The 142,961-nt window shown below is 46.1% G+C and overlaps 7 protein-coding genes across 10 annotated transcripts in view; 3 read left to right on the forward strand and 4 right to left on the reverse strand.

Moving 5' to 3' along the window:
- Positions 1–4,218: 4,218 nt before the first annotated feature.
- LOC144093640 (uncharacterized) lies at positions 4,219–45,099 on the reverse strand. 2 transcript variants are annotated; one of them, XM_077627223.1, is made up of 8 exons: positions 44,945–45,099; positions 40,568–40,642; positions 36,436–36,508; positions 20,664–20,731; positions 18,820–18,906; positions 17,104–17,247; positions 13,709–13,845; positions 4,219–13,278 (listed from the first exon to the last, which is right to left on the reverse strand). In XM_077627223.1, the coding sequence occupies exons 1-8, from the start codon at positions 45,095–45,097 to the stop codon at positions 4,602–4,604; spliced, it is 9,414 nt and encodes a 3,137-aa protein (XP_077483349.1). In that variant the 5' UTR covers positions 45,098–45,099; the 3' UTR covers positions 4,219–4,601. The 2 variants fall into 2 exon arrangements, with proteins under 2 accessions (XP_077483349.1, XP_077483350.1); XM_077627224.1 differs by having other exon boundaries at positions 36,436–36,654.
- Positions 45,100–45,291: 192 nt separating this feature from the next.
- On the forward strand, positions 45,292–54,103 carry LOC144093641 (uncharacterized). Its single transcript, XM_077627225.1, has 6 exons — positions 45,292–45,709; positions 46,071–47,054; positions 47,874–47,939; positions 48,840–49,011; positions 49,089–49,282; positions 49,407–54,103. The coding sequence occupies exons 2-6, from the start codon at positions 46,119–46,121 to the stop codon at positions 52,020–52,022; spliced, it is 3,984 nt and encodes a 1,327-aa protein (XP_077483351.1). The 5' UTR covers positions 45,292–45,709; positions 46,071–46,118; the 3' UTR covers positions 52,023–54,103.
- A 65-nt stretch (positions 54,104–54,168) lies between these two features.
- LOC144093646 (sarcoplasmic calcium-binding proteins I, III, and IV-like) lies at positions 54,169–71,987 on the reverse strand. 2 transcript variants are annotated; one of them, XM_077627231.1, is made up of 7 exons: positions 71,857–71,987; positions 63,001–63,102; positions 61,674–61,726; positions 59,976–60,089; positions 58,739–58,871; positions 57,544–57,641; positions 54,169–54,546 (listed from the first exon to the last, which is right to left on the reverse strand). In XM_077627231.1, the coding sequence occupies exons 2-7, from the start codon at positions 63,047–63,049 to the stop codon at positions 54,376–54,378; spliced, it is 618 nt and encodes a 205-aa protein (XP_077483357.1). In that variant the 5' UTR covers positions 63,050–63,102; positions 71,857–71,987; the 3' UTR covers positions 54,169–54,375. The 2 variants fall into 2 exon arrangements, with proteins under 2 accessions (XP_077483357.1, XP_077483356.1); XM_077627230.1 differs by lacking the exon at positions 71,857–71,987 and adding an exon at positions 71,320–71,454.
- Positions 71,537–88,503, forward strand: meigo (Solute carrier family 35 member B1 homolog meigo). Of its 2 annotated transcripts, XM_077627229.1 has the most exons (9): positions 71,537–71,673; positions 72,295–72,396; positions 72,719–72,816; positions 73,676–73,806; positions 75,325–75,519; positions 86,474–86,600; positions 86,759–86,865; positions 87,461–87,614; positions 88,256–88,503. In XM_077627229.1, the coding sequence occupies exons 2-9, from the start codon at positions 72,314–72,316 to the stop codon at positions 88,303–88,305; spliced, it is 945 nt and encodes a 314-aa protein (XP_077483355.1). In that variant the 5' UTR covers positions 71,537–71,673; positions 72,295–72,313; the 3' UTR covers positions 88,306–88,503. The 2 variants fall into 2 exon arrangements, with proteins under 2 accessions (XP_077483355.1, XP_077483354.1); XM_077627228.1 differs by lacking the exon at positions 71,537–71,673 and having other exon boundaries at positions 72,045–72,396.
- A 239-nt stretch (positions 88,504–88,742) lies between these two features.
- Positions 88,743–107,041, reverse strand: LOC144093644 (serine hydroxymethyltransferase, mitochondrial-like). Its single transcript, XM_077627227.1, has 12 exons — positions 106,884–107,041; positions 103,038–103,193; positions 102,379–102,458; positions 101,678–101,878; positions 101,444–101,525; positions 101,182–101,304; positions 100,237–100,376; positions 98,836–98,998; positions 97,889–97,988; positions 94,455–94,610; positions 93,702–93,809; positions 88,743–90,605 (listed from the first exon to the last, which is right to left on the reverse strand). Exons 1-12 carry the CDS (start codon positions 106,941–106,943, stop codon positions 90,475–90,477), a joined length of 1,500 nt encoding a protein of 499 aa, XP_077483353.1. The 5' UTR covers positions 106,944–107,041; the 3' UTR covers positions 88,743–90,474.
- Positions 104,479–106,350, reverse strand: LOC144093642 (lysosomal acid glucosylceramidase-like). Its single transcript, XM_077627226.1, has one exon. It carries the CDS (start codon positions 106,212–106,214, stop codon positions 104,613–104,615), a length of 1,602 nt encoding a protein of 533 aa, XP_077483352.1. The 5' UTR covers positions 106,215–106,350; the 3' UTR covers positions 104,479–104,612.
- A 17,398-nt stretch (positions 107,042–124,439) lies between the features above and the next one.
- Positions 124,440–142,961, forward strand: part of LOC144094761 (uncharacterized) — a 440,689-nt gene continuing 422,167 nt past the window's right edge. The window contains exon 1 of the mRNA XM_077628670.1: positions 124,440–124,915. The gene's annotated coding sequence lies outside the window, so the exon portion shown is untranslated. The remainder of the gene's footprint in view (positions 124,916–142,961) is intronic.

The following is a 142,961-nucleotide window of genomic DNA, read 5'->3' on the forward strand; positions in this document are numbered from 1 at the left end:
TCGAACCACTGATCTCCACTAGGTGGCTGGATGCCGAATTCCCGCTTTCCGAAGCGGGCGCTAGTGAAGCCAGCTGAAGTCCGATGTCTGCTGCTACATCAAAGGAATAAGCAAGCTGAATGCAAGAAATGTGATCATCATTTAGAGAACCCTGTGAATTAAAAGAAACAGGCATGCAGGTCTCACCCTGCCGCGGCCAAGGCGTACGTGCATAAAACGCTGCGTTCTCATCTTGTTTTCTGACCGCAATTGAGCAGTAAGGGAATGACATGAGGTTAGGTCATCTAAAAAACCGAATTTTCGCATAGCAAAGAAAAGGCGATGGCGCGGAAATACTGACACTCGAAGAGCCGCTTGCTATACAGCTGCTGCAGTTTGTTTCCGAGTTTCAGGCGGCCGACGTCTAGTAGTCTCATCGATGGAGGGTGATGTTTATTGCTTTAGGGTGTCATCTACCTTCCAGACGTGCGTTTAACCCAACTCCACAGCACAGCCGCCTTTCAGCTGCACAGCGCGAGAGAAACGAGAAAGATGGTCTGTCCCGCGCGTGACAAGCGCCGTTAGAAGTCAACTACACCAAGCATCACGAATAAAATGCCATGCATGCGTAATTTGGTACAGCACAAAACAGTACCTGATACACACCGTCGAAAAAGTACTACCATACCTTTTGCAGGCACTCTTCTGAACCAGCAGAATACCGTCTCGGCATCTCACCAGATAGTAGCCTCGCCCTCGCTCCAGTTCGGTCGAAACATAATTTGGCAAAGTCAAAGTCGGCTGCCTGGTGAAGGTTTCCACCTACTCTTTCTTAAATTCATCCCCATTGATGGTATAACTTGGGCTTAGAGCGCGGGAACGTACATCACAACAAAAAAATTCTCAGTGGCTTAGCTCAACTATATGCCAGGATATACGTAGCGAGAGCCGCAGTTCCCCCCCTGGTCTAATCGCGTGGTCAGTTATACGGCGAGCCTTTACATCCTCCTCTTCAGTTGTTGTTGTTGTTGATGTTGTTGCCATTGCTTCATCTTGGTTTTCTTGCGAACGAACCATACGAGCTGCTATGCGCCGCTTGTTACGCTCCGCCTCTTGGAGTCTCCGCTTGGCAAGACGTTCTTCTCTTTGCTCAGGCGTCTCCGCCGCTCGTTTAGCCTTCCGATGTTCATTCTTTCTCTGCAGAGCGGCCCAATGTCAGACGACCTTCTGGGTCCGAAGAATTGATCTCCTGACAGTACCGCCGCATAGCGGCGGCTGGAGTCTTCTTTTCGTCGCCCATATGAAGCGATTGTGATACACCGAGTCGTATCACCTCAGCTTTTATACACACAGCCGCACATACACATTTTCCACACGACCCCACACGCGGCCGAGCTGATGTCATGCACCGCGCACCTGCTGCCCTTCTCCGGTAGCCGCGCATGCGCATTCACGCGCGGCGCCGGCGAACTCTGACGTCATGCGCCGCGCACCTGCTGCTCCTCTCTGGTTTCGCGCATGCGCACTGTCGGACTCCACGGCTCAAGGCGAAATGCTCGACTGGGCAGCGTAGTGTTGCTCTCGCTACGAAAGCAGAGTTGGTGACGCTAGCTGAACGGAACGAGCTGAGCAGACGAGGCTCCGTACGTGCTGTGTGTAGCGGCGCCCTGTCGTCTGCAAGATTTCGCTGGTCTCCTCATGCAGTTGACGGCGCGACAGGTGCCGAGGAAAAACACGAGAACGGCGACAAGACGAAATGCTAAATGGAAAACGAAAACTGGAAAACCGTGCTGTGCTTCGATTTCGTGCACTGCCAAAGGCTAACTTGTCTGAATGGCTGACTTTTAGGTCGAGGCACTTCCGGTGGCTTCCGGGAGCCCGATGCGCCATCCAGTCCCCAAATGGAGGTGGTTCGCACTACCTCTTCCGGCCCGGGATCTCACGAGCCTGCACGACACCTAATTTTGGTGGCATGTTTTCTTCTATATAATGATGCGGAAGACACTACTACGCATGAATAACCATGTGATATTCGCCTACGACCACCAAATAACTTATAATCGATTTTTTTCTGTCATGCTTTTTCGGTTTCAACAGCCAAATGATGGCTGAGATAGAGTACTTTTGGGTCACGTAAGGCATGAAAAAATGTCCATAAAATTACTGCTTCAGCCAGTCTTCCTCAAGAGCCGGAATGACAACGAATGAGGAAGCAGCGATTATATTGAAGTTTCTTCATGTCTCATGTGACCTGTAAGTACACTTTGACGTCATAGTCCTCATTCAGCTGTTGAAACCGAAACAGCACGAAAAGGAAATGTGATTATAAATTATGTAGCAGTCGTAGAAGAATACCAATTGGTAATCCATGTATAATGATGCCTTACGCATCATTTCAAATAAGAAAACGCGTACCCAGAATTTAGGTGTCTATGCTCCTTTCAGGCGCGGTTGAGGTGTCCACCGAGATGCTAAACAGTTACTGCGCCATTTCATTTCGCATCAAAATTGTGACGCAACCGTTCGTCGTAGTGCGTTCCACGTGGAGCCATGCGCGCGCGTGTGGGTGGGTGTCAATGCGCCCAGGCACAGTAAATGCTTTAGAAGTGTCTCTGCAGTTTTTTAATGCGAAATCATTAGATGGCTATGTCCAGAGTTTCATGTCAGCAAAACTTTCTCCGCACGATTACATCGTTCTGTGAAGATAAATGTGCAAAAATTGGTTGTGTTAGTGTGTGATGTCTCGCTGTGGGAAAAATTTGGTCGATGTGGTGTAATTAGAGAAAATTACACTTCGACGTCGCAACAGCCACGGACGTCGACATAGCTTCTCCGCATTATTGTGTCACTCTATAAAGATATATGTGCAAAAATTTGATTGTGTTAGATAGTGCTGGATGAGGTCTTCCTGTGGGAAAAATTTGGTTGATGAATTGCAATTAGTTGTTTGAACGTGAAGACTACTTTGACGTCACAACAGCCAGTGTTTCGTGTCAGCAAAACTTTCTCCGCACAATTAAGTCGTTCTGTTAAGATAAATGTGCAAAACTTTTGTGTTATATAGTGCGTGATGAGATCTTGCTATGAAAAAATTTGGCTGATGAATTATAATTACTTAAAGGCGAAAATTACTTGGACGTCACTATAGCCATGGACATCGGCATAGCACCTGAACAACAACAAAAATAAAAAACGTAAATGATAAATAAAAAATGGAACGCATACGGTGTCGTGCAAAAAACCCGCGTTCTAGAAAGTTCCATGCAGTGCCAAGTGGAATGAATGTAAATTATCTCAGCTAATCCAGGATATACAAAGCGAAAGCTGCTGGTGTTCTAGGTGGCGACGATTTTGAGGAAAGGAAGGGGGCACAACTGGCTCCCTGGGTCAATGGAGGCCTCATTCACGCTTTGATGTATGCATTAGCGCTGACAACTTTGTAAAACTGTAAAACGTTTTTTTTTTGGGGGGGGGGGGGGGGGGGGGGGGCTCGTTTTCGCTTCCTCCACCTACATCAAAGCACGAATGAGACTCCACTGACCCAGGGAGCCAGTTATGCGCCTCTCCTTTCCTCAAAATCATCGCCGTTAGAAGTTGTCAGCTCTAGCTTTGCATATCCTGGATTAGCTGAGCTAATACATCCATATTTTAAATGAACGAATGTTGTCAGCGCTAATGCATGCAGCCCACATCTCTCTCTCACCACCCCCACATACCCCAAAGCGCGATTGAGGCATCCACTTACCCAGGAAGCCAATTATGTGCCCTTCCTTTCTTCAAAATCATCAGCCTCCAGAACATTGTCAACGCCAACAAACACCAACAGCTTTCACTTTGTATATCCTGGATTAGCTGAGCTAATCCACATTAATTTTTCTCCCATGTGCCCAAAACACTCATTTGAAAAGATAAACAATTGGAGCTATACAAGTCTCACATAATCTTTCAGTTAAGGTACAGTTCTGCGGAACAGAACGGCAGGAATATACAGAGGTGTTTTCACACATTTGAAGGTTTCTGGTGTACACCATCAACATCTACGGCCATTTCTGCTAGAAAAGAGTTCAGATTTTGCATGCTGAAAAAAATATATATATAATTGTATTTAAAAATTTGCCATTTTGAAACCTACTTTTGGTTGTCAGATGCAACAGTGTTCGTTATATTGTTTACCGACTACTGGTAGTGTCACCTTGCAAGTTTCAAGTTTATCAAGCCCACAGAAACACAAACCTGAAGTAGCCAACCTGCACAAGAATACTTCATTTATTCTACGAATAACGAAAAAATTATTTACACAATTGACAACATGTTCAATGCATTGTGTCTGTAGCATAATCAGAATGAGTTGTATGCAAGCATCTTGTTCAACCAAAGCTGGTGCACCAGCCTCAGGCAAAGTGACAGTAGTGAAAACAATGCAGCAAATATGTTTTGAGCCTTCATCTCTTAAGGTTCATACATCTACACATGAAAAAATGGCAAGCACCCACTTCGGCCCACAACAGGGCCTACACTGCTGCTTCAGTCTAATGTCATGCGCACCACAACATGAGGATTTTCCCCCAAAACAAAAATCATTCACCGCTGTGCACAAGGTTTTGGATAACAAACACGTGAGGCTATGTAGGCGGCCTGGGAGGTCGCGGACCAACAGGTGGTGGTGGTGGTGGTGGTGGAGGTGGTGGTGGCGGTGGCTGCTGCTGCTGGATCACAGCTGGGTTGGTTTGTACAATCTGCTGTGGGTGGTACATGTAGGATGCTGCTGTGGCATTAGCATACAGGTGCTGTGGAGCAGGAACTTGCTGGACCTGCTGTACTGGCATTGCCTGGTGTGTTGCCTGGCCGGGTGCATAGGCGTACGCCATCGTCTGCCCTAAATGTGCTGCAGTTGTGTAGGCATAACCAGCTGTTGGGTAATTGTTGTATGGGACAGCGTAACCTGTGGCTGGATAGCCCTGCTGGGCCAGGTGCACCTGGTACTGTGGGTAGGCAGCCACTGTTTCCACAGCAACAGGAGCTGGGCTTGCAGCTGCCGCTGGCAAAGGTGTGGCTGCTGACTGTGCTGCTCGCTTGGGGGGAGGTGGTGGTGGTGGTGGTGGCAGTGAATCTGCCACAGATGAGGGTATGATCACCTTGACCTTTGTGCGGTGCTTGCGTTCACGAGGTGGCGGTGGAGGAGGCGGTGGTGGTGAGGGTACGCCACCACTTGATGGTGGTTCTTTGCCTGGCGGGATGCCATCGGCAAAGGTGACTGACTTCTTTGGCTCGCTCGACAGAGTGCCCCTGCCAGCTGGCAAGAGGATACCTGCAGGGGGTGGAGGGAGCACCAAGCAACGAACTGGTGGCCGCGGAGGTGGTGGTGGCGGTGTTTCTTCCACAGAGCTAGACGAACTCACAGATGATGACGATGACGACCCCTTCCGTGGCTTGAGGCGCAGGTATCTGGGAGGTGGAGGAGGTGGTGGTGGGGAGCTGTCCTTCTCTTCGGGGAGCTCGGTGCATGTTGTCGGGACACTGCCAATGTCTTCCGATGACGAGCATGCCACTTCCTCAACAGCTGCGAGACTGATATCTTCTGTGTCCACGACAGCCACAAACATGTCATCCCCTGAAGATGGAAACTTCACCTCCTCTGTGCAGACTTCACTTCCAATTTCCACTTCAGTGCAGACCTCTGGTGCTGACAGCTCGGATGGTACAGCTGCTGTCGCACTTGCACTTTCCATGAGAGAGGCCTGAGGAGTGCCTGCCTGGGAGCCAACCCCAGAATTTGCTTGCACTTTAATGATTATGGGCCGCGACATACTCTTGCTGCTGGAAACTTCTGGCTGCATGGAAAGTTTAGACTTTTGCACTGCAGACTTGCGTGTGCTGTTCGTTGGGTGTTTCTTTTTAGGGGGAGAGGATGGAATGTCCTCAGCACTATTTGGTGCTTCTGTGGTACTGCTGTGTCTTTTCCTGTGCAATCTCTTTGATGAAGTGGCAGGAGGGAGACTTGGTGAAACAGCAGCACCAGCTGGTGGATCAGCAGCAAGCACAGTATTGTTAGCGGCATCCGAAACAGGAGGTGAACTTGAAACAGCTACAGATGTACTCGCAACAGCAGCAGCAGCAGGTGCAGTCGAAATAGCAGCTGCAGCTGATGCCAGTTGCACACTGGACACAACAAGTGATGCGGGTGAATGAAGCGATGTTATCATGGGCACTGAAGCTGGCAGGGCAACAGACACTGTGACAGCTGGGACAGGAAGCGGAGCTTCAACAGCAGACGACGTTATGATGCACGTGTCAACAGGTGCCGACAGAGGCAATGCTGAAGCAGGTGCAGACAGTGGCAATGCTGAAGCGATGGGAATGCCAGAAGAAACTATGGACCCAATCGGACCGAGGACACAAGATGCTAGGCTGTCAACCACAGCCGTGCCAACAGGGGTAATGCAGGTAACTGCATCAGGGGCAGGTGTAATGGCCGAGCTGGGTGCGGGCACAGGTGCTGGAGGCGACACTATAGATGGCACAAATGGAGAGCTGCTGACTTCACTCTCACAAGCTACCTCAAGGGCCCCAAAATCTTCAATGGCCACCTCAGACGAACCCTCTGATAATGAGGACAGCAACGGAGTTTCCCTTGGAACAGAGATCTCTTCAGCAGGTTCAATGTTACATTCAATCAAAGCCGCACTGCCCATGTCTGAATGGTCTGGCTCCATGCTGTCTCCGCTAGGCACTTCAACCTCTTGCGCTACTTCTACTTCAATGCAGCTTCCAAGGTTCAACTGTTCCATAAACTTTTCATACTCAGAGTTCAGATCTTTATCAGCTGGAAGAACTGCCACTCGGCTGGGTTCTACACATACCAGCTTATCTGACACATTAGGTGTGCATGGACTAGTACTAGGAACCATCTCTTCATTTGGCTGCTCAGCCTCCGTGGGCTTTTCCATCATAACTGCATTATCCTCAGCAGGAGTTTTCTGAGTCTCTAATTGATCGTTCAAGTTTTCCACAACATTTTCATGATTTTCCCGTGAGCTATACACCGAAAAACGTTTTTCCTCCAGAGAAACCTCACAATTTGGAAGCAGGTCGACGAGGTCATCAGAAACATCCATGGCATCGAGTGATTGAGCGGTCTCCTCTTCACAAAGCAATACGACCTCTTCCTCGCAAGGTTTAGTAACAGAACATAAAGCATCATCAGGAGACTGGTACTCTTCAATAACATCTTGTTCCACAGTTTCCAGTGGCACTTGAAGGGTATTTTCTTTCCTCGGTGATGGTGACCCGGGCTTCTCAAGTGAAACATTATGAAGATCTTCTAAGGACTCCATGCTTATTTTTTCTGGTAATTCTTGCTCTGGCGTTCTTGGTGATGCAGCTTTTGAATGCTGCAATGCACTGCCAGTTTCTGCACACGGTGACAAGGTTACAGCACTGCAGTCTTCTTTTGCTGTACCCAAGTCTGTACATGGATCTATGAGAGATGCTTCTTCAGACACAGCCTCTGGTTCGGCTTTGTAATGATCTGCCTCACTTTCTGAATCTAAATCCTTAGCTGGTACCTCTGGACTGTCCATGTTGTCATACAAGCACTGCAAAGCTTGAAGGCCAGACATAGCATTGAGATCAGGAGACACTAGATCAGGGGACACTAGATCAGAGGACACTAGATCAGAGGACACTATTTCAGAGGACACTGGCTCGGAGGACACTAGCTCAGTGGTGTCAGGTTTTTTCACTGTATCGTTGCATGGAGATGCCTTCTTCCTTTCTTCTACAGCAGCTCGCAATGCACCCTTCTGAGCTTTGCGCTCTTTGTTACCCCTTTTAGCTGTGTCTTCCTTTGGTGCCTCCTGCAGAGCTTGCTTTTCTTTTTCTTCCTCTTTAGCACTCACCACAGGAGGCTTCTTCTCCTTCTTCACTGCTGCATTACTAATCTTACCATAGATAGGGTTGCAGCCATATGAAATAAAAGGCTTACTGTTCGTGTATCTGATAAGAGACATTGGCCAGCTGATCTCTTTTTTCCGATCGGCTGTCTTCACTTTGATGCAGTCACTGCCTTCTTTCCGTGCTCGTTCCAATGCCTCACTCTTAAGATTCTCTCTCTCATCTGATCGCAATTCATCTTCCTCTTTAGGCTGCTGTACCTTTTTGCTTTTCTCCTGCTTTGGGGGGGATCCATCATGAGATGATTTCCTGCGCTCTGAACTTGCAGAATTAGGCCTTGGCGATTGGCGGCTACTTCCTGCATTACCAACCTTGCTAGACTTCGCGGCACTCGGTTCAGAAGCTTTCTTCTTATGTGCAGATTCACTGCCTGAAGATGATTCACTTTTCCTCTTGCGCTCCTTACTTTGTCTGCTGTCAAGTTTGTCAGCTGCCTTATCGCCACCAGTAGACGATCGACTACTTGGTGGCCGGTCCTTCTTGTCATTTCTACTTTCACTCTGCTCAGTGCTGGCACGATGCTCAGCACTTCTTCTTCGTTCCTCAGCAGCTGGGGTCTTCTCAATGGTCTTCTCTTTTGTTGGCTCGGAAAAACTTTCCTTCACAGTGCTACTAGTTATCACCTTAGCATCAGTTGGCGCACCTCTACCTGTATCAGGTTTCCTGGCACTGTCATCTTCCAGCTTAATTTTGTGACTGCTCTTTGCGCGCTCACTAATCTTATTGGAGGTATCTGTGCCGACAGGTGGCTCATCCACAGTTTTACGACTGCTCTTAGTACGTTCACTAAATTTACTGGAGGTACCAGCACTATCAGGGGCCTCGTCAGCAGTTTTACTACTGCTCTTTGCACGCTCACTATTCTTACTAGAAGTACCGGCACCAACAGGTGGCTCATCAGCTATTTTGTGACCGTTCTTTGCACGTTCGTCATTCTTACTAGAAGTAACAACACGTGGCTCATTGGCTGTTTTGTAACTGATCTTCGTGTGTTCACTAATTTTACTGGAGGTACCAGCAACAACATGTGGCTCATCAGCTATTTTATGACTGCTCTTGGCACATTCACTAATCTTACTGGAGGTACCTGCATCAACAGGAGGCTTGTCAGAAATCTTACGACTGCTTTTGGTGCGTTCACTAATCTTGCTAGAAGCACCTGTACTAACAGGTAGCTCATCAGAAATTCTATGACTGCTCTTCACATCTTGGGTACTCTTAGTCGAGCTGTCTGCAGCAACAGGTGGCCTGTCATCATCAAAAGGAGCTTTGTCAAATTTTGAATGTTGATTCTTGGCTTTGTAAGAGACATCAACACTTCCTTTGGGCTGTTCCTCCATGCTTTCAACACTATAGCTGTGCTGTGGTTTATCTGCTATTTGCTTGCATTTTCCTGACCCATCCTTAGAAACACCACTTGGCTTGTGATGACCTTCTGGTTTACAACTCAAATCTTTGACAGGCTTTGGCAAATTTTTTACAGTGGCTTGTTCATCATGAGGTCCCAACAAACTAACACCACAGAAAATGTCCTGCGGTGATCCAGAACCATCAGCTGAGCCTAAGACTTGTGTAACACTGGCAGTGTGGAGGATACTGCCCGCATGCTCTGTTGTCAAGGTAGCTGGTTTCCTGATGGCTGCCATGTCCTGGGTATCAGCAGTTCCTAAGGACTCAGCGGAACTTGCCTGTGCAATCTTTGCACTGCTTGCTTGTTCAGTGGTTAGGGATGTTGGTCTACATGTGGCCACCATACTCTCAACATCAGCACTTTCCAAGGGCTTGGCAGAACTTGCTTGTGCAATCAACACACTACCCGCACGCTCTGCAGTCAGGGTTGCTGGTTTATCTGTGGTTGCCATGCTTTGAGCATCAGCAGCTGCCAAGGGCTTGGCAGAACTTGCTTGTGCAATTTTCACGCTGCCTGCATGCTCTGTAGTCAGGGTTCCTTGTTTACCAGTAGCCGCCATGCTTAGAGCATCAGCAGTTCCTGAGGGCTTGGCAGAACTTGCCTGCGCAATCTTTGCAGCATGTGCCTTCTTTGCCATTCTAGCCATTTTTTGTTTGAGCATCTTGGACTTCAGCTTCAGTTTCTTCCTCTTTTTCTTCAGTTTTTGGGGGCACTCCGAAGAAGAGGAGGAGGAAGATGATGAGCTGCTTGAGCTGCTTGAACTAGAGCTGGAAGAAGACGAACTGCTTGAACTGTCAGAGTCTGAACCACTACCCGAACTGCTCGAACTTCCGCTGGTGCCAGAACTGCTGCTCCTTGACAAGCTTGATGATGAGGAGGAGGACGAAGATGAAGACGACGAGCTTGAACTGGCAGGCTTTGACCTCCTCTTCACTTTCTTCTTTTTCTTTTCCCGTGGCTTACCCTTTGAGGATTTCTGCTTCACCTTAGCTGCCTTCACAGTTTTCTCTTTGACAGGCACTACAAGATCTGTGCTTGACGATCCGGCATGTTCGTTTTCTGCACTTGAATTTTTCTGCTCAACTGCCTTGCTGACCCTTTTATCATCTTCTGAAACCTCCTTCTGGCCCTGTATATGCTGTCTATCCACTGTTGCCAGAACGCTCTTTTTAGTAGCCTCTATTTCCTCTAAGAACTTCTGCTGCAGTAAAATATCATCTTCATATTTTGCAGAGTCTGCACTAGTCTGTTCAGGCATTTTTTCAGGTCTCTCATTTTGACTCGCAAGCTGTTTCTGGTAAGCTGTTGATGAAGTTTCAAGACATTTTTCCTCTTCTTCAGACAACGGCTTATCAAAGCACACAGGTGATTTTTGTGCTTCAGTTGGCTTTTGTATCTCGAAGCCTTTTCTTTCACTTGTTGTTTCTTCACCAGAACTCGAAGCGCATGTGGCGAGAAAGTGGCACTCGTCAGCAGTGCTGTCATCGTTGGTTTCAATCATCTCAACAAAAGATGACACTTTATCACTAGACACAGTTACGACTTTAGTAGGAGAAGAACCTTGGCACATATCTGGACTGCCACAACTGTCTGCCTCTCCAAGCACATCAAGTGGGCTGTCCTCGCACATAAGGTTTAGAACTGGTTCGTTCCTTTCCAGGTATTCACCAGCTTCATCGTGTTTCTTATGGCTGGAAGAAGCACCAGGAACAAGCTGCTTTTCATCTTTGGGAGCAGCTGCTTCCTCCAAACATCTAGGATGGTTTGCAGCCTTCTCTTCCTCTTCATCTTGTTGATCGCCAGTTGACTCATCACCATTCACTGCATGTGCAGTGCCGTCCTCCTCTGGGGCTCCTGGATCGGAAGCCTGCGGCTCAGTGCTTACTGTTTCCACCCTAGCTGTTTCTTCCTTCTTGTGGCCACCAGAAGTGGCACGCTTTTCTTTGCTTTTCTTGTCATCCGTTGACTTCTCCTTTTTCTTCTGACTCTCTACATTATTCCTTGCTCGACCCTTGGAGCGGCTCCTGCGTTCTCTGCTCTGTGAACGCCGCTTGGCCTCCCTGCCACTTCTGTGCTCCGCCCTGTCCTTGCCCCTATCCTTGGATCGACTCCTTCGCCGCTCCCTGGATCTGCTTCGTCTGGCGTCCTTGGCGTGACCTGTCTTTCTGTCTCTGGAGCGACTGCGCCTGCCTTCTTTAGACTTGCTCCTCTTTTTCTCTCGTGGGGAACGGCTCCGGTGGCGTTCTCGTGACCGTCCCCTTCGTCTATCCCTGGATCTGCTTCTCTTTCGTTCTCTCGACTGACTTCGTTTTTTGTCTCTTGAACGACTTCTTTTTCGTTCACGGGAACGACTTCGCTTGTCCTTGGATTGCTTGCTGCTGCGAGGACTCCTGCCACGTTCCTTCTTTTCAGCTTTGACAGTAGCACCTGCACTAGCTTTGTCTTTCTTCTTTTTGCTACTGTTTGCAGCAGGCAGGACATCAGGAGAACCTCTCTTCTCCTTAGCAGATTCTCCACTTTTGTCAGTGCCTTTGGAAGGCTCCTGTTTTTTTGCATCAGCACTAGGCTTCTCAGCATCTTTATTGTTTGTTTTGGCATCGGTTGACTCTTTGCTTTCATCTTCTGGCTCCTTCTTACATTTCTTCTCAGGAACACCTTCAGTTGCATCAACAGGTAGCTTGAGCTCAAACTTATCACTCTTCAAAAACTTAACAAACTCAAATTTGGGCTTGACTTTAAACCTCTTGGGAGGAGCTACAAAGTAAAAATTATTGTCTTGCTGCTCCTCTGTCTCAGCAGCTGGCTTTTCATTTTTCTCAGTCTCGTCCGTGCTTTTAGTCTCGGCAGTGTCTGGCTGCGTCCCTTCACCTGATGCAAATGTGGTAGCCTCTGGAGCTTCTTCGTCTGCTTGATCATCATCTTCTTTGAACAACGCGCTTGAAATGGGTGCCACTTTCCCAACATTCTTGCGGGAAAAACTGAATGACAAGGCACCCTTGACGGGCTTTGTCACTGTGGCTGCTCTCTTCACTTCCAGGGCTTTCTGCAGAGGCTGGTTTGAAGTAAGTGAAAATGCAATCAACCGTTTCTTGGCCAATGCCTTGCCAATGAGCAGCTTGGACTTGGACTCTTCCACACGGGGTGGTTCCACCTTGAGTGGTTCCACATGAGGTGGTTCAACATGAGGTGGTTCAACCTGAGGTTGTTCGACACAAGGTGGTTCAAAACGAGTTAGTTCTGCATGGGGTGGTTCGAAATGTGATGGTTCAACACGGGGTTGCTCTACACAGTGTGCTTCTGCTGGAGGCAGCAGCGTTTCAGGGGGTGGTGGAGGTGGTGGCAACAAGGGCAGTACTGGGTCAGGCAGAGCTGGCGTGGGCTCCTCTGGCGAGTACTTCTCCTGGCCTGGGTCGATGACACCCAGAAAAGGAGGTGGGGGCGGTGGAGGTGGAATGTCATCTGGAAGGGGAATCTCACTGGGCAGTGGAGGCAGGTCAAAGGAGCTAAAATCAGCAAAGAATGTTGTAGCAGGGATACTTGCTTCTACTTCTTCCTCTTCATCTCCTTCCTTTTTTCCTTCTTCCATCTTTTCTTCTATCTTTTCTTCTATCTTTTCTTCTTCCATCTTTTCTTCTATCTTTTCTTCCATCTTTTCTTCTATCTTTTCTTCCATCTTTTCTTCCTCCTTTTCTCGTTCTTCTTCAACTGAGGTCTCTGGAGAACTCTGTGAGTGGCTGCTAGGGTCCTCTTTTTTCGTGTCCATGTCATCGTCGGCACCCCAACTCCTGTCGTCTGCCTCCTGCTGGGATTCATCACTGTCATCACGGACAGGAGACTGCATTGAAACTTGTGGTTTTGTCCGTTCAGGTGAATCTATCTCCTGAAAACGTCCTCTTGAGATAAACTTTTCACCGGTTCCCATTTCAGTGGGTCCCCTAAAGTAAAGGAAGGACATGAACTGCAATCAGAGAACTTTGCACCTTATGTAAGAAAGAAACCAGAACAAAATATTGGTACAATGCTACAAAGGTTTGCAATGCCTCAAGCTCCTGAAAAATTTTGCATGAACATTTAACAAAGCCAATGCCAGATCTTGCAGCTGACTGCCAAATCTGGCACTGACCACCATGTGTTGTTAGTTATTCCCTGACTAAGCTCAATATCAGTGAAGAATAAGTGAGGGCACCGAAGGTGTGGGCACTCACCTCGAGCTTGGAAGATATAATGAAAACGGCACACCGAACAAACAGGACTGGACCAGCGCTGGTCCTGACCTGTGTGTTGTTGTTTTGTCCTCGTTCGTTGTGCCGTTTTCATTACATCTTCAAGCATGAACCAATTAGCCCAAGCAAGGGTTTTACTCACCTCATCACTGCCACGTGGGCCCTGAGTTCGGCCAGGTGCTGGAGGCGCCGCTGTTCCTTCTCCCGGCCGCGGTCCTCGCGCTTCACTTTGGACAGCACATTGCGGCCAAACTCCCGCTGCTTTAGTTCTTTAAGTCTCTGCAAAAGGAGGTGTAGATTATCAGCAACAGATTATGTTAGCTGTGTAAAAAGTGTCTTTTTTTCTTGGTGTCACGGAATGCAATAAGGGTAAAATTACCATCCTGCCTAGCATAGAACTTGAGTTACGGGGTCTTAAAGCTGCCATGTCAAAAACGAGAAAAGTAACTTTTTCGTCCATTTCTGGTGTGGCAACTTCAATTTAGGTTACTCGACCTCTACACTAGGCAGGATGACAGCACAGTAAAACCTCGATAATTTGAACTTGGTTCAATCGAAATCCCGGATAATTCGAAGCATTCCTGCGGCCGTGTGATTTCTAACACAAATCTGACCGGATAATTCAAAGCAGCAGCTTGCACCAACCCAGTTAATTTGAAGATCTGGGGTGTTATACGGGAATGCTCAATCCCGATTGGTGATGCCACAGAGCGATGCCGATGCTTGATATGCTTATCACCACAGCCCCAGTACTCAGAGCACGAAAACCAGTTTATGCTACAACTTGCGGACAGCTGAACAGTGCGCCTGTGCTTGTCCCGCGACGCGATCATTTTTTCTCCGTGCCTGCAACGTGTTGCCTGTGAGCAATGCTGGCCTGTGTAGTTTCTTTGCGAGGTGTGCCATGATCAGGGGGTTAAGTTACTGGCATATCTGATTACTTTAAGTGCCATTGTGTTTAGATAGACCTTTCTTCAGAAAAACGACTCGGAGCCAACCCATTTGCAGAGTCTAAGGTAGTCTTGGTCGAGCGGCGGATAGTACGCGCCCTGTGCCAGTGCTCTTTCAACACAGGAAACATGGTGCTCCAGGGAAAAAAGTCATTAATTCGAATGCAAATCAGCTCCACTAAAGCGAATTCCAATTGCGCCCCATTTACCCAGCTTGTCACACACTGGCGGGCGCTTCCTCTGACAAGCAGCAGGCAGTGCAAGAGCAAACTTGCAAAATCTCAGAGACCTGCATCGCACCAGAATCCAAAACTACAGGACAGTTAGCAATTCAGTTTGCAGCTAGTCCGTGGGGACGCACAAGTGTGTGGAAGGTAGGAAGGAGCACCGTTTATTTACTTTGGATCACCACAGGCTTCAGACTGCTATCCTTGTGATAGCATTGCTACGCAGTAGTTGCTTCAGTTGTGTGTACAGCGTGATGCCACCCCACGGGAAACTGCATAACAAAGTGCGATGGCAAAGGACAAAGCAGGGGGAGGTGCACGGGAGAGTGGAAGGGGGCATATGCGTCGACTTAAATTTGCAGTCATCTCTTTTCAGGATAACAAGTGATACATGTTAGGGGGTAGACTCTCACACGGCAGTATATGGTATTCACAAAGTGCGTCCAATAAAGGCAGCTCATTCCATCATTCCAAAAAGGAATTTTTTGCCTTGGTCCAATTTTTTCGCCGCGTTGGTTAACTTAAGAAAAAAAAAACTGTTAATGTGGTATTTTTTGCAGTCCCAATGATATTGAATTAGCACGGTTAAACTCTTATTATTCTTATTGCGTGTTGTGTTGTGTTTTATGGCACATAGGCAACTGAGGCCATCATGCGCCAAGAACAAGGTATAGGAAAAGTCTTTTGTTGAATATTATAGAAATGCAAGAATAATCCTTGCTCTAGTGGCCCTCAAACATTAATATTACCCAGTGAACACATACACAAATTTTATAAATGGCTACAAGTAAATGCTTTAAAGAGGGCCGGGTAACCTCAGTAGCCATACTTGGCTGCGGAAGGACATCAAGGCTCCCAACCAATCAGAATAAAAGCCTCAGCTTTCTACTCAGGCCTGAGAAATTGGCTGAGGTGTACTAAAATTCAAACAAACCAGTGGGTAAAAATTTAGAGTCTCTTGAGAAATCCCGTTTCGTTAAGAAAGCTAAAAACACGATATATTAACAATTGCATCATCTCCTAAAAGCAGTGCGGGATGAAAAGGAATGCATTTATTATAAAATTCAGTAAAATACGTTTTTCTTATTTCTTCTAGTTCCACACAAGAGAATAAAATATGGTTAACTGTGAGTTCATCTCCACATTGTTGGCAAACAGGTTTGTCTTGTTTTATTAGTAGAAAGTTGTGCGTAAGGTGTGTGTGGCCTATTCGGAGACGGCATAAGATCACTTCCTTGAAACGTTCTTGGTGCACACACAACTTAAATTCACCTAAAACTGGTTTTACCAAGTGTAGTTTATTTTTGACCTCATTGTTCCAAGCCGACTGCCATTTTTTTCTTAGTTTCCTTGCTACTAATTTCATGCAATCATTAAACGGCATATTTACTTTCATTATTTCCTTGCCACGAGCTTTACCAGCACACACATCTGCTCTCTCATTGCCTTTTATTCCCACATGACTCGGGACCCAGCTATTATTCTTATTGCATTCCTTGAAATCAAGAAAAAAAAAACAGTGGCATGCATTTCGGCAAGTTCCCTAGAGCAAATTTTCTTAAAGGCTCACAAAATAAACCTTACATAACATATTACATAAGTCCACAAGGACTTGTTTTATATGAAATTAAATGGCATATTTGGAACCAGCACACAAAAATACATGCTCCTCGAAGAGTTTGTAATTGCAACTTCATTGGTAAACATTTTCAGTCTAAGACTCCCCTGCCCTCTTAAATGGTGCCCAGAATGGTGGCCCACATTGTGGAGGGAGGACTCGCAGCATGACCTGGCGAATGAGAGAAGTTTCGTTTTTACACCAATGCCTCCAAATCACACAGTCGAAACGGTGATGGCGCAGTGGGGCTCCATCCTTATCTTCGTATCATATCTGAGAATTTCTTAAATGGCTGTATTGAAAAGAAGGGGTGTGTGAAACCTTCGTGCAGCAACAGCGCCAGCTGCTGCAACTGTTCGTAAAGGCTCGAATGAGGCCAGAACACAAGACTTTCCGCAGTAGCATCGTTGACGTCATAGTTTGTCGCTTTTCACAATTTGTAGCTGGGTTTGCATCTTGCCTTGGCTGCGATTTGTGTATTGGTCAGCCTCCAAGTTTGGAGTGATATTGGAAAAACAAAACCAAGCAAAAAAGTTGACTTACACTGGAGTAAATACGGTGCTTCAAGCACATCTATCAACAGCTGTCACTACAATTCGCACTACATAGTAGTAATTGCACTCTCAGTCTTTCTCTATTTCTTTTTCCATTTTCATCTGTTAATATAAGCCCTTCCTTGTACTGGAAACCCACCTAATGGCAACAAGTAAAGAAGGCATAGCTGCATTAAAGCTGTGATTACCTGTTTGTGAGCATGGTCGTAGGAGTTGATGTGGTTGTCAAATTCCTGGTGCTTTGTGTACTGCTTGTCACACAGGTCGCAATAGAAATTGGCCTTTAAGCTTGCTAGGGCTTCTTGAACTACCTTTTCTTTCTCTTGAACAGCCTGGAGAAAGAGAAAATAATTGTGATCAAGTTCATCACAAAGTGACACTTCCCACATCAACACTGACACGAGTCAACAGTTTGAACCAAATAATCACTGTGGAAGACAACTGGAGATCATTCCAAATCAAAAAGTCACTAATGCAATGTGACAGCCATGCAGGAAAAAAAAGGGGGGGGGGGGGGGGGAGCAGATAGGAATTAGTTGCATCCATGGAGTAATACAAGAGAGCCAATTCTGGCATGCTGCAATGTAACTGTCAGGATCGTCGGGCACTCGGGGTTTCGCTTCACTCCCTCCCTCAACTGCCCTTTGCTCTCCAATGTGGCTTTGAAAACGCTTTCCCCTTTCACTATCCTCCTTGCACAAATAGCCACATCGACACACCACCTATCAACATGCCGTGAAACGAAATGCGGTGGCAACCGGTGATGCACCAGTGCAGCAGCACAAAGCGGTGACAACCACGACACATGTCATGGCGTTGCAAAACGCTCCCGCCAAAGCAGCGGTACAGTGGGAGCTTTCTACCAGCACCAAAGCCAAATCCGAGCACCTATCAGATGCCCCTCACCCAAGCTTTCTCTCATGTAGCAAAAGCGATCCTCTCTTATCAGCGGAGGCGGAGCTCCTTTCTATGTTTCTCAGTGGTTAAATCTAAAAATTTCACCTATGCACATATAAAAAAACAGATCAGTAATGGCTGGAAGCTTTATGATCTCTTCAATGATCTTTACTGACTCTTGACTGCTGCTGTTGCTCTCACATTACTTTTGCAGATCAAATGATGACTAACACATACTGGCCATCACCGACCTGCTAAGACAAGATGATGGAAACAACAGCTAAGTCGAGATGATGGCTGCCTGGTGCATAGCCCCAGGTACGAACATTGTGAGGTTTCCATCTGAAAAGCTAAGGATTTGGTAACGGTACAGAGGTACCAAGCAGAGTAGCACACACTTCGTGTACATTTAGTGTAGCATATGCAATAACCATGACACTCAGCCAATCATATATCAATAGGTCAAGGTTTTTTTTTTTTTCTATGACAATGCGCTCTTGAGTGCTATTTCCACCTGTGCAAGCATACAGGGTGCCAATGCATTTTAATTTCAGCGCCAACTTCATGCAACAGACGACACAAGGGTTTAGGGGCAAAAATCAAAAACAACGTAGGAAATGGTCAACCAGAGTGCTTTTAGGCCCCGTGAATAGATGCCTGTCATTACATCAAAATCCATTAAGACCTATCGTAATTTAAGCCTCTGTATTACACACGATGAGTTGCGCTTCAGAATAATGCGTGGTATCTCTTGCAGCTCTACTATCATGCAAACCAAAAAGTTTCGACAATATTAATATCAGCATTAAGCATCACAGATAATAAACAGGCCTGATTAAAAGTGCACTTGCATATTCTACAGGCAACTCTTTGCACACAGCTGATTCCATAATATCAATGCAAACCTTTCATAACACATTTGAATATACAGTGTTTATTTCCATATACAACCCAATCAAAGCATTCCATTCATGCCCGTTTGCTGCTTTTTAATCCAGATCCATTACCTTGTACTTCTGTTTAAGTTCTTCAGTCTCCTCCTTCTCAATTTCCAATGTTCTCCTCTTCTCTGTTGTCTCCTCGGCATAGTCCATCTAGAGAGACAAGTACAACAAAAGATGCTGGGAATGGCTGCAGACAGCTTGCAGAGATGCAGCCTGCAAAGCTGGGCCGCGTTAAAGTTTTCACATGGAAATTCCAGTTCGTATGCTCTAACCAGAGTGTACAGACAGACATACAGGCTAACCGTCACTGCTGTAAACAATCTTTCGAAAGAAGTTCCCTTCAAATTATCACTACAGTCATGGAAGTCTGGATTCACCTCGAACTGCCTTACTTCGCGAGAACAAAAATAGAACACATCAGTGAGAAATTTTTTGCTCTAACACCGCAGCTAACGCTTCAACATTCGCGTTACACACTCGTAACCGAACTATGATTTTTTTGGGGGGGGGAGCAATTAGCTGCATCTCACCCAAGAACGCATATTCAGTCAATAAACATGACCATGCTTGTGCTGGTGTAGTGTAAGGCTTTTCAAATAATGTTCCACAGAACCTTCAAATTCGCAAGGCTGCCATTTTTGGCTCCCCAAGCATCCATATTCAGCCACGGCTCTCGTCTACCTTTTCTTCACCCACTTTATAGCAGAAACTCACAATGCTGTGACAGTGTACAATGCAGTTTCATTGCTACAAAGTCACCACCGACTGACCATGGACATTTTGAAGACATGCAAACCTCTAAGCTCTTCTTTGCATATCTGGCAAGGATGGGAGAAGCAGAAATGCAGAAGATTTTTTTAGAAATTTTTTAGCACTTTTTACAAGCTGGTGCGGTCCTTGATGCCATCAAGTTTGAGAACTCCTCGTTTATAACATGAGAAAATAAACAATGGGTGCTCCAGCAAGACTCTTGCTTAGACTACAAGCTTCACATTTCAGCACTGCATCTTTTAAAACGACACAACTGCAGCTTTAATCCTTGCAGGTGCTGCTTGATAGTTCAGCAACAGCAGATATTTTTAGCCTTATATAATATATCCAGAGCTCGAGAGAGCCCATTTGTTAGTTTTCAAATGCAAAAGAGGAACAATTAACTCTCTTACAGGCGATACAAAATTTTGCACCAATTGTCAAAATGGCTGGAACTGCAACATCAAAATGCCAGGGACTGTCACACATGAGCGGGATCTTGGAAGCATTTTCTGTTTCAAACAGGCACAGAACTATAAATTCAGAAAAAGCAAATATTACTAGTTGCAATATCTGTCCTCATAAAAATGACAGAGGACGTGTTATCAAGCTCACTGTTCAAATAAATATTTAATGCATTCACTAGTTTGCATAAAAAGCTCCTTTTCAGCGATAAAAAGGACGCTAAATTCACCTGAAACAAAGAAATCAATGCTAGATGAAGAAAATTCCAAGAAAAAGGTGCAATTTTCTGCACACTGCACCTTAAAGGGTTAAGAAACATTATCTGGTTCAATTTCAGAGAACTTTGTTTCCTGCAAAAGTGCTACCACACGATTAACTAACCAAAAGACGAGGTAGGTCTGGTTCAATTTCAGAGAACTTGGTTTCCTGCAAAAGTGCTACCACACGATTAACTAACCAAAAGACGAGGTAGGCTGATGTCGTTTTTCACCTCCAGACAAAAACAAGCTCTTAAGCAATAAGATTAAACCTGGGGTGGCTGCCTTTCGTATGAAGCTTCATTCCCAAAGTCTGCAGATTTATCGAGACAGTACACAACATTGTTGGCAGATTTTCTATGATGCAATACAGTGCTTGCAGGCTTCCAAATAATAAACGAACAAAAGAACTAGGACTGCCTAGTGGTTTCATACTTCCATCTCCATTCTCCCAAATCCCATGATGTCTTCTTTGAGGATGATTGGCAAGGGATCAGTGCGTCCTGAAAAGGAAAAAAATAGAAATGTGCCTCTGTTGCACTGTACAGCAGAACATGTTGTTGGTGCGCAGACCCCAAACACAAAAATACTGTCAGCATTAGACACAATAAGGTCCAATAAATATAGAAAAAGGTGGGCAAAACGTTTAGAACTTTGTTTCAATACAGCACTAGCATCCTTTGGTTAACCCATTTCTTACACAATGCAATCAATTGCAAGTGAACTGCACACCAGTTTTTTTTAAGCCAGAGCAGCAGCTCACTATACTTATTGATAACGCCAGTGATGAGGCTTCGCTGCGCTGCAACTTGAATAACCTGGAAATAAAAATTCATACCTCACTACTTGCTGTGTTACCACCTGTGAGCCGGCTTCAGAAAATGGTTACACCCGCACCTTACTAACCAGCCACAAACCTGCATGGCTGTTGCACACAAACTTCTGAGAATGCACCCGAGTACAACATGCAAGTAAATACCGTGCAGGAAATTTGGTGCAGCCACAGCAGAATGCCGAGTACCACAGTTACATACAGAACCAGAATTTTCCTGTTTCCATGTTGCGCCTAACGTTACAGAGATATAAAATGCAGTGATCTGAGAAATGTACCAGTAGTTAAACAGGTATGCTGACAGCCCAGCTAAACAAGGAGCTGCCTTAATAAATAAAGAGGCGGTAAACAAAACCACTCTTGCATCACACTTTATTCAAGACAAGCTGATATCACTTGTCGTGCCACAGTCGAAAAGCTTTGCTTGAAGTTTTCGTATATCTTTCATGCTGCAGGTGAAGGCCCCAATGGTGTCTGCAGATGTCGCTGCATCCACCCTGTTTAAACGAAAGAAAAATGAAACATTAGAAATCAAGAACAGATAAAGCAGCAGACATTATCCCTTTGTATGTAATGCCCACAAAATAGCTTCCATACCATGTTCACAGTGCATACAAGTTAGTTGCGCAAAGAAACTAATGATGGCAATTTGCAAATAAAGTAAAATCACGTTGATGCACTCCCGATTCATACGCTCAAAACCGCGGGCATTAAAAATGTTTTCTAGAGTTACACTATTTTCATCGCTAAATTCAAAAACTCCACAAATTCGAGTTTTATACGTAATACGTTTAGCGACCAACCGCACATGTGCAAACATACAAGTGGGCTGAATGTGGGGGCAATGCAACATGAGCTGAAATGCAGCAGCAGCCACCTGCCGTAGTGGTTTCATTGCAGTACTTTGGTACAAGGAGGAAAAGCAAGCGCGCGCGCGCACGCACGCACGCACGCACGCGCACACACACACACACACACACACAAAAAATAGTGCACTCAACTACAAGTGGGCTATTCCTGTGGGGACGCGACACAAATAGGAAAAACGCAATAGCTTCTTTGTGGAGCCCAAGTGAGAACTACTATGGCGCACTTGCATACGAGCAGGCCGGGTCTAGGGAACATGGCACAAAAAACAAGAATGCTTGAGAGTCAGTCGTCACAGTGGCTTCTCCGCATTGTTTAGGTGCAAGGGGGCAAAGCATACAAAAAAAAATTCTGCTATTTTAGACATAGCCGTCGAGGGACCGGGTGAGTTGCAAAGTTCATTCCACATTTAAAACAGCACAAATACGGCCCTAGTTCTGCGAGCACTAGAAAACGAACTGATCAGACCTTGCGCCAGAAATTCTAATAGACATTTTTTTGAAGTGGTATATCCATAAATGCTTATGAACTTCCTTAATAAACAGTTCTATTTCAGAAATTTCGGCAGTTTGGATCATACGTTGTCCCAGATAATAGAAATTTTTTTTTTGCACTAAAAAAAGTATAAATGAGGTTTTACTGTACCTACTTGATGCTGTCACCAGCAGCTCAACAGCATTTAGTTTTCTCCTCCAAGCTCCATTAAATTCAACCAATTTTCCTCACACATCATGCCTTGTTTGAGTGGGTACAAAATAGTACACTGAATAATCTCAAGAATTCCTTGGTATTAATGAATGTGCTATAAAATTGCATGCAGTAAACCAATGAATTCCATGCATGATAAGGCAAGGCCTTAACATATACCATATATAAGTCGACGCTTATAAAAAGCAGCCATTTGAAAATGGGAGGGGGGAGGGTGTCGACCTTTATGCAATTTGAACTACCGTACTTAACCGCCTATTCTGCGCACCCCTAATTTATTGCCCGGGTTTATAAAAAAAAAACTTTCACTCGCATATTTTACACTCCCTTCTGCACCAGACCACCAGCATGCACACAGGTGCTAGCAAGGCGGGCTTGGGAACATTGGCACAACTGTGTCGCCACGTGTGGCTGCGAAAGGTGTAAGTAGTGAGGGGACGAGTGCGTTCTGCTTACACAGCTCGCTCGCGCTGGCAGTTGCTTTCCCGGACAAAGAGTTGCAAAAGCAAACGTCAAGTAACCTCCAGCATGCGCCGGAATCAGAAACTACCAAACAGTTTGCTGTTCAGTTTGCCACCACTATCAGCTGGGCAGCACAGGAGGGCGCTCTTTTATCGCCTTTTGTCTCTGACTACTGGCTTTGCAACTGTATCCTTGCACGCTTATTGCTTTGAGCTGCGCACGCGCCGTCATGCCATCCCATGGGGAACTAGACAACATGTAGCAGGGCGGAAGGAGGTATACGCCTTATATTTGGAGTCAACTTTTTTTTTTACCAGCAAGGGGTGAGAGTTCGGAAGTCGACGCATGGGCGGCGATATACAGTATACAGTAGCCGACAGGTAATTTGGACTCCAACAATTCGGATTTCGATGAGGCATCATCGATCACCCCCTAGAAGCGCATACATATTCGCGACAAACGTTTCGGACTTTGAAGTCCGAAAGTTCGATTTTTCGGACTAATTTCAGTCGCCTGCGGGCCAAAATCGGCCATCTTATTGGCTTTTCGTCGGCGCAAAAGGCACCATCTTGGATTGAGGTGGATTTACTCTGCAGTTGGATTGGCTTGACATACTTTTGGTACCTCATTTTTGCCAGTAGAGGTCCCTGCGATTCCTGACACTTTGAGGTGGCAGTCGGATCATCATCGCCGTCAACTTGCTTTTGTCGCTAACGTCGCGGACAGTTATCGCTTGTCTCATATGTTGAAAATTGGTTGTTGGGGGAAGGAAATGGCACAGTAACTGTCTCAAATCTCGGCGGACATCTGACACCGCGCATTAAAGGAAGGGATAAAGGAGGGAGTGAAAGAAGTAAGGAAGAAAAAGAGGTGCCATAGTGGAGGGCTCCGGAATAATTTCGACCACCTGGGGAGTGCATCGCACAGCACACGGGCGCCTTTGCGTTTCGCCTCCATCAGAACCAGGCCACCGCCGTCGCGTTCGAACCCGGGATCTCCGGATCAGTAGCAGAGCTCCTTAACCACTGAGCCACTGCGGCAGGTCTCATACGTTCGTCATTCGCTGTTTCATCACTGATTTCCCTGACCGCGTCGACCGAGTGGCGCTCCGTCTTCACGAAGTTACATCCGTTCGCCGTTTTGTGATTGCGTCCGGCGGTTCCACAGCTTTGAACGAAAAGTGCCTTGTCTTTGCGTGTGCTTGACGAGCGGTGTGGTGCACACTCGGGTTGTGGGCAACATGGCCCCGCCGGTGCCGCTGGGTCCGTCAAAGAAGCGTGGAAAGTATTCAACTAAACGCCATGACCTCGCTGTCTAGCTTGTACAGTAAAAGTGCAAATACAGACGCATACCGTCACCAGCAAGAGAAATTTGCCACAAGGTAAAATCAGTAACTTTTTAAAGCCGATTTCATCTGAACAAAATGTTTATTTTGTACTTCACGAATTTTTTTGGACTTTTTCGATTATTCAAACCATATTTCGGGTTCCTTCGAGTCTGAAAAATCGGTCGGCGACTGTATATACATGTTATGACCTTTGTAGAGTTTTTAGGACATGTTCGCAAAATCACAGCGAAGTTTGCATACCTCCTTTTCGAAGCATTAAAGTAAAGAAAAAAGGTGCACAATTAGCGTATTTACACGATTATAAGTCGACCTATTTTTCAAAATTTGAACATTCAAAGCGGGGGTCGACTTACAATCGAAACGAAAACATGGCACTACAAGTAAAGGCGAGGACAAACGAGATATCGGGCATGCTACAGCGTGGTTGCATTTTTGCTGCGTGGCTCCGTCGCATCGCTCTTGGTGCTGGCCTTGAGCAGCTGCTATGTCAATGTGCAGAACTGGCATCCTCTCCCCCGTGGGCGGCGGCCGATGGCGGCTATCGATAAGCAGCAAACTGGCATCCCACACTCCCCACACGCAGCTGCCGACTGCGGCTGCTGATAAGCGGCAGCAGCCCCGATAACGCAATCGCGGTCTACGGGAAACTCAAGTGTCCAACACGTTTTCTTTTCACTTTCAAATGCGCGCTCGGCGCTCAAGGGAGCGTTGATAGTTGATGGAAGTGCCGCTATTCCAATCGAGGCAACGCCCCCACTCGGAACGGCAGCGGCGCCGGGGAGTGTCAGTAGCCGACAGAAGAGCCAACGCCATTCACGCGTAGTTTCTCTGGTTTCTCTTTGGCTCTGACGCAGTTGACTACTGCCGGCCACGTTTCACTGGATGACGACATTAGATTGAAGTGCTGTGGGACCGCAGCAGCGATCATGACGGCAGCGCTAGTGAGGACGATGGCACAAGTGTGGACGAGTAATCCAGTGACTAATACATTTTCGTTTTGGAATGTGCCCACGGGCACTGCCGCGCACGTCAGCCGATAGCTGCTGGCGATAAACGGCGGCCGCTATATAATGCTATCACATTCAACAATTGAAGGCCAAGCTTAAACAACCTCGAAGTCTTTTTTTAAGGGGGGGGGGGAGGGGTCGACTTACATTCGAGAAGACTTACAATTGTGTAACTACGGCGTAAGTAAATACAGCATTTACGCGGTGCAAGGTATTTTCAGCCAAGCAATGGGTAGAACATGCTTCATGGTGCCCGTTCCTGGCAGGATGCATAGAGCTTCATATGTTAAAAAAAGATAAATTAATTCGTGTGCAAATCAGTTTTGCTACAAAAATTCAAATTGTGTACCATTTACCTGGCTCATTCACGCCTACAGTCACTTTCCCTGACAAGCAGTACACATCGTGAGAGCAAACTTCCTGTAACTTTTGGAGCACGTTGTGCCAGAATCAATCTACAGGGCAGCTGGCAGTTCGATTTGCTGTTATTCAGCTGACCATTGGCTGCATGAAGGTATTGCAAGTATGGAAGGCATGATGGGGAGCCAATTCACTGGCACAAGGTCTGAACAGCTCCTCATCTAATGCTTGCAAAATCAGAGCCGCATTTGCAGTGTGTTAAACGCGGAATTAACTTTGCAACACACCTTTTCCCTGGGCGGCAATGTCGAAAATAGCTGTAACGTCATTTTTTTTTTTTGGATGCTTCACCCTCTTGCACCTACACAATGCGGGGAAGCCACCATAATGGCTAACTCTCAAGAGATTGTTTTTCGCCCTATGTTCCTCAGATGCCACGATGCCTTTCCTCAGAACGTGGGATGGGTGGGGGTACACACATACTTATATTTGGAGTAATCTTGCTTTTTTGTAGTCAGCAAGGGCTGGAAGCCGGGGGGGGGGGAGGGGGGGGGGGGGGAACTAATATATTCGCAGTAGGTTTATAAGCAACAATAAACCTATTGAAATTGCAAACCAAAAGCTAAACCAATAAAATGACCTACAAGGTAGTGCTTCAAGTTAATTTTACCATAGACAATCTGCCTTGAAGTTCCCAGAAAACTCAACACATGAACAAGGGTCCACTTGGCGCCTAAAATGAATTGTGGTTGCCACAGCAACATTCACACATGAAGCCAAAATTGACCGGAACAGCCAGGAACTCATCGATTAATGGTGCTCTTGCGATCACATTTAATGTGTGGAGCCGGGTGGGCTGCATGGCCTTGGGCACCTGCTGGCAGCACTAGCACTGTAAAACCGTGTGGCAGTGAACATTAGGTGTGCTTAATGGTAGTCTTCTGCCTCTTGTACTCATTTTCCACACTGCTCCAGCTTCATGCACAAAAGGTAGCATTCGGTGCACAGCTTATTGTGCTGCAGTGAAGCCTGCCTAACTGACCGAAGCCTGGCGGTGGCCCGTTTGGTGTGCTTTGCTTGCTTCAGAGCCAAAGGCACTGCAAGAACCAAGTTTACCTTTATTTTACTGAGAGATTATTATATCTTTAGTGTGCTGATAACGGGATTAGACCTCTTATGATAAGGGAAGCCTAGTTCCAAAGCACTGTTCACTGCTGGTTCGATGTGAAGCAGGCTACGTCTAGTGATGCCCAACGAGCGGCGTGCTGCCAGTATGCCGACAGGTGGCCCATCGCTGCAAGAAGCATGCAACTAACGCGGTGCAGAGCACACTTGCTTCTGGGTTTCAGATAAGCTTATCTACTGCCATTTTTTATGTATGGAATTATCAACATTTCACACTATTTTGTGATCCTCTTAGAGTCCGGTATATCTGGAATCAATTCTATAGTCAGCACCCATCGATTGTCTGCAATGCAAAAAAAAAAAAAAAGATTTTGAAAGTATATACTCAGACTGTATGCAGTCCTGATAGTAGTTTGCTTAATTCTGCTTGATAACAAAGATCTTAAGTCCTAAGGCGACAAATTGTCCACTGTTTATTATCAAACAGTGCTTTCTCAAGATTTCTTGAGGTGGCCGCTGTTTTAACTAAAACGAGTTTTATGTTAGCAATCTTTATTTGAAGGGTGCCTGAACCCTTCTTGTGTTTATTATGAAATACCATGGTAGCAGCACGTGCCTTATGAATGGAGTTGTAGGAGTAGAGAAATTAGATGCACAATATTTAGCATTTGCTATTTCTCACAACTTGCGCTCTTGGCTCGTTTTCCCTCAGCTAGCACCTTTGGTATCATTACCCAACTTACCAAGACTGTGGATATCATTGTTGCCCATGGCGACCTGGTTCTTACTACTATGTTGAGCAGTAGCATGGATTAGTACAAGCATGCTTATCCCTTTACAGTCGACGACCAAAAATTTGGACGCCTGATTGTTCGCACATGCTTGATTATTCGGACTTTTTCACGGCACCGCTACATGGCCCATACAGGCAATGTATGAGAGCGCCTGAAATTTTGGACGCACCACAACTGACTGCTCAATTTTTCGGGCCTCGTTCGCACTCGCCGCCAATAACCAAGCCGCCATATAATATGCAATGTGGAACCTCATTAATTCAAACAGCAGGAGAGATCGAAAACTTGATCAAACAAAACGAAATTCAAGCTTGAAGGGAGCCTCTTAACTTGCGATGCTGGAATTCTGCGCGAGTCGGCATATTGCGCCCGCGTGGTTTCGAATTCGTACTATTCTTGAATGTCTTCCGCCGCACAAACTTGAACAGTAGTCAGAGCTCGCGGAACTCATCTGTGACGAGTCTTTCGTCCCGAATACATAAAGAGGTAGCAGCGAATGCTCCACACTGCGTAGGGCTGTGACGTGGCTGAGATGTTCAAAGTAGCACAATCCACCTGTTTAGGATAACTTGCCAGGCTCAAGTGGTGCTTCGTACCCCTTTAAGATAACCGCCACTTACAGGGGATCGGGTCATCTGATAGTATGTTGAGTGTTCTGGTGAACTCGAGTTCGATATATACGAGCATGGGACTTTCAAGCAGATTCCGACTGTTCTATAAATCCAGAATTGACTGTATACGACTTCATGCCCAAAAGTCACTTATCACAATACAAAGCCCATTTGTGCAATGGTCAGAGAGATTTTTTTTACCCTGTAAATATCCTGAATAATTTCTTGCCACGGCTGATCATGGAGTGATATCTAAGCCGCAATAATTTTCAAAGCATTACCAACGTTTCTGAGTGGCACTAACGGCTGTTACTAAGCGGGTAAGCTTTGCAAGCTTTCAGTGCCTGACCCCAGTATAGAATAGCCTCACCAATAACTTGCGCAGTAATGACACACAACTGACCATTTTTAAGCAGCAGCACATCAGTAATGCTTCTGAAACAGCAATCCCAGCATCATGAGAAGAAGGAAGACCTGAAGACTAGAGTGTCTGTTCTCACACTATACAACAGGCCCAAACTAAGGAAAGCCTATTTCCGGTCAAAATCTAGCTGCACAGACTGAATACCACCTGCAGGCCCCAGCCTAGAAAATACAGCACACTTATCTGGGTCCCTGGCATAATGCCATGTTTCACATTTACAATTCATTTTACCCCGACCAAACTTGGAAACTCAACCACTTTCTACTGTCCTGATCTACTTGCATCATGAATTTGTCTGTATATGGCACAAATGCTAACATAACATACATGTTCCAAAAATGAAACAAACATCAGATAGGTGAAGGCGGCACACAGTTGCTGAGGCCAAGAGAGTTAACTATATCACAAGCAGAAAGTCACCAGCTTCCATTAAATGCAATGCTCAGCGAACTCTGCTTGCTTGCCAAATTCATCATCACATCCCATGACTACCAAAGCATTTTCGTAAGTATTCTGACATTTCCAGACAACCCCTTTCACTTTCTGAAGGCTTCGAAATTTGTAATCCACAGGAGATATTAATTTGTACAAGCAGTCATCTTGACACAACAAGCTGTTTGAGATGCTAACTCAATTTCCAACACTGATAACATTTATTTGGCTGCCCTGTACTTTTAATTCACCAAGGGCAACAAATCTTAAGCTGTTGTCTCATATGCAAGAGTGACACCTGGTGCACCATATCTTGGGTGACTAACACCAGCTGTCCATCAAAGGATGGACTTAACCTTCATTAATCAGGTCACATTAACAGATGCGAAACGCCACCAACAGCACCAACTGCACGCGCCCAAAATTTTGAGACGCAATGCAATATTGACAATAAAAATGGCCAGCCTTGCAAACCTTGAAAATTGCAGCCAGATGCTAAGCAGGTCCCCCAGTGGCCAACGCACAGCATGTCACCAGGTCACACCTTGCATCTTCCTTGGGGAACCTTGTGGAGCGCTGAAAACATGGCACATGAGATTAACACAATGCCAGGATATGGGAGCGGACAAGCACACATACAGGAGTTGTGCTACTACCCACAAAGCAACATTAGTGACCATAATACTGAACCACCACAAATGTAGATTTCTGACAAGGAACATGCAAGATGCACACAACTAAATGCACAAGAATACAATGTTCCAGGCAAACTATTTGTGTCAAGAGAGAAAAATTCCCAGGTAATGGAATAGTAAACGTACACTGCTCACATAAAAATCTAATTCAAGCATAGCAATGAGACCTACATATAAGAGAACATGAAAGCCTTACTTGAGGTTGGAAGCACCAGCACTGCATAAATGCTGACAAATGCTGACAAATGCACACAAAAAGCGAACACAGAAACGAACTGAGTAATTTTTTTGGAGCACACATCACAGAACAAAGCAAAAACAACTAGTCTTCATTTTATCTTAAACAATTAACACTACTTCTAATTACTGTGCTAAGCAAAAACAAGAGTAAACTAAATCAACATTTTAATGTTTCATAATGTTACACAAGGTTTAATGTTACACAAGTGGTCACTTATAACTATCTAGTGATTGGCTTTTTGTTTAGGCAAAAACGAAAAAATTTAACAAGACTAATTCCTTGTGCTTGTGGAAAAGGGACTGTGTGTGGCAGTCATGAAAGTGAAGCTTCACTGCACTTTTTAAGTAGCATCCGACCATAGTAACATGTCAATCAACTAAAAGTTTACTTCGCACAGTATAGGGTGCCGTAAGAACATTCAGTTGTTCACAACAAAAAGTATGCTAGCTCATACAATGCCACTGAAAGCTGCTGCATTAATTACACACCAGCATTACAGGATATGAAAGAAAGAAATAGATAGCACAAATGTAACATTGTGCTTTTGTTCTTTGTTCAATCCGTTAGAGCTGGTAATTGTGTTCACTATTCACGAAACCAGCCAGCCAGCCTTTCGGCCTTGCATACAGTACTGAAGCCGCAAAGTTCAATAATGGCATCCTCACACCAGGCACAGTAGCGTCGAACACACAACTGACCTGTTCGGATGGAACTTGTGATGAACACTCATGCCGGCTCGCACCAAGAAAGCAGCCACCAAGATGACATCCAGCAGGTAGCAGGCAGCCCCACACGCGGCGCGCAGTGTCAGGGGCTCAAGTCAGCTCAAGTCGGCACCAGCCAGCTGCCAGCTCTAGGCGCATGCACCACACTACTGCGATGCCACCGCGGTACAACCACACACCCCCAAGTCAATCCCGAAACTGAAGGCTCGGCTCATGTTAATTCAACACACAACAGCTTCCAATCAACACTCACCAAGTTAAAATGAGCTTAGAATAAGGGCCGCAATGTCAGCATACCTTATCTTCACTGCTTGTGCATTCGAGATTACCACATATTTTCTCTGTTGCTGCTATTGTATAACTTAAGGAACCTTGTGGCTTGCTGAGAACAACTTCAAAGCGTACAACTTTAATCTAAGATCACATTTGTTCACAACACAGCAGATATACAGCCAAACCCACTTATAACAATATTGAAGTGCCATGGAAATGCCATTATTATAACCGAGTCGTGCCTAAAAAAGAAAAGATGACAAACTCTACAGCATTTATTTACAGCAATGACTTGGAGGGGTTTGATTGTTCTAATGCCTGTAAAAGCTCGTTCATTCAAACTTCAGGAGACAGGAAAAATATTCAAATCATCGAATGGTCCTGAAAAACCGACAAGAACCAATTGCATCACGGTATATTTGTTTGGTGAAAGACTGGACAATGTTTGCTTGCTTTTGAAATAAAAACGGCGCGATGATTTTTTTTTTACTTTTTATAAATGCTTTATTGCATGCATACTGTCGGGAGCATCAGAGCAGAACTGCTCAAAAGCCTCCCCGACAATATTGTTCACGGTGCGATGTTGCGCAAGCGCTGGAGCTCCCCCGCGTTACATCCTCACAAGCCGCAGCGCTGCGTGTGAAGAGGGTTCACTCTACGAACCGCGAACGGCACGTGACGAGTGCACAGTTTCGGCGCACTGGAAGAAATGGAGAGAGAACCACGCAGATGAATGCAATAATCGGCACCCGAAATGGCACGCAGCAAGGCTCGGCTAGCTAGCTGCTACGGGTTTGCCCGAAGCTACATGGTCTGACTGATTTCAAGACGGGGCCGTGCGTTTGTCGTCATGCCTGGCATTGTACACACGTCTCAGGTGCACGGATGATTCTGCAGCATAGAATTCAGGCTTGAACAGGGCTATTTAGTCGATCGCTTGCTGTGCCAGTCATACCTGGACACAGCCTGCGTTCGGGAGCCCATTCAAATTAACCAGTGTGAGACCCGTAATGTCCGAATTAGCGATGTGTTCGATGCCACAGACTTACATGGGCGTTGGCCAGGACTGTGCTAGCAGTTCGAATTATACGGATTTCCGAATTAATGTAGGCCGACTTACTAGCTTTTACTATTATATTACAGCTTGCAAAGGTTCCTGTTCATTGCTGTCCGCACCGGTGACAGCTGCCATGATCGCCTCATCGGTGAGGTCTTAATTTGTCATGTGCATCGTCAGTATGCAAGAATTCTTCGACTCGACACACCGAATTCATCACCGTTCGCCGATGACCAAAGCACCGTCATCACGGCACCGGCGGAAGCTTCGCGCGCATCCGAGTCACTGGCATCAAAGCCCACTTTCCGGAAGAAATTCTTGCAGGAAATCCAAGGAGCGTGCCGAACCAAGGGTTCGGTGACAGCTGACAAGAGAAAAACCACGCTAGCAACGCGTGTGCACCGCACCGACTGATTGGGAGTACACATGGCACGCGATGCCAACGCGGCAACGCAGCAGTTCGCCTGACGCGGTGACGCCTGCCCTTGGGACACGTGAAATCTGCGAAGCGGAGATAGTGGCCAAGTTAGCAAGAGCAGTGGAAGATGGGACAACACACACACTGCCGGTGCCAGCTGTAGTTCAGAATGAAAAAACAAAGAAAAACGCGCCGGCACGTTTTCTTTCTGCGAGCAACGCGCCCCTCAGAAACGTTAATAATGGACTGCTCCACCAAGGTTTCCTACCATGCATCCATGCTATCCAATTTCTTCTCTGCATGGGCCTTTTGCAAAGGGGAGCGCACCCATCGTTTCTCCCACCTGCGTCGCCGCAACAAGCGAACATCCTCGGCGCGCCCGGTGGCGGTGTCTTCAAGTGTGTGGTCGCGGGTTCTTTCGCTTTCGCGCCGTCTCGCGCCGTCGCTGCGCAGGCGCGGTCCGTCGGTCAGCTCCACATACGCACGCTTTTGTGTTGTCAGCGTGGTTTGCTGGTGCGGTTGTAGTGTTTCCATATTTTTGTTTCTTTTATGGTTGACACTCAATGAACAGATTTAATAGTTATAACCGATAATGTGCTACGACAACAATGCTATAAGCGGTTTATTTTACCACAGAACACATGGTAAAGCTGACGGTGCCGCGACTGACTATTGTTATATCCGATATATTTTTATAACTGGTATTGTTATAAGTGGGTTTGACTGAACGTGCCATTTCATTCAGCCAATACAAGGAAAACCTTTTAGCTAACTATGGACTTCAAAAGAATTTATTTGCTGATTCACACATATTCGGCTGTATCCATGGCTTAGGTTGCAGAGGAAATGGCTAAAAGATACTTATCCATGCAACGTAAATGTCTTCTCGGACGTGGCTATATCCTAATTAAGAGCAAAAACATGTTAATTGTAACCTGCAGGCATTCTTCCAAAGTACATGAGTTCAAAGACATGCATAGAGACAATAAATGAACTAGAAAAATATGCAAAATGCCCAAAAGGAACGTTTCAATGTGGATGACAACTGAACAAATGTTAATTGCTCTGACCAAGTATATTACGCCCACCGAAAGGTTTGAAATGCTTGTCAACAAAATCAAGAAAGTGGTTGAGCATGATAGCTATCTTTGCATTATAAGGCCTGAAAGACTGTTCAGCATCTTGGGCAGAAATTTGTGCACAAACATAGGAACATCGACCATGAAAACTGACAACTTCTGCAGACGTGAAGAGAAAATATTTGTTTTCACAAAGCGGCAAAAAAATCATCACGTAGGCACTGACATCCACTAGACATGGTTTCCGAATGCTATTCAAGAGCTTTGCAACGTCTACAGTCTTTTTGGGCTTGAGTACGACGTGTATAAAAGCATAGACCACATGGAGTAAAAGAAATAGGAAGTCTGACCATATGGAATCCCTTCTGGAAGCACACAAAAAAATTCAGCTGGCTCATCATGATGAATATGAATTTAACACTGTACAAAAACAGCAAAATTCTCCCAATGATGCTGCTGCAAGAACCTGCATCACTGTGGTATCTAAAAACGATTAGTATGTTGCTTTTTAGTTCTGAAATGCTGCCAAGTCTGTCCTTCACTACATTTTTCACCATTCCATTTTAATTAGACCAACTCATTTACTGCAGGAAAGCACAATAATAAATAAACAGCGCAAAATTCACATTACCCAAAAGATTCTGAAGCTGTACAAAAGAGCACTGCAGATTTCACACAAGCTTGTACCACCGGCATTTAGTTAACCAGCCATTTTTTTATGCTTCAGCAAATTGAATTACATGGATGACATGAGAATGACATGAGCGCCTTGGTTTTAAGTATTTGCAGATGAGCTAGCTAGAACAGAAAGTTAATGCCCCTGTTACACCGGGAACCTCAAGACCCATTTGATCAATGACAAGAGAATGTAGTGGGGTCAACCAATACCACAAGACAAGCTTCAATGACCACTAAATACAACTGTGATTGACTTAGTTGAGGTATGAGAATGAACACTTAGGTTTCAAGGGCTGTAGGAAGCGACTTTGCAATGATGAAAAGCAGCGTGTGTCCGAAGGGACAAAGAGGAAGGCGCACTTGTTTGTAGCAGTTTCTCCAGCAAGAGACGAGCACATCCAAAATGAACTGCACAGCATAGCCTAATTAATGTCCCACCATCATGGTCTGTAGCTGATGAGCTCTGAAGTACAATCAAAATCAATACGAAGGTGATCACTTTAGGTCAAACCAGCTCTGATAAAGTGCTCTACCACAGCTTGTATATTTGCATGACAACCAAACGAAATGCACGAGATTAGTTTGCTTCTTTGTTCTTGTATCCTAGGACCCCCTCCACTTCTTGGGAGAATGTCGGATCGCCTTACCAGAAAAATTTTTTGGTTGTCTTTAGGCAGCAAAGAAGTGGCCACCTTCAAATTTCATCTGTACATGAATTTCATCTGTACAATCATCTGTACATGTACAACTCTACCACTTTCAATGAAAGCAGTGTTTTCTTCAAAATACGCTGCATGCATTCTTACCAGAACTGCTGCACTTGGAGACATGCATAGCACTGCATCAATAATATATACAGAGTGGCAGCGACATGTTTGCAGGGCCGTCAAGAATGTGGTGGCCGCAGGCTTCACAGGCACTGAGATTTCACATGTAGCATGGATATAATAAAGTTTTATTAAATGAAATGCTCTGTTTGGATGAGTCCGAGCCTGTATTTGCAGAGAGAAATAGATTCTCACTTTGCTATGGCCAGTTAACATTCCCAACCCCTTCAAATGCACATCATTTTATAGAAAAGTGCTAAAATTAAATGAAAAATTGTACATCTTTACAGTCCTCAATAATTGTAACTATAAACTCCCGCTTAACTCCAAAAGTTTGAAAAGGAAGCAATATGTGCTAACCATATGGCACACACAATATGGTTCTAAAGCAAACCAAAACTGCCAGCAATCTTGCACTTTGTCGTGAACAAAATAATCTATGCCGAGTTCTTAAAACAATGCTCACCCTAAATGCTCCGCAGTTTCCAAATGTCAACGAAGATAAATTTGAAGGTTTAATGGCACCAGGATGAATAAAGGCTAGAAGGCACAAGAACTAAGATGCTATATTTTTAATGCTAATCAAATTTAAATCTGAGATGGTGAATCTCTAATGGCATTAAAGCTTCAGGCTTAATACCCACTTTGTTCATGTTCATGTGCACCAGTTGAACTAATTGAACTGGTTCAAGGCAGTTCAATGCCTTCTCTGTTTTTAGCCAGAACCAGTTCAGCACTGCCCATACAAGCTCAGCATAATCTGCCCCGCAGTTTTAGGCACTGTTGTAAACCCAGTCTGCGCGACGCATGTGCTGGCCTGCAACGTACAGCACTGCCTGCCGCACCAGTGAAAGGCACAGTGAAGTGCAGCAACGGAACACACAGGAGTGGGAACACAACAATGGCGCAAGTACCAGCAGACCTGATTGCATTTTGAGTCACCAACAGAGACACATGGCATAAGTGGCATGGAATGCAAGCTTCACTATGACTGCCCAAACCACAGGACATTATATATGCAGCGAGTCCTAGTCCCTCCTGATTCACAAGTGGCACTGAGCCACCTGTGAACTATGGCACCATGCCGGAAAGCAGAGTCTCCGCTCCTGTACATTTTCTCTAGAAGTGCTGCACTCCTGAACCCAGTTCAAGAACCGCGTGCAAATCAAAGCAATGCACAATGTAAAAAATGAGAAGGGAGAGAGGGCATAGGGAAGGAGGGAGAGGAGTGTGCCATGTCCAACCTTGCTCGTTCTTGCCCAGGCCCTGTCCGGTCTTCCAGCCATGTCGCAGCAGCAGCTGGTAGCCGAGATTGTCCTAGGAGGTGCAACCCCGCAGGAGGGGATAAAGGAGGGAGGAGCCAAGTAGAACCAACACGGACAAGCGCCCCCAGCACGCCCAGGCAGCGGCCACCACCAGCAGAGACGGCAGCAGCCCTCTACCTCATACCTGCCACTAGCGTGCTTGGTTGGGCAACGGCAAGGGGTACACACAACACACATACACGCTTGCGCTCACTTCCAAAAAGGACGGGCCCCCTCCCATAACTGCTCCCACGGGCACAGCTGCCTGCCAGGCCACAGGCACAAATTCCTTGCCAAAAAAAAATAATAATAAAGCCAAGGGCAGACATAAGCATAAAGAGCTTTGCAGCAGGTAGCAAAGCACTATACCCTGCCTGTGCTATACAAAAAAACAATCACACTAGTTTGCTATTGGTATACTTGCTGAAGCTAGTTCCTATGCTGCTCAGAGGTTGAATACATCACACACCTAGTTCAAGCTACATTGATGCCAGTGTTTGTCAACACCAGGAGCAAACAAGACGTCTGATACATGTAGAACAGCATCCCTAAGCACTCCATGCTCAAAATGTGAGGACATGGTGAAGTGTTATAGCAATGAAGCCAATCTGGTAAACTTACTTCTGTATGGTTATGAGGGCTTGAAAAGATGTTTTGCTAGGCACAAAGCACTGCTTCTGCATTTTTGTGGAGGATGCAATCAAATAAGGAATGGTAGAATGGTAGAAAGAAGGGAGCAGATCGTCACGGGGGAAAAAAAGAAGGCATGAATGAGTTTGCAAGTGCTATCAGGCAATGCCAACTACAGCTAACAATGTGTGAGCCAATTCTGAGCTGGGATCTAGCCATCATGCAACTTCAAAGAGTACTGTCTTGGACTTGAAGGCATGGGTACAGCATGATAAAAGAGCAGCATAAACCTACCTGGAGCACTCGTAGAACACACGACAAACTTATCATTTGCCAGCCCACGGTGTACTTTTTTTGACACAACATACACTGCGTATTGCTGCTTGATGACGCATGAAAAGACGACTACCATAGGTATAAATCCCTGATAGAGTGAGTGAGTTTTCTGTCGTTTTCCAATGGATATGGTTCTTCCAGACTTTCTTGAATAAATTGTGCTAAATCATTCTTAAAATAATAGTAAGGGCCACGTAGTCCTAGAGAGCAGCCAGGCCTGGCAACGCTGCCCATGGGAGAGCAAGAAAAGGGAGCCAGTTCCACCACTAGAGCATGCACAAATATGTACTACCAAGGACAAAAGTATCTAAGACACTCGGAAGGCAATTTCAGCAAACAGATACCATGTCTGCCAGCGATTAAATCATTTCTCTACACAGAATAAAGAATGAGAGTGACTTTCACCTCCACAAGTGTGGCGTTGATCAGGCGGCTAATAACAGAGCTACTGTCTTGGTTTGTGGCTCACACGTCCTACACTCCCTGTCAACTTTCTGTGGCTCTGCGGCCAAGGCTAGGCAAGAGAAAGAGAAAGGCCTCTGTCCCCATGGCGTGCAGAGTGGGCCACATCAGCCCTAGCTAAGCACAAACAATGAAAAATCCACTCCCTGTGACACAAGGGCAAAGGCTGCCTCCTTCCCTTTCCTGCCTAGCCCTCGCTGCAGAGCCACAAAGTTGACCGGGAGTACAGACTTTTGTCCCTGCCTGTACACATATATATATGACAAAGAAAAAAAAAAAGAGATGCAACCTCAAAGCTCACTGGGGCAAGTTTATGCTCTCACAAGCAAAACTTGAGATGTAAGATAATGTCATGTTTAGTGTGTGCTGCCTTCAGCATGTTAAAGGGCCTCAGAAAGGGACTTTCAATAAAGTGGCGATATGGCTGGGATGTCAAAGGACGTCGCTTCAGAATTATCCTCCAGCAAGAATTTTTTTAATGAATTTTGTGGAAGCTGAGTTATATGCACACAAAATTTGAACTTGCGTGTCCTCACGCCTTTCCCTCTCCTCTCGCAAGTCAAAACTGCCGCCGGCCCCCCACCCACTCAGTCCCTTCCCTACCTCCGCCGGCTACGGCACGCGCGGAGTGGCCGCGGCCGTGGTAGCACGTGACTTCTGAAAGAATTAAGCGCTGTGAACCAATAATAACCCCCGGCTACTGACGTAACTTGCACGACGTGACGTTGTATGCCAAGTTTCGCGCGAAAGCCCGGCACCGCGCGCCGCCGCAAGGTGCGAAAGCTGGAATTTTTAAATATATATTATAAATTTCAGGCTCGCTTTTGAGGTCTTGTACGCGGCATGGACGCTAGGTGGCCTGTACTCTACACAGTGCAAGCATTTTAAAACCAAGCTCAAACACCCCATTCTGTGGCCCTTTAAGCTACCTGTTGCATCTTTCAACAGACAGTTCGCGGACAATAAATAAACCATAATTAGCTAATGCTACATCAAATGCAGTGCTACTACAGAAAGTTTTTGTGGCGTTTCTAGCAAGTTCATATCTAAGCTGCCCTGCTGTTAGTAAAAGGCAAACTTGTTTTTCAAAAGGTATCACTGCTAGAAACTTTCATACACCTCAACTAAAGGGATAAAAATAACAGCAAAGACTTTGCCTGTCCGCTAAAAAAATAACGACCATGAAAAACAGGCTTCCATGATAAACAGACATCCTGCAGGCAGATAGAAAACCTAAACCTGTGGTTCTTAGACTACATTGTCCAGTACAAGTGCATCTGTTTTCCTTTTATCTGTGGCATCCTTCCCCCCATCACCGAAGAAATTAAGCTGCTGAGAGAAATGCTTAAAGAGCCAGGACTAAACTGCAGCTAAACACAATGGAACACAAATGACATATTGAGACCACCTCTGCCAGCAAGCATTAAAATTCACCTATAATGGTTGAGCACACGAAAAATGTACTACATATTAAAAGTTGCAAGTTAGCCCTAATGGGAAAAAAAGCTGCGTAGTCAGTAGTTCCCTTTAAGTCAACATATCAATTCACATTACATACTTCAAAGTAACTTCAATATTCAGATGCATAACACTTCATAATACCAAATAGAAAAGAATGCACAGAGTCGATCACACTTGTCTAGAGCGCCTTGAGTGGTGTGCTGTGGAGCAAATTAAATCTTATCGCAGCTGCTTTGCAGGGGATAAGGCACTGGTGCCTGCGCGGTTCACATGTCTATTAGGCTGCTCTCCAACACAAATATTATCAGTGAAAGTCAATACCTATTTCAGAATTTCGCTTTATTTCCACCGGGAGGCACCGCTCGACTCTAGACAAGTGTGACAGACTCTGTACAAGAGGACTGCTATGCTATTTACCTGTACAAAAACAAACCCTGTGATGAGTGTGTTACACAGCCTACTAAATGGCTTGTAACTACTTAATTTTATTGTTCAGAGTAAGTCAAATTGGTAGCCTAAGCTGCATACCTTAAACCCAAACAGTCATCATGACAAGTGTCACACAAGATTTTAGAAAGCATGAAGCAAAACGTGCCTCATACCGTAGGTGCTCTTTTGTTTTACAATATCTCAGGCCAAAACTGAAACCTCGCAGTTTAATCAGTACATAGATTTGTTGCCTATCTTGAGGAAAATATGGCAAAAAAAAGGCAAAAAGATGGTGCAGAATCATGGTAGACACACCGATCCCAAATCTGCCTCTGTCTAGCATTTTTAAACCTTTTCTGACGTAAGTGCTTCCATTCTAAATCAAGAAGGCTAGGTTTCCTTAAACTCACCACAGATAACAATGCTCAGATATTGTAAAACCAAAGGTAAATGCATAAACATGAGCGATCTGCATTTACCGTAAGCTTGCAAAAGAAAGGGTCGTAATTATGATACAATGATATCGTTAAACATGCTGCTTGGCACAAGCTCTGTGCTCTATGTGTGGCTCCAATGAGTGATGGCACCTGAGCAAAGCTACACATTTCATGTCTTAGTACTGGACACCTTATCTCGGTAACTTTCTCTTACTAACAAGCCTCACCACTTTTGGGAAACAGTGCAACACTGTGGGGCATGCTGAATCACAGCTCCATCAACATGCGCAAATTAAGCATAGAGAAGTAATTTTTACCTGTGTAATTGGCTCAGCGAGCGAAGACTGTTCGAGCTCGATGAGGTTGTCATCGTAGACATCAACCCCTTTGCCCTGGAAGGACAAGGCAGTACCAGTGAGTACCTCTATTTCTGTAAATATGCTCGCATCCAACATAGGTTTAATTTCAAGGTCATGTACCACTTGCAGGTTAGCTGCCAAACTGCATGGGACCATTTTATGCCTTCAACTGGCAAATGCATACAGGCCACTTTTAAGAATGCTTAACTCCTTGCTCAACAAGCTATCAACCAATAGGCAAAGCATGCAGTTATATCAGCCGAGACAGGTAGGCATGCACTGCTAGGCTTTGATGGCAGCCCTGAAGATACAGCTCGCACAGCTGTTGGGACAACTTCAGATAAGCTGTCCCTATGCGATAGGTGGGCAAGGGCTTTCAGTGATTACTGTGACAGTGTGGTTCATGGACATTTGATGCACAGTGAAATTTTGTTTCTTTGAGATGAGAATGTAAGTAGACCAATACCATCTACAGTACACTGCGATACTCACTCCCCTCCACAAAACAAGGGGTGTGCGAATATTTGAAAACTTCTAATAGTGCATCGCCTATCCTCCTATTCGAACAAATAAAATAGGGTATGTTCAAAATTACTCGAAATGAATCGAATATGACGGAACGTATAGCGCTAAGACACCAGGACGAACAAAAAGACAACGCGAGCGCTCGTGTTGTCTCTTTCTTTGTTCGTCCTGGTGTCTTAGCGCTATATGTTCCGTCATGGCAAACCAACTCGCCCGAACAGCCACTCGAATCGAATATGTTCTAAACTTCTCAAATAACTGGCATGAAGTTCGAATAAGGCCTACTATATTTATCGTTGATGGCTGTCCCAAAAACAGGACTCGCACTGATGCCGAGTACCATTGTGCCGTGATCAGTATCCGTGGGATGGTGGGATGTAGGGTTCTGCGCCACGACGTGGTCCATTTGTGTGGTGGCATTAAAAACATTACCTCTAGCACTGGATGACACGGCAGGGCTCAGAAAAGTTCAGCAAACCTTGCCTTGACACCCGATCTCAGAGCCCAAGGCCAATAAGTAGATGTCATCCATTCCAGTTTCTCTTTCGTCAACAAGAGCAAAATGCAACTGCCCTATACGTGTCACTTGATAGCCATAGAGTTATACTGGCTTCGTGTTGCAACCCCTTTGTGGAGATTAGTGTTCCACCTTTTAGTTATAACACCATACCGCAACACTTTTGCTGGCGCTTCAACGTATCACACAAGTAGCGAATATTAACAGAAATATTTGATTCGTATTAGATTTGGTTCTATCAGTATTCGATTCATATTCAATTCGGCTTCTAATTAAACTGTTCGTATTCGATTCGGTTTGAAAGAAATACTATTCGCATACCCCTACACAAAACAAAGAAAATACAGCTATCCTTTTAAGAGGAGGCACTCTAAGAAAAACACATGAAGTTCAAAAATTTCGCAAACAAAAGTTAGTCATCCCACATTGCGAGCCATTTCCTCTTTTCAGCTAGTTTCCAATGGAAAAGAAACTTCAAAACAACACGGATCCCGAGACTGAAACAAGCGAGCAAGAGTTCACCCAACACACACTCCACAAAAACTCAGTTTGGAAAACATTCTACACTGTTCTCCCTCTTCTGAAAAGAGAGATAATAGTTAAAGGGCGGTCTCATTACAGGAGCTGCTTCTCTTGCAGGTGACAATGTGTAAGGCACGTGTAAGGCCCGTGTAAGGCACTGCAGAAGAATTGGGTGATGCTCCTTGAATCTTGAGCTCTATGTCTAATGGCTCTACAACTTTTCAATGGTAGTTTCCTAATAGTGTCCAAGGTTTCTGAGGCAGCCGGGGTAGTGATGTTAGGCCGCACTATGTTGTTGGTGGAGAGTCCATACCTGATGCATTCTAACAGTGTGTCACTAACTTCTGTAGATACCTCGGTGGATCCTACATGGAAAATTTGGAGAAAACTAAATCGCATGGGTAAAGGGGAGGAAAAAGAGCATTCTCCTCATGACCCATCTTCCTCAGCTGTTCATCCGGTACTGACAATCTTAAAGGTCTGGAAGCAACAGTGTGAACACAGCCATCACTTTCTGGCCCATAAATAGTTCTGCAGGCAAAGGCTGTCTTTTTGTGTGCAGTTGTCGAGTAGTATCCGAGCTGGTTGATAAATGAAATTGAGTCTGCTATCTTCTTAACAAGTGTAGCAGGTAGGGATGGTTGGCAAAGCACAGAGGTGCACAGCGCAAAAGAAATGTCATGCTTCACTGTTTCTCTTGCACTACGCAGGTATAGACCATGTCTTCAAAAGTCTGCACTAATTCAGAATCAACATTCAGTAACATCACTACATGCAGGATATGGCGGTGTGCAAAACTGTTTGATTCCATTCTGAAAAAAAAAAAAAAAAGCTATATTACTTTCACAGACAACAGGGTCCCATAGACCAGTGGTTGAAAACAGTGGAGTTGAGGCTGGAATGGCTTCCATCCATTTACAGAAGGCAAGAAGGCATCAGCCTCTCAGGCCCCTTCAACGTCACTCAGAAGGCACAACCATACCTTATTTGGGAGAAGCCAATATGTTACTGGCACTAGTCAAGCTGCTCCCTGATGCTTCTCACTGACAAACTACAAAAGTGCAATCCCCCTTCATAGAAGGCTATCAGATATGGCTTCTAGTCTATCTGCAGCCTTTATTTTTGTGACACCATAGGGTCCTTTACCAAACAACTGAGGGACATCAGGCTGTAAACTCTAAGTAGTTACAACTCTAGGTCCCAAAAGTAGGCAGTGCTTCTGCCATCTGACCTCAAGCTAAAACAGAACCAAGCCCACAAAGGGATCCATCACAAGTAAAAATATTAGGTAAGAATATAGGCTTCTCGAGTTTATAATATACCATAACAGCAGCAGATAACAGTAGCTCTTCAATGCAAGAAAACTTTTTCATGCCCTGCACGGTCAGGAAAGGGGGATAGAGATAGGTTTAGGTTTATGGGGTTTAACGTCCCAAACTCGAACTATGACAGACGCCGTAGTGGAGGCCTATGGAAATTTCGACCACCTGGGATTCTTTAGTGTGCACTGCCAAACTCTAACTATGACAGACGCCATAGTGGAGGCCTACGGAAATTTCGACCACCTGGGATTCTTTAACATGCACTGACATCGCACAGTGCACGGGCCTCCGGCATTTTGCCTCCCTCGAAATGCGCCTGCCGCGGCCGGGATCGAACCAGAGTCCTTCAGGTCAGCAGCCGAGCACCATAACCAATGAGTCATTGCGGCGGCTGAAGAGGCCAGGGGGAATTGGCTGTCAACAGCTAATGCAATGGATGAAACACACAGACATGTTGGGGAGGGACTAGTCCCAGGCAGCTCTGCAAACCCTTGACATCTTTACCATGCTTGGAATGTGCGGTGTGTAACGATCCGAAGGTGAACATGCGCTATGAGAGACGCCACAATGAAGTGCAGCTAATTTCGTGCACAGACATCGTACAGCACACAGGCGTTTTCGCACTTCATCCCTATCGAAACACGGCTGCCATGGCAGGGATTCAATCTTACGACCGTTTGCTAAGCAGCAGAAAACCTTAGCCACTGCTCTACCGCAGCGAGTACTGCCTGCTGTGTCCTGAGTTTCTGAAACGCGGTGCTTTCATCGCCACTTCCATTTCGCCCGGGATCGGGCGAATCCCTGTGGCTATTACCATGACTCTAGTAATCGACTTGTTGGAAATTTGCACTTGTCTAGCTCCAGTATGTACCGTGCTTCCTAAATTCGATCGCAAACCCCACCAAAAATTGATCGGATTGTCCCTGTCATCGCAGGCTGTGACAGGGCGTCATCGAAGTACGATGTGGCGAAGACCACGCAAGATTGCTATTTTTTTGCTCGACGAGCTATGAAGGTTGTGTTATAAGAAACGGGCAACGGGTAAGGCAGAAACCTTCCGGAGCTAACCTTCCGGAGCTATTTTAACTTTGAGCCTTGCGTGCATATGACGCCTCAGAAAGAAACCACTGGCTCGACGTCCTGCGCTAAGACGCGGAGCGTCGTAGCCGCGTCTTAGCAAGCCATGGCAACGCGTTGCCGACAGATCAGGAAAATTTAAAAAAAAAACAAAGACGTAAATCATGAAGGTGCACATGAAAAACTGCGGTACATGAATTACTTGAGGGATTAACATCTGATAGCAAACACCGTATTTGCTGCTCCGACGATTCCCACCACGCAGCTTGGAGACCTTAGGCCTAGATCTCAAAAACAATCGGTCTGTAATAACCAGCGGTACAGCGTCAGAACGCCAGGTATAGTTCGCTACAGAATGAGAAATTCAGGTACCTGGTAATCTCGAACTTCGTGAAACCGTGAAAACTTCTCCGCCATTTGATTACATGAAGCTTTAGGACACTGCCGCACAGGAGCTACGACTGAAACCACTGCCACAGAAAAACATTCGGCGAAACACGAAAGAAAAAATATCCGACACCGCATCAACAGCGTTGCCAGGAGACGTTGTACGCACGGCCAAAGAGCGTTAATATGCATTCAACTCTCAACAACGAGTTGCTTTCAACCGCGACCTATGTATTAATAAGAAAATAGCCAGTAGTTTTTTTGTATCTGTTTACGTATACATGCATATATTGCTACTTCATAAATAATTTAACGTGCTTTCGTCTTTTCTTGCGACAAAGTTTGTTTCGTCTTTCAGTCACCTCGCAGTTATTATTACAACCAATGCGTTGGCTTATGGCTCTGATTAAGCTTAGGACTAGTCTGAAATGTGTACAATTAATTTTTCATATAATTGGTCTCGTGAACAGAAACTTTCTCTTAGCGTCGCTTATCAAAACCCTGTGCTTCTGTGTGTCCCGTATATTCGTGCACACAGGCCTCAACGCCATTACTGTTCTCGGTTTAAATATCCGCCATGCCAGTGTTTATTCGCAATATCTTCTCTTATGTGCCGTACAGTTAACCGCTGAAGTTTTTCAATTTGAGATATACTCTGCAGTCGCCCTCAGACCTTCGCTGTGTTACGGGAGGCTTGGCGCATCTCACCAGTGTCGCTCGTGCTGTAGCTTGGCATCTGACCGTGTCTCGGTACGCTGCTTGTTCTTATAACAGATACTGCATCTGAAGATTAGAAATGCGAAGATAAGCTTTATGCGATTACCCTGTGCCTAGTGCATTTTTTTCCTCTGAATTCAATTAACTTAAATTCGACTGCGTGCTTATTGTACGATGAGAAATGCGGCACCCGTCATTGTGTGATTGTCAATTTTTCCGCTGTGATAAGCAGACGCTCATTGTCATTTACGTACCTCAGAATACCCTTTCAAGCTTAGGTGCGGAGAAGGCAAAACCTGCGCTCCTTACCGCTTTGTTTTGAGGAAATCGCACCTCTGTGTGTCAAACTGCATCAGGTGGCAAACCATCAGCGCGTCTCTTTTTCATGTTTCAGGCGATGGGAACGTGATCAACTTAAGGAGGAGGAGGGAAGATAAGGGTGATGTCGGAGACTGCGCCGCCGACGCGGCCAAGGCGCAAGCAAGCAGTACCACTAAAGTATGAAGGCAGTGGAGATGACTCCGACGATGATGTGCCAAATGACATACTTGATATCGACTTTACTCCTGAGCCAAGAAGTGCCTCATCAAGTAGCTCACAGACTAGGCGGAAGCGTTCACAAGGCCAGAAAAGGCTGCTTGTTAAATTCAAAATTAAGAAAAGTGGCAGCAAGAGAGCTTATGTTGAACATGCTGAAGACGAGGATTTTTCGCCGAGGACAAGGGGGCAGAAACGCAGGAAAAAGCGGACTACCGCTGCAAAAAAACGCGCTACATCGTTTTCCCATAGGAGTACCAAATCAAAAGCCCCGGCTGCACCTGCATCCAAAAGTTACGAAAGCAGCAGCCACACTCCAAAGGGCCTGAAGAAGCAGATTGTCACGTACGCTCGAGCAAACACAGTCGATCAAGCTGCAAAGAAGTTCAGAGTACCTGTGCACAAAGTGAAGCACTGGATGAAGAGCGACCAGAATGTGCCTCCTGCCACAAAGCCTGAAGTCCAGAGCACCTGTGCCGTGCCTGACCCCTTCCCTGCTTCCTTCAAGTTGTTCTCCATTGGCGTGGCAGAAGAAAAGAGTGTCAAGGAAGCCAGCACACTTCTTTCTGTGGACGAAAGTCTCATTGAGCAATGGATAAAAGGAAAACTTGAAATAACCAGGAAGGTGAACACCAACAGCATTCCACAGTGGGAGACGGATGTATTTGTTGGTGTTCGAAGGGATGCCCTCGCAGGCCACGAGATCAGCGTGTCTGACCTGATGTTCAGGGCTGAGTCACTAAAAGTGGATGAAACAAGTGTCAACTTGCAGTGGTCACAACGATGGTGTGAACGCTTTGGAGTGCTCTTCAAAGGAACTTCCCGCCTGTCTGGGCCAAAGGTACTGAATTGTTTCATGGTTTATGACGTTTTTTTGATTATGATTATGATTTATAACTTTTTATGATGTGATTGTATCAATGCGGGTACAGTTGAGTTGTGTATTAAAAAAACTGAGAGCTTGCTTAGTCAGTGAAGCCCTTGAAGTATTTACTAAATCTTTTATTTGTTGTTTGTAGCAGTGTATAAATGCCTATGTTTATATTTATTTGTTATTGTGTCTGTGTACCTTTAGTAACGTCACCTGCTTGGACAAAACTATACAACTCACTCCTGTATGAGCCTGGAAACCAGGCTCACAGTATTGTCAAATAAATAAAAAATAAAAAATAGCAGGAGTGATTACATCTTGAAGGACTGACAGTGCTCCTTTAAAACTGGAGGAAAAAAAACAAAAAAAAACTCGTGAAAGACTGAACAAGCTATCTGACTCTGAAATTGGATCATGAATGTGGCAAATGAGTCTGAGCATAGAGAATGAGCACCTAAGTGACACTTGATTATTACACTGTCAGAGAGGTGACGAAATGTTTTAAGTGTAATCACAAGCAATTGCATGTTAAAAATGCAGTGAATACATACTTTAATAAGTCCCTGGGACAGGACAAAAGTTGGCGTCAGTGGTACGACCAAATTGAAATTGCACAAACGTGGTAACAGAAGTAGTATCCTAGATCACAAAAGACAATTTATTAAGCAGTATTCCAAACAATGCAGTTGCATTTATGCCAAAAGGGCTTACTGTACCTTTATTCTTGACATTCCGTAGACATGAAGCTTCTGTGCTTTGTAAAATGCCTCTTTTGTGCATCCACTTCAGGAGCTGAATGAGGTGACTCTGCTGCAGTTGCCCCCCGAAATGACGTGTTTTACTCCATACGTGAGGGTGAGATATATTCCTTATATATTCCTGCTCATTGAGGGTTGGGCAGCAGATTCTGGTCAAAAAAGCATTTTATTATTGTTCAAAACAAATTTCATACCTTATTCCAATCTGAAGAAAATGCAGATGCAGTAAATTGTCAGGCTAATTACATATTATGCTTCACTTTTCAAAGTTGCTTTTTCTGAGCTTTAAATGTTCATAACATTACCATGTATGCACTTGTGTTGCTCAAGACATTGTATTGGCAGTGTTGTGGGATGCACTCTATCACCAGCCGCCACGGTGGCTCAGTGGTTATGGCGCTCGGCTCCTGACCCAAAAGACGCGAGTTCGATCCTGGCCGCGGCGGTTGAAATTCGATGGAGGCGAAATTCTAGAGGCCCGTGTGCTGTGCGATGTTAGTGTAGTACATGTTAAAGAATTCCAAGTGGTCGAAATTTCTGGAGCCCTTCAGTACGGCGTCTTTCATAGCCTTAGTCGCTTTGGGATGTTGAACCCCCATAAACCAAACCAAGCACTCGTATCACCGCACATTCTGCGGTGCGATATTGGGCACTTTAGTGTGCGCTGCACCGTGCCACATACTGCACTTCTGTGCAGTACTGCAGAGCTCTGTTTTGATTGTTTTCTTATGCTCTGGACTTTCATTTTAGTCTTGTATGCATGATAAAAATGCTCACTCATTCATCTGGGTTTCACTTCAATATGTGTGAATCAGAGCTGTGGCATCTTGAAAATAAAATAGAACTACATATATTGTTTTGGATACCTATGCACTGGTGTAATTTCGCTGTGCATATAATAATCTGAAGTTTCTCAAATATAGTGTACAGGAAAAGTATGCGTGTAAGGCTTGCACTGCAGTGCCTGATTGGTCGCTTTTTCTTTTTCAATGAACAGCCGCAGCCAAAGGAGACTCCCACCACAGTTCCGTCACCTCCTGCCCCTACATCTCCACCACCCTCACCACCAACACCGCCTCCAGCATCAAGACAAAGGCGAACCAGATTTAGGGGTGCCAGTGAAATTGATCTAGAGCTGTGGACTTGGTACAAAAAAATGCAAAAGAAAGGTATGACCACTGCTGCTTGACACTTCTAAGTATAGTCTAAAGTTTAACTGCCCTGAATCTCCGCTCTTCCTTTGCAGGCAGGAAGCTCACCAAGGCTATTGTCTGCGCTCGTGCTCAGCGACTGTTCCAGAAACACGGTCATCCTGAGTTCAGAGCTGGGGATGGCTGGCACAGAGCGTGGAAGCGGCGGTGTGAGCAGCTGAATCCTCAGGACCTCTCTATCGATGAACAGGACATTGATGTGGAAGACGAGTCAAGTGCTACTTCCCATGTGAGTCTGCCAAGAACCACATCTTTTTGTTTTCGTTGACCTTCAGGTTTTGAATAAATTCGTCACTCTTTCTTGTTATTTCTAAGAATGTTCACAAGACTTTTCTGTTCTTTTCATTTTGCAGGGTCAGTCTGAGAGTGTAGACGTGGTTGGTGAGAAGCCAGATGTTGCCACAGCACCTTCTGAAGAACACAGTCAAGACCAACATCAGCAGTCAGGTGCAACGGGAGACCAAGCAGTTGGTGCAGAGCCACAGGTTCCTACCCCTGTGTCTGCCGAGACCCAGGTGCCAGCATCTTACGCTGTTCTTACAACTGTATCAGACCAATCAACGCTTCACGCTCCACCCACTCCTGAACGACGTACAGAATGCATCGCGACATCGTCAAGCCAGCCTGCACACCCCTCTGTAACACCTTCTCACCACATGCATCCTATGACAACATCAGCACAACAGCCAACGCAAGAGGTCATCAACAACGTGCAGCAGCACCACCAGCAACACCAGCAGCCAAGTGTACACTTGACACCGCCAGTACTGGACAGGAGCGGCGGCCATGGTTCCACACTCTGTAGCCCTCATTATACTCCTCTGTGTGCCCAATCCCAGCATGGTCAGCATCCAGGCCCATCGTTTCCAGCACCAGATATGAGTTTGGATTCTCAGCGTCTCTCACGCCCCTTTTACCAGCTTCATCAAATGACTCCACCAGTCCAGAACAGTCACATGTTTTATGGCTCCTACTGGACTGACCAACCTCACATGCGAGGTGGCGACCTTCATAAGAGTGATGGAAGGCAACCCATTGCTCCACCATTCTATGACAGCTATGTCAACTATGACCATGGTATGACTCCAGCATGCACTTTGGAGGTGTCCAACCAGCCTTACACAGATTATGGACAGCCATCAGCTCCTCCTCCCCCTGTTGAGAGCAGTAGCAACAGCAACAGCAGTGCTCCTGGCCAGAAGAAGAAAAATGAGCGATATCTGCCTGACTTCAAGTTACAGGTTGTTAAGTATGCCTTGCAGTCGACCTTCAAGAAAACTGCTGAGCATTTTGGAGTGCATCACTCAACTGTGGCCGAATGGTGCCGGGACCGAGAAAAGCTAGAGCGACTGTTTCCGCAGGAAAAGGGCTGCCTTGTTAAAAACACAGAAACTACCGCTGTGTCTCCAGCAGAGCAGATGTTTGTAACGTGGCTTACCGAGTGCAATGCATCAGGTGCCAAGCTGGATGCCGCGCAGGTCAAGGAGAAGGTCAAAGAAATCATTCGTTATTTCGGAGAAGACCAGGTGAAGGCAAATTGTAGATGGCTGTATGTGTGGCATAAGAAGCGACTTGAAATGGAGCAAATGATTGAAGACCTTCCTGAGCTGCAGTCAAGCTCTGGGAAAGAGTTCCGAATTGCCTTCCCTCCGGCTGTCAAACTGGAAATTGTGAAAGTGGCAGAGCGGCTGAAGTTTAGTGAGGCATCCAAGTACTTCCAAATTGATCGTAACAGCTTGTCAGACTGGAGCAAAACCCAGGACAAGCTCAAGGCGATGGTTAAGGAAGGCAAAGTGCGAAAGAAAGAAGTTTCGAAAAGTAAGAAGGCTTTGGAAGCTGAAAAGGAAGTTTATCAGTGGTATCAGCAGTGCAGGAATAATGGTTACAAGCCAGGACCCAACGAAGTGCGTGCCAAAGCAGCCGAGACATACCGCAGGTATGGTGACACAACAATGAAATGCAGTATTGGCTGGTACTCCAGATGGTCCCGACGCTTTGGCATACAACTGCGATATGAAAAAGATGATGAGATCCTTGAGTGGGTCCTGGCACAACTAGAACAAAACCGCAGTGTCACGCACAATGAGATCCAGACTCAGGCCATAGCCACTTTATCCCAGACAAGGACAGGCTTCAAGTGTTCCGCGGGCTGGCCCATTCGGTTTTGCAAAAGACACCAGGCACTCTTGCAAAAAATGCCCATGCTGGACACTCCGCTGCCAGCAGTGCTTGAAGAGAAGATATCGTCTTTCCGTCAGGAAGTCCAGAAGCTGCAGGAGCAGTTTGGCGTGACTAGTGCAGCCATTGGCGCCATGGACGAAGTGCCTCTCTATTTCTCCTCTGGTGCCGGTGGCGGTACAGGGAGCGGGTCACTGCTGGTCCGTCGGTGTGGTTTTGAGCAGGCGCAGGCTATTGTGTTTCTCTCCTGTCTCTCTGACGGTGGTGTTCTGCCTCCACTCGCACTGCTCAAAGGTTCCAGCAGTGTCTCGGAGGTGAATGGCATGTTTGTCCTTTGCCAGGAAGAAATGAAGGTCGACAGAAGCACCGTTGAGTACTGGGCAGACCGAGTGTGGGGTCGTTATGTGCCGTCACCTAGCTTCCTCTTCTTGGATTCATTTGAGCCACACAAGCAGTTTGCGGCCTCAGCCAGCAGCGACATAAAAGTGTCTATAACGCCACCTGCTTGCTCCTCACAGACTCACCCCGTTGTTGTGTGGTTGCGGAGGAAGTTCCAGGCCTTGGTCAACAAAATGTCACTCGACAGGGGCTCGTCTAGAAGCATTCCAACTGTGCAAGAAATGCTGGAATGCATTGCTGCAGCTTGGCGACATTTGCAGGCTACAAGCCATGATGCAGTGCAGAAGAGCTTTGCAGTAACCGGTGCTGTTCTTACGGGAGACCCCAATGAAGATGACATGGTTGGTAAATCGGAGCTTTTGCCCAGTGTAGATGAAGAAGATTTTGCATGATATAAGCATACCCACTTTTTTTTTCTTTTTCGTGGAAACTTTCTACTGCACATTTGTACACAGGGATCCAGAGGCCCTCATCGATGCACTTTCATCGGCAGTTTTGCATGGCTGGAAAGTGCAAGTACTGTTTTATGTGGTTGTTACCAAACGCTTCAGAAACGTCTCGACAAATGCCATTGTGGTATAAAAAATCCTTGCAAGTAACCATTTTTGATCACCATACTGCAATTTAAATCCCCATTTGTACTGATACTTCAATAATTTATTATCATAACTGCTGACATCTCACCATCTGAACAACTGCCGGCTGTGAGCTTGCCCAAAGTAGAGCCCCTGCCTGAGCAAATTGCATATTCTTCTAGTACACTGCACAAATAGTAAAGGAAAATAAGATCAAACTAACAAAGTGTACGAATAGAAATGCATCAATCTTGTAACTGCTTATAAGTGGTTTGCTGAAACCTGGGCTGGTTTTCTAACGTTGGAAGCAAGTAATCACTTCAAATGATGTGGAAAGAAAATTTTAAGTACAGTCGAGCCCACATATAACGGCCCCACTTAATACGAACTTTCTCTTATAACGAACGAGACCTGCGCGATCGTCAAAATATACATTGTTTCAATGGCACAGAATCACACGTATAACGAATGTCATTAAGCCCTGCTGATCGATTACAGCGAACGGACGGCGTAAACCCGGCTCCGCGATGCGAGATAACCTGCCGCCGACCCCTTTGTGCGCCCGGCGCGCGGCATGTTTTCCCGAGGCTCATCGCAGGCCAACTGCCCGCCTCGTTTCGCGCCGCTCTTGAGCAAGCTACCCTCCCCCGGCGACCGCCTTCCAACGTCGCCCTCCCGCCCCTCCTCGCAACTCCGCTCCCCTCTCCTCACTCTTGCAAATCCGCACATGGCCTCCACGATCAACCACGCTGCCGCCGGTGCCGATCGCAGAGGCCATGCACGCTCCGTGAAGCAGGCCTTCCGTGGGAGCATAGAAGTGGCTACACTGACACTCATGGACACCCCTCATTGGTCTCTCCACTGGTGCTGTGCGTCTCTATCTTTAGCTTGATTGGCTTGATTGCCGCCTGTGCACGTTGCACAACTACCCCATCGCGCGCTTTTGTCACTCTTGTTCCCAGAACCACAATCCTCCAAACAACCAAGCAAACAAGCACTCTTGTTGGGGTGCAGACATTTCAATAGCTTCGTTCAAATCTCGGGCCCTGGTTGTAATTCGGGATGGCGGACGGGAACACCGTGTCCATTTTCGTTGTATTCAGCGTTAGAGATTATGAAAGCGGCCTGGGCGGAAGTGATGACCACTGTCGAACGGAACTGCTTCCGCAAGGCCAGCTTCGTCGACACATTGTCTGATGCCGAGCCTGATTCTTCGGAAGATGGCCAGCCCGGCGGCGATTTGTGGCAGCGCGTCATCGACTCCGACATGGGGGGGTCATGACATTGGTTCGAATGATTTTATTTCTGTCAATGGTGACGCCGACGCCGCTGAACCGTGCATGGACGAGGGCATCGTTTCTGAAGTGCGGGACAAGAGTGACGCGGAGGAATCGGATGAGGACGAAACTTTGGAGCCAGCGCCCATAAGCGCGCCTGTAGCAATGAGCTACATAGAGAGCCTCAGACAAATTGTCTATCCAAGGGCCTCGGCGATAGCATGCTTCTGCTTTAAATAAACTGGAAACCTCCCTCATTGGATCTGCGCTGTAGAAACAGACGTCCATCACGGACTTTTTCGCACAGAAAAAATTTTGTGTTTTGACAAGCAACTGTCTTTAAAGCTGTGGTCCACTTACTACGAACTTCGGGATATAACGAACGGACGCCGCGTGACGCTCATGTTCGTTATAAGTGGGCTCGACGTACATGGAGGAGCAGCTTGTGTATGTTCATAGCCCTTCACCCCTTGTAGTTTTGCATTACTTCATCATCGTGGAGCGTGCACAAAACCTCCTGTATATATATATGACCTTTAAGATCAAACTATCTTGTTATTTATACTTGTCATACATAATTTCACAGTTCTGTAGCAGCGAATAAATATATTTTATACTGACTAGATGTTTCACATCATTCATGCACACATGAATTCGCTCAGGAAGAAAGCAAGATGTACTAGTGGTCTGTATGAAACATATGTTTATTCATTTACTTTTGCAAGCATGTAAAGTCTGTAAAGTGTGCCACTGAAAAAGAAAGTGAGCCTGGCGTGATAAAGTACAGTCACTCTCCACACATCTGTTTTTGTTGTACATGTGATAGCAGAAATGGCGGTAGACATGCAAGGCAAATCTTGTACAAAAGCAAAGAAAATTTGCTGCGGCAGAACTCAGACTGGTCGCTTCTTGTTTTTCTTCTCAAGTTCTTCCATCGTACTCGAATCGTAGGGCCCGCATATATATCTACCCTTGCAGTTGTTGTCTTGTGACACCCAGCAATCATAGACTGTGGCTGTGAAGCGATCCGATGTCATGGCATCACCATTTGCAGAGTCTTCTTCCTGTTTCAAGCAAGGTAAGTACAAAGTTTATAGAATACTGAAAATTAAGCAGTACAAATGGACCCTTCATGAAAACTATAGCTTTATGATAAATTCTGCTATGTAAACTCTGAAGGTATTTGTTTGCTTAGTTGCAAAGCATGCTTCAAATGTGAGTGCTGCAATGTGACAGCATTTTTAGTGTGTAGATCACATCTGCAATAACTGATGCAGGAATTTTTTCTTATCAAGATGGTTAAGGGGGGGATGGCACTCAAATCACAATAAATGGCCAAAAGAAAATTTTTTTTAATCATTTTATCCACTCGTATGCCTCATTTTCTATGCTGTCCTGACATTTCATAGTTGAATTCCATTGGGAAGTACTCCAAAAAGATTTTTTATGCACCGCTGTGGTATTGCATATTGGGGGAAATGCTCGAAAAATCTTTTGCTCCTTTCCAGTTTTCCATCTAGATGCTCACTTTGTACACCAGAATTCTTCATGGCCGTTTTGTCTATCTTGATCCTTATTGTTTCATTGCACTCACAGAACTCCGCTCCATGCGATGACATTCTCGCTTTTCCATTTTATTGAACTGTAGATATTTGGTGTGACATGTTTACAGATTAGACAGGCCTATGCCACCTGCTTTGTAAAAAATGAATAGAGAAATTTGTCTCATGGAAAAAGAATTAAGAATGTGATCGCGCGTAGCATTCACTAAGAAATGCAGTGTGTGTTAAACCAGTCTTCTACCGTAGTTAGTCTAGTCTGCAGGTGTTTCACAAGGTGTAGAAGAGAAAATATTCGTTATATATGGAGAAAAACTTCTTCAGATATAATGGTGAAATATTGTGCACTTGTTTGATAGCATTACGAATGTACACAGAAAAAGCTTCACCAAAATTAATTAAAAATAAGAAAGGTGGTGTTGAAAGCTGCATACCGCATTAAATCTCTTCACAACAAGAAGGTCTATTATGAAGTAATTCAAGAAAAATATAGCAAATTATTTTTGAAATGTAAAGCCAATGTGTATAAAAAGTCGTTTAGTAATGCTTTCCCGGTGTATTGAATGAATAAATAAATAAGAGTTAGAAAAAGCTTCACCAAAATTAATTAAAAATAAGAAAGGTGGTGTTGAAAGCTGCATACCGCATTAAATCTCTTCACAACAAGAAGGTCTATTATGAAGTAATTCAAGAAAAATATAGCAAATTATTTTTGAAATGTAAAGCCAATGTGTATAAAAAGTCGTTTAGTAATGCTTTCCCGGTGTATTGAATGAATAAATAAATAAGAGTTCAAAATAAGTTGCTGTTTCACGTGGCAGCTTCAATTTCAAAATGGCAAGTTTAGTCACTGCTCACTTGAAGTGACGCATGCAGTGCTCTGTGCAAGGGTCAGTGATACAGTAGAACCCCGCTATAGTAAACTCGGTTATAGTAAAAACTCGGATATAATAAGTGAAGCTGTGGTCCCATTTCGCCTTCTATAGACGACTGTATATTTTTTCGAAGAAACGGCTATAGTAAAGAGCGTCTGGCCGCGGCACCGTGATGACATCGCGGCCTGCGCTGAGTCTAGGATTGCGGGGCAAATAGTACGATAAGGCGGCGCTTTGTGAGGTGGCTTCACCACCAAGCTGGACAGCCGGGAGGGGAAGCCAACTTTTTGAGCAAAGCGCGCGGCGCGCACGGAAAAAGTTAAGGTGACTATGAACGTAGGAAGGAAGCGGCGCGGGTCGCTCAGAAAGCCGGTAAAAGTGCAGTGAAGTGTAAAAAAGGGAATTAAAGGGCGTGCGTTCGTAGCACGGCAGCGCGAAACACGGGGTAGGGGCAGCAAGAAGCTGAGATGCGGCGGCACGGCATTGGAGGTTTTGCCACGCTTGACTATGTCGCATGCGTTTCTTAGCTACTGCCTCTTAAATGACGCTGAGGCCGCGGAAGACGACGCGGTGATCATGCAAAGCTTTGGTTTTCACATGACATCACTTACTTTGTTTTTGTAGCCGTGTTGTGTTGGTGTAAATGCGGTACTTCCACAAAACGTAAACGAAGTGCAAAACGTGAAAACATGTGGTAGCTTAAAATAAATGATTATCACATAAGAGCAGGCTGTAAGGTATATCTCAGTGTTTCTTTTATAAACTAACACTTCGCGCTTAGCTCAGTAAGCAGCCAGAGAGCATAGTCGGAAGCATGCCATCCCCATCAACTGATGTAGTAAAGACCTTGATATAGTAAAGATTTTTACTGGTCTGAGCTACTTTACTATAGAGGGGTTCTATTGTACTCCATCGCACTAATGGTCATTCAGCGTCAATATACCCATTGTGAATACAGCTCTTTGGTATACGACGATCGCAGTGCAGTCAAATGGTTGTAACACGGAGATTTCGGCACCCATTCAACTTGTTATAAAGAGGTTTAACTCCATACTAGGTGAAACATTATGCATCAAAATCGCTGAAGAACTGATGCATACCACCACACAATGTCTGGCACATTCTGTGCTGTATGACTTGTGGAATGCACAGTAAACACTGTGACTTGCCATCGTTACTATCTGACCATGCTGAGATCGTTAGTGGCATTCTGAGGTGAACACGCAGCTGGCATTTTTTTTTTTTTTCACTTCTATTCTTCACTTTCCTCAGCATTAAGTTTAGTCACATAGATCGCATATAAGCACCCTGCGTAAAGAATTGGATTTAAAGGCTTTTAGAAAAAATTGTAGTGAGCAATATTGCTAAATAAAATTAAATGGGCTTCTAAACTGAATCATGAAACATGCCCAGTGTAGGCTACATTGTAACATGTGCTGCATATGCGTGTTCTGTACTGACATAATTTGCTGATATGATGGCTTCAGTGACTGACTAGGCCAAAGCAGTTAGGAAGATGTGTCTTGTGCATATCCATAGTTAAGTAGCTCTGTTATGAAGCAGCAGTGACATAGCGATCAAAAATACAAATGAGAGTACTGAGTAGGTACCAGATTGCAATACTTACATTGAGCATCTCCTTGAAACATTCATCTGCTTTGCTTATGTCGAGGTTGTGAGTTTTCAGGTACTTTTTATAATCCTTCACACACACTAAGCCATCCTCTGGAAACACAAAATAAAATTCAGTATGCATTCTTTTGTTAACAATGAACAGCTGGGCTGACTAGGTCCAATACGAATGTGCAGTGTGTCATAGGGCTTCCAGGTGAACCAAATCAGACTACTTACTTCAGATATGCCCTTCACCAAAGAAACTACCGCACTTGCATGGTGTCACTTCAGCAACTTGTGCTACAGGAATCGGGAAGGATGCGTCCAACACAGTCGTGCCAGGGGATATACTATATCCATACAGCTCTGAAACGGTGTGTTTTGTCTGCTGTAACAGTGCTTATTGAGCTGTTTGATTGGTAAGGCAAGATAAAATGAGACCCGGAAAATACATGACACAGTGTACGCCTACTTCCACGCCATTACGGAGACAAATAATCAATTTCCTTTTCAAGCAGTCTAACAGATGGTTTGCTGACACAGCTCTGACCCCTAAGCTTGATAACCATCGCCTCAAACACCTCCCTTGCTTTCTGATAGTTGTATTTTTTTGTTACACATGTGCTGGTCAACAACGGTGCACATTTCCTCTACTGTATTCACAATCCTTGCAATGAAGGGCTATATTGCTGCCCGTTCCGGACTGTAGTGGTATAGCGTGTTCACTCATTCTTTTATTCAAACACCGACCAGTCTGTCCGACATACGTTTTTCCACAGGACAATGGCACTTCGTACATAACACTGCACTGGCAGTCCGTGAAGCGTTGCTCATGATCAATGTCACAAGACGGAGGCCTTGAACTGTCCCTGTTCACACGCCGGCACAAAGTGCTGAGCCTATTCGGCGCAGAAAGCACAATGCGAATACCAGCCTGTCCTGCACGTTTCCTGACGCGATTAGACAGCTTGTGTACATAAGGAATGATGGCCATCATAGATGGTTGAGAATTGTGCCGATCACCACCATTCTTGGTATTGATTGGTAAGCATGCAGCCTACTTTTGGAATATCTATTATAGCAGCTTAAAGATTTGCTGCATGATTCACAAAGCTTTGCACAATTACCTTCTATGCTGAAAGGCGCTGTTCTATGTGTTTATTATTGCTGTGCCATCAAATGTCAGAGTCTGCATAAAGAGTCCTTACTGTTTGAATCCATGATGAGGAAGAACAGGTGTAGGTATTTTTGCAAAAAGTCTGGCAAGTCCTTGACGCCTTTGGTGCTCTTTCCAAGGTTGGTGAAGAATTTGAGCCACTCGTCAAATTCCACGATGCGGTCCTGCGATGGTAATATTACACCAACCATATCGATACAACTTTCCATATAAAGAACCGTCATGCTTACAGATATGCTAGCATACACAGGACTTCCCACACAACTTAAACTAAGGTTCTGAAAGAGATGCACAGGTTCACATCATAATCGAAGTCTTATTGCTGGGGGTCGCCTAGTTCATACCAGAAATCGACATTTTTTTTTTTATTTATACATGATAAGGTGTTACATTAAGGCTGAACTGCTGGAACTGTAAGGCCGCTATGGATAACGCCGGGCGTTTCCGGCGTGTCCACCGGAGGAAGAGAGAGAATTTTCTCCAGCGGACTCGAAAGCGGTAGCGAGCGCCTCCCAGCTCACGGCCCCAGTCCTCCTTTTCTCGTGACCTTGGCGAAGCGGCGCGCGCGGACAGACGGTTCGAGCAACACCCCATCAATACTTGTCCGCGACGATTCTAGCCCTGTCGAGAAGACGGCGGCTTCCACCCGCTTCTTGGGATATCGGGCCTGCTTATATAGTAGAGTGTGGCGTGCGGCCACTGCAAAATTGAACAAAACGCATGGGCTGCATTATAGAAGATGCCACTTTTCTTCCTCAAATTCACGATAGCAGTGCACGCTGAACGATTCCACATATGATAAAACAGCTCGGCGCCATTCAGTGTGATGTTCAAATCGGTCTTGAAGCAGGAGCAAAACTCAATCGCCCTGTCGCGACTGCAAAGATATCTGAGAAATTATCCGCGAGCGTTCTTTCCTGCAACGCTGAAGGTATTGCGGAAAAGCCACATTTCGGGCAACCGAGCTTAGAAAAGGCCGGACCGTTATGTGAAACAGTGTACATAGGCGGTGAGTGCCGATGACGAAAATTGCGCAGCACTACCAGACTAATCTGTGTAATTTTATAACTAGTGTCACGTAATTCCGAGGACCTGAAGTGACGATCGACCCCTCAGGAAAATGCATCAACAGCATTTCCAACTCGTAATTATAGGTGTCCCTGTGAATCTCTGTGTGTATGCCAGCTGCTATAGCCATGCATGTATATTGTTTGGCATGGCCGGGTTCCAACAAAACTGCGGGTGCACGTATAAAGAACGTGGCGCACCTTGTTAAAATCTGCGTGTTCCGTGAGCTCGTTCCACCATCGCTCGAGGATCATCTTCCACCTCTCAAAGACCTCCTTCTCAAGTTTTCCGTGGCGTTGCAGCTTGGTATAGTTCTGTAAGGCAGGACACGAAAGTTTAGTCGAAATATGGAGCAGTAAAAGTTCTTTTTTTTTGTATTGCCATTCAGTCTTACGTGTGTAGGATTGAATGGTAATGCATAAAAGATGCCGCCACCGTCTGGAAGACGTTGAAGTAACGAGCGTTAGCTGTTTGGTTTACTAGAATTTACATGAATGAGAATAAGTGAGATACACCAATGGAAATATGAATTTGACATCTTGGATGTATAAGTGATGTCGCCAATCAATCACCAATTGGATATATCAGTGACGTCACCAATCAATCACCAATGCGATATAATAATGATGTCATCAATCAGTCACCATTTGGGCTGCTATATCGTTTACTATGAGGGTCGCCATCTTGAATTCCTAGGACTTGGAAAATTTTACATTGAAGGGAGGTGGTAGCAGACCCCAAGAAATCGAGAAACGTGATGAGCGAGAGCTAACGCTCTTAAAAGAAAGAGTGCTAATATATGTTTCTTTTCTCAGGCAAGGGGCACCTATACGCAGTGTGCACCATATTTATGCAGGGAAAGTGTAATTTTTCCAGCCACTGACGCTTTGCTTATCTCGTTTTGTAGGACGTGCACAGTTCCGCGCACGTGCGACCCTCGTCTTGAATGTTTTTCGCCTTTCGCTTGACCGCGCCGTAAGGGAGGAGGAGGAATGAACTTTTATTCGTCATATGACAAAGAGGATGGTGGTTAGGGATGAGGCTCAAACAGGTGTGTGTGCCCTCACGACAGCGCTAGGTGGCTTGAAGACCATATGCCTCTTGGCGACATCCAGGGCCCAACCCACCATCCGGAGTTGTGCCTCCGGGTGAGGGCTGAGCTACGCAGTCTCCCACTGACTTTGGTTTGAGATTTGGATGCTCAGAGGTGGTGGGTCCTCTGGGCACTCGAATAGGATGCGATTGAGATTTGCTTTAGAATGATTGCAGAGTGTGCAGTGGGAATTGTATTCCGCAGGATACGTCAGGGAGTAGATATAAAGATATGGGAATGCACCCGTTAGAAGTTGCCGCCAGAAAACCTGCTCTGCTTTGGTCAGGGATTTGTGCGGGGGTGGGTATTTGAGTCGATCATTTCGATAATGGACGGTGATTTCATTATAGGTTAACAAGCGCTCCCTCTTGGACCAGGGGCACTGGTCGTCGTAAGGGAAGGGATAAAGGTGGGAATGAAAGAAGAAAGGAAGAGAAAGGTGCCGTAGCGGAGGGATCCAGAATAATTTCGACCAACGGGATATTTATAACGTGCACTTACATCGCACAGCACACGGGCGCCTTAGCGTTTCTCCTCCATAAAAACGCAGCCGCCGCGGTCGGGTTCGAACCCGGTAACTCCGGATCAGCAGCCAAGCGCCCTAACCACTGAGCCACATCCGCTACGCGCGTGCGGTATACTCGGTGGTAGAACCTTCTGGCTCGCTGTCCATGTGTCTGTAAAAGTTCTACTACATGGTGGCGCAAATGTTTTTTTTTTTCTCTTGACCAACACCGAAAATAACATGAACATTTCTCTTGCGAAGCATTTGTTTGCAAAGGAAAAGGGAGTGCACAAAATATACCTCTGCTATAATGTTGAAATCGTCCCAGGTGAGTATGCCGTCCTTGTTGCAATCTGAAATACAGAGGTGTGCAATATATGGCGACTGGTAGGACGTGATTTGCATTGTTACCGCACACACACGTGTTCAAGTTTCCAGGTGCGGGTATAAGTCTGTTTCCATACGCGGCATATCTATTGTCGAAGCTTGGTCGATCGGTTTTATAGCATAAGACCATTTATTATAAAAAAATGATAGGTTATAATTTTATTTTTTCAAAAATCAACGCGTAAAGTATAGAGAAAGGTCAGAATTAACGCCCCGCCTCTCCACTCACGTTATGGTTCCTCTCCGACATATTTTGCCGCATTTAATATTCATTGATGGCTGAGTGCTCTATTTGAATTTACTTTTTGATTGTTTCAGATTTATCTGTTCGTGCAGGACACTTATAATAAGCTTCAATCTCCAACCAAAAATTTTAACTTTAACCCAACGTTTCGAAGCCCACTCGGCTCCTTCATCAGGGGTGACTGAGGGCAGTAGCTAGAGTCTTTTAAGTATGGAGGGGAGGGGGGAGGGGGGTGAAAAGAACGACAGCTGTGTCGCGAAAGGCGAGGGGGAAGGGGAGGGGGGTTTAGGCTGTTAGTCACACTGGCTCACTGCAGGGAGGTGCTGAATGGGGACTTTGACGCTAGCTACTGCCCTCAGTCACCCCTGATGAAGGAGCCGAGTGGGCTTCGAAACGTTGGGTTAAAGTTATAATTTTTGGTTGGAGATTGCAGTTTATTATAAGTCTTCAAACCCAACCAGACAGGCAAATCTGTCAAAATGTTTAGTTTTCAGTGCAGGACACTGCATGATCTCCCCCCGCCTGCCCCGCCCATCTCTATTCGCACATATATATAAAAGAGCCAGCTATGAGTTGTTTGCGTGCAGATGAAATTAACCCATATACAGATCATGCAGAGGCCGCCTCTTAGGGAGTTAAACATTTTTACCTTGTGATTATGTAATAAAAAGAAAATACAGCGTTCATGAAATATTTGAACTGAAAATTCTGACAAGATATGCGACTGGTGGTTGCCGGAAAAAGACACCCACCGGTCGGCATGGGTGTTTTTTCGGAAACCACCGCTCACATATCTTCAGTCGGTAAGAGATTACTGCGGCCATTATTCCGACTAGCTTATTAACACTAAGGTATTCATGCATTTTGTTCCCATCGCACCCTTTTGCATGGTATATGGTTCCATTTGTAGACCACTGCTGAACATAATTGATATTGAGCTTTGCCCACATTATGGACCGCAACGTGCAGGTCTCCCTCATGTGTTATGACACTTACCCCAAAAGTTATGGAACGTGTACAAGTGTCTGTGCCTGAAACCGGACATGGTTGGTCCAGGTAAGCCAAGTATCAATCGCACCAAACCTCGTTAAATGGTATCTGAAAGCAAAAAGGAAGACAATGCAACCTGAATACTCTTAATCATGATCTCTTCGTGCACATGGTACACCCTACTGTACGTGCAGTGGTATACGGTAACGTGAAAAAAAAAGGGGGCACTCAGCCCAGCTGCTCCCTCATCTGTTTCTCTCGTTTTTCGAGCTCATCTGAGCTGGTACGTATAGCCTTTTTGCGTGTGTAAACATGTACGTTGCCGTGCACGTTATGACGTGCACTCCAGGTGTTTTGATCAAGTTCTAAGGGCGGCAAATAGTTAAAGAGGTATTTGGAGCAGCTCGCAGCGGTACTGTGTGATTCTGTGGAAGCACATGGCTCATGTACATCAGTCAGTGGGCGTGTCATCCGCATCATTATTTTCGCAGCGATCCCTTGTTGAGTTTCGTTCCCTCACACACGGCCGTACAGTATGATCAGTTATACCAGTTTAAAGTTAAATACGTGGACTAAAGACCTACCTTAGCCCCATCCATGGCTAGCATCACCACGCAGCAATGCAGAATTCGCATGCTGAGTATACCGCATACGCACAGCTACAACTTGCTAGTTCTCCCGCCCCCTTTCCTTCGTCCTTTGTATTTTGACGTTCCAGCGGTTAAATGCATCCAAAGATTCTCCGCGACTGCTTAAGGATGAATTTAAGACTCCTGGCCCCGAGGAAGGGGCAAAGTCTGCAATACGGCTCGCATATGCCACGGAAATAGCCTGACACAGCGGTAAGACAAAGCTATAGTGGCCGCGAGCCAGCGTGTCTGCGACTTGCACTGCATTAATGAGACCGGGTGCTGCTCCATTTTGAGTTCTCGGCACTCCTGTGTAAACTGCCAAGACTCAATTTGCCGACATCGTTGGCGAGGGCACGCTGAAAGGCGGAGTTGGGAAACGTCATCGTGTTGTCAGGGGCTGCTAAGTCTGTCTGGAACGGCATGCAGCCGTGCACATCAGTTAGTTTTGTTGATGGATTTTCACACATGATATACTGCAGCCAAGTTCGGCGACCTGAGAGGAAAAGCCTGTCCGTCTGGCCACGAAAGGTAAGTGACAAACGTGCGCAAAGTCGCCCCGTGACTATCTTTGGTGTGGCAAGCTATGGACGTCCTGCGCGCTTAATATGCGACCGAAATGAAGCCGTTCGTCCCTTCGTCCCTCGAAGATATATCTGGAAACACTTTGTTCAAGCGAGTGATAAGCAAGCCTTACCAAAATGCATATTGAGTTCCAATTGACTGGTTATTGAGTTCTTGTGAAGTCTACAAAAGCTCCGATTGAGACTCAAATCTTATTGAGTTGCGTCATTACAATGTCAGAAGATATACGTACATGAGTCAACGGAGATTCAACTGACTTGAAATCAACTGACTGCAAGTCAGTTGAATGACAATTCAATTTCGCTCAGCATAGCTATAGCTCCAGTTATTTTCATGAAACGGTCAAGACAAAGCTGCTTATAAATGTTGAAGGCACGGCGCTCAATTTGGTATTCGTAGTATTTAATCACTAATGTTTCAAGAAGCTCCAGGTAAACATGGAGCCGACGAAGACTTTCGTTACACGGCGTCGTCTCTCAAGCTGCTACGCAGCTGACCCATCTCTGTATTCCTCGTAACCACACCTATATAGCGTAGACTAAAATAAAACCTCAGTTAACCCGGCACCACAAAAAGATTAAGCCATCCAATAATAGACAGGCACCAATTAACTACTGCGAGGCAAAAAAAAAAAAGATTCTATAGAGTAGCACAAGTCTAAGCATCTATTTCAAGTACTGCTCAAGACATTTTTTCCAGTTCTCATACAGTAATGATGCACTTTCACAGAACTTGGCAGTTGAAGGGCCCCTAACCAGGTTTGGACATTCCAAACAAGCAAGGCTCTGGTGCGTAGGTAGGGGCGTTGTGACCGCCCCTGCAAAATATTTGAGCCATGCGTGCCCTGACAGGTGGCGCAAATTCAAGTCAAAGCCCGTTCGCGCTATCTTTCGACAAAGCCAATTAACCTCCGCGCCCACTCCGCTGGCACCCAAGGCTTCGTCGTGACAGCATAGAAGACTGCATTTCGTTCGGCCATCATTCTGATTCACAGGCGAATGATGGACGACGCCTCGTCTCCTAGTGGATCTCGCCCTTCTTCGCTGCGCCGTTGGTTCTGGTGAAAAAGGGAGAAAAAAAACTATTTCCTTGCCCCTGTCAGTTAATTTGTCTCCTTGCGGCATGGGTACTGCCTTCACCTTGTAACGAGCACTTCGTTCGGCCAAGATATTAAATTGGGACACGTGTTCTCAGCCTGGAGATTCAGAGCAGACTGTTTTTATTCCCTGACAAAAGAAACGCACCCCAAAGGTGAGCGCGGAGGCAACGAGATAGAGCTGTAAGCGCGGCTAGACTTCGAATCATCTCCGCCATTTTGGAGCATGAACTAATTTAACCACGTCAAAATATATTTGCGGAAACCAGCATGTTCGCGTCTTTGAGACGTGAGAGCGCCCTAAAAAGCTTCCAGACATCGAAGTAATATTTCAGATTAAATTTTAGAAGCTTTCTCTCCATTGTGGGATTAGGCAGTCCCCTTGCGATTATAAAAAGGCGTCTCCCGGCCGATTGGACAATGGATATATGTCGCCGTCCTACCAACGCAACGAGGCAGCGATACATCGACGCACCCTAGGCTAGACGTTTGATGTGGAGGTGCGGGACGTCTCAATTGTGACCGACTAGCGGTGCGGATCTGCGAGGCATCTCGTGCGTGACCGACATACCGCGGCGCCGGTACGTCGCGTTGCTTCCTCGTCGTATCCTCTACAACCTCGTTCATTTATCTACACACATTACCGCGCAAGCGAGCGCTCAGGTACAGTGCAGTGTTCTAAAAGGGGCACAGTCTCGGCAGGCAGCTGCAGCCGCGCATTCATGTTTCGCGTATACCGCGATTCACCACGAAGTGCTGTCTCGAGCCGGCAGGCTCATATCGACAAGCGCAAGAAATACGTTCAGAAGCAAAAAGCAAAAAAAAATATAAAACAATGTAGCAAAGTGGGTACATGAGCTGACACGCTCCGCGCCACCCCCTTAAAAAGAGAAATATTCCTTGCGAAGACTTGTCGGTTGTCGCTCGCACAATCGAGAGAGACAACAGAGAAAAGCGTGCTGAAATCGCTTGATTGCGACGGGTGTAACTTTGCTAGTAATGAGACTTTTCGGAAAAAATTTGCGGCCACGCGTTCCAAGGACGAGGTCACCGCCGGAGTACCGTATGCACTCGATTATTAGCCGCGCTCGTGTATGGGCCGCGCGCCCAAATTTCGGAGCCGAGAAGTTGGAAGAAAGAAAAAATCTGTAAAGAGCAACTCCGTTTAAAAAGATGTATAACTTTCCTTGCCAGATGAAGACAGCTGTCTGCTGCTGTCATTGCTATTATCTTCCAGCACGCACAGTTGTGCAGCTATGTGTCATTTAAAGCAGATTTCAGACGCCTGTCTTAATGGCGGCCGACTATACAAAGTTACGCCGACTCGACGGCAAAGAGCATCACTTCATTAGTTCGTCTTTTCGTGGATTTTGAAGTCGCGGCGTACGGTGTTCCCGAACATCGCTGATAAAATTTTTAAAGGCTATGAATTGCTAATGCAATGGTTGGTACCGAAGTTGAGTTCATTTGTGAAGGTGGTGAAGAGCCGGACTCGAGCAGAGGCGGCAGCGATAGCGAGGAATCACCTCAAAAGCGTCTGCGTCTAGGCGCCAGATAGAGCGTCAGACTATTGCAATAAAGTAGTTGCCCCTGATTATAGTTGAAAATGAAACTGAAAAATGATTTCGTGTAAGCGCCACACCACGCAGAAACGCGAAAAAAAAAGGCGCGGCCAATATAGTCGAGTGTGTGCAGTATATCAAATTTTCGACCAGAGGGTGGTCGGGGCGCTGAACCTCTAGTTTGTCTTCTGTAGGTTGCGTATATGGCACCAAAATGTTTTAGGACGAAAGCGCTACTTCAAAATCCCGAGGTATGTGTGAAGCATTAACATGCAAAATGAAAAATTAACATGCAGAAAACCAAAGTAATGTTCAACAGTCTAGCAAAGGAACAGCAGTTCACAATTGGCAGCGCGGTGCTGCAAGTGGTAAAGGAATACGTCTACTTGGGGCAGGTAATGACATCTGATTCGGATCATGAGAGGGAAATAACTAGAAGGATAAGAATGGGGTGGAGCGCATATGGCAGGTGCTCTCAGATCATGAATGGCAGTTTACCAATATCCCTCAAGCGAAAAGTGTACAACAGCTGTATCTTACCGGTACTCACCTACGAAGCAGAAACGAGGAGGCTAACGAAAAGGACAACGCAGCGAGCCATGGAAAGAAAAATGACAGGCGTAACGCTAAGAGACCGGAAGCGGGCAGAGTGGGTGAGGGAACAAACACGGGTTAATGACATCCTAGTCGAAATCAAGAGGAAGCAATGGGCTTGGGCAGGGCATGTAATGCGAAGATAACCGCTGGTCCTTAAGGGTAACGGAATGGATTCCAAGAGAAGGTAAGCGTAGCAGGGGTTGGCAGAAGGTTAGGTGGGCGGATGAGATTAAGAGGTTTGCGGGGATACGGTGGCCGCGGCTAGCAAAAGACACGGTTAATAGGAGGGACATGGGAGAGGTCTGTGCCCTGCAGTGGGTGTATTCAGGCTGATGATGATGATGATGTGTGAAGCCTTTGACCTGTAGCGCCAGCGGAGGGCTTGCGCAGCTGCTCCGTCAACGCAGCGTGCACTTGATGACGTGCATTCGCTCATGTCTTCGCGGAGAAGTTCCGTCGCCATGACGCGAATTTCTGGAGATGCAGGAACTGCCACCACCAAAAATTTGTATTTTTCTCCTCGCGATACTTTCAAAGGCCCCAATTACCTTTTATCGAAGTTCAAAAATTATGTTCAGTATAAAGGGCCATCGCTTGTGGAATCACCCATTGAAACTTTCTTTTTTTTTATCAGCGATCAAAAATTGCCAATCAGTGCTTCTAAGGCTTTTCTCTCGTGCCGCTTACTGCCGTTCAGCTCCAGTTGGCGCGCGCTGCTCGTGACGCTAATGTAACCCTGCGAATATCTCATATATCCACAGTGACTTGCTATCAGTCGATATGGCATATGATAACAATCAGAAAGTAAGAGTAGGTATTTTAAAAAGCGGAGGGAATAGCGAAAAAAAATTGCTCAGCTGTTAAACAGCAGGTGGTATAAAGAAGGGGCGGTTTAGCTTAATTAATGTCATGATCGAAAAGTGTCTTAGGACCCATATACAGAAGATACGTACATTTTTATCTCCGACTCCTCACTGAAAATATGATCTCGTCTTCGTGTTCTAATAACAGTCAAGTCTCTTTGTACTCGAAGTTTGAGTTGCATGCAGTTTTCTTCAAATGCATTCTTTCCTGTGGCCTTTTTCGGGGCGCCCTCAGCGCAGATGTTAAAATGCAACGTGGAATGATTCGTATACTTGCTTACAGCGTACACTAACAATGATCACGCCGCTGTTAATATCTTCTGCTAATTCTCTCTCCCCCCCTCCCCCCCCCCCCCCCCCCCCCGAGACGTCAAGGTATGCATCGCATATACTCACAATAGAAAAACATGAACTTCCAATAGTGTTTGCCTTGTCAGTGGGTTGGAAATTAACAATAATAGCATTCTTCGTCTTTCATAAGTAGTAATAAGGGCAGCTAGGGGGCGTTGCCCAAGCCCGGGGGAAGAGTTCCATCACTAAAAATTAGATTTTAACCGAGGTTTCGATCTCCTATAATTACTAACCTCAAGACCTCGGCCGCCGCATTTAAAAAAACTTCATCCATTGCAAACTGCATCGAGCTTCTATGCATTCAAGTGGAAATAAGCCTCCGTTGCCAACAGTAAGTGCTCTGTGTATTTAGCGATTGAAATGTACCCATTCACTCGAAACAGAAAGGAGTAAAAAGGGGAGTAAGCTGTCCGCTAGCGCACTCCCTTGTATAAAAGGGTGCGTGCTAGAGGGCAACTCAGTCCCCTTTTACTCCCATATAGGCACACTCGCGTTTAGAGTGTACAGCGTGCTTAAAAGGAAGAGAACTAGAGAACAGTTTACTCCTTTTTTTTACTCCCTTATAGAGTAATTTATGTTTACAGTGTACATATAGGGCAACCTTATCATCACTGTTCCCGGCGCACCTAGCTGGGTGATGCATGCGTTCATTGAGCAGCTGATCAAATCTGAGATTCCTGTTGCGGTGCACTACGCCGCCGGTGGCGGCCACGCTCTTTGCCACCAAGAAATGTGTCGCTCATGCGGCTATATCGCTCCAGAACGCAGGTTGGGAGAACATCGTGCATTCCCATCGCAAGGGCTCATATCGACGGCTTCTTCCAGAAATACTCTCGCCGCAGCGGGGCGGCGATCTCTCAGCCGTTTATTTCAGCGCCTCGTCGACACGGGAAGTTCAACCAGCCGCGCCTTACACTCACACCAGCTCTGATGTGGCCCCTGGCACGCTTCCATCAGCGCTGCTTGCGCCTCTAGTTCTGTGCACTAGTTTCAAGCTTTCAGGCTGCTTGACCCAGTCACAGGAAAGCGATATGAGGCATCCAAATACAGTAGCACGAATCACTTTGCTGCTTCGCAAGGTCTCAAAGTCTGCGACTCAGTAATTCACTTCTTTGTCGTCTTTGGGAGAATTAGCTTAAGAATCTTTGCGACTGAAGATTCCACCCACAAGGCGGTCGGGATCCAGAATTCGTCTGCGTTGGCGTGGATCGCTCGCTATACAGGCTTCCCCGCATTTACTCCCTCTGCACGGAATTAACGAAAAGGCATACACGCACACACGAAGCGCCCTCACTCTCCAGCGGGATGCTTCGCCTTGGTGCTCACACACAAAGCGGCTGGCTCACCGCTGGCAACAGGGAAGGGATCCAGCCTGCTCTAAGCTACGGCCTCCGCGGGACTTGCATACCTATACCTCACGTCTAAGCTCTTTACATTGTTTGAGCAACATCCATTACGCCCCCTCCCCTTTAAAAAAAAAAAAGTCGAAGGCGAGAATTAAATTGCTACAGGTAGCTGAGCATATTTTCATACTCGCACGCATAATGAATCACGTGCGGTCACCGGAGAACCGTGTGGTTTCATGCAGCATACAATGGTACGCGTTCTAACTCAGACGGCACAGTGGTGGATAGGAACAAGGAACGCTTCTCAGATCTCGTTTTCACACGCTAAAAACTTTTTTGTAAGATAACAAAACTGGCGGAAAACATATACGTGCGCTTCGTGCTATATGCCGAGCAGGGGCTGAATAGAGAGCAGCAGCATTTGACTTCGGGCAGGCCGGGAAAATTACATATCATAAATAAGGAACTTTTCGTAGAGATATACCACGCTAATAGATATTCTTGGGGATCAGCTCTTTTGATTTTCTAAGGCCTGCATGCGTACATATGAATGCGGCCATGCCGTACTGTGAGTTTTCGTATTAATTGTTGCCACACGCGGTTAACGGTACGCTGCATATTACGTTTAGTTTTGCGCAGGTTTACAAACGTACGATCTTTTCACATCTGGCCGGATACTTAGGACATGCCATATGCATATCAGTAACCTCCACTCGATAGCCCTTAATAGTGAAGTATACACTTTCGAACAAACTAAGTGAGCACGCCGCTGCGCACATGAGTAGCACGCGAATATTAATCCTTTCCAAGCGCCTGCGATAGCTACGTAAGCAAGCAGGAAAGCCCACAAGTGAAGGGAAAGAGCTGCCTGTTATGGCATACATGACGTATGTCATTTTTAAATTTGTAGTTATTCACCAATGGGAGATTAATAAAAGCGGAAGAAAAAACAACCACATGCCGTTTAGACAAAAACCAGAATGCATATGATGCACGTTCAGTATCCATATCGAGAGTGGATGGTCAACGTCGGCTCAGTTATGCAAGAACTTATTGACGTATGCAAGAGGCAGGCACAAATTTGATTAAGAGGTCTTAGAAAAAAGGTGCTTCCATTCGCGTTTGCGGTTTTGAACTAGACTGACAATGCTTGAAGAAAGAGTAATTGCGAATTAAACACGTCAGCCGAATTCAGTACCTGCACCTTGGCACTTTCGGAGCGATTATAGAGGCTTCCATAAAGTCTACTAAATGTTCTGATCAGCTCTGACAAGAAAGATGCAGGAAACGGCTTACAGCAGAACTTTTCCAGCCGGAAGAGCACGGCGCTTCAGCAGTGCTTTGAATGAGCTCCTCCCGCAACTGTGCGCTCCTCACAGGCGGACAGCACGCTTATTTCGGGGAGTTTATTTTGGTTCCGTGCCCCTCCCCGAACATTCTCCGCCCGTGTTACTCAGCTTCGGCTTTCTTGCTGAAGGTTGCGAGGGCGGCGAGGGTGCGCGACACTTTGGTCATGTGGCAGCAAGAGACGAATGGCAACACAGTAACCAGTAACCGACGGCGATAGTGCGTGTTTCTGCTCGGTTGACTGCCTACGCTAAACTAACACCGTTTCTCCGACCGTGAAGGTCTCGGTGGACGATTTTCGAGGTATTGAATTGTCGTATTTTGTTGTTAATTGATGCAAAAACATGAAAGCCGCTCTGCCGTAGCTACGTGTCGCGCATTCGTACACGAGGACATTCAAAAAACGCGCCGGTTCTTGTAACGCGGAGCACGTCGCCTCGTCAAAAGAGTGCGTCCTGCGATGTGGAATGCAAACTACACGCTCACCTTTTTACGTTTTACATTCGGCAGAGCCTCACAAGCTCCTCTGCTCGCAGCAGTTGATAGCAAGTTCGTTACCGTTGTTGCTAAGCATATATATCTATTATCGTACGGCATCGACGAATCGCACAAGCGCACGTAGTGGACTTTGTGAACTTCAAAGGCGGCGCCGGCGGACGGTGCCTACGTAACGACGATGCGCCCGCCCAGCAGCTTCGTTCAGAGCGTATCCATAATCCGTGCAATACGATTCGACGGGTGGCTGCTGCTGCTAGAATTTTAATTTTGAAAGTACCCGTTCTTTTGTAGCGGCGCTGGAGTAGCTGACTCTTTGATGAACGTGCCTTCTAGCGCTATTGGTGTAGTGGCAGTAGAGACTGAGGGTAGCGCCAACGTAGCAGTGACGGTTGTTCGCGAGCAGACGAAAACGAACATCTTTTCCAGAGGCTCATCGCTGCCACCGATGGGGAGTCCTGTGAGGCTTCTGCTTTATGCTGGAGGCATTTTCTTGTCGTATTTCTACTACGGAGTGTTACACGAAGAAATGTAAGTCTATTTTTTCGTCTACCTGTATCTAGCCCAGCGGAAACGTGCTTGTTACTCGTGATGCTCCAACCTGCGGAGATGATTGGAGACAAATGCCGGCATATGTCAGCATGGAAGCACACGACTGCTCTCTCGTGTGCGTTTATGTAACGCGCTAACGTCGAGTGTTTCCATTCAATTTCGTTGCTGACATATGTGTACGCGTGCGAGTTGAAGCTTGTGTAGCCGCGTTTACGTCATTGTGCAGCTGATTGACGTACATCCACGTGTAATTAGCCTGCTCATCTGATATCTAAATCGCTTTTCGTTCTTTTTCTCGTAGAACCAGGACGAAGTATGGGCCGAAGAAAGAGACGTTCGTTTACGCACAGTCGCTGCTTTTCTTTTCATGCATCATGAATGCCTTGTTTGCAAAGCTGAGTAAGTACGCGGTTTTGGTTTCTTATGCTTGTCAAGTTATCGCACTAGTGAATCTGTTAATTGTTGATGGATAATAAATCATACAAAATCGAGACTCAGTGGCCTAACAATACTTTTGTTTTACTTCCGATCATTGTTATCTTTCCTACATATGTGATTCTCATCATAAAAGGCAAGCAGAATGTCTCACAGAAGCATTTTCGTTTTTGGAGTTAGCGGCTGAAAGGTTAGTAAGTGAACTTTGTAGCATTTGACATTATGGGAGTGTATAGAAGATCGTACGTCCCTCATAGCCTGAATCGCTTTGGGACATTGATCCCCATAAAGCAAACCAAACATGTACGTACGGACGATGGGATGACTAGTTCCAACTGCTTCATTTATCAAAACCGTCTTGCAAGAACATTTTTGCAGTCTAGTTGGTGCATAGTTTTTTTTTGGTTTTTTGGACTTAGCGCTGTGTCCAGTCTCTTTCATTTCTGTTGCCTCTGTCATTCTGCACTAGCAGTCTGGAAAAAGTATTACAACCATGTCCATGTTTTCTGTGCTGTAGTGATTTTGACTGTGCACCTACTAGCATGATCAGTCATCCTTGTCAAATTTGTGGTATTGAATATCAACTGTGACTTTATTGTCAGTTTCACGAACAAATTGCTGCACCTTGCTGTACTATATTGTTTCTTCTTTCCTGCAGTCTGTATGTTTAACATGCCTGACATAAAGCTTGAAATTCGTTTGCCTGCCAACATAAACAGTGCATGAAAATATATTTTGTGATTTTCTGATTGAATACGTCTTTTGCTAAATCAGCTGCTGCTATTTGCCCTGCCTCGAATCGATGCACTGTTCTCTGTTCTAGTGCTGTCAACCTTTTTGAAGCAAGGTGCTGATACAACAAGGAGGTCCTACTACATGATATCAGCCTTCACTTATCTTGGTGCCATGCTTGCTAGCACAATCTCCTTGCAGTTTGTCAACTACACCACGCAGGTAAGGAACACTCTTGAAGCTCATCTGCTATACTGGCATATGCTTAGTGCAGCAAGTGAGGGCCAAACAGACGTGGGCAGTAGTGAGTCAGGTAATCAAATGAGATTAGTAAGTTAGCTGGCACAGGACAGTACTGACTGAAGATCAGGAGCTTTGTCCTGGCATGCAGAGAATGATTGCAGAGTTTGGTGGGGGTGAACAGGGGTGAAAAGTGCACGGTCTAGCATATTCTTGGTCAGTGCATTTGTGCTCCCAAGGGTGTTGCCGGGGAAAAGGCACACATATTTTGTGGTGTGTTAGTGGCCTCCTTATTTCACTCCCCCGCAGCACCCATTCCAAAATGAAAAAGGCCACCTCACACTCGTACAGTCATACAGTACTGTCAGTGGAACCTGTTTCATTGAATGAAAGCATCATTTTGTTTTGTAATGTTCATGTGTTAATTCCGCAGAATTGCATGTGGACTGCTGTATGGTCATTACGTGAAAAGTGTTTGTGTTTGATGATAGGCTCTTGCTACGAAAAGTATTGCATATTGGACTGTTCCCTGATTGCTGCATCACTTGAGTGATTTGTTCTAAAAATTTTAAGCTGTTGTGAATGTGATCAAAAGTTGAACAATACTATCTAGTCAGGTTTGAACTTACAGCCATGTTCACGTGCTGAACTGTATGCATGGTACTGTATGTAGAAGGGTAGCCAGTGATTCTCTCAGATTCACCTTGTTAAAGGCAAAGAGTTGCCCATTCAGAAGGAATATGGAGTCAAGCTCCTGTTGGGCCAATGCAAGGAGGCTTAAGAGGGCTTTCATGTTATTTTTCTCACCACATTGCCGCTGCCATGCTGTGTGATGAATCAGTGGTCAATGGCTCGATGTGGTATGCGCCGCCCAGGAGCTTCGTTCAAAGCGTATCCGTAATCCGTGCAATACGATTCGACGGGTAGCTGCTGTTGGTAGAACTTTAATTTTGAAAGTAACTTTTTGACAACTAGTGGCCAATTCTGGATGCTTGCTTGCTGCACCAGAGTTGGTTGCTGCACAAGTGTTATGTGTGGTCATAAACTGATCCAGCAAAGCTGTGCATGCAGTTTCTGTCCGAATTTGTTGTAATCAGATGTTCCATGTAAAATGAATTTGAAGTTTCTATTGAGTATTTCTTGAAATTGTATTCATTTGTAACTTATCTTGCGTTAAATCCTTTGTTTTCATAATTCCTGCTATTTGGCAATAGAGACTTGTCGAGCATTTAACAGTTAATGAAACATTACTTAATTACAGAATTTGCTGGCTTAAGGTGCAAAAAAACAGTCACTAGCTGACACCTCCATTTTTGTCACACCTTCCTGATCACCCCGAGTTGCCCGACTTTTCTTGTTTTTCATGATTGCCTGTTCTACAACTCTCATGGTGGCCATAGAACCACACAAACAAGGGTTGTGTGTCCCATGTGCTCCAAAATGTTTTTCATGCTCTGCTTATGGTTGTTGTGGACGTTATTCTTGATTTTTTTTTTTCAGGTGGTCGGCAAATCATGCAAACCCATTCCTGTGATGGTTCTCGGTGTGCTGGTCGGTGGCAAGCGGTATGCCCTGTCCAAGTACCTCTCCATTCTTGTGGTAGTGCTGGGAGTGGCGCTCTTCATCTACAAGGACGGCAAAGCCTCAGCTCAAACTTCTTCCCAAGGGATCCTGGGAAAAGGAGAGCTCTTGCTGGTGTGTAGCATATCCTTATGGTGGTGCCGCTGCAGCTACCATCGGTGCCTTACTTATCCTCATGGGGGTTGGAAAAATCAAAACTGTGATATGTTCTTAAGAGCCGCTTCACTTTTCTCAGCTTTACATTATAGTCAAGACACAGTGAGGCAGAACAAAACTCCTGTGTGCATTAACCCTTTATAAGGCACAAGCTCTGTGCATGTCTCACATGCATACAAATGGCAAAATTGCACTCAGTATGTCTCCGGGAATTGAATGCCATCACTTTCAACCCATTTTGACTACTGGTTTTGAAAAAAGGGGGCAGACAGTTGTACCAATGAGTTTGTAAAAGGACCTTAGATGTGGTGCGTATCCGTACTTGAGTCATTTGGACTTGCAAGGCAGCTTGCATTAGAATTTAAAATTACTTAAAAAAGTGTTATGAGGCAGTTGAATGATCAGAAAGGCTCAAGAGCTAAAAACTTTTTCAAAAATATTTTGTCCCACCAAGATGGGTCTCATTAAATCATACACCCGTGCTTGTAAAAACACACACGACACCAAGGTGGCCCGTTAGGGAAATATAAAAACGCATTGGATTTTTTTATAGTTCGGTAGCATTCAAAAATATGGTCTGTAGGTGCACCATTTTTGTTTGCCATCATTTGAAGCAGGTAGAACATATATGCCCTGCAGACCTACAGTGAGCTAATTTGTTTGTAACAGCAGTCATTTTAAAGCACTGATAAGTTTCAAGTGCAATGACTGCTTTTTCCTATTTTGAACTGCAATAAGAGAGGTCATGCTGGTGGTACAGCTAAAAGTGAAGAATCTGTTGTTAGTTTGCACATACTTCTTTTTGTTTATCTCTGTTTTAGCATGTTTTACTTCGTGTTTTAAGTAATGTTGTCCAGGAACAGTGCATGCTCTTGGAGCCATGTACAACTAAGTAGCCTGAGTCGTTGCATTGCTAGTAGCTTCCACTTCTGTCAGCACTGCCATGTTCATCAACAGTGCCAGCTTCAATATATATTCTCATTATAGGTTGTGCAACCCGGAGTTTTTGCACAATATTTTAGAGTGTGGCATTCATTTTCTCCATGCTGCTGAACTTGGCACTGAAGCTGCTGCCACCTAGTGTTCCCAGCACAAGCATCCCTACAGTGCTCTGAGAACTCTCCCATTGATTTCAATTATTCTATATCTGTAGCACTACTTATTACAAGGAGTAAGTTAAGAGCCTTGCGTTTTTGACAAAATTAGCATCGCTCCCATATCGTGAATGTACTCTTAGCGTCGAATGAAATGCAAACAAGACAGGTGAAATGGGAGCAGCATAAACAAGTACATTTTACTCAAAATAGACTGGCCATTAGTGCGTTTAGGCCATGCTAAATTGTTTCTTCTGCAACGGCTAATAATTTTGTGTTCATAACATTGTCCTGTTCATGTTATGGGTTGACGCTTTTGGCACATCCAGGAGAAAATGAAAAAAAAAAGGTTTTGCATATCACATAAACAGCAATCTGGGCATCTGTGCATGTTTGAGAAAGCAGCAAAAACACAGCATAGGAAGTGCACCAATAGGCCTAGGGTTGCTAGAAAATTAACTGGAAGAACTTTCAGAGTAGTGCAGAAGTCCTTGCTCTGTTTGCAGCATTAAGCAGCAGTAGCTTAGTTCAGTGTTATTGTGAAAAATATTGCAGTGCCTGTAATGTGACTGCTGCTACTCTCCAATTCAAAAGTGTTGCATTAAACGTGTGTAATTGTGCTATGCTATACTCTCTAACAACATATGGCATGTCTACAACAGAGGTGTGTCAACTAGCACATTTTGCAATTGCGTTGTTAAGGTGTAAATAATTTTAGTCTTCTGAAAGTAATTTGCTGTAACTTGCTGTAACTACAAAACCAAAGTGAGTGAACACAGGAATACAGGTTACTTTTAGACATAAAATCAAACTTATGCCTATTTGCAGATGGCTGCATCATTTACAGTCCCATCCTCGGCTCTTGACAATTCCACTACCCTTTAGCAGGACATAGGCTGTATCACAATGTAGTGTGATGAACGGCATGTGCCTTTTGGTCTGAACAAATATAAATCTATGTCATTTTCTTGCTACAGTTATGCAATTTGTGACATTTATTTTATTAATTCAAGCTTTCTGATTATCACATAATTTTGTAAATACTTGGGAGTCAGCATAATGTCATCGATACTATGTACTACACACATTCATACCATCTAGTCTAACGCTTCATGCGCATTGATTCATATCTGAACCAGTCTAAAATCTACATCATTTGAAGTAAAAATGCTAGTATACATAATGTTTGTCTCCTTAAAACAGGAATGCATGTCATCCATCGTGCATCATTCACAAGCATCATTCACAAGCATATCTTGCATTAGACCTTGAAACAACTCAAAACTGCACGCACCACTCATTTCATCACATCGCTACATATATGCAAAATACTAGTGTCACTATATATCAGGAACAGTACCTTGACATCCTCTTAACTGTTGCAATCCACTGCGCTTGTTCATGACTGTGCCATTTTTATTTTTTTATCGTTCACCCCTGATAACAAACTTCTTTCCGCCTAAACCACAGCACACCATTATGCTCATTAATGCCTGCACTTCTGGCATGTAGAGCAGTTTTTTTCCTAATGCTGTAACTATTCGGAATAGTCTTTCTGAAAACGTGCACGCATGCACTAGCCACCATGCATTCCACGGTAAACTGTGTAGTCATTTTGATTAACCTCACAAAACCAGGTTTCGATGCTGCTCTTAGCCAACCTCAGAATTGTAAATCTCATTGTAATGGTATGCTGCCAGTTGTACCCTATTTTATTTTAAAACTCCGACTGTCTGCTTTTACACGTGCTGTATTGTTTTCATGCCCCCTGCTGCTGCTTCCTCTGTATGTTTTCTTTTCTTTTTGTTCAAATAACACTCCAGCTTGAAGTTACTCTCTCTTCTGTATTGCCTTTCGGCTTTTAAAGCCCCTGCTCAGTACGTACTACTTATCTGCTCGCAACTCGGATGCACACTGTCCACGTGTCTGCACTTTGAAAAGATAAGTGGCAGGGATTGTGTCGTGTCAGCAGAAAAGCCTGCCATACGACGCTGCCATCGGCATGCACTTCACGTGTCTGTTTCGCCACTCCACTTCATCATAGGAGGCTGAACAACTGCTCAGCTGTAGCTCGCATGATTACTGAATAGTAGGAGAGCTGTGCACAGTTGAGAGTGGCCACCACCTGTATTAAGCATTTTCCTTTGTTGTCGTATTTCCACACGCACAAAAAAATTGGCTGAGGTTCAATCCGGCTGAACGTAGTAGACGAGCGAAAGCAAAGCTGGAGGTATATATAGCAAAGAATTGTGTGATGTCATTGCTACATCGTCGCATGATGTCACCTCTAAAGGTCACGGTCAAAGGTCAAGTGACCACTGGTCATCGGTCAAGTGGTTGCTGGTCAACTGTGACCATACCATACAGGCATATCATGGCTGTGCGCAAGAAGACACATAGTAATAGTATATTGTTAGTCTTGGGCGTGTGTGCTTGGTTTGACCATGGTTGGGCTTCAAGATCAAACGCACAAAGCCAGGTGAAATGGAGTTGTACCTTGAGTAGTAGCGGTTTGGTTCTAAAAAGAATTCAGCAGGTTGATCTATATATTGAGGAAAGGCAGGATACAGCACTTAGAATATGGACATAGGAGGAGACAAGTGACAGTACAGTTATTTGTCTTCTTCTTATGAGTCCTTGTTCTATATACTGTATCCTGATTTTTTCTTTTTCAGTCATTGTTAGCCAGTCAGCCTGACTGATCCCTCTTCTTACTTTGATGTATCTCTTACTAGTTCAAAGTGCTTACCGCATACGTTGTGCAATGTGTTTTATAAAGTCTGTATAGTTATGGCCCTTCATTTTCGGGTAAAACCCAGTTTCGTTCGATTCTTTCACCTTTAAAAAAACTTCTTAAGAGTCTGATTAAACACAATTTCTACTCAGAAATACAACTGAAAGCACTGCACAGAAACTAGCGGATGTCTTTTACGCATTCTAGAAAGATGCTTTTGCCTAATTGATTATCTCCATGCTTTGTTAACTCTTGTTTTCCACGGCATTGGCTTAATCTGACATTAAGTTCGGAAAGTTTATCTTAGAAGCTCTGGGCTAGAACAAAGGTATTTACTGGTCTTATTGGCATCCTTATACTAAAGACGTCCTGCACCTAGGCTGTCATGCATTTTGAGTGCTGAAGTGAATATTTTCGCCCGGCATGGTAGCACTCCATATGGGAAGAGTAATTTATGTGATGAAATAATTGTAACAAATGAGAAAAAAGAGATATCTAATTCCGTAAAAGTTTCTTTGTGCAACCTGCCATTTCTAGATTCTTTCTGAAAACAAAGAGCAGAAAATGGAGCATTGTATGTCCTGTACAAAAATGAGCACTAGTAATGAAATATTTCTGTTTGGAGAAATAACCCGACAAAAACCCTAACTATGGAACATTTTTTCAGTAGCCTGATTTGCATGCGAATCTGAGCTAAAAAAAAAAATAGGGCCTAATTTTTACTTCCCAAATTTCGAAAATACCTAAAAACGAAAAGCTGTATGTATAGCATAGCAAAATGGCCAGACTATGTCATGCATGTAGACGTGCCACGAATCCCCCAAGAATCTTATTTGTTGCTAGTAGTGTGGTTTAGAAAAATGTTATGAAATAGTAAGAATATTAACCATTTTTGTTATGAGTATGCTTTAATCTATTTTATCAACTTAAACCTCTTTGAAAGACTATTAAGCTTGGATATTATTGCGCTACCAACAAAACTTTAAAAGTAATGATGAAAGTGATTTCATATTGATGAATATTGAATGAGTGTTGGATTCAACATACATTTGACAGAATGTGCTGAATATGCCCTTGCTTTTTATTCTTTGTCCTCATCTCATATGGTTCTCATCATGCAATGACTACCTGCCCAAAGCAAATTCAAGTGACAAAAGGAAAATCGTGCTGCTTTCATAGCTTATACATATTGTGAAAGAAGTCCTGGCCGAGACGGCAAGACGTCTGCGGAAGGCTAGACCGAGACGGCAGGACGGCCGTGTCCGGTGTTTATTCCAAAAGCGAACTCGGGCGCGAGCCACCGGCGCATGCCACAGGCACAGCCACGGCATGATGTTGGTATGTACAAGAGAAAGATGATCCTTGGAAGGCTCACACAATCTGCCCGGGGGGTCGGAAGCGGCCATCCTGGCCGCTCCTAAGCAACCGATGGTTCGCGGCGTACAAACGGTTTCAAACGGAAAACGTGGACAATTTCAGTACCACGGTGGCGTCGATCGGCTGGGGGAACAACAGGTGTAACACTGTAGTTCACGGGGGAAGTGCGATTGATGACCCTGTAGGGACCAAGGTAGCAGTGGAGAAATTTGTCACCAAGGCCAGGGATGCGCAGTGGTGTGAAAAGGAGTACTTCGTCAGCTGGTCGGAAAGAGACCACATGATGAGTAGAATCGTAGCGACTTTTGCGGTCTTCCTGGCAGGCTGCAGTGTTGAGGCGAGCAAGGTGACAGCATCTGGCCACACGGGATACGAACTGGGCAAGTACTGATGTGGAGGTATATTCGGGCGTATAGAAGAAAGAACTGTCCAGAATTGTGGTGGGAGGACGGCCGTAAACGAGGAAGAACGGAGAGTAACTGGTAGTCTGCTGTATTGCTGTATTATAGGCGGAAGTGACAAACGGTATAATAGTGTCCCAATTTCGATGATTGTGTGACGTACATGGAGATCATATCGGATAGAGTCCGATGAAAACGCTCAGTTATACCGTTGGTCTGGGGATAGTAGCTTGAGGTTGTCTTATGAAGGGTGGATGATGCGCGAAAAACTTCGGCAACGACGGTCGATAAGGTCTTCCCGCGGTCACTGAGGAGCACCCGGGGAGCACCATGCCGCAAAACAATAGATTGCAAAAAGAAATTTGCAACCTCTTGAGCCGAGCTAGTGGGCACGGGTGGTGTCTCGGCGTATCGCGTAAGGTGGTCAACAGCTGTGATGACCCAATGGTTACCTCGATCGGAGAGAGGCAGGGGACCATATAAGTCAATGCCGACGACTTCGAATGGCGTGGCGGGACAGGGAAGGGGTTGTAGGAGGCCAGCGGGTGCAGAAGTCGGTCGTTTGCGAAGTTGACACGGGAGGCAGGAAGCGACGTATTTTGCAACGCTAGAGGATAGGCCAGGCCAAAAGAAACGTCTCTTCACGTGGTCGTATGTTTTGTGGAAACCTTGGTGACCGGCAGTAGCGTCATCGTGGAGAGCCGCTAGGAAATGGGAGCGAAGCACCCGCGGCATGACTGGGACCCAGCGGGTTCCATCGGGGCAATACACGTAGCGACGTAGGATGCCATCTTCGAGCTTGAAGTTGCGTAGCTGTCGGCGGAGCCGGGTGTTGGGTGGTTTTGAAGCGCCGGTAAGGTGGTCGATGATGGGACGGCAGTAGGCGTCAGCGAGTTGCTTCGAGCGGAAATCGTGTTTGTGGTCGGAGTCGTCAAAAGAAACTGCTGTGATGTGCGTCGAAGAGGGTGGGCTCTGGTCAGAGGAGGAATGGCAATGCGTAGAGAAACAGCAGGCTGCGTCCGAAAGTGGGCAGCGAGAAAGCGCGCCAGCGTCCTGGTGTTGCGACCCGATTTATAAAGGATGTCGAAGTGGTACTCCTGGATGCGCAGAATCCAATGGCCAAGTCGGCCTGTCAAGTTCTTTATGAAAGACAACCAGCAAAAAGCATGGTGATTGGTCACAACAGTGAAATGGCGACCGTACAAGTAAGGGCGGAATTTTTGGACTGCCCAGACGACTGCTAAACATTCCTGCTCGGTAATGGTGTAATTTTTCTCTGCTGGAGTGAGGGTCCGGCTGGCGAACGCAATCACTTTCTCACTCGAAGTTGCGTCGCGCTGCAGAAGTACACCACCGAGATCGTGACCACTGGCATCAGTATGCAGGATGGTTGGAGCCGCGCCACTGAAGTGGCCAAGGACAGGGTCTGATGTGAGGGCGTGCTTGAGTTTTGTAAAAGCAGTGTCGCACTTGTCAATCCACACGAAAGTGCTGTGCGCTTTAAGTAGTTCATGAAGATGAAGGGGAGCAGCAATAGTTGCGAAACTTCTAATAAAACCCTGGAAATAGGACGCCAGGCCGAGAAAGCTGCGCAAATCTGCAGTCCGTTGAGGACGAGGAAAGTGCAGGACCGCGATGATTTTGTCAGGGTCTGGACGAATGCCGTCGTGGCTAACGAGATGGCCCAAAATTTTAATTTCCTTCTGTGCAAAGTGGCACTTCTTGGTGTTCAGCTGAAGGCCCGCTGAAGCGAGGCACGTGAGAATCTCACTCAGGCGCGTGAGATGATCTTGAAAAGTTGAAGATAAGATAACAATGTCATCCAAGTAGCACAAGCAGGTTCTCCGCTTCAGGCCACGAAGTACAGTATCGATCATTCTTTCAAATGTGGCCGGGGCGTTACAGAGGCCGAAGGGCATAACATTAAATTCGTAAAGTTCATCGGGAGTTGCGAAAGCAGTTTTTTCTTTGTCGGCTTCGTGCATAGGTATTTGCCAATAACCCGAGCGTAGGTCCAAGGTGGAGAAATATTCGGCGCCTTGAAGGCAGTCAAGGGCGTCATCAATGCGAGGCATCGGGTAGACATCTTTGCGGGTAATTTTGTTGAGCGCACGGTAGTCAACACAAAATCGTACTGAGCCGTCTTTTTTTTAACCAACACTACCGGTGAGGACCATGGGCTTGTTGACGGACGAATAATATCGCGGTGTAGCAAATCATGGATATTTTCTTCAGTGACTTTGCGTTCGGAGAGAGAAACCCGATAAGGCCGTCGCCGTACGATCGAGTTCCCTTCGGTAAATATGCGGTGTTGTGCAACAGTAGTCTGTCCCAGTGGTGGGGAAGTTGCATCAAAAATGGCTTGGTGACTGCGAAGCAATGTGAGCAATTCTTGACGTTGATGCGGCGTGAGGTTCGGATTAATTGTCTTTGATAGAACAGTAGGAGAGACGTCGGACGAAGCAGGTTGCTGATGTAGAGGGGCAGTGAGCGCCATCACAGACGTAGGTTGAGCATCTAATAGGCAAGGGATGGAAGTTCCTTCGGGCAGCACGAGGGAATCGTGGGAAGTGTTCTTGGCTGCTACGATCGCTAAGCCGCTGCAGAACCGGACAGGACTTGATGGGAAGGCGATCCCACGCGCAAAATGACGATGAGACGGTGCGATGAGTACATCCCCATCAGTGATGCGGTCGGAAACAACGATAAGCAGTTGTTCGCACTGAGGAGTCAAAACTGTATCAGCTGCGGCAGTGAGGGAATGATGGCGGTCGGAAGAGTCACATGAAAAATCACTGTCGATCATATGGATGACACGGTCGCCACAAGAAATTAATGCTGAAGCTGTTGACAAGAAATCTCATCCCAAAATCATCAGATGCGCACAAGGTGAGAGTACAGCAAACTGCACGTGGTGGCGGACACCGTCAATAACAACTCGCACAGTGCACTTCGCGGAAGGGCGCAGAGTGACATCATTTGCTCCACGAAGTTCAGGCCCATCATATGGTGTCGTCATTTTCCGCAAACGGCAGCACAAATCAGCGTGAATAACCGAAATTGCAGCCCCTGTATCAATCAAAGCTTCGACAGGTAGTCCTTCCGCTAAAACAGAAATCATATTGAACGGCCGATCTGGAGGACTTTTAGTGATTTCGAAAAGTGCAGTTTCACTTCCGGAAACTGCATCGCCTAGTTTTCCGAGTGACGGACAGGGAGAGCTGTTGTGGGTCGGAGTGGGGACACGGAACGGCGATATGGAGATGGGGAGCGGCGTCAGGAAACATGGGCCCCACTATGTGCAGACGAGGGTGGCGGCGGCGGAGAGAATCGGCGAAGCGGGCTGAAAGAAGGCCGACGTTGATAATAGGAAGAAGAAGGTAGCTTACTCTCGAAGGCGGCGTAACCATGGCGCTCGTCCTGAAGGCGTCGACGACAAAAGCGGGAGATATGTCCTTTAATTCCACAGTAGTAGCACACTGGGCGGGCGGGGCGCCGAGCTGCGTAATAGGATGGCGCAGCTGGAGGAGTCGCCATTGCATTGATGTGGTTGTATGTTGGGGCCGGTCGAGGCAGGTGGTCAAAGGGAGGGGAAGATGCAGCTACTTGAGCATAGGTCGGTGCTGGGCGGGGAGCAGGTGGTTAAGGTGCGATAAGGTGGGTGAGTGTTGCCGACTCCTCTTTGATGATGTTACGAAGTCCAGCGTCATTAGAAGGCGCGGGAGAATGATCGCACCCATGGCGGCAGAAAGGGCCGAGGACTTGGAGCTCTTCGCGGATGGTCGCTCGAATGAGGATTCGCAGATCGAGGTCCGCAGAGGTCAAGGCCGTAGCAAGGCCGGGGTGTGCGAGGCAGGGTAGCAGCGGGAGGACTGCAGCTGGTCGAGGCGTTGGCAGGTGGTAATGATTGAATCGACACTTGAAGGATTTTGAGCAATTAGGGTGTTAAAAGCCACAGAATTGATTCCTTTCAGAACATGGTGGACGTGGTCAGTTTCCGGCATAGTGGGACTAAAACGACGGCAAAGGGCAAGTACGTACTCGATGTAAGACGCATAGGATTCATCAGGACCTTGAAAGCGGGAAGCGAGCTTGGTCTTGGTGACCTCAGTCCGAACAGCCTGGTCGGCAAAGTACTGACGGAATTGCTGTTTGAAGGTGGACCAGTTAGTGGTATGGGGTTCACGATTGATGAACCAGTTTCTGGCGACCTCAATGAGGTAGAAAGAAATGTTGAGAAATTTTAAAGCGTCATCCCACCGGTTGTAGGCACTGCAGCGTTTATAGGTGTCGAGCCAGTCATCCACGTCTTCGTCACGACGACCAGCGAACATCGGCGGGTCGCGTTGTCGGAAGGGCGCGGTCGAAGGGGGCGTTGCAGGTGAGGCCGAGGTAGAGGGTCCGGCGGGGTCGGGGTTGTCTTCGGTTGGCATGACGATAGTGGGAGGTGCACAACGGCGACCGGAACGCAGCTCCAGCGAGAGGCAGGGTGCAAGGCAGCAAGGGGATCGAGTTTCACCTCCACCACTTGTGAAGGAAGGCCAGGCCGAGACGGCAAGACGTCTGTGGAAGGCTAGACCGAGACGGCAAGACGGCCGTGCCCGTTGTTTATTCCAAAAGCGAACTAGGGCGCGAGCCACCGGCGCGTGCCACAGGCGCAGCCACGGGATGATGATGGTATGTACAAGAGAAGGAAGATGATCCCTGGAAGGCTCACAATATTAATGTGCTAAGGTTTCATGGTATGAAGCGTGCATTATGCTTGTTTTGGCATTTGAAAAATATGGAGGCAGACGTAATGGAGTGACAGAAACAATGGTCGCAGTGTCAGCATAGTATATGATTTACATAATGTTTGGGTAGTATTGCTAATCTCCATTGAGCCACATTGTCATCATGTTATTCAGCTTTTGACTTGGCAGTGCGTATCATGGCCATGTGCATTTTGCATTGTACAGTCCCAGCCATAATATTACGGAGCACGCTTCGGTGATTCGAACTCTCGCCACACCTTATAACGAAAACTAGGAGGTACTTCTTACCCAGCTTAGCACACGTCACTGGCGCGGTTACGTATCAACAGAAGACACTCATATCTCCTCTACAGAACATGTGAAAAAATTTTCAAACGCTGAGACATGCTCCGTGATATTTTGGCAGCACATGTACTCTGTTTGGAAAAAATACAGTGTGCCCCATGCTTTCATTATTTCACATTAAAAGAAGATGCGTGTGATATGCCGTCAATTCTTGTGTGTGTTCACTTTATCGGAACAGACTGCTTAACTTAGTTTTTCTCCATGCAGCTTGTTTCACTGGCACTGGATGGCTTGACGGGGGCTGTGCAGGAACGTATGAAGTCAGAACACCAAACAAAGTCTGGTCACATGATGCTCATGACAAATTTGTGGTCAATTGTTTATCTATTTGGAGGTGAGTACAGGAAAAATAATCTTGTAGTCAGTATAGCTGTGCAAAGTGGTTACAAAAAATAACTGGAATTACTGGCACCGTCATATGTGCCAGTACTAAGTGCTATTGCGCTATGTTATGTCACCTGCTTGATGTTCTACTGTCCGTGTCTATTTCAGCTCAACTGTTTACATGGGAGTTCTTGGATTTTATGGCATTTGTTCAAAGGTACCCAGCCCTAGTTCCAAACATGCTACTCTTTGCTGTAACAGGGGCACTAGGACAGGTGGGTATCAAGTTTGATATCATATCGTAGTGTACATAAAGTATCAGTGTCAAAGTACCTATATATTTTTAGGTGGTGCAGCATTAGGAATGCAGTGAAAGGTCAGACATGGACAACTGTTTGTTGAGCACCAGTGTCTCGAACTGTTCCTATTTACGTTGCCAATATATACGTGAAAGGCAGCGTTGTTTTCACTTAGTGGCAGTTACTTAGCTGGTCTAACAGGCATCACGTGCCACGAATGGTTTTGTATAGCTGGCTTTAAAAAAGAAAAAGGGAAGTGAGTTAGTAATTTTGTTATGTGCTGTTCCCGAAAGCACAGTCCCACGAAGTATGTAGAGTGAAATGTGGGGCTATGCACTGCAGTACTTGCTGGGAAATGCTACCATTTTGTACTGAAATGAATAACAGACTCCAGGAAAATAGTGTATACTTTAGATGTAAAGAGATATAGCACCATGACCACCAGAATCTATGCATAGGTGCTGCAATATTGAAATGTTTTGACCATTCATGTACTTTATAAGCAGAGGCCCAAACTTCCTTTTGACCGTATTGCAATAGAAATGTTGTGCAAATTTCTTCTCGCTTTCAGATTCTAATCTTCAGAACAGTGAGCGAATTTGGACCGCTGCCATGCTCAGTAGTGACGACGACGAGAAAGTTTTTTACAGTACTTGGATCTGTGATAATTTTTAACAATCCTCTTGGCACACGGCAGTGGGTTGGTGTTGTGCTGGTTTTTTCAGGTATGTACCGAAATTCGTGTTTGGCTTTAGCTTTAAACCAAGATACAGGGCGCACTTGTACATTATCATTTTATATCAGACTTATCTGCATTTGCAGCGCATGTGCTTAGTACTTGGGACATGCTCCAATCTTTTTTGTTTCTTAGTGTGCAAGTTGCGTGACATTAGGCAGGATTTACGGTACGAGACAATAGTGAAAGTTACCTAGGGTAGGAATATTTCCTACACCGTGGTATATTGAGTGCATTAAGTGGTTCAGGTAATGCTGTATTGAGTTTGCATATTGGTAGCTAGCACCTGCTCTTCTGCTGTGAATGTTTTGGCTTATAGCAATCCCATGCTGTGCATAGATTCTGGCACAAAGCGTTCGCAGTTCTAACATGTAGTGCTAAGCTTTGCACGTCTCTCTAATGTAACATTTAATGTAACATTGTTTTTACTTTCTTGTTCAGAAACAAACCTCATCATGCAATCACTTGTCTATTAGGGCTCTAAGAGCTGCATATCATAAGTGCTTATGAATAATGTTAGCACAAATTTAAGGCTTTTTGTTCTGAATTTAATATAACACTGGGTTGACCAATCTCAGCTGCTTGCATATGTCATCTGAATCGTGTTTGTATTGGTTTCTCTTTTTTCAGGCCTGATGGCTGATGCTTACTTTGGAAAGACAAGCAAAGCAAAAAAGTAAATCTCACAAAGAGCTGTAACAAGACTTGCTCATCAAATGAACTAAGGTCTTGATCATCTCATCGGAGTGTTTGTAAATAATAGCACCCACATATTTAAAAAAAAAGGGAATGCATTTTTGTGTGGAAAGCACTCTTGCTACTCCACACTAAGGAGTGTTATTTATGCTCTTAAAATAAACACTTTACAGAAAAAAAAACTTTTGTCTGTTATGTCAGAAATAGGGGTGTGCAAATAACGAAATTTTTGAATATGAATATGAACAAAAAATGGCTTCGAATATTGAATTGAATATCTGGTCAGCACAAAAAAATAAATTCAGAAAAGATAAACAAGCACAAATTGTTGCTCATATTTTTTTCAATATAGTGTATGGCCTTTGCAACTAGAATAAACAAAACTAGACTGCCTGAGCACGGTATAGAGAAAAACATGATGTGCACAAAAATGTGTACTACTTTATTGAACTGCATAACAGTATCCAACCTGTAATGTGGTCAGGCAAAATGCAATTCATAACATGACAAGACTGGAAACAAAAATAACATGACTAGTAAAACCTTATTAATTCGTAGTTTAAAGAACCAACAGAAATGCCCAGGTTATTTTACGGTCGATTTATAAAATGCCCCGCGGGCCCGAAAAAAGAACTACCGAAAATGCGGTAGTCTTATGAGGCGGCTCTATCGTGCAAACACCTGTAATCCCGTGACGAGCACAAAGTTTCAGCGTGCTGGAAGACTTCGCAAGATGGGAACGCGCATTGCCGTCGGAATGGCGACTGTTTCTAAAAAAGGAAAAGAAATGACGACCGACGTGTCAGTCACCATCTGAAAGCGGCACGGTGCTGAGATTGAACTACTGGCGGATGCGCGGGCTGACAGTTGCCATTGCAACGGGCGAGTGGCTAAGCTCAGAAACCAAAACTACGCGGCCAGGTTTTTTTTTTTTTGACCTAGTGACAGGGGCCCTCTGAACATTGTCACGCCTGCCATTAGGCCCACTTAAGAGGTGCATGGGTTACAGTGCACCATGCAATACGCGGGATTTTTACAGGATCGGTTGCCCTGTTGTGACACCTCGACTCGCCCCTTCGGGAGCCTCACGCGAAATTATATAATTGGTTTTTTGGGGAAAGGAAATGGCGCAGTATCTGTCTCATATATCTTTGGACACCTGAACCACGCCGTAAGGGAAGGGATAAAGGAGGGAGTGAAAGAAGAAAGGAAGAATAGGTGCCGTAGTGGAGGGCTCCGGAATAATTTCGAACCACCTGGGGATCTTTAACGTGCACTGACATCGCACAGCACACTGGCGCCTTAGCGTTTTTCCTCCATAAAAACGCAGCCGCCGCGGTCGGGTTCGAACCCGGGAACTCCGGATCAGTAGTCGAGCGCCCTAACCACTGAGCCACCGCGGCGGGGCTCACGCGAAATTCCGCAAGTAGGCTTTCCCGCATAGCGTAGTTGACCAATACAATGTGGTGGTGGTCACGCTCAGAGAGTTAAGGTGACAGAACGAATGCCAATGGCGTGGTCATTAATTAGATAACATATTACGGAAGGATAAAAAAAAACGCGCTTTCGCGTTGCAATTGTTAGAAGGGGGTCGTCCCCCATGTGTTTCGCAGCACGCGTGGTATGTGGGAAAGCGCACTTGGGGAAATGCGCACAAGTTCAAGCCTAGCGGCATCGGAATGCGATCGGTCCACGCGATAGACGATGGAGAAGAAAGAGAACAGGGCCTTTATATTTTTTTCCTGGAACTTTAAACTCTATATTCAGATAATTTGCCCAGATATTGCGCTTTTGCAACAATCAAATTTACGAAAGTCGGCGCGGTATACGATCGCTGGGAATTTTCGAATATTCGGAAATACACGAATATCATTTCTCGAATACGAATATGAACCGAAAATGAAACATATTCGATTCGTATTCGAAATTTCGAATATTCGCACACTCCTAGTCAGAAACCATCTCTGCTGAGCGTTCACCACCAAGCATGCATCGCTTTTTGTCCTAAAAAATTGTATATATAATGTGGGATGGTTCATACCAATAATTTGTCGAAAGCATCTTTCAAGTCCTTGACTAGTCTTTTAACTCAAACATCAGCACGAAAAAAGGAAAAGTCTTCTATTTATGTACAAAACCAATGTTTCAGGCATCTAGTGATCCTCAAACCCTGGCATTGGAAATGTGACTGCAAATGCTTCAACATCTTTTCGCAGCTCTTGCATTTTCTGTCGGGTTGCTTCATCCTTTGCGATGAATTCCTTGAAGTCCTTGACTGTCTTTCCTGTTAAGGAAAATATGATTTTGAGCATACAAAATTAAAATACTGATTGACAGTAGGGTTCAGAGATGACACAAGTAAATAAAATTGCCGTGATTAACATCCTAAAGCAACACATTGGGCTAAGAGGGACACCGTAGTGGAGCGCTCCAGATTAATGGACCACCTGGGAGTCATTAACATGCAGTGACATCACACAGTACACAGGCATTTTTGTATTTCACCTCCATTTAAATGTTGCTGTGGTGGCTGAGATTGAACCCACAACCTTGGCATCACCAGCAGCTGAGTGCCAAAGCCACCGCGGCGGGTAGAGATGAAACAAGTGAACGATGGGCAAACAGAAATAAAATTTACTGCATCAAAATATCTTTGACCTGGCTGTTTTTATTTTATTACTGCATTTAAACTCTCTCTAAGCATGTTTTAAGCTAGAGCATTGACACATGATAGACAACACACCTGAAGGTCAGAAAAGTGCAGCGACTATAAGAATGCCTTTGCATGAGTCAAAGCTAGATGTTTTCTCTTGAATTTGGCATTGGTGAAACCGGACATTATAAAAAAGATGGATGCATCCAGACCATTTTCGAGTTTATGACCTACTGCATGTGTTTGTTTCTCTTCATACTTATATTTAGAATGTACAGCTACTTATGTTTGTTTGATCTTGTTGCTTGAAGTAGTGTTTGCTGAACAAAGTGGGACTTTGCTGACATATTCTTGATTTTTGCACTTTCCAGGTTACTGCATTTTGCTTGTATGATCCTGGTGTAAAATTACAGTTTTGCTTGATGTATCAATTTTTATTTGAACATAGATTTTACCTAAAAAACACATATTGATGCCATACGTTATTCTTTCTTTCATAATCTTTGTTTTTTGAGACAAACTCAGATAAGCGCCTGCTAATGTTAAACATTGGACGTACACTACTATAAGACCTAACCTTGAGTAGTATGTGTGCACTGTCTGAGATTCCTGCACAGAAGCTCACATCAATGCTTTGGAAAAGATTCAACATGAAGATGGACAGTTTGTATTTTCTAGATATCATGGCACTGAGTCACCCACAAATCTGATGCGTCAGCATAACATAAAGACTCCGCAAATTTATTGTAAAATCGAAACAGTGATACTTCTCTTTTTATTAAATAACAATATGCTGTCAACATCTCCTGATTTTCCATGCTGCGCCTCTGAGGTCCCAGCCAACAAAGAATAGACAAACAGAATCACTAGCACCATTCTTAGCAAAAATAAACATCTTCAAAATTTTCTTTCTTCCCTTCTACCATAACTGATTGGAACCAATTAACACCATCATCTCTTGCTAGCACTGATGCTTTACAACAGGCTGTTCGTTGGCTTGCTGGGTTAGTCCATGATTTGCTGTATACATTTTTGGTGGTTCTCCATAATTCCCATCCTGCTAGGGCCCTTTGCTGGGCCTGCAACGTTCCTAACAAATCATAAATTCTGAAGCATTTCTGCATCTTGTATTGCATTTTGCATTAGGCAGTAATTTAAATGTGGTTTAGAGGCAGTACATGAACAAAAAAAGCTGTATTTAGTGAGTGAATGGGCCTCATATAGTACACGCATATGAGCCTTTCACTGGCACGGTGTAGATACATGGGTGAACACATAGCTTGCTGCAAACATATCAGTGTCAGGCTGCCGCAGTGGCTCAGTGGTTATTGTGCTCGGCTGCTGACCCGAAAGACACGGGTTCAATCCCAGCTGCGGCAGTCGCATTTCGATGGAGGCGAAATGTTAGAGGCCTGTGTATTGTGCAATTCCAGTGCATGTTAAAGACTCCCAGGTGGTCGAAATTTTCGGAGCCCTCCACTACGGTGCCCCTCATAGCCTGAGTCGCTTTGGGACATTAAACTCCATAAACCAAATCAAACCAAACTAAATGTGTCGGCATAAGGAATTGGCAGGAAAAACCCAATGTGAATTATTTTTTCCTAATATGCAAGCGCAATCAAGAATTTTCATTCCTTGTGTCAAGGGGCTTGATGTGTTCTGCTATCTAACGGATACGTTTAAGTCAGAAAAACTTGTCCTTATGCAAATGATTAGCTGTATGAGCAGAAGAATAACAGCAAGAATGACATGACTGACCATCTCACAATCTGCTGCAGTGATTGTAGTTGCCAGATACTTTTTAGATACACCTGTCGTGATAGCCAGCAGAAAGGCTGGTTTATAAAGGGAAACTGTTGAAGCCTTCAATAGATTTGAATTATTACAGTTAAAGCAGTTACATTAAAATGAACAGTTCTTAAAGCTACACTGCTTTTATTAACTTAGGAGATTTTCTGGCTCTTGTGCTTTTCTTTTTTTTTTATATGTGTATGTGGCACTGTTAAAAAACATCACTCAGGTTCCAAGGTAACCTTGAAGATTAAAGTAAGGCAACCGTTCTGCAAGGGAACGACTTCCTATTGTGCTGAGGATGTCTTAATATGATACCCCAGGCAATTGATCGAAGTCTTTAGCTTATTAGGAAATTTCATAGCAGTCATGGGATTGAATTCTCATGGCTGACACCAGCTTTGGGCTAGCTATTTTATTAACTACGAAGCTAAACAGTCACAGAGCGATGGTGAAGACTGGCAACTCCGAGCAATAAAAAGTTGTCAGAGCCAAATACACAAATACATTAGGGGTGTCGTATTATTCCATATTCTTGCACAGCTTTGAATTTGTGAATAGTTTGTAATTGCACAACTAGCAGCCTGCCTGTTGATCAGCTTAAATGGCAGAGTGACTACTTGTTTCAAGTTGGGTTCTACCAGAACTATCATTGTAATTGTCAGGGGAAACCGGATTGGAAGCTTAGACAGTACAAGGGAGAAATATTTTTTTTTTTGTATCAATGCTTGAAACATCTGTTTTACAAATTCAACTTGAAATACTACTTGTAAAACATTTTTTTGTTGTGAGAAGTATAGTTCAGTTAATGAACTGACACCTATGTTTGACAACTAAGCGATTTGCTTAAGATGTGCAGAACACAAATATGACTGTATGCATACACACTGATAGAAACTAAGTACTGAGAGGGTTTGTAAAAAATGCTTAGGTCACCTGCTTTTGGCTTGGCTTCAAGGGCAATGTGCACTGCTCTGTCAATGAACTCTATGACTTTGTGGAAGTCCTTCTCCTTGAAGTTCCTCGATGTCAGAGCAGGTGCACCTGAAACATTTTGTTTATCAGTTTTAGCACTTTTACCCATCCAGCTTTAGGCTGTGCACTTTACAGCTTTGAGTAGGATGTGTGACAGCACATCAGTTCAATGGTGCTGGTAATAAATCTGCATTTTCTTCAGAGTGAGAGAGAGAGAGGCCTTAGCTGTTTCTCTATTGCTCAGCATCTCCTTGGTTTATGCTATAACCTTCAACTGTCTGCAGTGCATGAAAAAAGCATATGGACCACTGCAAGGCCCTGCTACTGCTTTTGCAAGTCACGTGGCTGGTAAAATTGAGAGAAAAAAAGCAAAAACTAGCGCAAGCATGGAAAGGAAGCAGAGCAAAGACAAACCCTGTCCCTCATTTCGAGGTGCAATCCGGAGTGGCACAGCTACCTATATATGGCAGGGAATTGTGGCATCAGCCTGCACGCCATAAGCCACACTGGAAGCTGTGGGACAAGACTGTGAGACACTGCGTTACGTTTTTTGTAGTATGATTATCACCTCTAATCTCTCAAATCTCTTGCAGTGCACTACACTTTCATTCCTGTAACTGCAACAAATAAATTATTTTTAAATGAAGTTCCACTAATACAGCGCCAAGAAATGGGAAGCGCACACCAAGGCCTCGGTTTCAGAGCTGGACGCACCTAGGCGGACACCACCAGGCACAAGGGCTGACTTGTCTCCAGGGCAGGTGTTCTTGTTTGCAGTGATATTGCACTCATTCATTACTGACTCTAGCCGGGCACCGTCTAGTCCTCTGGGCCGCAGATCCAAAAGCAGCAGGTGGTTGTCTGTGCCACCTGTGAAGCAATTAAGACAAATAAGAAAGTTTTCACTGCATATAAATGCAAGTAGAAGAAATTAAGACAAAACAAAAAGTTTTCACTACAAAAAACACTCGTAGGCAAGTGTCCTATGAATACAAGCACAAGCAAGACAACTTGAGGCATGGAACACAAAGTCACAGGAAAGTACTCGTGCTGCTTGCATCCTCTCTGCTATGTGTACATCAAATCTGCAAGATGCTGGCACACATAAGCGGTGGCCATGTTTCGATGGAGGCGAAATGCAAAAGCCGTGAGCTGTGCCATGTCAGTGCATGTTAAGGATCCCCCAGTTGGTGAAAATTATGCGGAGACCTCCACTACAGCACCTCTTTCTTCCTTTCTTCTTTCACTCCCATCTTCAACCCTTTCCTAACATGCAGTTCTCCATGATGAGATATGTGAGACAGTTACTGCGTGATTTCCTTTCCTCAAAACCAATTTTCAGTTAATTTTCACACACGAAGATGGAAACGCATGTTGTTTCCAGAACTGAACCAGCTAGAAAAGGCTCCAAACAAGACATTAACAGTGGTGTTTTCAAATGTTGCTGCGTTCCAAATCAGCCACTCACCAGTGCTTTTCCACTCTGAAGTCTCCATCGAGCACGTTAGTGAATCGCACTTTAGGTTCCTGAATTTCAATTTCGCAGCAGTGTGCCATCGAGAACCTGACACAAACATCCTGCTTTTATAGCGGCACATTTGCCAATGCTGCAGAAATATGAATTATGGGCTTTATGCAAAAGTGCTGCCACCTATTGGCATCCAAAAGCAACCAGCACGGAGATACCACATTGAATGGTTGTGTTAGCCTTCAAAAGCCTGAACTGCGCTGTGGGACAATTTTGAAATTTATGCAGCTACCATTGTTATTATTATTATGAATCATTCAATTTAAAAACATAAATATAGGCATTGGAATAGAAGAGAAAAAAATATGAGGCTGGCAACAGCCATCTCAAGGACCATGATGACTGCCCACTCCAGAATAAAGAGGGCTGAGAAAAGATAGAGAGGTGAAGTTCTTAGTGAGAGCACTTGCAGTGGGAAAAACAAAGCAAAATAGGACGCACAGAACCAACACTGAAGGAAGACAGAACTTAAGAAAGCTAATTAAAATGCCGAAATACATGCCAACATAGATGGAAATGAAAAAGCACACACACAAAAAAAACAGTGAACTCACAATGGCAGCTGGACAAAACACAACAGGCAACCCAACATGACTGAAACATGCTAAGGTAAAAAAAAAATCAAAGGCTAGAAAAACACACGGTGCAAAGCACCTTACATTGATGGTGCGCTAACGAAAAGTGATAAGGAAAGAATGACAATGGTAATGCCATGACTGGCAGACATTAAATGGCAGGCAGTTTAAAGAATATGCCTTAGGAAAGGCCAAGAGAGAATTACATGCTTTTGTACTGAGATCCACAGCCTTCAGGATGTCAAAGTTCCATAGGGTAGCACAAGGTAACCGTAATTGTCGCTACTGTGCAAAAATACTTAGAATGTTGCATGTGAAATGTGTGAACTCCAATGGAAGGTGAGTGATAGTCTAAAAAGAACTGTGAACAGACCAATATGGACTAGATGCCTGCCATTGCCAGTGTTGTGGTCAACAGGACAGACTGCCTTGGTGTTAAATAGCAGTTCAAGATTTATTATTGCACTGAATTCAACAAAGTGAATTTCGCTATTGTGGGATGGCAGTGCAGCTCCCTCTGAAAAATTAAAACATTATTCACCGGGACAGGCAAACAATGTCGCAAGAAAGTAAGTGCTCGCTTACTTAAATTTTTTTCAGTATTCAGGCACTGTTCTGACTACAGACGTAACATGTCATAGTCAAATAGAATATATCACTAACAAAGTGTTAAAAAAATGAAGCTTTTTTAAACGTTGCCTATCGCTTGCCAACCCCCCTGATACCAAACTACAGGCCTACAAATCTCTAATTTGGGCATTATTAGAATATAGTGAAGCACAAAAATACAGTGAACAATCCCGTCTGGTAGGCACATCGATGAAAAATAACCCAGAAGCAAAACAAGAGAGGTGTTGCAACTATACAGACTGTTGCGCAATTATACGCATGCCTCAGAATGCTCCTCACAGCTAAACCAGTGAATTGTTCGAGCTCAAATTTTGCACAGAAATGGCATTTGGTCGGCAGAATTGTTTTATGCCACATTTCTTTGGGGTACTTGCCTGAATCAATAAGAAGAGGTCGGATACTCGGATCGTCTGCGGCGACGACGAAACGAAACCGGCCGCTCTCTCTGTGATGCACTCGTGGCGCCATCTTGTTGATCGACCGCGGAGATTAGGCGAAGGTGGGCGCGGTCTTTTGCGGGAGGTTTGAAGACTCTTCAACAACTGCTTTATCAATGATCACAAAAAGCTTAGTTTGGCCAAAACTGCACTAAGTTTGAAAACTTTTGAGGTACAGCATCCTCAAACCTCCCACAAAACACTCCCCCGCATCCTTTGCAGAATCTCCACGGCCGACAAAGGAGATGGCGCCACCAGTGCAATCGCTGAGAAAACGACCCGATTCGTTTCATCGTTGCCGCAGACAATGCTAATATCCGATTTTTTTTTTTCTAATTGATTCAGGCAAGTACCCCGAACAAATGTGGTATAAAGCAATTCTGCCGACCAAATGCATCTTCTGTGCAAAATTTAACTCGAACAATACACCGGTTTAGCTCTGAGGTGCATTCTACGGTGCGTGTTTAATTGTGGAACAAGCTTTATATACAGGGATAAAGGGAACTAAAATGGGGACAGGACTTTGGCATGCAGCAAATGCTCACCATGGCAGCAGCAGCAACATGCAGCAGTAAAAACAGTAAAGAAAGCAAGAATAGAACTACTGTACAGTCACTGCAGTATGCTTCCCTGCAATACAACCAAAACGAGCCTTGTAATAAAGTTGCTGTGGAAACCTCTGCCACCCCACCCCTGAAGTGGTATTGTATGTCCCTGTTCATTTCAAAATATGACAACTGGTATCATAAATTTTATGAGATTTAGAACAGTGCCTTGTCTTCAGTGCTTTTTTCCACATTGTTAAGAATGACTGCAAGTTGCTTGCATGGCACTCCGCATAGCAAACCTGTTGCGGCTTGCAATGAGGGTTGCCCCAGTTATTGGCCCTGACAGTATGTACAATGTCCGTGTGATGACTGGATCTTAACACAATACTTTCTTTACACCAGTAACAAGGCATGTCATACAACCACTTACCTGATACAACAGTGTAACCCCTCTCCGTCAGTGCTGTCACCATTGCTTTGGCATTCTTGATCACCTGTTCCTGATACCGTCGAAATTCTGGTGTAGTAGCCTGGAAATGTGAAATTACATTTTCCTCAAATGCACAAGGAGTTAACTTACGCAAACATTCAGCAAGGGCATTACTACACAAAAGAGTGATTGTCCATTGCAACTTGCTTCAATGCTGTTATGCACTTGTCATAAAAACATTTTACTGAAACTGTTAGCTTCTGGGTGTACTGCTTCTGCACAAACAAGAAATGTAAATAAATTCTGTTTCTTAATGACTAGGTTTAGTAACGCAACATACCTTTATCTCAAATTAATTTTCTCCAGATCTCTTTGGAAGTTTTACATTTATTAAATATATCTTACTGGAGCGTGAAATCATTCTTGGCAGAGGGTAGATGAAAGTGGCAGTATTAGAACTGCATGGTGAGAAGGCCATTATGCTAAAAAGCATTCACAGCACAACTGCACGCCACAATACCATTTGGTTAAACAAGGTTTCAAAAAAATCCGTCACTAAAAGTCCTTCGTAGGAAACCGTGGAGCATATCCTAACCCAATGTAAGGCCCTCCGGCTACAAATAGATAGGAAAGCCATGGAGATCTGGCAGACTTTAAGGTGTCCAAATAGACAAACAGTAGCTTATTAGCTTATTTGTAGCAATTAGAGAAATGCTAGAGGAGGTCAGGCAACTGATCAAACACAGCAAGGAAATAGGATCTATAGATAAGCTGCATACGGAAGTAACCATTCATCGGCAAGTTGACAAACATTGCTACCCTATCACCAACTACACTTTGGCCTGACAATGCTAAGAGAACGGTAGGATGCGAGTATATCAATGTAATAACCTAAAGAGAAAACTACAGCAAGTGATGGCACTTGAAATGAAGACTCGGAACAGTACCTGTTTTAGGGCAACAGCTACAGATGCGATGGCATGATTGTGGGGCCCACCTTGCAGAGCAGGGAACACAGCAAAGTTTACTTTTTGCTCCAGGTCATACATGATTTCTTTCCCTTTCTTGTCCACTTCTTTCACCCCCTTGCGGTAGAAGATGAGGCCAGCTCTGAAAAACAGATGCGAAAATGTATGAAAGCAACATTTACTGTAGTACTGCACTTTCTGATGGTCCCTGCAAATACTGCCTTGTGGTAGCAATTCTCGCTTAGAAGAGATGTTTAGAAATGAATAATCTTGAAGTGGGACCTCCACTTTATTATCATGAATGGCTTCAGTCCCACATAATAATACGAGTCTGCTAAAGCCCTGCATTCACTTGACAGGCAGGGAGAGTCAGAATATTTTAAAAGTAACAATGAAGGCAACTCTGTCCAGTTACTGTTGCCAATAAAAATTGATTCTCTGGCTTTTTCTGGGTACTCTAACAATTTGTCTTGCAGCAAAAGATGCATTTACCGGTGAGAAAATTAGATTTTAAATTCTTCCTGCCATTTGACTCAAACTCATGATGTCCTTACTGAAAAGGACGAGTTGCTGCAGTTTTCAAGTGAACAGCACGTAACGTAGCCTTTGAGATCCGTGCCGGGAAATAGGCGTCAATGCAAGCATTTTACTTGAGAAATCGGATGGTGGTAGCGCCACCTATATTTTGTTTTTCGACCCTTTCTAGCTCATAATACTAGCTCCCTTTTCCATGAGAGTGATTTTTTTCAGATTATGACGCGGTACCCTATCAATACATGCCAACATCTATTTTTCCTCAGTGTCTCTTTAATTGCTCAATATTCATAGGACCAATGCTTGGCCATGGTACAGCCTTCATAAAGATGCAGATTTGATAGAGAAGTCAAGACAAGAAAATTGATTTTGCGTGGGGGGACTGAAAACGGAACTTCTGGCTGAGAGTACCACTGGAAGAGGACAGGAAAGCTGCACTATTGGTCTGCACTTACAACATTCCAGCCAAGTTCTTGTGCAGTGCACACTTGGCGACAACGCAGAGTGCAGGTGTAAAATACTTCTTTTGTGCTCTTAGCACCCTCCTGGAAGTTGACCCGATCAGTGAAGCACTCAAATACACAATGAACGGGAAGCATGTATAAATGCCCTTGAGAAATAGCAAAGAGATAGCCCGTTTTGTAGCAAGGTGAGAGCACAGGCTTTTAGATGCAGCAATGGTTCCATTTACAAGTGACTGCTTATGCTAAAGAAGTACTTCACTTCATTTTCGATGATTACAAGTGGCACGCATTAAGTTATAGGACTGAAACGAGTTCGACCCATTGTATATCTCTGACAAAGGCGTGGCTCCCTCTATGAGAAACAACTAGGTCTGTAACTTACCTTGAACCCCGAAGAGTTTTGTGGGTGGTGGTGGTGACCAAATCAGCATAGTCAAAAGGTGATGGAATAACTTTTGCAGCCACAAGTCCACTGATGTGAGCCATGTCAGCCATCAAGATAGCCTTGACATCATTGCAGACCTGGATTTGACGCAGTACATTTAACCACCATTACAGCAGTGAATCATATTCAGAGAAGCCACCGTCTGGTTAAGAGTGGATACTTGGGCAAGTTCACAATCCATGACATAAAGAGTGCAGCACAAAAACATGAAGCACGATGAACCAATACACATACCGCAGGTGCTAACTTCCAACTCATTTATTTCCAAGACAATCATGGTGAATGCAAAACATAATGACTATGAGATGCATCAGCCAAGAGGATACGAAAAAAGTAAAAGGTAAGGGCAAAAGACCACTGATGAAATCCAGATATCACTAATCATTGATTTATGGCACATAAAAAGGTCAACAGACGGTATGCCGACACATTTTACTGCAAAGCGGTTAGCTTTGTCATGAGTTAGCCGATCTTTGCTTCTAGCCAGGATTGAGCATTTATCAAGAAACAGTAAGCAACCACAAGCCTTACAGTGCAAAGCCAAATCAGCTACCTAGTGAAACTGTGCAAGCTGCGCAGATCACCGCTTTGCAATAAAAATATGCAAGCACGCCATGTATCTCCCTACCAAAACAAGAGCTGGCTTTTATTCCTGATGATATCCTGCTTACACCTTTGGCCTTGTCTTTTTATTTTTTCGGTTCCTTCTGGCACATTGGCCTAATAGCCCTTACATGTTGCATTTGCCATGGTTGTCTTGGAAATAAATCAGTTGGAAATTAGCACCCGTGGTGTCTGCCTAAATTCTTAGTCCTTCGTGTTTCTTGTGCTACACTCTTAAGTCAATGTCTGTTTACTTTTATGAACAGCACATTCACCCACCTCCCTGAACTTTTTGTAGTCAAGTAACCTGGAATAAGCACTAGTTCCAGCAATGATCAGTTTTGGCCGGAACAGCCGTGCCATATCATGTAGCTTTTCGTAATCGATGAGTCCAGTGTCTTTCTACAGGATAAAACATAAAGCAGGGAGAACACAATCAAGACAATGTGAAAAGAGGGGCAAAGTGCACAGAGGAAAGATAAATTTACATGGCACACCAGGCATAAGCATAAACAATCATATAAAAAAATAAGGTCCTCACATTCAGCTTGTAGCCCATGGATTCAAAGTAGATAGATGTAGCTGATATCCTCTTTTGATCTGTCATGTAACCATGAGTAAGGCTGAAGGAAGCAATAAAAAAATTAGTGCAGTGTCAGATACAACACTTTCTTCTTATTTATAAAATCAACCACGAACATATGTACAAGGGCAGTTGTTTGCTTGAGGTAAAGCAAAGCTCTACAGGTGGCAAAGATTCAGAGAAAGCACTTACTGTCCGCCATCAGGCAAGTCGAGCCCCATAATTCTGTCATGGGGGTTCAACACAGAGGTGTAGGCAGCAAAGTTGGCAGGTGACCCAGAGTATGGCTGGACATTAACACCCCATTTGTCAGGATCTAAACTAAATGCCTCCAGAGCCCTTTTCTGGCAGAGGAGTTCAATCTTGTCCACAACTTCTGTGCCACCATAATACCTGCAAGTACAATTCGACACTGTTGTGCAAGTCTTGTTCAACAAATAAGAATTAGTCAAAGGATTACGGAAATAATTCTCAAATATTTAGCTCAATATGAGATAACATGAATTCATCCTTTGTACCAAGGCTCGTTCGTCATTTAAGTCGTTCCATGCAACAACTCAATTAATGCTATGATGAAGGGATATCTGGCATTTCATGCATGACAAGGCATGACATTAAATACACCTCTTTCACGTCACCTGAAATTACTGATGCTTCATATGGTGTCAGTTTTAGACGAAGTATCATGAAAGGTGCAAGGTACTGTCATCATCACCAGCCTGACTTACGCCCATTGCTGGGCAAAGGCCTCTCCCATGTCTCTCCAATTAACCCTGTCCCTGTGCTGTAATGTGAATTAAAAAATTCTCTTCCAATATGTGTTCAAGAACTAACTGAATTGCACTAAACAAATGTGCTATACATCTGAAAATCAATCTCCATAATGAACATACCTTACACCAGGATATCCCTCTGAGTATTTGTTGTTTAGACATGACCCAAGTGCTTCTAGAACAGATCGACTGGCAAAGTTCTGGAAACAAATGTGTTGCAGAGAGGTTGTCATTTAAAAATACTTGAGTACCAAAGCATCAATGTCTCTTTTAAAAATACTTGAGTACCAAAGCATCAATGTCTCTTATGCAGAAAATGGAAGTTTCATCTTTTCTCACAAATTTTTCTTTACACTCAAGAAAATGTCTCTATGAAACCACTGCTATGAGCTAGAATTTATACTGCATCATTAATTTATATAACAACAAAAGAAATTATAGTTGTCTGGCATCTACTATGACATACCTGTCCTCAGCTGACACACTAACTCGCTCTTAGCTTTGAGAAAACTTCATATTTTAAACTTCAGAAAAAAAGTTTGGAGACAAAACAAAAACAAAACATTAAGATTGATAGCTTTTGCAATGATGGACACTGCTGCCAAGAGTACCATGACGGCATTTCACTGTACCTAAAGAAAAATTATAATGCACCTTTATTACCGATAAGTCAGTGAAAAGACAAAGGTATGCAAAAAGGTGTTGGCCTTCAAAAAAACTGCAATGACAGGAAACCGGTATAGGGCAAGAATTTTCTTCGCTGGTCCTAAAAAACATACTTCAGAGGCTATAAGCTCCAGGCCAGAGACTTGGCGTCGTTTCTCTTCCTTGACTAGCTCCCACATTTCTGGGTCTTCGTTTTCCAGTGTCTCGTGACCAACTGCTGAGTGGCATAGCCTGTGCAGTGAAGTCACTGCTCCCCATGTGACATTTTTCTGAAACAGGCAGGAGGAAAACTTGGGCTTAATGGGACTCTATGTAAACAGGTGAATACTTTTAGCAAGGCTTATGACAGTTGGTTGGCTTGTGGGGTTCAATGCCCCACAGCTGTCCATTGGTTGAGAGACATGTTGTGGAGGACTCAGGAATAATTTTGACTACCTAGAGTTTTTTAAATTGCATTCATACACAATACATGAGCATTTTTTGTATGTTGATGGGGACAAAATTGAGGCTGGGATTAAATCTTGCAAGCTGGACTCGATAAACGCCGGTGCTCTATTTTCATGCGTCCCATAGCTTGTTTTGCAGTGCGACCTTTCTCGGTGCCTCTGTTCCATTTCCTTGACACAGTGCAGCATCATGTATGGGGAGCTCTGGCTTAAATAACAGCGCAAGCTGCTGGCATAGCTCATGAAGGCTCCACAAGGCACCGCATCATGAAGCAAAAGAGAACAAAAGTTTATATGACCATTTCACATAGTATTGGTCAAATCTTAAGGCAGAGTAGATATGTAATAAGAAAGTAATTATTCATTAGCATTGATACAAGGCAGGCATACGGCTAGAAAGCTGTAGACTTTCGTAGCACCCACCCATGCACAGCCAAACAGCTGCAAAGCTGTATGGTTTCGTAGCTATATGGCTGCGCCTGGGTGGATGCTAATGAATAATTACTTCTTTACATTTCCATGGCATGTTGCCAGCCATGGAATGTTCTCTCTCTCCTACTGCAGGTGTGGAGTGGGTATGAAGACCAGCAAATGAGGTCTGAAACTGGCTAACCTGGCTGAGGCTGAAATCGAGATGTCCAAATGCCACAGCTACTCAGCCACCGTCGGTAGGCTCATAACACTATGAAGCAAAAGTGCTAGTTCATCTGCTTGAGGGAACTTCTCTTATGGGAATGAAGGGCAGTCCATGACGCTATCTAAGGTTTGGTTTGGTTTATGGGGGTTTAACGTCCCAAAGCGACTCAAGCTATGAGAGACGCCGTAGTGAAGGGCTCCGGAAATTTCGACCACCTGGGGTTCTTAAACGTGCACTGACAATCGCACAGTACATGGGCCGCGGCCGGGATCGAACCCGCGTCTTTCGGGCCAGCAGCCGAGCGCCATAACCACTCAGCCACCGCGGCGGCTATGACGCTATCTAACCTGCACCTTGTACATCATAAAGTTGGCATTATTGCAATGAAAACTAGTGAAAAGAAATGAAACAGAAAAAAAAAGAGAAAAAAAAAGGTAAACAAAAAATCTAATTTACAGCTAGTCCTTTTCTTAAATTGCTCACAGCGAACTTGCCATACGATTTAGCATGCTTGACAATTTGCAGCCACACCACTGCTGGCATTCTGAAAGAAGGCACATACACACACTTCAGTTTAGGGGATATATATAGTTATGCAATATTTATTACAGCTGGACAGCAGAGTTTCGGGGCTTGGAAGATGGCAGCCACCAAATATACGACTGGATAGACTTTCCTGGTATGCTGTAATTTAGGCTACCAAGCTGGCTATCCACTATAGTGTAAGTCCTCAGAGATGAACGTCTATTGAGAATCACCAGCACAATGGCATTATCTGGTCTAAGGAATGCTACAGTGTCGAGTCGTCGCGTAGCTTCCGATTCAATCCGCTTTGAACCACGTGGCACAAACTTGCTGAAATGCGCCAGGGCATAGTACATTGGTTGCAGATAGAATTCCTTAGATGTCACATTGACTATGATGGGAGCATCAACATAATTGTGTGCCCAGTTTGGTCCACCCATAGTGTCCAAGGCTAAGTTCCAGTCAATCCAGCCCGTTGTCCAGTGGCGAAGGTCTTGAATGATGTCGAGGGCATAACTTTCTGCACGTTTCCAGCTGCCGAGCACCACTCTGTTCCTTGATAATGATGATGCTCCTTCGCACGCTTCTGTTGCCAAAAGGAATTTGCTGGGATGCCTCTTGTGGGTTTGAGTGAGCACTTGGGGGCCCCTTATGTGGTTCCAGTACCAGTGAAAAGCAATACCAGACACATATTTCGCAGCATCAGGATCAGCAAGGACGACGTTAGCCCAGTAGGGAAGAAAAACTCGCTGGTCATCCAAAATTAGCAGCTTCATCTTGTCAGGTCCATAACCAGCACTTTCAAGAGCAGGGCCGAGATCAAACTTGATGAAGTCCCGTTGGCTAGCAGCCGTGAAGCCCATGGTTTGGAAAGGATAGAATGGAACATAGCCAGACGTTGGTTCGTTTTGAGCAGTCATTCCCCAGAAGCTGATATTGTAGTCTTTGTAAGAACCTAAAAATCTGGCTAAGTACTGTGCCCATGTCTTGTAGTATGTGCCATTTGGCTTCCCTCGAAGTGTTCCTCTGCCACTCATGTCATTGTTCGTCTTCATCCAGGCTGGAGCACTCCATGGACTCGCAATCAGCCACAGAGGATCTGTTTTTTGCATCTCATTGGCTCTCGTAATCAAGGGAATTTTCAAAGAGATGTCTTCACTACTGATGCTGAAATTCGCAAGCTCGAAGTCGTCGGGACTGTCGGCGTAGGAGTAGACACGCATCGAGAAGTCACAACTTGCGATTGGCACACGTCCCATGTTGTAATTCAGGCCGTCTTCAGAATAGTACGACTCGAGGAGCTTAGTGCGGAGCGGTTCCTTTAAACGAAAAATGTTGCTGCCGGCGGCGTCGGTGAAAGATCCGCCGAAACCCATTATTTCCTGGTAAGTCATATTCGGCATAATGCGGATGACAATGTGAGACTGCGGCAAGGCTGTGAAGTTTAGCTCGACATGCTCGAAATCTATAGTCGTGGCAAGGAAGCGAGATCCGTCCTTACTGCTCTCGTAAACGCCGGCGACACCACTTTCCTGCTTAGCCACACGTCCCAGGAGATCGCACTGCTCCGCACTGCACACACACACGGTGCTGTCTCCTCCGAAGTTCCTGTGGATGCAGGCGTTCCGAACCACACCATGAAAAGCGAAGAGGAACGCGGCGACCACAATAAATTTTGCCATAATTAGAGACTGACGGGAGCTGTCGACGCTCCAGTAGCCTGCTGCACTGCCCTATGGGTGTCATCCGTTTTGGAAGGACGTGACCCAGCGACCTCGTAACCGACCTAATTTTAACAAATTTTGAAGCGACGGATGCCGCGTCATTGGAAGACAAGCGCCTTCAGACAAGATAGCATCGAAAGCCGCAAGCTAAAGTTCAGAACAGAGCCTGAGGCAAGGTTTTTAATGCTTGCACATTGAAAAATAGTCATTAAGAGAACAAGAAAGTAATAAGGTTTGCTCGTAATTACTTCAAGACGATCGGGATTCAGAGCAAAATCGTCTGCTACGCTGCTGTCGAGAGCGGCGACATCTGTCACTGAATTGAAGAACCTCTGATTCTAGCTGTGAAAAACGCCGAAAACTCCCTAACACGGTGCGTTTATGGCCATCTGCGTACCGTTAAACTTTATCCTGAGTCTAAGCATGCACATATGTAGTATATATGAGCCATATATAAGCGTATTCAACGAGTTGTACGAAAACACTCTGTTCAACAACATTGAGAAAGCCGACCGAAATACGCTGTTTACAACGCCATTATCTGTGTAACTGAAGACGACAAGCGTTTCATCAGATATCCTTCGCTGGGTGTGTGCGAACAGCACAGGTATCATTAATGAAACTTACCGTGACTGTACTGCATGCCGCTGAAAGCACGCCGGGCACCCTGCACAACAACGCTGACATGACTGCAGCGCCTGGAGTGTGCAGCAGAATCACCTGCTGCTGCCTAGAAGTGCTCACAGAAGTGGCGTCATCTATCTGAGAGGGGTTATCAGTCAGTTGTCCTCAGACTCAGCGCGGCGCGGCTGCGAGATTGCCCCGTCTCGGCGTTATCTTTTCTTCGCGATAGCAAGAGAGAAGCCCGCCGGACGTATACTTTTCTTGCACGACAAGAGCTTGCGAACTCATCGTCGCTCCTTTGTACTATCATAGACAAATTTCGCGGGATGCGGATTCACGAAAAAAAAAAAAAAATTATCGCGGCGCGGTTCAGACACAGCATGTCATTGAAATGCATAGTAGCACGAGAAGACATACGTGCTCCATAAGCAAGAATACTAAGAGTACCATCTAACTGGTTATAGCGAGGCAACTCAATTTTTTTTCCCGCGTATCCGCATTCCCACAAACCGCGTGTCCGCATTTCCGCAAACGACCAGCAGGTCGTGGGTGGTGGCCGGCAGCCCGTGTCTGACGGAGACCTAATCCGCCCACTGCACCAGCCTCAGTTGCGAGGCCGGGTTGGAGCCATAGACCAGGACCTCCCACCCCTCCGAGTCCGCGAGGGCCTATTGGGTCGGTGGTTGCAGTTGTCGGCAGATGAACATAATGTGGTCGAATGTGGCTCTCGGGGCCCCACAAAGGCAACATTCGGGGGTGTGAGTAGAAGGGAAGAATAGCACAAGTAACGCTGGGGAGGGAGAGGTGCGAGCCTGGAGTTGTCGCCAGGTCGTGTGTTTTGTTGTTTAGTCAGCGATGTATGTGGCTGGGGGTACAGTAGACGTTCTTCGCGGTAGTGAGCGTGATGTCGTGATATGTGATCACTGATCAGTCAGGCTCTCGCGCTGCCTAGGTCTTCGGTACGCGCCGCTCGGTTGACTTACGCTCGAGCAGCGGAATGGGCCGCTTCGTTACCGGGATTGTCATCGTCCTCCCATTTGAGCAGGCTGGGATCCCTTGGGATTCAGTGGTGTCCAGGGCGAGATAGACGACTTTCTTTTGATCTTCTTTCTGGCTGACCATTAAAGCCTCCCAGGACTTAATATTCCTGTCTGGTTCGTTGTGGCTATAGGGCATGTCCACACCATGATGGATCATGTCTGCAATTTCGTTACAGTGTTTGCACCTCGGGTCGTGGATCGCTGGATGCCATCTGCTTAGTGCTATAGTGGGTTGTGAAAAACCACCACCTGTAACTTTCGCCATATGACCTTTTTTTTTGCTGAGGCTTTTGCCTGCTCTAGGTAGTGTTTTCCTAATCTGCAATGACTAGAATATCTTGGTACGTGTTCACGCCCTCGTCCGTCTGAAGGGGCTCTCTGCTCGACGAGGCCACGCTGAGATCCCGGCGTGTGAGTCCTCGGTCCATTGCGTGCACTGTCTCGTTTCCTCGGGGGCCCTCGTGGGCCGGAGTCCAGACTAGCTGCTAATTAGCTCTGCCGGTTTCAGGTCGGCAGCCAGAATTTCGATTGGTACACAGCTGCAGTCATATACGAGGGAAGACAGGTGGACGGCCTCTCGTTCAGAGCGCCCAGATCAACTCATGCGGAGGAGGTGGTGATCGCCCTCGCAGCCTCCCATCCCGACTCTAAATTCATCTTCACAGACTCTCGCGGAGCCTGTCGTAACTTCGAGTTCGGTTCGATCACTCCACTTGCTCACCAAATTCTTCGCCGCAGTACTCGCGACTGCTATCCAACTCATCGCTCAATCATATGGGTAGCCGGCCACCAAGGTCATATGGGTAGCCGGCCACTTACTGGGCACCAGGCGTCCCTTGGGACGACCTTAACCCAGATCACAGCCCTGTTCTTTCTTTTAAAGACACTACTGACCACTATCGTGCCGAACACCGGAGCTACGCGGTTCCTATGAAGGGACTAGGTAAAGCTGGCGAACGAACTCTCCTTAGGCTCTTTGCAAACACCCTGTTGTGCCCGGCGGTTCTCAAGCACTTTGATCCTTCTTTTGGCGGCCGCATGCTCATTCTGTGGGGTAGGTGGCCGACAATTTCCACATGGTTTGGGCTTGCAGGCAAAATCCTTCTCTCTCCCCATCACCCCTACCCGAGAGGACTGGGAGGCGGCCCTGCTCAGCTGCCAGGAACTACGTGGCCAGTGCCCAACACCGAACCAGTGCCCAACAGGCACTGGTTCGGTGGACCTGCTCAGTGGCCGAAACCAGCGGGATCCCGGAATGAGGGACTCCGCTTTGTAAGGGGCGAGACCCACTAGGGGCCTCTCCGCGAGCACCTCTCTAAATATAGCCAAATAAATGCTTTTCACAACCACCAGCGGTAATTTTCCATTTTCAGTAAGGGTTTTGAGGAAAAGAAGTGGCGCAGTAGATGGCCAGCTCAAACCCGGTCGTCCAGGCCAGGGTCGTGGAGTGGGTCACCCACTTCGCCGCCAGCCATGGGCCGATGGCCATCTAGCACGGAATAGTCCGCACATGCGTTCTCAAGAAAACATGACTCGACACGATAGGGAACTACTTCGATCGATAAAGGCTGCGGCCAAAGAAAAGGACTATCGCTATGTCTGGCATGTGAATGGCAAGATTCTGGTGCGAAAAACTGATGGTGCCGGAGCCATACATGTCAAGAGTACCGAGGACTTTGATCGGCTGAAATGACCATGCAATTTTACTTGCCACATGAGCTAAACACGGTTGTGTCACGGTTATTACCTACTTCTGTAAAATGCATACATCTGAATGCCAGGTCGGTTAAGAACAAGGTGTTTTCCTTAGAAGAGATGTTTGCTGAGTTTAATTTCTTATTTTCGACAATCATGCTGACCGAAACCTGGTGCACAAATGATCAAGATGTTTTCAGGCTGCAACATTACAACACATTTTACCTGAATAGAATTGATGCCCGAGGGGGCGGTGTTTCTATACTGGTTCAGGACAGTTTTGAATGCCAGCTTGTTGATCGTTATTGTGTGATGACTGTAGACTTTGAAGTGCTTACACTGTATACGGACAAAACATTACTTTCTGTCTGGTACCGCCCACCGAACGGCAGCTTTTCTAAGTTCTTAGAATTCTATGACTCTTTTCTAGCTTTTGCAATTGAAAATAATTTTGTTCTAATTGCTGGTGGAGACTTCAATATTGATATGGGCTCTAATACCCAACATGCAAGAGATTTTAGTACAGTTATCACTTCAAATGGTTTCGTAAATGTAATCACTGAACCGACTAGAGTCACTACTGAATCAAGTTCTGTTTTGGATCTTTTTATTACAAACGCGCAAGTACACGCTGCAAAAGCTGGTGTAATATCGTATGACATCAGCGACCACCTGCCTGTTTTCCTCTGTCTCAACGGTAGTCGACTAGAGAGGAAAAAAAATGAGGAAATATACCACCAGATAATAACAGACGCTACGCTTGAGGGGTTCCGCGAGGAGGTGCAAAAATTTGACTGGACAAATGAATGCCAATTAAGTGATGCAAATGAAGCGTACAATTTATTTCTTGATCAATTTAAGAACTTGTATTCAGCTCATTTTCCGTTGAAGTCTCGTCGAAGAAGTCGTAAAATACGGAAGCCATGGATAACACAAGAATTAAAACATGAAATGAAAATTAGGGACCAACTGTATCAACGGTTTCTAAGTACACGAGCCCAAGTTGACTTGGTCACTTTTAAACAACACAGAAATAAATTGACCAAAAAACTGAGGTTCGCAAGAAAGGAATACCTCCTTTCTTATCTGAACGTTGATCGTGACAGACATGATTTACTTTGGTCTCGGCTAAACACGCTTCTACACCGTCGCAAGATTCATGCCGCACCCTCGGAACTACAAGTCAATGGTCAAGAGTTATCTGGAAACGATTTAGCCGATGCATTTAATAATTTCTTTTGTAGGACTGCCACGAGCAGCGGCTCGTCCGACGCTTTAGAGTACATGAGTACTCCGAACAGTGACTCTATATTTATGCAACCTGCAACTGACCAGGAAATAATATCTGTAATTCAGAACCTAAAAAATAGTACATCCCGAGATATCGATGACCTTCAGGTGCGGCCTGTGAAACACGTAGCCGACATCATTGCTCCAGGTCTTGCCAACATATTTAATACATGTTTAACAACAGCAGTCTTTCCGGCCAAAATGCAGATAGGGAAAGTAACTGTAATATATAAAAAAGGTGACCGAAATGATCTGAGCAACTATAGACCGGTGTCCATATTACCTGTGTTTTCGAAGGTCTTTGAAAAACTTTTGCAATACGCTTATCCAAATTCATTGACAAATACAATCTTCTTACTTCACATCAGTATGGCTTTACTAAAAACAAATCAACCGAACTGGCACTTCTTGCACAAAAAGAATTTATTCTTGAACAGTTTGAACAAAACTTTCTGGCACTTGGTGTATTTGTCGATTTTTCAAAGGCCTTCGATTTGGTGGATTACAATATTCTGTTGCTAAAACTAGAGCGATATGGCATCCGCGGAACTGCCTTACAACTAATAAGGTCGTATTTATCTCAGAGAAAGCAAGTGGTTCAGCTAAATAATGCCCGTTCTGCAATTAAATTTATCCACGCTGGTGTACCACAAGGTAGTATACTAGGACCACTGCTGTTTAATCTATACCTTAATGATATTATAAACATAAACCCTGAAGTAACATTTATTATGTACGCGGATAATGCGAGCATCTTTTTCTCCGGAAAAAATATCTCAGAAATAATATCCGCATGTAACGACACAATAATAGCGTTGGGAAAATGGGCAACAAATAATTCCATGCGTATAAATGAACAGAAAACCAAAGCAATCTTTTTTCGGCCAATAAACAAAATCATCCCGCCACATCATGCCATAGTACTAAACTTCCGTAACGTAGAAATTGTGGAGAGTTTCAAGTGTCTTGGAGTAATTTTCTCCTCCCATATGTCTTGGAATGATCACATAAACTATCTCATAACAAAGTTAGCTCCAATCACCGGCTTGGTAGGCAGTTTAAAATATCAGCTATCAACGAGAACCAAATTGCTTTTATATAACTCACTTTTTTACTCGCACCTTAACTATTATCAACTCGTATGGGGAACCGCAGCACCGTCTATTTTACAGCGCATACATCTTTTACAGAAAAAATACATACGTCATGTTTATAATACATCACACCGATCCCACACTGCAGACCGTTTTCACAATGCCAAGGTAATTAGTATATACAACTTATATAAATACCGACTCAGCGTGAAGATCAAAACAGAATTAAGACACAATCTGAATAGCTTACAGGGTCTTGCAACTTGCAAACCAATTTGCCACGATACCCCACTAGATATGCAGAACGGTGGTTAGTTCCTACTCCTCGTCTGAACACCGGGAAACAGCGCCTATCTTACACGTTACCCTCTCTTTTGAACACCTACAAATTAGATGGGTTTGATTTATTTTCATGTCCTTACAGAAATCTCCGCCTTATGTATAGTTCATGATTTCGGATACTTTCATTTTCTGTGATTTCATGTTATTCTGTTGTTTGTACTGTGACTACTGTGCCAAATTGTGTACAGATTTGATGTATTGTTGTGCTTCTTCTGCCAAAAAAAAAAAAAACAGGGGCTGTGGGCTGGTCAAGCTGCCTGCGAGCAGCTTTTTTCCCGCCGTCCTCCCATCCAAATCTACGATGGCAAAATAAAGATTATTATGTCTCACACTCGGCGGACACTCTAACCGCACCCTAACGGAAGGCAGGAAGGTGGGAGTGAAAGAAGAGGTGCCGCAGTGGAGGGTTTCGGATAATGCCCGGCTCTACTCTAAAATTCGTTAACATAGCACAGGAACTGCTACGTCAGGCGCGTTCCTCTCCTGACTCGTCGGCTATATCCCGGACCGCCCCCCCCCCCCCCCCCCGAGTTTTAACTTCCCTGTTGGAAGCCACTCGGTGGTCTGTGTTTACAGTTAATTCAGCTGTGAAAAACAAGATTCATCGTGCTGGTGGAGTAAGGCTGCGAAACCACCTATCGTCGCCGGAAGGCCGCACTGTGCATAATCAATCTCTAGACAGCTGGATAAAATCAAATTCTTTGCAGCATCGTTAAAAAGAACTATATCTAAAGCTAAGGAGGAATACAACGCAAATTTCAATACCTGTTTGTCCAGCCCAGAAAACTGCAAAGCTACGTACAGATTTATGGAACGCACTAACTCTGTACCTTCCAGTCCCGTAACCCAGTCTACAGTTCTGTCCCCCCAACAAGCAATAGACAATCTGGACTGCAAGCTCAGGGGCTCGCTGCGCGTTTTCATGCACGAAGTACGGTTTCTTCGATCTTACCGCATCGGCATGCAGACTTCACTGAAGTCGTTCAATCTGAGCTAATGTCTATAGTTAGTGGTCTGCCGTTTCTGGCGTTGACGGAGTCACAATTGGCATGTTGAAGGTATTAGCTCAAGACTTTGCCCAGGATATCCTACACATTGTGAATTGGTCTTTGGAAAAAGTCCGGATTCCACTAGACTGGAAAAGTGCGAAAATAATTCTATTGCTAAAAGACCCGGGATAAGGATTTGATCCTGACAATATTCGACCCATTTCTCTCTCTTCAAATTTGGTCATACTTGTGGAGCGGGTGGTACACAGCCGCCTCACGAATCATGTATCGATTCTACGTGCCCTCAGTCAGGCTCAGATTGGTTTTCGACCTGGGTGCTCGTCTACAAAGCCGGAGTACCCGGGTTCGAAACTGACCGCGGCGGCCGCGTTTCGAAGGAGGCGAAACGCAAGAGGCGCCCGTATGCTGTTCGATGTCAGTGCGCGCTAAAGATCCTCAGGTGGTCGAAATTAACAGGAGCCCTCCACTACGGGAGCTCTTTCTTCCTTTCTTCTTTCACTCACTTCTTTAACCCTTCCCTTACGGCGCGGTTCGGGTGTCCGCCGCGATTTGAGACAGATGCTTCTTTTTCTTGACCGTTGCCTAGCATTATCTGCGTCATACTTTGCGTTTTTTGTTGTGCTTGCTGTTTGGAATAATCACTGACATGTCTCGTATTTTCTGTTGTTATTTTACCTTGCACTGTTTGCCTTGTGACCCACTCCTGTATGAGCCTGTATAGGCTCACAGTATCAATAAATAATAATATTGCGCCATTTCCTTTCCTCAAAACCAGCTTTCAATTTTCTTTTTCTTTTTGGCGCGAAGAGGCAAGATCAGAGGAGATCGAAGGGCAGACCGGACAAGGGCAGATCGGACCAGGGCAGATCGATTCTTGAGTGGAGACGCGGAGGGACTCGCGGAACTCCGAGAGGGACTTCACTTAGGCGAGAGTTTGACGGGCGAGCAATGTGTAATAAAGTGTACATAGTGTACCGAAGAAGTTGCGCATTCTGCTCCGCAACGTGTTGCCGGGATCACCGAGCCATCACGAGACATCGAGATCGACGCCATTGATTACCGGTTTCAAAATTAACTGATCTGGAGTACCCGGATTCGAACCCGACCGCGGCGGCCGCGTTTCGATGGAGGCGAAACACAAAGGCGTGCGAGGCGAAACACAAATGTCAGTGCACGTTACAGATCCCCAGGTGGTCGAAATTATTCCGGAACGAACCAGCGTCAGCTCCGCTTCATCCCCGGTCATGGCCAAGTTCGCCCTGGCAAAAGGTCCACTTTGACTTTGCTGGACCGATGAAGAGCAAAATGTTCCTCGTTGCTCTCGAGGCACACTCAAAATGGCCGGAAGTCTGTGTTATGCAGAAGTCCACGGCGTATCACACAGTCCAGTATCTCAAAGACCTGTTCTCTCGTTTTGACGCACCCGAAACCATCGTGACCGACAATGGACCACAGTTCGTTTCAGAAGAATTCAAGAGCTTTGTCGAATGCTCTGGTCGTAATATCGTGAGTGCAGCGTACCATCCACGCACCGGCGACCTTCAGACAGATATTAGCCATAGCATCATTGAATATTATCATGTGGTAAAGGACGCTGCGCTCATTAGGAGGAAGGGTATGCTGTGTGCGCGCGAAACCACGTAAACGTGTTGTTGTCGCGTACGGTATGCGCATGCGCACTGTTCGGCTATCGCTCATCAGGTAGCCCGTGCTAGCTTTCAAAGACCGCCTGTACGGGCCCATCGATCGCGCTCAGTAGGTAACCTTCTTACAGCTTGACAAGTAGCATGAATAAAAATTCCTTCGATGTTACGTCTACGCCGCCCAGTTCCTGGATGCCAAACATGGCGCCTTCATCTCCAAGATCATCTCTCTCGCCTCTGGCAACGTTCTGTCTCGGACGGGTATACCTCGGGTACAATGTCTCTGCTACAAAGTGGGAGAAGAACCACCACCAACATATTACTGTCTCTGTCGTCAGCACGCCTCTACAAGCAAGGTAAAGACGTGGTGAACGTAGCAGAGGAGGAGACCGGATGCAACAGCGCCATCGGCACTTCGGGAAGGCCAGGGGTACACTCTAAACACAAATACACCTATATGGGAGTAAAAAGGAAGTAAACTGTCCTCCAGCGCACACCCTTTCATAAAGGGGTGTGCGCTAGAGGACAGTTTTACTCCCTTTTTACTCCTTTCTCTTTAGAGTGTAGGAGGGAAGCAGCAGCGTTCGAGAGGACCTGTAGTGAGACTGCGGCAAGGACCACGGCTGTAGGCCAGCGACGCTAGTCTGCATCGGGTCAGCAAAAACAGAGCATCGAGGAGGAAACTCGGCTTTCACATGCGGGGCGAGGCAAGGCGACGGCAACGTGCAAAGGACCAGCGCCGTGCGACAGCTCATCGCAGCGTGCGGTGAAAGTGACGGTGGACGGAGACACCATGGAGCTGACAATGTGGATCGACACATCGAAACTGTGAGTTTCCTCAGTCTCATTGTTCACGCCCCTGTGCACGTATTCGGGCCGGTAGGATCGTTAAGAGGTACAGAAGGTGGCATGGATAGTTATCTGCACCGACTCACACTCGATGTAGGGTACTGGCAAAGCTGAATGGCGGAAAGACGCTGCTCTGTGAGGAGCACGCGATGAAGATGGCGCTAACGGAATGTCATGAGCTAAAGCTTAAGATGGCTAAGCTCAAGCATTAAGAGCTAGTGAACTGAAGAGGGTGAAATTCTCCGAGCCACGAGAGGAGAAGCCATTTGAGCTAGAAAACAAAGGGTTACGCTGGTCAAGCACAGGTCATGAAAACAGCAGTAGGGTAGCTACAAACAACCAACCGGCATGCGCGAACGTCTGTTCGTTAGGGAAGGCTGCACAAAGCGCAGAAGTGATTTCAGTAATTTTAAAACACGCGAAGAAGACGGCGCGACAAAACTTTGTGTGGTCCTGTTTGTGCCTCGTTTTGCCGTCCAGTGTTCTTTGCGCAGTTTTAAAATGACTGAAATCACTTCTACGCTTTGTGCAGCCTTCCCTAACGAAAAGACGTTCGCGCATACCGGTTGGTTGCTTGCAGCTACCCGACTGCTTTTAAAAAGACTGAACTCAACAACCAACTAGTCGAACTTCAAGCCTTACCGCACAAGTGAGCCAGGTTTCCGCGAAACAGGTAACTCGGTTGAAGAAAATACCTCAAAGGAACATATTGCCGCTGTATTCCCGAGTGGCCGATGATCCAGCCACTCAGGTTCGCTGTGCCCCAGCTGAGACCAGGTATGAGGATGCAAGTCTAAGATTAGCCGCCGCGGTGGCTGAGTGGTTACGGCGCTCGGCTGCCGGCCCGAAAGACGCGGGTTCGACCCCGGCCGCGGCGGTCGAATTTCGATGGAGGCGAATTTCTAGAGGCCCGTGTACTGTGCGATGTCAGTGCACGTTAAAGAACCCCAGGTGGTCGAAATTTCCGGAGCCCTTTACTACGGCGTCCCTCATAGCCTGAGTCTCTTTGGGACGTTAAACTCCCATAAACTAAACCATAAACCAGCAAGTCTAAGATTTCCGGAAGTGCGTTCGACGATTCCACAAAAGCGGTCAGAGGCAAGCTGGAAAAAAGGACTTGCTGTAACCATAAAACGATCAAGGACAACAGATGTCGGATTGGCGAGCTAGCGGCAGGTGGAAATTTGACGTTTTCGCAATGGCGCGCTGAGTCGGGCAAATCGTTCGAAGTGCCCTGTAGTGTGACCGACGGCAGGATCTTTTCATCGGAACCCGGTGCATCCGAGGCAGAGGACGGAGGTTGGCCACTCGGGCCGACCGACAATGACAGTGCATGAGGACGTGCCGCAAGACTAATTCCAGTGAAGTGACTGCAAGACAGCTCATGCAGCCGCAGAGCTTGACGATGCCACGGAGCGGCAAGCGCCTATCAAGCTGGAGTGGACATTTCAATGTTTACCCAGGCAGAAACGGTGCAAATGTCTACAAGCGAGATAGTACTAGGAGACAGGTGCCTGGCTCGGTCTTTGAAAGTCTGTTCGTCGAACAGTATACTTTCCGCGCTGCAGTACGTCAAATCAAGAGCAGCAAAACCGGCCGCACAAGTCTGGTTAGACGGTGCAAGGGTTGACGTGCAGATATCTGCGCCCCACTCGCGCATGCGCAGACAGGCTCTAGCGTACGTAGGCGCCCCGCCCGCACCGTTACGATGTGTTCATAGAGTTGGCGATTTACACAGCACGTGGATTTTTGTCCCGTGACGCGACGAAGAGAGCGTGCCAGGTGTTTCGACCTATCGATGGCCGGGACGTTTCTGATCCTGGAGGGCACTAGCGGTCAGAATTACGCCCGGATGTGGCTTCGGCCTAATGAACCGAGTGATCTTGGGCGTTGATCCCTTACAAAAATTTCTTTCGACAGTCTATAGACTGTCAATTGATTTCTGTTTATGAAGTCTATAGATTCGCTATAGACAGACCCTAGAGAAGTCTATAGGCAATACAAATTCTATAGAAAGTTTATAGACAATCTATATTTAAATTTATGTCCATTCGCTTTTAGTAGACTTTTGTCTATAGACAATTACTGGCGTCGCAGTAATTGCCTGGGTATAGGAAAGGCGGTTGGTTTTAGCTAGCCATACGTGGGCGCCAGATAGTCGGACGACGCCGAAAGCCGTTGGGGAGACAGGCGCCACCGTGTGGCTGGCGATCAACGGTTCTTCAGAAGCGGCAGAATGTGGCAGGGCTATTATCTTTGTACAAGCCAGCCGAAAAACTTCCCCTTGACCCGACACCGTGCTTTCGAGAAACCTTCGGCGATAGCGGGTGACATCCCGTTCGCCGAAGAAGTCCCGACGGGACCAGCATGTCCGTTCAGGCACCAGCGAGACGCGCTGAGGTTAAGTCGGACAAGGCTGCATACAACAGAAAGCTCCGCGTTCGCGGCGACAACGGTCAGACAACGATAAGTGTCGCGGTTGACAGGTAGGGGGCGGAACACTTCCCCCGTTGCGTCGTCATTTGAAGTTTTTATCATACCGGAGACGTATACCGTTTTACCGGACGCCTCCTGCGCATGCGCTGTGGGCCCGCTTCGTTTCACCCATGTCACTGCAGGTGCGCAGGAAAGGTCCGGTAGTACGTATCCGGTATGGCAAATTTCTCTGAGACGCCGGCCCGTAAGTTTCGAGAGAAGTGGAAATCAATCAGTCTATTTGCATCAGTCAGTGTATCAGTCAATCAATCAATGCATTAGTCAATCTATCTGCATCAATGTGACGCTGGGGGAGCGCGATCAAAAAGCCGGCAGAGTTGTTGGCTTGACAAGGACCACGCTCCCTGTTACAGTCTTGCCGGTAGCAGCAGAAGCAAACAACCGGCATCAGGAGCAAACACAATTTCTTAAGCTTTGCAGTGACTTTATATCTACGAAAAAAGAAACACAAGAGAACACTAGTATTTTAAGATGTAAATTATGGGGAAAATATATATGATGCAGCGTTATTCATCAAGTAACAGTGATATAGATTAGCATAAAATAGCACAAACAATACAGTATCATGGATTAGTTTGCAATAGTTAGATATACAGTATCATACATTACTGAACAAAACAATAATTAGAAAATCTAAGCACACTATTTGGTAGAGACGACTTAAGAACATTGGCGGAAGAATATCGGATACACTGAAATTTCGAAGTTCGAGGACTTAGTGTGTTAATGTTAATATTTGCAGTGTTACACAGGTAACTGGTGTTGTAATCGCTGATGACCACAGTTGCATATGCTAAAGGGAACCTTCCAGTATGGCGTATAACGGAGCTGCTTTGGTTTTATGTTTTGGGTTAGTTGTGCCATTTCCTCCAGAAGTCTTCTGTGCGCCTTATTTCTTTAATGAAGTATAATATGAGAGTGTGCATGTGCAGGTGACGGTCTGGGATGATGTTAAGTAGCTCGAATGAACTTGCTGCGGGTGAGTCATAGGGGTAGGTGGTTATATTGCGCACTGTCTTTTTTTTTGCATGCCGTAATTGATTTGTTTGTTAACGTTGTAGTCCCCCTCTTCCTGATGTAAACAGTGTGACGTCAAAAAGGTGTGGCCCGATGGGCAAAATCGTCACTTTCCGTTCTGAACCCGCTTTGTTGGTCTCGAGTGCTCCACCGCCGCCTTTGTTGATTCGAGGTGCCTCGAAGCTTTTTTTCACCCGTCGAGAGCCCCCTCACTACGGCGCATGTTTTGCCCATCGGCCCAAAACACGTGCGCTGATGATGTAGACCGGAAGAGGGCTATTGCACGCGAGACTGACTCCTGAAGGTTTAAAAGCAATTCCGGGAGCCCAGTCCTTTACACCACCGCGGTGGCTCAGTGGTTAGGGCGCTCGGCTACTGATCCGGAGTTCCCGAGTACGAACCCAACCGCGGCGGCTGCGTTTTTATGGAGGCAAAACGCTAAGGCGCCCGTGTGCTGTGCGATGTCAGTGCCCGTTAAAGATCCCCAGGTGGTCCAAATTATTCCGGAGCCCTCCACTACGGCACCCCTGTCTTCCTTTCTTCTTTCACTCCCCCCTTTAACCCTTCCCTTACGGCGCGGTTCAGGTGTCCAACGATATATGAGACAGATACTGCGCCATTTACTTTCCCCAAAAACCAATAATTATTACTATTATTAGCCCAGTCCGTCAATGTGGTTTAAGCTTATGCGTTCTGCACCTTCGGCTCTGCCGATAGGAGCGGTTGTCCCAGGTTAGACAGCCCCAAAGTTTCGTTTCTCGTTTCATGTTGCTTCTCACCCTGTAAGTGTACATAAACTTCATTATTTTCTTTACTGAAAGAACCTTCGTCTCCAAGATCATCTTTTTGCCTCTGGCAATGTTCCGCCTCGGACAGGTTTACGTGAGGTACAGGGTGCCTCCTATAACGTGGAAGAGCCGCCAAGATGAGCGAATGACCAATTCCGCATACCGGGTGCTTCAAGTTATTCATAACAAATCTTTAGAACGGCAATTTCCAGATTTGCACTGATTCTAAGTGTGCACAGAACTTTACGGAGTCGTGCAGCTACCACTGCAGCCCGTAGCTAGCGTGAGTGGCACTCAAGAAGTACAGTATACAGGGCGTCCCAGCTAACTTTAGCCAGGCTTAAAAATACACCGAGGCACTCTAAGACGACGCGACGAAATGCATGCTTCTGGTTATTGTATGGAGCAACTCACGCTATTTTTGTATTGTTCTTAATTGCATAATTAGTCGAGATTAAATAACTAACTTCGCAAGCAACAGAGATGGGCGAAAATGGCCAATGAGAAAGTTGTAGAACGGTCCGCGAAACGTCCGATTGAAAAGTTTTTACCTTTCCATCTGTTACGTATGAGCTTTTTTTACGCTCACTGCACATGCCCGCGAAATACCAAAAAAATTCCACGTGACATGCCCGCTTGCGCATCGCGATAGCAGCGCTCTCAAACGTTCCGTGTAGGAACGAACAGATCATTTAGTCCGGTATGCTACCGCTTAAAAGGTGACAGGGCTGCGACGCAGCAGCTGGCTGTGCGATTTACGCCAGCGGTATGCTTCCCTTAATTGCGGCGCTCGATGATAGCGGCCAGCGGATCTAGTCCTTATCGCTTGCGCTCGCCTAATCGCGCAGCCAGCAGCAGCGTCGCAGCCGCATCACCTGGATAAATGAGCTGCTTGTTTGTTGGGCGGAATGTTTGAGAGCGTTGCGATCGTGGCGCGCAAGCGGACGTCACGTATTTCTTTTTTTGTATTTCGCGGGCATCTGCAGAGAGCGAGAAAAAGCTGATACGCAATAGATGGAACCCGCCGCGGTGGCTCAGTGGTTAGGGCGCTCGACTACTGATCCGGGGTTCCCGGTTTCGAACCCGACCGCGGCGGCTGCGTTTTTATGGAGGAAAAACGCCAAGGCGCCCGTGTGCTGTGCGATGTCAGTGCACGTTAAAGATCCCCAGGTGGTAGAAATTATTCCGGAGACCTCCACTACGGCACATCTTTTTCTTTTCTTCTTTCACTCCCTCCCTTATCCCTTCCCTTACGGCGCGGTTCAGGTGTCCAACGATATATGAGACAGATACTGCGCCATTTCCTTCCCCCCCCCCCCCCAAAAAAAAAAATTATTATTATTAAATCCGGAGCAACTTTGCTTGTCAAGTGATATCCCTGCTGAAAAATATTTCCGCCGGGCCTGTTCCCGATTTACGTCGGTAAAAAATTGGAGGGGCCACATAAGCTCTCCCTGAAGGCTGTGACGCGATAGCGTATAATGGGTTAATGCATATATGCCGAATTGGTCCTTCTAGACTTTACATTGGGAGTCCTCATACCACTCCTGGCGCATGAAGCAGCTGTTAAGCGATGCGCTACTGCACTGTGATGGCAGGTGCTGCCACCGGTGGGGCTTGTGCGACTCACGTTTCTCTTCCCGAGGCACCAATCATTAATTTAACTGTCACCTGTCACGGTGAGCAGTTTGCTCATAATCCAGTGGTCAGGTTATGATGCCGCAAGGTCACGTAACCTAGTTGGCCCACCTGCTTCCTATAGGTTGCTTTTCTTGACATTCGATGCAGCGTCCTTGGGCTTGGCACCCGAACATCATTGGCGCTGAGCCACTGCGGCAAGTGGAAGATACTACTCAACAAACTCAGTTTTCAGACAAGAAAAAAAATTGTCATGTCTAACTATTATTATACAAAATAAAACTGCTTAGAAAGCAGGAAAACTTTGCTTGTCCCTCAAACTTAAAGTGCAATCATAAATGAATGCTCATATTATGTTTCATTCCTTATTGGCGCTACTTGCTCGTAGTCTTCAAATTAAATTTCGACTACACAAAGATCTTTAACATGCGCAAAAAAAAAAAAACAGTATACGGATGTAGCCTCTGTCGAAACGCGGCCGCCGCGGTTGGGTTCGAACTGGCGGCTCCGAGTTAACTGGCAGGTCTTCCAATCACGGAACAGAAGGTAGGGCGTTTTTTTCTCGTCGTTTAATCATACTCTTTATCATCGTAGCCACCAGAGCATATTTCTGCGTGTTTTGATCCAATACAAAGCTTCTGTACTGGCGAGCCGCTCTTGCATAGGTGTCACCGTCCCATCCTGTGGCATGGTGAAGACTAACTGCAAACCTTCTCTTAGGCACTGCGGCAGGTGCCACGATTTGCGAGGGCAGAGCAGACGGCTCTCACAAAGTAGATGTAGAGTGGTGGCGCTACTTCCATAGAAGCCCATACGTTCAAAACATCGGCCTAAGTTGCGGAGCCTGCGCCCTCTTCGATGTGTGCGGACAACTGAATTATGACGTCATAATTAAAAAAAACTGGGAATCATAGCCACGTGATTTTTGGCGGGAGAAGTAAATTCTAGAATGGCTTGACGTTCAGCGCCACACACGAGACAAAGACGTAGAAAAAAGACGCGACGAGCGCAGACTACCGACGCTATTTTTAGTAGTACGCGCTCGTTTTGTCTCCTTCCTTCGTCTTGGCCTCGCGTCTCACGCTTAAGTCCAAGGTGTTAAGCCCAACTATTTGTCATGTACGAGAGGAATAGTTATAGAAATAGTTACAGCTCCTCGTTTGAGAGCCGTTCTTGGGCACACGAGTTTGCGAGCAGTGGGTTGTGACGGAATTCTGCCGATTAGTTTAGCTCGCATAACAGGAGACAACAGTAAAAATGTTTAAACAAAGTCAGTTTATTAGTTGAAAATCATCGAAGACAACAAGGAATAGCTACACAAGAGGTTGCTGAACAAACCCATGATACAAGTGTAGACTTGGCAGAGCAGAAATCGAGCACAGTGGCCTCCTGTGCATAAATGGCATAAGAGTGCCGTATATTGCGCTGCATTCCCCGGTGAAATCAAGGCATGTTTTTTAGAACGCATGGAGGACCAACATTTTTGGCTGGTAGAGGCACTCATTTGAAACGGGACACCAAATCACCAAAGCCACTGTAAAACCCAACCGTTGCAATTCGATGCCAACACAGTAATTCTCGCTATCACACTTTCCTACGTAGCCACACTTCTTCGTCTGTTGTGCGCTCTTCGTCTCGAACTGCATCGTCTTTCCGAAGGCAGCAGCGTCAAAAGTGTACAACCAGAACTGTGGCTGGTAAGGCAAAAAACAAGAAATGCACAGGTAGCCCACAAGAACGTATCACGAGGGCAAAAAGTAACCAAGGGCTTGAAATCAACGCTGGCTGATAAAAGGGGAACAGCAGCACGCAACGAAATCACGAGATAGCAGGCGGATGGCATAAGAGCCGCTGGCCGCTATTGCAAAGGAACGCGTACATATTGTTTTTTCTTTCTAAAAGCGTTGTACTTCGCAACAAAATGCACGCTATTTAAACATTTTTAAACGAGTAATTAAATTTGTGTTTCAAATCCTTATAAATAACAATTATGTGCAAATTATTGTTCTCTTATTTGTGTTTGTCCGCACACTTCATTTTGGCGCTTCAGTTCCGCAGGTTTACTGATGTCGCTGGCGCTTGGTTCTAAACTGCATTCGAGCTCCGGCTTCGCGGCCTGTGTAAGTTTACCTTGGCTCTCACGGCTCTGGGTGGGGTGAAAACGCGACCAGACCGCCAGACCATGTTTGCAGCTTGGCTCGAACCGGAAAAGACTTGTGGCTTCAGGGCAACGTCCATGCTCCGGGGCCTAAAGCTACATCATTCACTCCGGATCAACGCGCTCTGACTGCTACACCGGCGTTGCCGCTATCACCGCATCGATCCAGTTAATGCTACTCATTCAACTTCCATGGCTTCTGACAACTTCGTTGCTTTATCGTGGCATCGCCTCGTCGCTTTGAATGACGAACGCCGGAAAGAAGCGATGACACAGCTCGATGTTCTGAGCATACTCAGAAGCAGAGTGGTTCGTGTATACAGTATGCCCGGAACTACGGCACTTTATCTGCTTTATCAGAAAGCCAATCAGCGCCCCAGTCGATCGCAGTGACGACAATCAGTAAAGGCCGTGCCTGGATCGGGAGGGGCCGCTTGGTTCTGTCAGAAGTGCCTCAAAACGGCGCGAAGCCGTGATACGAGCGAAGCACGCTTCTATGGGGAACTTGCGCTAAAGTTTGCGGTGCCGATTGCAGCGCCATAACAGACTGCCTAGCGAGAAGAGCAAGCAGTTTTGGGTAGTACTATTAGTACTTTTCCGCGCCACCTTCAGGCGCTTATTGGCGTGAGCCTCCGCGCTCTGTCGAAGGCGCACGTGCCGTGCGTCAGCTATCTGGGCTACGCCAGGAGAAGCTAGGCAATCAATGCTGTCAGCCAAAGGCGGGTATCTAATCGCGCAGAATGTGTTCTTGCGTTTGCTGCGGCCCAAGCGGCTGACAAAAGCAGTTTTTAGTCACCGAATGGAACAATTGCAGTGCCACCTTGGCAGCGCAGGTTCCCCATAGAGGCGCTACATTCATGAGCATGAATGGAAGGCGCAGAACGTGAACGATGTCCTATGCGTAATTACTCACCACGCACGTTTTATCATGCCTGGACACCGCGAGGTCTGCTGACAAGACAGGATTTTCGACAGGTAAGCCTTTTCGTCTTAAAGTAGTGACGAACGGGCGTCGTTCGATGGGCCGAAAAATCAAAACCAGGCGCCCCTAGCAAAATAATTGGCCTACTTGTCACAAGGGCCACAGGGATCTACTAGAATTCGGTGTGCAAGTTATTATCGCGGCGCTGTTTCGTATAACGCCCGCCTGCTGATGCCACGTGGGTGACAAGCGATATTAGAGGCTGCAGGGAGCAGAACTTGATGCTATCTCTCACTTATCAATGGCTTTTCCGCTTTCCTGTCCGATAGCGCCTTTATATGCCTACAGCTGGTTCCATTTCACTACCGCTGCATTTAGACAAATGTCTTCCAGTCGCATAGGTGCCTTCTGCCCTTACTGTAAACGAGAGCCACCGCTGAATCTTCGCCTGGGGCCTAGTTTGCACCGCCCCTTTCAATGAGTACCTTTACTCATGTGGTCACAGGGGCTCTTGCACGAACATGCATCGAGGAGCTATTGAGTCTGTTCACTGACCGCGCTTGTTCCGAAATCGGACAGAATCCGACAGCACAAGGTTTACATTTTTTTTTTTGTAATTCCTCAAGGGTTTTGGATTAGTAACATCGCATGAGGTGTGGGCAGCTGTAAGAACTGTGGTGTAATATATTACCAAAAACGATGTTTTCGAGTTAGATTGGTTGGTGATGTGGGCGACTTCGGCATGGAGGCCATTCCAGTCGTGGGCGGCGGAAACGAAGCACAAGCGCTGAAACGTCGCAGTGCGAGCACGTGGCGGGTTAACGGCGTTGGCTGGCTTATGCTGGATGCGCGGCGACAGTGTTGCGATGAGCACGTTATCATCTGAGGGAAAAGGACGAAAGAACTAGTGATAGAGGTAAACCCCGGCAATTCTGCGACGTCATTCAAGGGGCGAAATATGTAGCTGATAACGCTGCCAATGAGTGCGTTATCCGACTTGACTAATTTGGTGGCTCGGCTATGGATGGATTCAAGGGCGTCAGTAAGAAAGTCAGTGACGAAATTTGCTGGATTAACTTGACCGCGGCTGGCAGTAGACAGGAATAACTGAAGGTCATTGAAAGAGGCCTCTGTTTTAAAACGGATCCGGTTCGGCTCAAAATAGTGACGGTAATAACGATGCACAAAATGGCGGCGACTTGTGGTCACCATCTTTGCCTCTGACCTCCAGCCACCAGGGAATACGGTTCGATCTTCAGAGATGGTCCAGTCCTGAGTTACGGAGAGTATAAGAAGTCTAACCACCCTGCAGGGTGTCACCTTCAATGACAGTTCAAATGTTCATCTGCGGTTTGAATTGATTCTAGAGCGAGAGAAGGAAGAAGTTTTGCTCAGGGGGTTAAACTTTCTTCGTCATCGGCCACCACTGATAGCAGTCCCACTGCTGTACAGAGAAATTATTGGTCCGCTATGAATTGATAGCTACGTGAAAATTGTCGCCACATTGATGCAATGAGGATTCATTCATTCGTCCGTCCGTCTGTCCGTCCGTCCACTCACCTCTGACCGGAGAAAGTAGTGCACGGATACCTTGGAGGAAGCCAGGCGTAGCATGGGCGGCAGAAAGTTAGGTTGGCCCACGAGATTAGGAAGTTTGCGAGTCTTCCTGGCCGCAGCTGGCGCAGGATCAGATTTATTGGAGAGATAAGGGGGATGCCTTTGCCGTGCCATGGGCGTAGTCGGGCTGATGATAATGACCTCGGAGAAATGGTCGGTTAAAGTGTTGTTCCTTGTGTTCTCGCCGACGCGCTCTTGGGCCGTGACTCGCTAGTATATGCACGGTGCGCGGCAAAAAAGAAGTTGCAGTCAGCGCAGCTGGCGTCTTCCCTTTTAGCCCTTATCTGTGTTTTTGTGCGCCTTTATCAAACGAGTGCATACGAATACTGCGTCAACCGGACGTCCTAAACCTGATTATAACGCTGCTTTTATCTATTACCAAAGCGGGCGGTCAGAGATAAATGGAAAGGAGGAAAGATGAAGAGAAGGGAAGCTGTTGTTCTATGTGTGCTATATAGAAAGTTTATTTGCGTGCTTACAAAATTGAAAGGGGAACATCAACCAATGCACATGACAGTGAAGAAACATCAACCAATGCACATGACAGTGAAGACAGCGCCTAGACGATGAACTTAGACACGGGTGAAACGGGGCCCGCTCTACTGCTTTAGGAGCTCTGCAGAGCGGCACGGGAACGGTAAACCGACGGCTGAGTGAACCGAGGACTTCCGTTTGGCGCTCCCTTTAGAGGAGCGCCAGAACAATGAAATAACACACGTGAATACTGGCAGGGGAATAAAACGGGCTTTGACTACTGTTTGATCATGCGATTCGGACGGCAAACAGAGGTCTAGATTGTGCGTGGTATACGTGCTGCAAAGAACGGGTACAGGTAAGTGTGTGCGCTCACGGACGTTGAAATTGCAAGCGCGGAGAGCCCGAAGCTCTTTGATGGTCGTCGCTGCAGCATTGTCAACACGAGTTCATGCGGGGTCACACGCGCGGTGCGCATGGAGCGAGGGCAATCATTTTAACTCTTTGTGAATGCTGACCTGCAGGTTGAAGTGCTGGCGAACTCTCTCTGTTGGGGAGTTTGTTTGCAGCTGAGGCTGTGGGCTCAAACCGACCGTGGGCTCCAAGCGGACGCGGAACAGGAACTTGAAAGAAAGTTGCTCTGCTACTTCCACCAGTTGCTTCACGAAATCTTTAGGTTTTAGTTTTACCCCCTTGGTTCTTTTAAATGGGTATATGTAATTGCTTTAAACGATAGTAGAAAACACTCTTACAATGCTTTAATAATACTAGAGAGGGCCCTTGACTTTCTCCTTATCGTGCCTATTTAAATCGTTCAATTTGAACGATGGCGCAAAATGGCCCATTTTGCGCTATCTGGGCCTCTTGTGGGCAAGTAACGCCATTAACTATGTTGCAAAAAAAAAAAACAACTGTTCTTCAGTTTCGAATTTCGTGTTTTCGTCAGCCGTATGAGGGAGTTTACCATGAATGGCAGTTTACCGGCATCCCTCAAGAGGAAAGTATGTAACAGCTGTATATTTTCGGTAATCACCTACGGGGCAGGAACGTGGAGGCTAACGAAAAGGGTTCAACTTAAATTGAGGACAACGCAGCGAGCTATAGAACAGAAACAGGAATAGAGCAGAGTGAGTTGGGGAACAAACGCGAGTTAATTACATGTTTTTAGGAAGTTTGCGGGGATAAGGTGGCCTCGGCTGGCACAGTACAGGGCGAATTAGAGGGATATAGAGTCAGGTGCGCGTCTCGTAATTTAGAATGTGAGCGTCATTTTTTCGTCACCGAGAATACCCTAGCTTGTAGGGGGCTATATACAACTCAAGGCGCATGCCGCACGTCTGTTTTGGAATCGTGTCGCTTTACACGCACAATTACATCTTCGATGTCTCGAACCACAATGCCGTTTTAGAAATTCAAAAACTGGGTTCGTTTACGATGCTGAATGCCTCCTATTTCTCAACACCGGGGTGTTACATGGACCAAGAGGGAAACGACGCAAGAACGCCCCGGGCACAGCAGAGAGGTCAAGAGCACAGGGCCCGCAATGAAAGAGCACAGAGCGCCCAAGCCCAGAACACGCGCACCTCCGAGACACTTCGTTCACCTCGTCTTCACCAAGAATATCCGTTGCAATATTATTGTGCCCTATAACCACAATTTTAGAAATTTAGTTAATGATCGTTAACTAGTAGTCTTGTAACTACCTAATACCGTGGACATAATGCCCGCCGTGTCGCACAATCAACTTGAGAAGATCGCATTATCGAATGCTTCACGGATTTTTAAAGAAAGATCTATACAGAATTAAAAAGAAAACATTCTGAATGTGCACTCACTACTCTTGGAGTAGAGTGGACAGTCGGGCATGGCAGAAACACAAATAAAAGGGCACTCGCGCAGTTCTTTCTTTGTCTCCGGAGTTTTTCATAGACCTTTACACTTTTCACAGCTTTATCGAGTGTGCGTGCGTGTTGGGCTGTGCTACGCATGCGCAGTATACGCCTGTATGAAATCAGCCAATCAGAACGCTGCTGGCACAGCGCAATAGAAATATGGCAGCGCCTCCCCCCCCCCCCCACACACAAAAAAAACATAAAAAAAACAAATGTGTAAAGTGTCTGTACGTTCGTCATTATACATCGTATATTCATTTCTCTCTCCTGTTCCAATCGCCACGACTGTTGCTGCTTCTTTTCGATCCATTTCCTCCTTCCATGAGCGCAGAGTTGCAGGCGTGCAGGCAGAGACCGACCTCCTTTCTGTACTTTCCTGCGAATTAACTCTCTCTCTTCCTTCGGAGTGATTTCCGCTGCCAAACACAGCAGAAAGTCATTGTAATGTTGGCAGTAATCAAGGACGATATCCTGTCGCTGATTACTACCACAATGGACAAGTGTCCTGTGGCTTTTAAAGCTTTGGACCTGACCACGCTGTAGCTGCTCAATGGTGTTATGGTGGGCTGAGTGGAACTTGCATTATTGCATCCAGAAATCTCTGCACTGAGAGTGTTATTTGACGCTTTTTGACTACTCGGTTCTTTGGACTCTAGGCGAGTCCCCCTGACCCAGTCGTACAAACGTCGTTACGTGCCCCGCTGAACGCTTCGATTCGTCCCGAGTGCTTGAATTAAAGGAAGGAAAACGCGACAAGAGAGACATTTCGTGTGGCGAAAGTAGATGCTGCTCAAGACGTTGCCCGTCCAAATTAGTCGGCCGGAACTGCGACCAGCTAATTATATTTCCGTAGGATGAAGGGCGAAACGGAACAGCGCTGAAGTAAAAATCAGTTAAGTAGATTTGCGAAGACGTTTAGTCTTTGGCAATAATTGATGCTGAAGGGGCTGACGCCCCCATTTTCGTCGTCTGAAACATTAGCTACCACCTGACAGGAAAATACTTTAATGTAAAAATTACAAAAGTGATAAAGATGCATTGACAAAGCTGAAACAACTTTAATGGACTCGGCTAAGGTTCTCGTCTGCAGTTTTTGAATGGACGTTTGCCAGCGGCGAATGAACTAACTTGCTCTGCCAGCAAACCGGACGCATGCCTTGTTTTGCTTTGCTTTAATTTCCATGCCTCCTCCTCCTCCTCCTCCTCCTCCTCCTCCTCCTCCTCCTCCTCCTCCTCCTCCTCCTCCTCCTCCTCCTCCTCCTCCTCCTCCTCCTCCTCCTCCTCCTCCTTTTCTTTCTCTCGAAGGTAAAAGACAGCCTACGACAAAGTCACCAAATATCTCGACCCGCAGTGCAATTCAGGCATCGCGTAACCAACGAAATAAAATTGGAGAGAATGTTTACAACATTCGTTTACAGTGAGAAATCATGGCGTATCCATATATGCAGACTTGGCCTTTCTCTATTTAACATGCATAGATTTCTGGGTGTTCTCCTACCACGCCTGGCGCAGTCGTGTAGCAGTTAAGTGGTGCGATACTGCCCTGAGATGGCAGGTGCTGTCACCGGTGGAATTTGTGCGATCCATGTGTTTGGAAGCAAAGATCCAAGCATTTAATGTTCGTGAATACAAGTGATTTGTGTTTACAGGTGCGATTTTACGTGTCTCTAATTCCTGTGTGCCAAACTACACATGGGACAGAGGGGAAGAAATAAAGTGAAATGAAAATGATGACGTCAGAGGGTCACGTGTCCTAGGTGGCAGGTGGGCCAACGGCTTTTCGCTCACAACGCCGACGACGACACCGATGACATCGGATTTTCTGCTGGACGGGAGCATTAACTCTATCGCGTTAAAATACAATATTTTGAACAAAATGATTCCATTCCCGCATTTTCGAGCGAATGTTCCCGCAATTAAATATTTCGCACCATTACCATTCGTTTCAGCCACAGCTGAAATGAACTGAATTTTGTTTCTGAATATTTACACAAAGCTACTAATTTCAAAAAAAGTAAAATCCGGGCGTGGCCCGCGGCTAGTTTCTGAAGATCCGCGGATGGTGGCGCCGCCTACGGGCTGGGGAATTGCCTACTATTGGCGCGATGCAGTGTTTATTTTTATATATATATATACTATACCAATAGCGTTAATTTGAGCTGCGTGCTCAGAGCTGCCCAGAACACATTGAACGGCTCTTTGCACCTAGTTCATCTGAACACCGCCAGTGGCGCGATAGTCAGCTGACTTCCGATTTTCGGACCAATCACACACCCGAGCTTTAGTACGTGGGCCTTATGGAGAGTTCCACAATTGGCATGACATAGATCACTGTGACACGATGAATCACAGCTAGAAAATGATTGACATCGCCGAGCTTTGTATCAAAGGCTCCTCCGGTGGCTGAGAGATGAAAAAGCTGTTCATGGGGGCAAATTTAGAATGTCGACTTTATATGCGTGTTCGACATTCCATAAAAGCGACTCCGTCGAACACCGTGACTGAATTCACTAATCTACGGTACCTTGCAGTTCCTACCGTGGTGGATCCGTGGATGTGGTATTCAGCTGAGTCTGTCTGTTCACGAGCTCGACCTCTGTCACTGAGGTTCCTTTTGATGATGGCAGAATGCAGAGAAGCCTTTGCATTGAGATTTTAAATCCCGGGTGGTCGAAATAAATCCGCGCCCCTTATCCGCGGCGTGACTCATAGCGGTGTTTTGGTATGCAAAAATCTAGACGCGAAGTTGCGCTTCGGCTAACAGTGAGATTAAGCGAACCGAGACAGGCGCATGCGCCCAGACAAGGAGGAAGGCAGGTTGGCGTCCTGTTTTTTACAGATCGGATTCGGTGAACGGCGATGCTATCTCAATCAACTGACGAACTGATATGGGCGTCGTGCAGAAGACGCCGATCACTGGTATCCTTGCCATTCTTTGCTCTTTCCTTCCCCTCCCTTGCTTTTGTGGCTTATGGCTTATGAGGGTTTAACGTCCCAAAAGCGACTCAGGCTATGAGGGACGCCGTAGTGAAGGGCTCCGGAAATTTCGACCACCTGGGGTTCTTTAACGTGCACTGACATCGCACAATACACGGGCCTCTAGAATTTCGCCTCCATCGAAATTCGACCGCCACGGTCGGGATCGAACCCGCGTCTTTCGGGCCAGCAGCCGAGTGCCATAACCACTCAGCCACCGCGGCGGCCTTTCCACTCCCTTGCGGATGCGCTAATAACAGCCTTAACAGGACAGGTCACTCACTGGTGTATGGAGCGCGTGGATGGGCATGAAGCAAATGTCGTCACTGTAACGCATAATCGTGTTCGACATACGTACGTTCCAGTCAGTAACAAGAACTTAAGCGGATACTTTCAAAAGAAAACTTGAAATGAATGGAACCAGGTTCTAGTCAGAAAACACAATAAGATACGTGATATAACGTTACAGTTACATAACTTTCCGTGCGGAGCAGCAATCCACATACATGTGTCTGAAACACCGTTCATCGATATTCTTATGTGTATTCGCGTTCCGTATAGCCTACTTGAACCAGTTGAGCCTAACCTTTATGACGCAAAAACACACAAAAATTGACAAGACCTACATGTGCATTAGATCTCTTCCCCGCCATCCTCCCTCCACCTCACTTAACATCAACCAACCGCTTATTTCTTTTTTTTTAAGCAGTGCCTGCATGAGGATCTTTTTCAAAGCTTAAGGTGACAGTTGTCGACGTTGTCCGCTGTCGCTGTATTATTTTGCAACCGAGCGCTTCTGTGTTCACACGCTGACCAGCGAGAGAGTGATTGAGCTGACATGTGATAAAAAGATTCAGGTTGTCCTGGAGAGAGATAGAGCAAACCTTTATTAAGCAAATAGAGAGGATGAGCCGGCGCAGTTGGGGAGTGCCGACATCTTGGTCCTCGTCCCTAGACCGGGATGCCGCAAGATCCCGCCGCCTCGGGAGCTTGGCGTGCGAGGTCAGCTTGTGCGTCGCTCTCGAACACTCGAGGAGGAAGGTCTCCCAAGCCTCTTAAGTGAGGGGGGGGGGACTGTGTCGACAGGCCCACACCATTTAGGATAAAGGACAGAGCTCGTCCCAGTGTTGTGGGCACAAAGGATTAACTTCCGGGTCATAGCAAGCAGCCATGGCGGGACACCAGTAGGTGTTTTGGTATATTGGTTTATTGGGGTTTAACGTCCCAAAGCGACTAAGACTATGAGGGACGCCGTAGTGAAGGGCTCCGGAAATTTCGACCACCTGGGGTTCTTTAACGTGCAGTGACATCGCGCAGTAAGCGGGCCTCTAGAATTTCGCCTCCAGCCACCGCGGCGGCTACCAGTAGGTGTTCGTCTGTAGCTGTCGCAGAATGCGTTCGCCTGCCTTCGACAGCCCCTTTGCCGGTGTAGGGAACAGGAGATGCCTGTCTTTGTAGTAGTCGACGATTTGTTGAAACCGCAGAAGCGGTCTGCTAGGCAAATCGGTTGTGGAGGACGCGGAAGTAGGTGCTCGGAGGATAAGTGTTCGTGCAGCCGCATTCGCAGCTTCGTTACCACGGAATTCCTGGTGGGCCGGTGCCTACACGATGCGTCTAGGCGTGGGTTCGGAGCCTTTAACGGCGTTGTAGAGTATGTCATACGCTAGAGGACATACCTCGCCCTTGACATAGCTCTCGCAAGCGAAACGCGAGTCTGAGATAACAACCTTGCATTGGTCCGGGAGTCGTTTCGACATGAGAATACTTCTTCCGTTCGGGGTAAGGTGAATAGTCTTGGAATCACCTCTTCCTGTATGAATTGAGCACTTTAACTTTCTCTTCCGGAGACCGCGAATAGTTGCACTTGTCTTATCGGTGGACCGCGGCGACAGAGACGTGGGAACATTATTCATGTGCGGTAAATACGGGCCAAAGAAACAAGCAAACACTTATTCCGTTCTTGTTCTTAAGCGCCTGCTTTCGAAACGGAAATTAACCACTTAAACACGCAAGTCTCGGCAGCTTTCTGTGAAGGATACTTGGCGATCTCTAGATCCATACTTCAGACTGGAGGCATTGAAGTTGGCACAGATGCACAGCAAGAGTGCGCCAGCGGAACAGTCGACGGAGAAAAAGCGTCCAGGTGGAGCGAATAAGTAACAGTTATAGTGAGAGGGGCATATTTCAGAAAGAAAGCAATACATTAGTGCTGTGTTTGTAGAACAGAGTTCAATATGCGATATTAGCACGATATTCGCACCAACAACGAAAAACAGAAGACGGAAAACTGTGACTTGTAAGTGGTAAAAGAAAAAAATAAACTCTCAGCACGATTACAATGCTTGGCAATGCTTTATTACAACGCAGCTGTTGTGAGCGAGCTGCGCTGCAAAAAACTGAAAGAAAAAAAGTGCAAAAGACTTGCAACAGTTGCAACTACAGCAACTTTCTTATTGAGTTCATCTGTGAAGCACGAGTAGGTAACAGAGTACAAAATTCACAGGGACACATAATTACCCTATGTGTGAGCTGTGGAAAACCATTAGAAGTTGTTGCTGCCTATGCTACAAGGGACGTGACTTCCCAACAGACAATGGGTGAATTTATGACCGATGACACATTTTTTTTTTCTGATGACGCTTTTATAGGTATTGCATTAAAAAAAAAAACTCCCAGTCGCACACCCGGACAACGGGGGAATACGGGGCGCACACTTCTGAGTGCTCATCCTATTGAGATTCTTTCTTTGATGGCAAGGTCGCTTTCGTGGCACTAACGGGATCACAGTTCGGGGCTTATCCATGAAAGACTGCCGGCACACGCCTGTGTAGCGAAGTTGCTAACAACCTGTACCTCGCCCCTACTCCGTGTTAGAGGCAATAGCGACTCTTCATGCGCCACACTTGTCCTAAAATCTCCAAACAAGGTTGTCGAAGTCCGCCTACTACTTGGGGGTACGTTGTGAAAAGCCAATTTTAAATGGCAACGAAGGAATGCTTTTGTTTTAAACCTTAAATCGAGCTGGAAAAAACATTCACGGGACGCAAGAGATGAGTGACATTTAGTAAAGAAGCTGAAGAAACAGTAAATTGTTCATGCTGCGTCTGACAAAGTGACGTCAGCTCTATAGCCAGGACTCCCCTGACAAGTCCAAAGCACTCTCGAAACGTTCGAAAGTAATCTTGATCGCTAGCAAGAAAAACAAAAAAAGGAAGGAAAAGAAGTTTACTCAGGTGACCCAGGACTTCAAGTCAACCCCAGAACTAACTCGGATAGACTCAGACGTATAGCAGGCGCCTGGAGACCGCGACCGTATACACTAAGGTGGCGTGTGCGTTCACCCGTCTCTCTCACCCCAAGATTACTGACACTTTCGAGGCGTGCACACAAAGAAACTTTTCTCACTCGGGGCGTTCCACTCTATAAGGAGCTTATATTGTCGCCCAAGACAAAAGAATAAAGGGCGAGAGGGCTGACACGCTCTGCGACTCGTGTGTGAGCTGGTGCTCGGAAGAGAAAACCTTTCAGAATCAAAGCGGCGGCTGAGATAAGGTCATTTTATCGTCCGGAGGAACAAAGGGACAGGTGCCCCAAGGGTGAGATTGATTTTTTTGTTACTAACCTCATTCCTCAGCTCCGCCATCTCTCGTTACTTGTTAAGTACCTTTCGGCGTAACGACGAAAGAGGTGAGTAACGAAGAATGAAAGGACGGTCGAAAGAAGATAGGAAGGAGAGCGAAAGAAGAGAGGACGCTTCCGGCGGAATAACTTCGTTCATTGCTCTTTAAGCCCGTTAGACTACGCAAGTTCGAAGATTTGTCACGTGACGCTTGGAGCATGCCGCTGCGGGGGGCGCTGTCGCCCGAAAAGCCTTCGCCAGCGCCTCGCGAACATGCTCCGCGCACCAAGCGCCATGACGCGTGAAAAGAATCGCGCGCGCTTTTCTTCTCGGCAACTGCGTTTTCCGTCCTCACACTTCCACAGCAGTCGAGAGGAAATTGCGTTTAGAAAGCAATTCCCCGCGAAGTTTAGCTCTCTGCGAGCGGCGCCGGAGATGAAAGGAAAGGCGAAAGAGCGGGAATCACTAATCTACTCTCAACGCGAACTCTCTTGACGAAGAACGCGCCGAAGGCAGAAACATCAGCGCCGCGCGAGATGAGGAGAGCAGCGCGGGCACTCTGCATAGCGGTGAGGTATTGCTTAAGAGGAACAAAAGGCTGAGGCAGCGGTCGCTCAGAAGGAACGGGCCCGCGGAGGTGGAGGCGTCCGCGTGTGCGCGTGCTCTTTTGGGACGAGACGCCGAAAAACCGGCCACTGTCAGCTTCAATTAGCGTGTGGCGGAAAGAAAGGTGGCTGCGCGCTGGCCCGTTATATTAGTGGCGTAGCCCAGACACTGCCTGTCCGCGGGGCCAAGCGTCGCGCCCAAAGGCAGCCGTTGCAAAAGGGAGTGCCAGCACATGACTCTCAACTAGCAGCTCTCCAAATCTCCAAAAGGGCTCCAAATCTCGTTAAGGTTCGAGGAAAACATAGCTAAGAGGTCCCAGCTCGAAGCGTGCTTCAAAAGAAAGCGTCGCCATTTTTGCCCAGCGGCGACCACTGCGTACTATACATGCCGTCTCGGAAGCACGGCGTGGGTGCACTCTTCTGAGATGAGCTCCTGAACAGCGACTCCACTGCTGTGAGATGACTGCTGAAGCTGCACGTTGTAAGGATTATTCGCCGATGTCACAGCGGCCGCCATGTTGTTGTCTGTGAAACACTGCTAAAGTCTAAATGGATTAGGGCCCCTGCTCCGGCCTGCACTGCTGAGGCTAGGTGCTGGACAACAAAATTGCGCCTGTGACGTCACTTGAATAGCGCCTATTGTTGTCTGCATGATCTTGCGGCGCAGTCTCTGTCCTGATGCTGGAGTCACAGAACATTGCCATTCGTTGTGGTGGCTCACTTGTCGTGGCGTTCGGCTGCTGAGCACAAGGTGTCGGGATCGAATCCCCGTTATCGCAGCCACAATTACGTGGAGGCGAAATGCAAAATAAGCAAGCGCCCTCTCCCTCCTTTCATTTTTCCTTTCATCTCTTTCTCCAATGCGCGGCTTTGGTGCATACCCTGAGTGAGGTGAGGAAGTTGCTGCGCGTTTACTTTCCTCGTAGTGATCCTATACATACCACCACACAACCCATCGCCGTTCATCTTGCGCAGCGGTGGGTAGAATGAAGACAGGCATGTTTTTCGTCAGCAGCACTCGCTCTACATAGCTCAGTACTTCCCAATCGTCTATAGTTTCTCTTCCTTTGTCACATTCTTCCCCTTTCATCTACTACTGCCGCTACGCTCCCACACGAGTTCGGAAGCCTTCCGTACCCCTCCTAAGCACTTTTTAGTGCTTCCGGATATATTGTGATAGCATAGAATCCTCGTTCCAGCGAAAACGAGGCGACCGCCGCCAGGCGAAAGGTTTCGAGCACCGTAAGCAGCAGCGACACCGAACCCACGAAGTACTAACCTCCGAGCTTCGATCCGATACAGAAATAGAGCAGCGCGGAAACCATCACAGGCAGGAAAGGAACGACCGAAATGTCTTCCACTCTCGGGGATCAGAGTGCATACCGCATGAAGCCTTCTGTACTCCGGGATTCCAGTTGGCACAAGAGAGTGCATGTCAGGACAAAGACAGGCATATCTGTCCAGGAAGTCTGTGAGGCTCTAAATGATGCAGCGGACGCCTGGCAGTGAGAGGAAGCCCTTGTGGTGCTTCCCGCGGTGCTAAATGATCAACTGATGAGAAGTGGTCAGCAGTTGAGTCAGTCCAGGAAGTGCAATCCAAACTGGGTACCTGTTGCAGTGGGCTCTGCAGCATCGCTCCAGAGTCTAAGGGCTCCTCCGGACGACGACCTTCCTTGCTGTGCTCAGCAAAAAGAATGAAAGAATGAAGAACGCATTCAGAGACCTTGGACATCGTGTGGCGTTCTTACCCACGACGTGGGCTTTGGAGCTGCAACAGAACATGACTTACACCGAGAGAACAACAAGTCAACTTTTCAGTGACTTGAACACAGGGCCTGTTCTCTATTTTCGGGCTCCGCCCATCCAACAAAGACCGAAGAGGGCTCAAACATGGAGCGCACCCACTAACTGCCCTCATGGAGACTTTGGGCCAGGCACTGATGCAAATGGCCGGTGCACCAGACAGGATGAAAGGGAGGAACAGTTTCTGGGGTGTAACTACTAGACGGTAAGAGTATTGAGAAACTGAGTGAATAGAGAGAAGCTGAGGAAGTGGGAGGTATTTACATTGTCACAGACTGTGGTCCGGTTCCTAAACTTGGCACACATCGAAGAAGCGGAACAAAACGGCAGAGCAGAGTACTAGAAGGCAGAGGAAGAATTTTACAGCGATACCGGTTAGGCGGCCGTCCCTGGCTTTCTAGTCGCGGTCGTCGCGTCGGCGGCGTAACCGGTTGGTGCTAGCGCACCTACCGATTGCGCCAGTCTGCTTGGGTCGCGTACGCCTACGGGTGGCTTTGTTTGGAACAGCCGCCTGCCAGTGCAGGGGTGCATCACGTGACAACTACACTAGTGCGCCGGCAAAATGTCCCCAAAACTAAACGCATAAACAGCTATCGCTGAACATCGCGTCACAAAATTTTAACGATCCTGTGAGTTTTTTTTTACAGCGACAGCGTTTAAGCGCCAGTTCCTGGGTTTCGAGTCGTCGTAGTGTGTTGTAGTCAGCGTAACCGGTGGCTGTGTTGCCGTGGGAACCGCTAGGAGGGCGGTTATCTTGGAAGGAGGAGGGTATGGAGTAAGTGGAGAAGTCCCACACTGGTGGTGGCCACAGGAACCACCTGGAGGGTAATTTCCGCGGGAGGAGGAGGAGGGTCACCGTAAAACGAAAGGTTATCGCGAGAGCGTAGGAAGGCGCCACAGGAAGTTGTTGCCACTGTAACGATCCGGAGGGTGGTTACTGTGGAAGGAGGGAAGAGAGCGGGGCGAGAACGGAGGAGTAAACCTGGGGCAGCTGAAGTCGCTTTCATATTCGCTACCTCAACATACCGCAAAATACAAATACCTCAGCAGCGGTCGCTGAATCTCGCGTTACACAGTGGTAACCACCCTGCCAGTTTTTTTTTTTACCTAAGCATGCACGAGGTCCGGCATGAGCAAAAGTGAGAGGAGCTTTACAACTTTCATAAGCACGAGATCACAGTCACAAGGCTTGTCGAAACTCACCTGTGCAATGAAGAAACCTTACCGCAAAACAAAAGCTACGTATGGGCAGTTTTGAACCGCCTGGATTGTGAAAGGAGGGGTGGTGGTCTGGACTTTCTATGCGGAGTTGGCTCTGAATGGGAGTGGACTCCAGGGACATGCCTGGAAAACGCATGTGGTTGACGGGAATAGTGGGAACCCACAAGGTAGCGCTAGGCCTGCTTTACTTATGACAGGCCAGGGTGCATATCAGAAGAAAAAAATCAGAAAAAAACATTGATGTACTGAAGTGCCTAGAAGCCGATTTGTCAGTCATGCACTACATACCAGTTGTTATTGTTGGTGAATTTAACGCAAATATTGAAGATAAAAATAGCACGGCAGACAGAATGGGCAGATTGCTCTTTGAGTAATCGCACTGACAACAATTCGTTGTTGTGAATACGACAAACAAATGTAGAGGTAAGACAACATGGGCTATGCACGAGAAGGCAACGCATACTAGTGCCTTATAGCGGCTCTCCTGCGGCCTCGGCTTCAGGAAATGTTGAGTGATGAAACAGGCACAGCTGAAGTCACCATAACGGCTATGTACAGTCGTGTGGAAAGGACAGCCAGGCCCACTCAGGCGTAGCTCATCCAAAAAATCGCAATGACTTGCCACAGACGGCAACTGATGGCATCGTGACCCTTCTGACAAGCACAGCAGAGTACATGGATGGGCAGTCCTATGAAGACTTCGAACTCTAGGTTAAGAAGGCAAGAGCTACAGTAAACGCGAGGCTGCCAAACCGTAAGCACAATACAAGACAGAGGCTAAATGCATGGTGGGGCGAAGAAATGTGCAGTGCCTTACCGCTGCGAAAAAATGCCTGAAGATTGCTTCGCCATGCCATGCTGCGGGGAGCGCATGAAGGTATAATAGATAAGCTATGAGAGACGTAGTTTGAAGCAAATAAGCATATGGCCACTTTGGAACAGCAGAAGATATAGGCAATCCCCAGAACTCCTTCGTGACACTGAAACATCCGGTAAAGACGCCCAACAAAATTCTGGCAGTATATACAGAATCCCAAGCCAACGCCAAGAGCCGACACAGTGACCGTGCACGAACCAAGAGGAGGGAAAGAGCATGGGGAAGGAGCCTTCCTGGCTGCATCGAGTCACACATGACCCACAAGCTCATGGGAGAGGCATGTGCCCTACAGTGGGCGTAGTCAGGCTGCTGATGATGATGGCCAACCACAGGTGCACTTGCTGGTCACTGAGGGGGAGCTGGAACGCGCATTGCAGCACGTATGGAAAGTCAGCGGGAGGGCGTGATTGCACGCCACCCTAGATACCTAAGCATTCGGGAAAGAAAACACGTAGCCAGCTCCGGGAGGCCCCGAGAAACCTGATTACCCCGGGTGCTGCTACACGAGGGCGGCGGTGCTCAAATACTGGGCGAACTGAACGACAGTTTGAGACCCAGTCGCCGGCTAGAAGGCAACCTGTTCGTAGTAACACCATGGATTGAAATTGGTTTGATTCCTAGATATAGACCACGCATACAACTCAGTTGAGCACGACAGGCTATGGGTAAGTTAACCCCAAATAAATGCCACGCTTATTGAAGGTTCTCAACGCAAAAACCCGGGCTGTGATCTCCTCGGAGGCCTCAACCGGTACCAGGGCAATTTTAGTATCCAGGTAGCTGCGTCAGGGTTGTCCAATATCACCGATCATCTTCATGCTGTTCATCTCGGGGCTGGAGCGGCGTCTAGTTGAGAGCGGGTTTGACCTTATCGACACGGAAGAGGGCACGTACCAGTCGTACTCGTTGACTGTAAGCTGTACTGTACGCAGAGAGCATCGCACTACTTGCAGACAGCGTGCGATACCTACAGGAGCTTCCAGACGCGTGCTCCTCAGAGGTCGATGCCCTCGGTCTCCAGTTCAAAGAATGGGCGAGTTGGTTTACAGTGCTGTTACAGCATACAAATAGGCGTCTTGAGTATTGCTTGTGCATCCGCGGCGGGTTTAACCTCGAAAACTCTGGGATCCCAAAAGCGCACATCAGAGCCAGCAGTGCTTTTCGGCATAATACGGTTTATTACCATTGATTGCCCGTTTCAAAGGGATAGCCAACAAATTCGGCCTCATCATCAGCGGAGGCGTCTTTGCTCTAGGCCCGAGAGAAAGCAATGGGCAGCTTTCAGGTGTCACATACCTTCAAAGGCTTTTAGCTCCAACTCTTGGTAAAATCAGCCGAAATTCATCCCGAAACCGCGGCGAAGCCGACGCCGAAAGTGTAGCCGCAGTTATGAAGCAAAAAAAATTTCGATAGATTCGGAAATTACCCGCCCGAACGTTGTCCAGCAGGAAGTAAACTAAATGGCTGGGTTCCAATGCGGCTGAACCTGGTTTATCGATTAAGCATGGTAAGACATGGTTGGTTTAACTTTATTGCATATCAGCGAGTTGACTTGGTTGTTGCTTGATTAAAAAGAAGACTGTCTTATGGTCTGTGAAGTAGTTCTGCAAACGTCAAGCAACGCTTCGCACTTCTTTTAATTATCTTATCTGATGAACGACGGGTCACGTGGTTCAGCGCAACTGCGAGGTGAGCGTTGAATCACGTTGTTCAACGCAGTTGCGAAGGCGAGCGAACGCCGCCGGTCCCGCACGCCGCAGCTGCGCCGAGGAGCGGCGTGTCACATGTTATGACATCACAGCTACATCCCCGCTTCGCCGCTTGAAGGTCATTCTTCAGAGCGACAGGACCTTGACGTTTTGCATGGGAGGAGTAGAGCTTGTAGTCTTCTCGACGTTGAAGCTGGCTGCATTTTTTTTTAAAGTTATTTACAGCAACGTCCGCTGCAATAGAGCCGCCGGGACATGACTCTCGACTGGTGGCGAGTGGTGGTTTCCCAATGTTCGAACCTAGTGTCCCGGCCGGCGGCTCCGAGTTGCACCGCACAAGGTGGCCAGCAGGCTAACGAGCCGGAGTGAAGAGCCACAACGATTGACCGTTGGAAGGACAGGATGTTAGCTCAAAAATTAGGGAGAGGGAGGAAGGGGGGGGGGGGGCGATCAATGTTAATTGATGCGACATAATGTGATTGCATGTACTTTGCGGCTTGAACGTTCCTGTTATATTTGCTTGATTAGACCCTGCTGCGGTGGTTCAAATCTTCCGCCGTTTCGTTGTGTTACGCTCCATGCGCGTCAGATGGCGCTTCACTGTGCCTTTTTTGCACATTGCGTTTAGGAGGCGGATGAAAGTTGAAGACGGGACGATATACAAAGTAAAGAGTAAGAGGCAAACAAACAGGCGTAGCGAATGGCTCATGTACATAGAGCACTGCATTACTGTAATAAATGCAATGTAGAAAAAAAGCGCCGTTGGCCGAGCGGTCTAAAGCAGCCCAGGAGGAGCTGACCTGTTAGCGACGCCTTCCGAAGAGAAGGCTTCGGAGCTCATGTGGGAGCGTCGCGGTATGCGTGGACGAGAGGGGAATAATGTGAGAAAGGAAGGGAAGCTAGAAGCGATTCGGAAGTACTGAGCCATGCAGAGCGAGAGCTGTTGACGCAAAACATGCCTGTCTTTGCTCTACCCACTGCTGCTAATGCACAAGATGACCAGCGAGGGGTTGTGTGGTGGTATGTATAGGATGACTACGAGGAAAGTAAACGCGCAGCAACTGCCTCACTTCACTCAAGATGGGCACCTAAACCGCGTATTGAGAGAAGAGATGAAGGAGAAGGTCACATGAGGGAGAGGGCGCGTTCTTTTTTTTTTGCGTTTAGCCTTCATCTAAGTGTGGCTGCTGCAACCAGGATTCAATCCTGCAAACTTATTCTCAATTTCCTAATGCCAATACCAGTGAATCAACACACCGAAGGGATGTGTTTTGTGCCTTCTGCATCAGGACAGAGACCGTCGAAG

The sequence above is a fragment of the Amblyomma americanum genome, chromosome 6 (genome assembly GCF_052857255.1).
Source record: "Amblyomma americanum isolate KBUSLIRL-KWMA chromosome 6, ASM5285725v1, whole genome shotgun sequence".
NCBI classification, from domain to species: domain Eukaryota; kingdom Metazoa; phylum Arthropoda; class Arachnida; order Ixodida; family Ixodidae; genus Amblyomma; species Amblyomma americanum.

Coding starts and splice junctions, on each gene's coding strand:
- LOC144093641 (XM_077627225.1), top strand. CDS start 46,119: ATGTCGGAGACTGCGCCGCCGACGCGGCCAAGGCGCAAGCAAGCAGTA. Junction 47,940..48,839: donor GTTTTACTCCATACGTGAGG/GTGAGATATATT, acceptor TTCAATGAACAG/CCGCAGCCAAAGGAGACTCC. Junction 49,012..49,088: donor CAAAAAAATGCAAAAGAAAG/GTATGACCACTG, acceptor CTTCCTTTGCAG/GCAGGAAGCTCACCAAGGCT.
- LOC144093646 (XM_077627231.1), bottom strand. CDS start 63,049: ATGTCCGGTTTCAGGCACAGACACTTGTACACGTTCCATAACTTTTGG. Junction 61,727..63,000: donor CACGTTCCATAACTTTTGGG/GTAAGTGTCATA, acceptor TCTGTATTTCAG/ATTGCAACAAGGACGGCATA. Junction 57,642..58,738: donor CCTCATCATGGATTCAAACA/GTAAGGACTCTT, acceptor TTGTGTTTCCAG/AGGATGGCTTAGTGTGTGTG.
- meigo (XM_077627228.1), top strand. CDS start 72,185: ATGAACGTGCCTTCTAGCGCTATTGGTGTAGTGGCAGTAGAGACTGAG. Junction 72,817..73,675: donor TGCCTTGTTTGCAAAGCTGA/GTAAGTACGCGG, acceptor TCTCTGTTCTAG/TGCTGTCAACCTTTTTGAAG. Junction 75,520..86,473: donor GAAAAGGAGAGCTCTTGCTG/GTGTGTAGCATA, acceptor TTCTCCATGCAG/CTTGTTTCACTGGCACTGGA.
- LOC144093644 (XM_077627227.1), bottom strand. CDS start 106,943: ATGTCAGCGTTGTTGTGCAGGGTGCCCGGCGTGCTTTCAGCGGCATGC. Junction 97,989..98,835: donor TAGCTGTTGCCCTAAAACAG/GTACTGTTCCGA, acceptor TCACATTTCCAG/GCTACTACACCAGAATTTCG. Junction 94,611..97,888: donor GGGTTACACTGTTGTATCAG/GTAAGTGGTTGT, acceptor ATTGCTTCACAG/GTGGCACAGACAACCACCTG.
- LOC144093640 (XM_077627223.1), bottom strand. CDS start 45,097: ATGCGGTGTCGGATATTTTTTCTTTCGTGTTTCGCCGAATGTTTTTCT. Junction 18,907..20,663: donor TTGGGAGAATGGAGATGGAA/GTATGAAACCAC, acceptor TTGTCTCTCTAG/ATGGACTATGCCGAGGAGAC. Junction 17,248..18,819: donor AACTTAAACAGAAGTACAAG/GTAATGGATCTG, acceptor CTCTTTCTCCAG/GCTGTTCAAGAGAAAGAAAA.
- LOC144093642 (XM_077627226.1), bottom strand. CDS start 106,214: ATGGCAAAATTTATTGTGGTCGCCGCGTTCCTCTTCGCTTTTCATGGT.